Source organism: Acomys minous (genome assembly GCF_964271855.1).
Source record: "Acomys minous genome assembly, chromosome: 6".
Taxonomy (NCBI): domain Eukaryota; kingdom Metazoa; phylum Chordata; class Mammalia; order Rodentia; family Muridae; genus Acomys; species Acomys minous.
The window spans coordinates 65861093-65975452 of record NC_140487.1 but is presented as its reverse complement, the minus strand read 5'-3'; the positions used below and the strand labels follow the sequence as shown (position 1 = coordinate 65975452).

At 41.8% G+C, this 114360-nt stretch overlaps 3 protein-coding genes across 3 annotated transcripts; 1 reads left to right on the top strand and 2 right to left on the bottom strand.

The window, feature by feature from the left end:
* Positions 1-13744: 13744 nt before the first annotated feature.
* On the bottom strand, positions 13745-43606 carry TRPV5 (transient receptor potential cation channel subfamily V member 5). Its single transcript, XM_084785206.1, has 15 exons — positions 43280-43606; positions 39840-39937; positions 39501-39623; positions 38877-39014; positions 38454-38552; positions 38136-38308; positions 37845-37991; positions 35528-35740; positions 23086-23172; positions 22914-22990; positions 22498-22663; positions 22226-22292; positions 20296-20564; positions 17597-17703; positions 13745-16866 (listed from the first exon to the last, which is right to left on the bottom strand). Exons 1-15 carry the CDS (start codon positions 43552-43554, stop codon positions 16569-16571), a joined length of 2337 nt encoding a protein of 778 aa, XP_084641332.1. The 5' UTR covers positions 43555-43606; the 3' UTR covers positions 13745-16568.
* Positions 43607-48153: 4547 nt separating this feature from the next.
* On the top strand, positions 48154-49519 carry LLCFC1 (LLLL and CFNLAS motif containing 1). The gene is made up of 3 exons (XM_084787243.1): positions 48154-48222; positions 48318-48447; positions 49015-49519. Exons 1-3 carry the CDS (start codon positions 48187-48189, stop codon positions 49188-49190), a joined length of 342 nt encoding a protein of 113 aa, XP_084643369.1. The 5' UTR covers positions 48154-48186; the 3' UTR covers positions 49191-49519.
* A 603-nt stretch (positions 49520-50122) lies between these two features.
* On the bottom strand, positions 50123-67028 carry KEL (Kell metallo-endopeptidase (Kell blood group)). The gene is made up of 18 exons (XM_084785907.1): positions 66915-67028; positions 66491-66632; positions 66031-66207; positions 65481-65605; positions 65024-65170; positions 61972-62034; positions 61705-61893; positions 60914-61062; positions 60018-60147; positions 54358-54468; positions 53144-53242; positions 52866-52943; positions 52327-52427; positions 52072-52182; positions 51859-51926; positions 51483-51652; positions 51061-51156; positions 50123-50350 (listed from the first exon to the last, which is right to left on the bottom strand). Exons 1-18 carry the CDS (start codon positions 66936-66938, stop codon positions 50189-50191), a joined length of 2142 nt encoding a protein of 713 aa, XP_084642033.1. The 5' UTR covers positions 66939-67028; the 3' UTR covers positions 50123-50188.
* Between the last annotated feature and the right edge of the window lie 47332 nt (positions 67029-114360).

Sequence of the window (114360 nt, the reverse complement as noted above, 5' to 3'; positions counted from 1 at the left end):
ACCACTTTGACTTGGCAACTGGTTTCTGTATGTATTTTAGGTCTTGTAAGCCCAGCATAGTCTCTAATGAACATTCTTCGCTCATTGGCTGTGTGTTGTCTCCATCACCACCAGTTAAAGATGCAAAATCCATCCACAAGCTAGTGATTTAAGGTATAAGATCTGCTTCTAGGGTGGGTGTGTTACTGAGATAAGACACAGGCTGGGCCTACCTGTAATCTCAGCAATGCACAGGTAAGGACAGAAAATGGAAAGTGAGAGGCAAGTCTGTGCTACCCAGTGACAACATGTCTGAAAATTAAAGGTATAAGAATGCCTAGTTAAATTTGATTTTTATATACTCTAGAGGATTTTATCTGGCAACTTTCCCATAGAGACACCGAGTCATCGCCACTGTCACTAGAAGGCATTATAATTGAGTGTGTTCACCAACTCAGGGTGCACCTATGAGGCAGTTGTTATACCCATTTTGCCCATGGAGAAAACTGAAGTTCCATGTGCTGAAGTGAGTCTCCAAGGTCACAGAAGTGACAAGGGAAGCACAAAACTCATCCCTGAATTTATTCCACCCTGTTTTTTGCTTTCCTATGCATTCCACTCTAATAGGCAAAACGATTTCTGCAGAGGTAAGAAAACTTGCCCAGATGTGGTCACAGGCATCCTTGGTCACAGCATTGGGCCTCAACACCCGGGTGTCCATCTGGCTTTACCTTCCCTATGTGGAAGAAGCCAAAGAGGCTCTGTCTTATTCGAAATTCAGCTGCTTCCCAGGGGTCCAATTATCTGGGATGGCAGCTGGCTGTCTAAAGTCACAGGTGTTTATGTGTCACTCTCTTGTTTCAGCTTGTTTTTTCCTAAGTCTGATTCAAAGACAAAGAAGGCTCAACAAAGGAATCATAAGTGTGTGGTGAGTGTCTTATGTGCAAGTGCATGTGTATGTGGTATGCCTGTGCTGTGTGCTGTGTGCTCCACGTAATAGTGCATGTGTGATGTGTTTGATATGTGTACATGTACTTTGTGTGTGGCTTTGATCTGTCTGTGGTGGTTTTTTTTTTAATGTAAGTATCATGTTGCCTTTGATACTATATGGGATGTATAGGGGTCTTGTGGATATGTATATAGGATATGCAATATATATTGTGTATTTGCTGGTATTGTATATTTAATGAATGATATATGCATGTGATATGTGCTTTTCATGTAATATGCATGGTACATGAAGTGTCTATGTTTGTTTTATGCTTAATATGCATGTAATAATGGCATATAGTGTGTGTCTGGTATCTAGGTGTGGTATGCATGATGTATGTGTTTGCTTGGTGGGGTGTGTGTTGTATGTGTTGTGTGGGTTAGTTTGCATGAGCATGCTCAAGCATGTGTAGGGAGGAGATTCTTGGGAGCAAAAGTGAGGTATTTCTGTGGGCGGGGTAAGGGAAGGCCACCTTCAAATGAAAAGCTACCAGTTCCTGCTCTTGGGCCTTAGGCCAGGACATACAGCCCTGAGCAAACAATGCACTTCGATTAGCTGCCTTCCCCACCCACCTAGGGGTCAGTGAGTTCAAGCTGGGTGAGGGGAAGGCTAGAATCCAAACCTTGAACCCAGGACCTTTGTGCCCATTAAGCCAAGTGTTTGCTCGATGCTGGCCAACCCCACCTTCTCTGTTTTCTTCAGCTGCAGGAAAAGACCCCAGTTTAGTCACTAGCAGGACAGTGGACAATACAGCAAGGCTGGCATGCTGGGGAGTGAGACACCAGGAAGAAAGAAGGAAGAAGTAACTTTCTAATATAATACCTTTCCCCTTTCTTTCTTGGCTTTCTTCACCTGGCTTTGTTGGAGGGGTAGCACTGTTGATGGAACACTGGTTAATAGTATCAAATGAATAGAGATACATATGGAGTGCCTGGGGGATCGCAAATATGGACATCAAATTTTTCTGTATTTGTACCCTACATCATGTTCTGAGGTCAGTGTGAGGCTGTTTTCCTCATGTCTCTACCCATAGGCTGGTAACGTCACCTCCCAACACCTCCCGTGTTGCAGTTGACAGGTATGTTTCTCTATGCCTGCTCAACTGCTGGCTCAGAGAAAACGAAAAGCATTCTAAAGATGGTGTGACTTTGATCCCATGCCACCACTGGACAATATTGCCCACTTATGAAAGAAGAATTGGTTTGGCTTGGTAGCCCAGAGCCAGGAGATATCCTCATACTGTCAGTGTTGGAGTATGAGGCGCTCACACCTTGTCACAGGCATTGATCTCAAATCGAGAGGCTTGTAATATCACTCTTTCTAAATCTATTTCCCTAATGACAAATCTGAGAAGACTTGTGATACCAAGGTTGCCCATTGCCTGTCAGTCATCATCTCCTCCTCTGGTGGTCAGCAGATCATGAGGACCAACCTGAAATCTAAAACCGGTCAAGATGCTGCACAGGAGCAGTTCATTGTATATGGTTGTTCTTGCTTTGGGCTTAACCTCACCTCCACTTCTGATCTGGGATGGGGTGTGAAGACATAAGGGGCTTTCGCTAGGGGTCACATGCAGTGGGGCTAGAGAGGTCGATGCGATTCTATGTGCTTACCTGTGCTTATGTGTGAGAATGGAGCTGAGATGCCAGTTGTTGCACGTGACAGGGTTGCTGAACCTGGGTATTGTGCATACTGGAGTAATTTGTTTTCCTGTAGGACCTGATGCAGACATCTCCCAATGCTTAGCAAGGTCTGACCCTCCAGTCCCTAGGAACAATAGTCTCCCCAGTCAAAATCAACTTTCACTGAGCTCCACTGATAGAGTGTAAAGTGTGTGTGTGTGTGTGTGTGTGTGTGTGTGTGTGTGTGTGTTAGCTACTTGGCTAGTGGGCATACAAAATTTACTTTTAATACATTATATAATCTCTAAGTAGTGTGCAATGTGTGCATCCGTGCATGCGTGTTGTGGAAATATACACATGTTGAAGGAGGTGTATGTGGGCATGGTACATAGTATGTTTGTGGTGTGTGTGGTATGAGACATTTGTTATGTGTGCAGTATGTGCATGTGTAGGATATGCACTATTATGTGCTATGTATGTATTTATCATATGCATGTGAATGTGCATATGTGCTGTATCTATTGTATGTTGGGGTGTGTATGCATGTGGTATATGTTGCATGTCTGTTGAATAATATGTTTATTGTATGTAATATATGTGTTCGGTACAGCGGGGCATGCATTTTGACATTTTTACTATTATGTGATGTGTGGCTCGTATGCAAACATGCATTATATGTGTATGTGTTGCATGGTGAGTGTGTATATGTTGTGTTGTGTGTGTGTGTGTAGAGCATGTTTTGTTCACATGTGTGGCTTGCACATGTGTGCTGTGTGGGACTGTGTATCCATGTCTAAAGTTTTGTGCAGTCTTTATGGAACTCTGGGTTTCTGGCTTCTTAATCTTCTCCAGCTCTTCTTCTCTCTGGTTCCAGTGACTCTCTCTCTCTCTGCCCAAGGTTCTTACTCTAAGGCCTCCTGGAGAGTGTCCGTAGGCAGAAGACCTGGTATGCTGTAGGATGGCAGGTGCTGGGGTCTTCAGGGAGGAAGCTGGGACAGGACAGAGAGGGCAGGAGGGCAGGACAAGTATTCACGCAGAGTGGAGTTTGTCCAAGTCACTGGGTTCAAAATTCCTGAGTGCCAGCTCATAAAGCCGGTAGAGGAGCCTGACAGGTTACCAGGTGAGCGGGCACATAACTTACACACACACACACACACACAGAGAGAGAGAGAGAGAGAGAGAGAGAGAGAGAGAGAGAGAGAGAGAGAGAGAGAGCGCACCACTCAGGGCCTGCCATGTCTGACTGGAAGCCTGGCAAGCTGGGGCGTCACTCTGGGTCTGTTATTTGCCTGTCTGTGACTTGAAGGCAGTTTGTGCTGAAACCCTTCAAAGTCCTTTTCAACTTCAAACATCCCGTGATTCTGAAGAAATGAAGAAATAGGAGTCAGGTGCAGTTTCGTGTGTACATAAAGACACTTCAGTTTTCACAGGTCAGGAGGTTTAGTTTCTTGCATAGCTTTTGGACGTGATTCCCCCAAACATGCCTTTGCTCCCCTTCTCTTCCCCCATCACCTGCAGTTGTAGCTCCATTACTTTGGCCCCACCCCACCGCACCCCAAACCTCATCCCTCCCATAAAGTAATGCTGCACGCATTTCCTCCTGCCTCCTGCCCAGGCCACACTGAGCCATACAACACAAGAAGCACTGTGGAGCCTCATACTCACTGTTTCTGTGGACAGTTCTAGGGAAGAGGCATCAGGAAGACGGCTGAAAGGCCAAGAATGTGGTGACTGGCCCCTCGGAACGCAGGGCCATACTAAACAGTACCAGCCAGCTACTTCTACTTTCTGTGGCATAAGTGTGCACAATTTTTCACACTAATTAATGCATACTTCATGCAGAAACGGATCAGTGTTTTGTATCAATGCTTTTCTCTTGTTGTGTTGTTTTAAGGAGGGAGTGGGATGGGGGTGCTGTGTAAACATGAACATATCTGTTCTCTGTTGTCCTCCAAGTAATCCATAGATTTCAAAATCCACATTGCCTTATACTCTGCAGGACTCACCCAGTGATCATATATGGATATGTAGACAGGACCATCTACCATCCTTTTGTCTTCTTTCCTGTGTTAATTTCTTTTATCAGACTCTGCCACGTTCCTACCTACATGACTCCACCTTGTCCCACAGTGGGGACGGTTGGGCCCCACCTTGAGGAGGTTGGGTGCGTTCTGGGTGAAATGGCCATAGACTAGTTCCACCTTGGGAATGCTCACACTGATGGTGGTGCCTGCCTGACACTGCCGATAAGTCTGACTTATTCCTTAGTTCCCCACCCAGAAGATAGCAGGGGAGCATCTGAGCTCTAATTTTCAAGAACGTGGTGGTGGGTGTCTCATGGGTTCGTGAGAGAACCGTGTGGCTTTACTGGAAGCTCATGAATCCCAGGGACCCCACAAGCTGTGACCTCTCTCACTCAGCACCAGGCTAGCTGTGACACAGGCCCCAGCAGGGGCCCCCTGGAGATATGATGTGTTCAAGAAAGTATCAAAGTCCACAGCCTGCTCCTGGGTGAGCCGCTGGTCCTTCTGGCCTTGTTTTCCCCAGACCTGTTTTCGCTCTGCTGCTTCCTTCTTTGTCTCTCTTCCCTACCAGCCATGAGGTCATCTACAAAACTGGACCTCCATCTTTTTCACCTCACTCTCTGTTCCTGTATCTTTATCTTCAGGATCAAGCAGGACGATGACTGAAGAAGTGTACGCAGCAGCAGCACTCAAAGCCAATGAGCCTTGCCAAGCTGTGTTGAATGTACCAAGGTGGGTTGGCTTGCTAGAAGAGAAAAGCAGAGAGAGCAATGGATTTTCTAGCTGTGGCAGCTGCATTCCAGCTTCATTGCTGTGAGAGCTCACCGGCTGACTTTGACTAGTCACAGACCATACAGGTTCCTGATTTGTAAAACTAAAGAGTCAGTGTCTGAGGGCCCCTGCTCCCCTTCCCGTTCTCTGTCTGCTCAGGCCACCCTCTTCAACTTCCCTGTGCAGAAATGAAGGCAGTCTCGCTTGGAGGAGCTTCTTCAAAATGGATCTCACCATTTTGGTCAAGTCTAGATGTTCATATATAACACTGGCAGGTGCTCCACTTGGTAGGGAGGAAAAAGGAGAAGGCAAGAGGGTAAATCAGGGGCATACACTCTTCTGATCACTTTCTAGCTCAGGATGGGGAAAAGGATGATGGTTTCCAACCTTAGTGATTCCTAGAATTCCCAAAAAGCAAAATAGGGAGGAAGCAAGATGTGTAGCCCCTCTGGCCAAACAAGAGTAATCTGGGTTACTGTTCCAGGTCTCTGAATTCTACATTCAAACTCACCATCTGTTTCTTCCCTGTTTAATCTGTTTACTCAGTCAAAGATTTAGAAAGGTGGATGAGGTACCATGAGCCTAGGAGAAATAGTATTGTTTAGGGCTTGGGAAATGGTCCTAAATTTCATTGTGGCTCCTCAAATCCAATCCCCCTTTGAAAAGTGAATATTTGATTCTAGCACAGCCTTTCAAAAGCACATATTATCACTGATCTTTCCCCGATTTGTTCCCACCTGCACTTATTCTTTTTCTCTCTCCACCCCAACAAACTCAGTGAAAGGGCAGCCGGTGATAAGAAGTCTTTCAAATTCTATTTATTCAACACAAGTACTCACTGAAATACCGCACCACCTCCGTCATAAAACTAAGCAAAATGCCAGATTGTTTAATGTGTATAGACATGTGTAAAACTGTGGGAAGGATTTTCTTCTTTCTTCTTTCTTCTTTCTTCTTCTTCTTCTTCTTCTTCTTCTTCTTCTTCTTCTTCTTCTTCTTCTTCTTCTTCTTCTTCTTCTTCTGATACTGGTCTAAGGCATCTGAGGCAAAGACATGAATGGATGGAAAAGGGAAAACACAGAGGAGGAGGAAGTGTGCTAAGCAGGAAAGGTACATCTGTGGCCGGGGGAAGATTCTGAGCCCTGAAATCTAGGTGCAAGTCTCATAGGTAAGGGATTACAGTGCAACCTGTGATGAAAAGGAAGCTGGGGTCCATTGTCAGCATGATAGAAATTACAAGCTAGCACCAAGCTGGGACACAAGGGCCTGGAGAGATTCTGTGTTAGATACTTGAGGAGGGTGTGGTGGGAGACTGAAAGAAAAATGAAGAGGCAGCAGCCGAGGTGAGGGTGGTGGGGGGAGAAGAGGTGACCCAGCTAGGAACAAGGCAGGGCCTGAAGCCAAACAACACATTCTCTAGGTGGCTGTTGGGCAATTCTGGGTCTACCTAGACAGAGAGTGTGAGGCCCCTGGTCAGTCGCTAAAATAACAGGAAATAGTGAGAAGGCGGGGTATGTATGGGGGAGACCTTAGTTATTCTGCAACTCCTGCCTGTCCCCTCCCTGCCACCAGGCACAATTCCAACACAAGGGACAAGGGACTGTCCCATGTGTAGATCCCTATGGATGCCAGAACTAGCACATTCAGCATCAATGTGCTAGAGCATGCATGGAGCTGCAGGGGCTAGGATCAGAGCAGGAGATGAATATACATCAGCTGGAGTATGTAGTGAGCTCTTGACAGGGACGTGTTCACATAGTCATCACATTATCACAGAGTGTCATGCTGTCAAGGCGGGGGGGATGATAAATCTCATATGTGACTCCTATTTTGTCTTCTGCTTCCTTCCCTTCTTCTGTCTCCAAGGTGCCACAAGGTCTGGGAAGTGTTTTCCTGCCTGGACTGGGTCACAAGTCCTTCACACATAGATCAGAGTATACAAGGAAACCACCAGAACACAAGACTACCAGTAACTGTTATTATTGAAATCACTGGTGTGTGAGCTTGTGACCAAGGTTGTCTGCCCATTACAGAGCGTTCTCAACTAAAGCACATTCCTTGTGAGGGGTATGTAAGTAACCCTGAGCTTACCATAGTTTCAAAGTGTCACTAGGTTTCAGAATTTTTAGAGAAGGTATTGTCCCACACACTTGGGTTGGATGTCCACCTGTCCATATTGACGAGGGAGATAAGTCTTTCAAGGCGTCCATACGCCGTGGGTTATCTTCCTGCTCTGAACTACTCAGGCCTATGACCTCAACTGGACAGCCTGGCAATTGACTTCCTTGTCTTTAAATTGGAGCATTCATTGTGCCCTGTTAACTTTATAGGGCTGTTGTTAGGATTAAAGGTGATAATAGACATGAAAAGATCTTATGTACTATAGTCTGGCAGGAATGCAAGCCACTTGCGTGATCATCTTTGCTTGGTTGGGAGTATTTGAAACTGAAGGCTCCAAGAGTTAGCTTTCTGACAGACATCAGAGTTTTCTCGCCTCAAGCTGCCTGTGTCATAATGGAAGCACTGGGCTTGAGACCAGATATACTTGAGTATAAGGACAGATTCAGCTAGTTTCTGCTTGGGTGATCTTGGGCAAATAGTCTACCTGACTGAGACGAAACTTCCTTGTCCGTAAAATGAACACAGTAATAGTCACTTCACCTTTGGAAAAAAAAAATCGCTCTCCTTCCTTTGGTCCTTCATTCCCCATTTGTGAATCAGTACAATAACAGTTAAATTATAGCCTTGTGGAAAATAAATGAGACAGGTGTACAGGGCACCTGGCCTCTTTTACATATACAGTAATAAATAACTTGTTTTTATCCCTTAGTCTTTGGAGGTGATCTTAGTCCTAGAGCCCTTTTGGAGACCAGCTTACCTCCCCCAAGCAAACACTCCCATTTCAGAGGATAGCAGATCTAAACGTAGACTGTTATCATGTACACAAGTAAGTTTCTATGATATTCATTGCATGTATCTTACCTCATCCATCCTGACACATGTTTAAATATGACACTTAAATATGACCCTAGGCAGAAGAGAAACTTTTGGCTTAAACTGGTATGTTATTTCCCTGATAGCCTTTTCAAGCAGATCAGCCCTGTCCCTTGCTCAAGGAGATGCCCTAAGTCTCAACCCTACTAATGCTGTGACCGGTTAATATAGTTCCTACGCTGTGGTGACCCCAACCATAAAACTATTTTTCTACTTCATAGCTGTATATTGTTACTGTATTAACTTGTAATGTAACTATGCGTGATTTTGGTGATCTTTGGTAACCCCAGCCCCATGAAACAATTATTCAGTCCCTCCAAAGAGGTAGCAGCCCACAAGCTGAGAACCACTGTCCCAAGTGGTTCGCCCTTTAAGCACCGGCTCACTCACTGAAGTGTAGTCCAAATGCTGTATTATCTCCTTTCTACACTTTGCAGCTAGTTCCACCAATCCAGACTCATTCTTGATGGTGTGTTCTACCTCTTTTCTTCTCATAGTGCACAGCGACCTACAGAACAAATAGCTTTTCCTTCCCTTAACTTTTTCCTCCACTTTAAGATCCTCCAAGGAAGAGGCCAAACCACATTGTTTTCTTCTTTCATCCCATTAGTGCACTTGGCATAGAGTTGAACTATGACTATGTTTTGTGAAAAACAAGCTGCCAAGAGACTTGCAAATCATTTAGTATGTGTATTTACTTTCCAAGGTAAAGTTAGGTCAGTGAGGAAGAAAGAGACCAGAATGTGGCAAAATCTAATGGGGAGAGGAGTCCATGGGGGTTGGGGATGTTGGTCAACCCACAGCCCACATACAAAGAAGTGTCTGGCCAGCTGTTCCTGAAAGATTTATTGTCTTGGAGTTGAGCAGGGTGCAGCAGGTGGGATGAAGAGGGCGGGGTGCATGGAGTAAAGGCACCTGTGTCTCCAGCTGCTGCCACCTTTTCAGACGTGAGCTACCCCATCCTAAGGACCTGTGACCTAGTAGTAAGAAGTTATCTTTGACCTCTAGATCTGTGGTTCAAGGACCCAGTTTTGTCTGTGGAGGTAGAAGGAATAAGGAGAGTTTCCATGAGAGGATGAGAAGTGTAGTTAGTTGCATCTCTGCTTTGTAGCTACCTTCTCTGAAATTGTTTTTATGGGCAGAGAGGTGGGAAAACGCGAGCCTAGGAGAGGGATGGTGTTTAAGGAGTCCACAGGAAGAGGAGCTAATTACCCACCAGGGCTTATATTTTTGACACTAAAGTCTCACAAAAGGACAGAACCACGATGAGCATTTTCCTGATATTTCTTTGATATTTCATTCTTATCCTTCTTATTCCTTTACCTTAATAACCTTGAATTGGGAAGCAACTGGAAGCCGAAGAACAACAGAGAGCATGGGAGCAGACACAGCTGGGCACAGGCCAAGGCATTGCAGTGGCTCCTTGCATCATAAAATCTTAGCCTGCACGCTTTCACATGCATGGTGCTATTCTGTCATCACCACTGTGTCAGGTAGACAAGCCAGAAATCAAGATGATCACTGACTTCTATCCAAGTTCCCTCAGTTAATCCCATTAGCAGAACTGGGGTTGGCAATTAAGTCTATTCCTGAGTATATTGTCCCTGAAAGACCAAGCCCTACAGAGGACTCAATTCATAGGGACAAGAAAAGAAATAACAGCTTCCTGAGCTAGGGCTTAGATATGACTAGGGCCTAAGGTGGGTCACTGGCTAGAAAGCCACTGTGGAACTCGGAGGAGTCATGATACTGCAATGAAAGCATCATGCCGGCCCCATAGTTGACTACATAGCTGGGTGTCTGGACTTTGGCTCCTGAAGGCAGGAGATGGGGGGGGGAGGGGCACTTTGAGTGGAAAAGATTGCTCCTAAAGAATCACTGAGAAGGGCCCTTCTCCCTGTCCCTGCTTGGGTAGAAGAAGATTCCCATTCTATTTCCAGCTGCAGCTCAGCCTTGCACAAGCCTCTGCACCCTCAGGCCCAATTGGCTCTAATTGCCACCTCCTCAATCTGGGGATGACAAAGAAGACCTACAAGCAGAGTGAAGAAGGTGTGTCTAGCCCTTCCCCAGGTGGCTCCTGCCTGGCTGCTATGCTAAGCAGATAGAAAGGGGGCCATGCAGCCCAAACTTCTTCCCTGGGATAACTCTACTTATCACCTGGTCAAGTGGTTTGATTTTTCCTTAGAGGAGTTTTCACCTTTTTCTCCATTAACGTTTGAGAAACAAGTGTGCCCGGAACAAAGAGGTACATCATTCGCGATCCCACATCACTGTGCTAGCTCAGCTTTTCACAGTCATCCTGAAAAGCTAGGGTGAGAGGACCAATGCTTAGCTTTTCTCTCCAGCTCCTGATGTGTCCCTGGTCGTAGGCCAAGCCCACTGTATTCTGGGGTCTTCTCAAGCCAGGCCCCCTTCCCTATTTCTCCCCCCTCTCTTCTCCATCTCCCTCACTTCTAGTCCTTAATATTTTACTTCGTGTTTAAGTACACCAACCCCCACTAGAGGGTCACTGACCCTGGCCTTTTCTCCCAAGACTGAAGACAGAGCTGTTCTTCAGGTGCAACTCACCCTCTTCATCAGAATCCAGAGTCTTGTTGAGTCAATAACATACTTTGCAAACATCTAAGAAGAAACATCTCTTTAAGGCCTATGACACCTGTTGGAACAAAATATCCTCAGCCCTCCCCTGCCTCTGGCCTACGAGACATGCAGAAGCAAGCATTTTCTTCATTCTTTTCAGAAAGAACCAGGAACAGGAACAGGGCAGGGAAAGGGGGGAAATGGGAGCAACTGGCAGCCATACTGGGACAGGAACAGCCCAGTTTCGCTTACTCTAGCCTGTATCTCATCCCCCTCCATTGCTGTCTCTTGAGCCCATGAAGCAGGCAGCAGATGAACATCTGCTTCCTGCTTTAATCCTTCAGTGCATGGGGCAGCAGCCACATCTGCGGAGCAGTGTCAGGGTCTCCCTGTGTGTTTTCTCTCCTCCTCTTGAGCCCTTGAGGATGGACTCTGAAATTAGAAGCTCACTCAAATGCGTCTCACAGAGGGCAGCACACATGGGCAGGTTCCAAAAGTTACATCCAGAGACCTGTTGCAGTGTCTTCCTCCACACATCTCTCACCCTTTTTCCTCCTTCCTTTCCTTTTTCCTTTAAATTCCCCATCCCTACTGTCCAGTCTCTCCTCTTCCTTCTTATATTTTTCTCTCTCAACATGTATATACACACAGAGAAAAGTATATTTAAATGAACAAAAAAAAATTACCGCTAGTAAATTCTTTATTTTTTTTTTTAAGGTTCTTCATTTTTAAACACTTTCAGGGTGTCCCAGTCTTGTTATGTTCATTTTTAAAATATATTTTATTAATTTATTCATATTACATCTCAATTGTTATCCCATCTCTTGTATCCTCCCAATCTTCCCTCCCTCCCATTTTCCCCTTACTCCTGTCCCCTATGACTGTGACTGAGAGGGACCTCTTCCCCCTGTATATGCTCATAGGGTATCCAGTCTCTTTTTGGTAGCCTGCTATCCTTCCTCTGAGTGCCACCAGGTCTCTCGACCCAGGGGATGTGGTCAAATATGGGGCACCAGAACTCACTCAAAGGCAAGATGTAAGGAAGAAAAATAAAACAAAACCAGTGTGTGTGGGGGGGGGGCAGGAAGGGGGAGGGAGAGAGAAGGAGAATTTAAACCAGGTCAATCATTCATAGCTTCAGTAAGTGAATATTTACTTCATACTGCATGGTACCAGGAATTGTACATGGTCCTGAGAACACAATAGTGAATAAAATGAACACTATTTTTTTGTTGTGCCACTTATAGTCTATTAAGAAAAATAAGCCAGGTGCATGCCTGATGGTAATCCCAGTACTTGGGGATGCAGAAGCAGGTGGATCTCTGTGAGTCTGAGGCCAGCCTGGTCTACAAAGAGAGTCCAGAACAGCCAAAGCTGCACAGAGAAACCCTGTCTCAAACCAACACCCCCGCAAAAAAAAAGAAACAAACAAAAATATATATTAAATAAGTGCAATAATGTGCAAGAGAAAATATAAGTGCCTGGAAACAAAATAAGCATGTTTTAATTTCCCTTGGTGTCTGGGATTAGGTACACACACACACACACACACACACACACACACACACACACACACACACACATCTGATCTTTAAGCAGAAGACAATAAGATAAATAAAAGTTCAAGGAGAATGTTACAAAAGTTCAAGGAGAATGAGTGCCGAAGGTAAGAAAACCTGTAAAGTCATATCAAAAGAGAAAAGCACTAAGAGCTAAAACTAATTCATTTGATGAATTACATTAGGAGAAAGGACGATGCCCAGAAGAGTTGCAAATGTTCAAGCAAGGAGCTGGTTTACCAAGGAACGACACTGTGGCAACAGTTGCATTTCACATGCAGACAGAGCAGGCAAGAATATGACCCTGTCATGCAGAAGCAAGACATTGGTATCCTCTGTTAGAAGAATGGAAATAGTTTGAAGAACTGAAAACAAATTTTCATTGTTCCATTGAGTTTTGAAACAGGGTCTCTTCTTGGTAACCTGCTGTCCTTCCTCTGAGTGCCACCAGGTCTCCCCCTCCAGGGGACATGGTCAAGGTGAGGCACCAGAGTATGTGAGTAAGTAATATGCCACTCTCCACTCTACTGTGGAGAATGTTCTGTCCATTGGCTAGATCTGGGTAGGGGTTAAAGGTTTACTGCCTGTATTGTCCTTGGCTGGTGCCTTAGTTTGAGCGGGACCCCTGGGCCCAAACCTGCCTATCATAATGTTCTACTTGTAGGTTTCTAGGACCCTCTGGATCCTTCTACTTTGCCATTCTCCCATGCTTCTCTCATCTAGAGTCCCAATAGAATGTCATCCCCTCTGTCTCAGTTTCCTGGTAAGTGAGCATATACAGGGGGAGGTAATCCCCCTCAGGAACAGTCATAGGGGAGGGGAATAAGGGGAAAATGGGAGGGAGGGAAGAATGGGAAGATACAAGGGATGGGATAACCATTGAGATGTAACAAGAATAAATTAATAAAGGAAAAAAAAGAATGGAAAAAAAAAGAAAAAAAAAGAAACAGGGTCTCATTATATAGCACAGGCTAACTTTGAATGTCTGTTTCTCCTGTCTCTGGCACTATTTCCTGAGTTTTGGGACTATGGGTGTTACATCATTACAGCTTACTTTGGAAGGATATTTTCTAATGTTATAATGATATGAAGTAGTCTTCACAGCTTATCTAATGATAGAAAGAATTGCTTTTCTAATATACCATACTTTGATATTCTTAAGAGAAATGTATACATACAAATTCTTTGTCACACTGAAGATATTTTTGGAAGCACACATAAAAATGTTATTAGATATAATAAAAATTTATTAAATATCACTAGAGAAAATATATAAAGAACTAAGGCAGTGGTAGAAAAATTTACTTTTGTGCTTAGTTAGACTTGGTTATTTTAACAAAAAGTAATGAAGTGTCCATCCATTGGTCTTGAAAGTGCAGGATATGAGGGTTGAAACAGAACATTAAGGATGATGCCCAGAACGTGGTTTAGCGAACCTTGTCTTTTATCCTGATATTTATCTTGGCTGCAAATACTGGTAGAGGAACAGGTTTTATGAGGAAGAAAAATGACTCACTTTGGGACATGTTGAGGTTGAGGTACCTATAAAAAATATTCAAGTAGATAAAGTCTGATAGTGGAGCATCTCAGTTATTCATGCCTAGAGCTCAGAAGACACAGGTGAAAGAAGATGAGTCTTCCAGATGTCTTGATTATATACGGGGATCTATTGCAGTAAGTGGGCCTGCCTAGGTAATGAGAAACAAAGATCACCTTGGACCAAAATTATTTCAGGGAGTGGTAAAACAAAAGCATCCAATGGGTAGGAACATGAAAAGAAGTGTTGAATAGCCTGGTGTAATCTATAACGTTCAACAAAACGGAGGTGACTGAGTAGGTTTACCTTCGAGGAGATAACAAGAGTGGAATACGTAGCATGCAGGAGACCAGATGAAATCACAAAGGGTTGAGAAATCAGTGGAAGCCAGGTGATAATGGAAACGACTCCTAAGAAGTGTGGCTTTGAACTGGGAGTAAAAAAAAAAAAAACGATAGGGCAGTTGTTGAAGAAAAGAGAGGTGTATTTGGGAAGGGTGTTTAAATAATACAGCACACTTGCTGTCACAGGTGGTGGAAAGAAGGAGAGGCTACAGGTGACGCAAATGAGAAAGGTCAGAAGACACAGTGATGGGCACATCACTAGTATCTGAAAATGCAGAAGGGGCTGGATCTGGGACAGTGTAGAACACAAATGGAGCTTAACTTCACATAAGTGCTTCCACTATGAATGAGAATATCACTTAATCATGACTCAGCTCCATTAAGTTTCATATCACTAAAGATGTATGTACATTTTTGTGATGATAGCTCACTGCTGGGTACACAGCTTTGAATATGTGTATTGGAAAGCACCTGTATGACAGTTCCCAAATCGTATTTCTTTACTATTCCAACAGCCACAGCGTGTTTGGATTTCCGATTGATGTTACGGTATGACTGACAGGTGGCATAAGGATTGGAGACAAGAGGGAGCCTACATATGAACCTCTGTAATGGGTGCTCTGCATCCTTGGCCCCAAATTTCCCTCCAGGTAGAAATGGCCCGATCGGTATTACTGCTCTTTTCTTCATAACCCAGTGTAAAGTGAAGGAAGAAGGGTGTGTCTCATAGCAGCCTCAAGGTAAAAACAAGAGCCTGTGTTTTCAGAATCAAAAATGGTGGCTTGCAAAAGAACACTTAAAAGAATGGGACAGAGAAGTTCCTATAGAAGAAGTGGTTGGGCCATTTAAACAAAGGAAGACATGCCTCACCACTCATAAAACACATCAGGATGCTAGTGAGATGCCAAGACCTCAGACTCTGAGGCTCTGGAAACCAGAAGGCTGTGTAATGATAAAAACCACTCCATATATAAGAGCATAAAAAGAGACTCGATATCCTTAGACTTTAGGGAAAGGCAAATCAAAACTACAAGAAGATAGCATCCCACACCCACTAGCAGGAGCTATAAAAATGCTACCATGGAAAACAGTATGTTGGCGTAAATAACTAAACATGGGGTTGTCAATGTGATCCACCTGTTCAATTTCTAGGCATATAAATCCCCACGACACCCAAGAATTTAAAACAAGGGCCTCTATAGACATGCACACTCTCATCTTCATAGCAGCAACATTTACAATAACCAGAAGACAACTAAACCCATAAATACCCACTGACAGACAGATGGATGAACAAACTAAGTTGTGTGTCTATTCAGTCTTAAAGAGAAATGAAATTCTGATACCTATACAGAATAGAAGAAACCTTGAAACTATTATACTAAATAAAGCAAGGCTATGGAACTGGCCTTGCATGATCCCACTTAGATAAAGCACCTACAATAAATTCCTAGAAAGGAAGTAAAATAATGGTTGTTGGGGACTAAAGAGTCGGAATAGTGGAGAGTTATTGTTCAGTGGATAGGAGTTTCAGTGCCTGGGGATGAAAACCTTTTATAGGTGAATAGTAGTGATGGTTATACAATAGTCTGAATGTACTTTATACTGAAAATAGTTTAAATGATAAATTGTATGTTATATATAGTTTTTGACATAAAAGAAAATTTAAAGGCAACAGGATATGGGGATTTTCTTCTTGTAGCTTTATGCAAGAGATTTGGTTGCTAGTTGGGCAGCGAGCCCCAAGAAGGTAAAGTAATCTGAAGGAACTTGGTGTCATGATGGTTCTTTCTATATTAAGCACTGTGGAATCAGGCAAGGCTCATGGCTTACTGCTTTGTGGCTTCTGTTCAAGACATAAGATGGTCAAGAAGTCAGTCAAAGAGGTCACTTAGCCTCCCATTTCATTTCTTCATCTGCCAGGTTCTCAAGATAGGAGCCTCAGAGGAAACCATGAGGTATGTACAACAATAGATGACCACTGCTCATCTCTACAAACGCCGAAGTGTGAAGGGTTAAATGCTGCTCCTGAGAGAATATTCTTTGTATACCCTTCCACAAGCCAGACTCTTGCAGAAGCAGCAATCTCCCTCTCCATGTCCCTCCCCCTGGCTTTCTCCTCTATCTTGGCCCACCTGGGGCTAGTTCTAGAGCTATAGAACCCTCTTTAGAAATGGTAGATCTCTTCTCCATCCCCCTCACCAAGGTCTAGTCCAAGATTCAAATGTCCCAGGGTGTTTCGACGGAGAATTTCCCAGCCACGGTGGCTATTGCTGCTTAGGGAGGTAGTCCTGGACAGAGAAGGTGTTTGGGGGACTACAGAGCCTCTAGCTAAAGTCCCAATCTCAGTCCCAGAAGGCTGCTTCTCAGAGAGCTCCTCCTGCACCTCCTCCTTGTCTGAAGACTTGAAAGCTTCCACATAGCGAAGTACACGGTAAGGATTCTGGTCGTGGTGGTGCTCAACCCTGGAAAAGAAACAGAAAGGACCCATGAGAAGTTGGTGGAGATGGGTCATAAAGAGAAGCCAAGGGGTGCATGGAGGAAAGGAGATACTAGGAAATAAAAAGGAGATACTAGGAAATAAAAAGGAGATACTAGGAAATAAAAAGGAGATACTAGGAAATAAAAAGAGAGACCAGAACGGAAGCAAGAGCGTCTAGAATGGAAGAAGCAGAAGAGAATGACGTCAAAGTTAAGCTGAGAATGAGGTGGGAGAAGTGAGGAAGTCAGCTCTGGAGCATAATGGGATATGGGCTGTTCTATATGCAGCAACATGATAGAGGGAAAAAAAAAAGACAAGATATGTGAGTGTCATGAGGTTTACAGTATCTACTTCAAGGCATACCAATGAGGGGTGAGGAGAGCCAGACGGGTTAATAGTTGTCTATGAAGGAGAAGTTAGAGTCTCGGCCAAAGCATAGTGAAAATGAGGAAAAGGAAGTAACATGAGTAAACATGAGAAAAACAAATGGGACAAGTGATATCCACCCCTGAGCATTTACATGGCTGTATGCATATTGCTTCACACACCATTGCCCGGTGGTAAACAACTTGCTATTGTTTTCTAACCTCCCTCAGTGATGCTTCACCTCCTTCTTCCTCCCAGCACCAGACTAATGCAATTCTGTAACATTTCCTGGTTGCTCTCGCTCTCAGAAAGTCCACCTGCAGGTTCCACATGCATCCATCACTCACCGTAAGAACCAGCGGTCCCCCAGGCCGTACTCGAAACCACAGATACCTGAGCGAGGCCACAGGAAGCGAGGCATTTTCCTTTCCAGCATCACTGTGGTGGCCACAACCTGGAAGGACGTGAGGTAGCAAAAGAGCTCAGAAAAAGCCCTGAGAGACAGAGAAACACCAAGCCTACCAACAAAGGAAACAAACAAACAAACAAACCCAACTTGCTTAAGGAAGACTCTGGAGACCACTTTGATCTATATCTAAGCTTCTCCCGGAACTGTGCTAACCTGATTATCTCATTAAAACAGGATAGAGGGTATTTTTGTTTCTCCTAGCACAATGAGTTCTACATTATTATTCATACGCACAGAAAGTGAGTCATTCCAAACTAATGTGATTCCCTACCACCTCTATCACAGGAAAACCACAGACCAATGACATTGACTTAAATAAATTCATTAAACAGGATCTGTATGGTGTCAGGTTTGACATGAGGCAGCTCCAGTCCAGGGACTTCCTAACAAATTAAAAAATCCATATCTTAAGGAGGAAGAAGTTTGATTAATGGCCGTGTCCTTGGCCAGGAAGTTTCTAGTAGTCTGTCGCATGTTCTGTCCTTTGTCCTGCCCTCATTAATTAGCTAGATGAAACAGACATCAAGCTTATCAAATGTGCCTGTGACACAAAACTGGGAGGGATACGTAATCTGTGGGGTGACAAAAGCAATATAAAATGTTTTCACCAAGCCAGAACGCAACTCTAAAGCCAACAACACATAAACTTCGGAACAGAATGTGAAGCATTGCCCTTCTGCCCGCGGAGTGCAGCTCATTCACGTGACAGAAACGCAAGAGTTGGAGCTCACAGTGAACTTAGACTGGACCAGTTGTACATCTGGCTGAAAAGCTGACTCCATTTTACACGTGGCTGACCGTAAGTAGTATTTCTTCTCTAATAATAAAAAGCCTCTTCTGAAACTTTACTGCTCTCACCATATCAGAAACTAGTCTAGCATCCAAAGGAGGATGAACAGACTGTGTAGTCCAGATGGACTGAGGACAGAAGATACAAGGAGCTGTCAGTCCCTAAAACGGGCAATGTTGTGGGCCCCTTCCTTCTACCCTCCCTCGGTGTCTTCCCTTCTCTTAGTCCTTTAGTTGTACCAGGTTCTCTCCAACCCCAGGGCTTCCAGTCATGCTATTCTCTTCTCCTGGATAGAATACTCCCAGTTGTTCATGTAGCCTTTCCTTGACTCTTTCTCTCTACCACTGGAGTCTATCCTTTTCATCCAGATGAACACCTAGCCACTTCAGAGAACTGGTTAGACTAGATGGAGACGCACAGTCTGTTCTCCTGAACAGACTGGAGAAGAGAGGATCTCATCCCCCCTATTGCTGCTGCCTCCACTCTGCACCCTGACGCCATTCCCTCAGATGCCTGGAGCTTTGGAGAAGCTGCTTTCTCAGTCTAATGGGGCTGAGTTACCTGAGAAAAGAGAGTCAGACTTAACAGGTAGAACAGGGAAACCGAGGGGGTGCGTAAAGCAGAGACTGACTTCTAGTTAGCTATCTAAATCTAATCTGATTTTCTACACTTTCCAGTTATGAGGATCAGCTCACCTACCCCCCACCTCTTTACCAAAAAAAAGCTGTTTGCGTTTGTTTCATTTATCACTGTGGTCATGCACTTTCATTAATGAAAACGCTGACTCATATCCCATCCACTACTCTTCAGCCAGCTAGTCTTACCTGTCTTTAGCATCTGTTTTAAACATTCCTTCCTCACTAAAAAGTATTTACTTTCTACTTAATTCCTTCTTAGCACAACGTACTTCTCTGCAGCACTTTTATTTCTATGAGTGTTCAGCCTCTTGTGAAGTGATTTACTTCGTTCTATATTTCCTATAGCTTGGCCCTTCAACTGGAGTACAGAGAAAGTCTGTGATGGCTGTTTTGTGTCCCAGCTCCAAGACTTCCCTACACATAACAGGCTTTTGAGGACCATTGCTACATACCCACTATATAGTTATCTGAAAGGTAAACAATGGTTATATTCAAATATTTCTACAGTACTCATGTAGAATGATTTATGCTCTCTGGTACATAGAAGGAAATAGTCTGAGGTTGAAGAATAGAATTATAGCAAGATAGGTTTTAGTTCACTGAAATATGCATGCTTCTAATAATAAACTTTTCACAAGAAGGAAAACTCCTATTCTCTGAAACCTTACTCAAATATACAAGATAATAAGGTCATAATTAAACTAAAGAATATGCTGAATGACTTTCACACCAATACATAATTATCCTGAGAAGCAGCTCAATTACTTCTTAGCAGTACTTGAAACATAGCTCCTAACTCTAGTGTTTGATTAGCTTATTGTGATACAAAGAAAAGCTATAATAGGGATTTAGGGATTTAGAGAATCTAATAGAAGTGAAGGTCTAAATGTAAGAGCTACATTATACAAGAACAAAATATTCTTGCTCCCCATGGATTCAAAGACTACTAGATCCACTTTCTAACCTGTGATAAACAACTCCATGCTTAGACCCTTGATTCTGTCAGACTTCTGTACCCTCCACCCATCCACACATACTCCAGGTTGATATAAATGTAACTGAAACAATAACCTCTTGGGGCTGTTCTGTTGTTCATTCTACTGCAATGTTTAAAGCCAATTCATGCAAGACCAATACCAATAAACTCACCTGTGCTCTCCAGAGCTCATCCCTCTCCTGGGCAACTCGCCAGTGAGTGTCACCCATCATGGCAATGAACAAGTTGAGCATGAGCAGTGTGGCGATGATGGCAAAAGCAGAGTAGGTGAGGTTGTACATGAAGGGCAGATTGACACTGTAGTTGGCAGGGCCGTCAATGATGGTGAGGAAAAGCTCAAAGGTGCTGAACATGGCTATGGGGTAGTCAGAGAATTCCCCCAGATTATCTGGGTCCTCTGTCTGGAAAATGATATAGAAGGCTGCTCCGCCCAGGAAGATGCAGATGGAGAATGAAATTGTCATGATAAGTACGGACTCGGTTAGCAACGGTTCTACTTCTGATCTATACACCTCTACCCGTTTACACACATGTACACAGTACTGGCTAAACCTAAGAATCCTGGCTAACTTCCCTGTTCTGGGTAATAATAACACTAACCCATTTATCAAAAAGAATTATATGTGTATGCATATGCATAATACATTGCCTAACAGATTACTAGCTTTTGGAAAACCAGATATTTGAAAGATAAGTCATTAAGAGAATGAATGTATTGAATCTTGAATGATTTCAAAGATTAGGCTACAAGAAGAGCACCCTTTAATCTTCAAGACCTCTACATCTACATAACTGCACATTTTAGTGACTTGCTGGACAAGCTTTGACCATCACAGAGAAGTTTTCTGACTGGTGTGCAGCCTATCACGTGGCAGGTTATCCTGGATCCTTACATCAGCACTAGGCCTTTGGCTTCTCTGTGTATGGGATACTGAAATGTGAGACAAGGTGATCCGAAGAGCACACACAGAGTCTTAAGAGCTATGTACCTCTTTAAGTAAAATCACAACTTCAGTGAGCACACAAGTGGTGATCCTTTGGGCGAGCCGCACTATAGGAAATCTTAAGGAAACAACTCTTACTGTTCTGTAGAACAGTATGCAGTCCGTATATGGACAAGTAAATCTGGGGCAGGGAGGGAGAACAAAGCTTCCATCAGGCCTCACAAGATAGCGTACTCCTGACAGCCCTTTGATTTTTACACACTTAAGGTCTTAGTATATATATATATTTATCTACCATTTTGTGGGAAACCTCGTTGAATATAGAAATCCCTAGAGATAGTGATAGACTTCTGTGATGATGGGGGCCGGGCTCTTCATAGGTCACTTTTCTTGTCCAGCCTCCCCCCTAAAGGATGACCAGTTACAGACATGGAAGACTGAGTTAGAATGGCAGGGTTTTCATGAATCGGACATCGGCCTTCCTCAGCTGATATGAACGCTCTTTCACTCTGTGCCTCCTCGGTTCTCTCTGCTGGCCTTTCCTCTCTGTTTTGGGTTTTCTCTGCTACTTGGTGCTCCTCACTGCACCTGTTTGTCCCCATTCTTTCAGTCTCATTGTCTGCGCTCCTCTTCATCTGGACTCTGCCACGTCTCTGGCATTCTATATTGCCTTTTTTCTTTTCTTTTTCTTTTTCTTTCTTTCTTTCTTTCTTTTTTTTACAATTCTTTCCTTTTCTCAGTACTTTAAATGACTACATATAGAAAGAAGGCATTTTATGTCTTCCTGCCAGCCTCTCATTTCCCCGTCTGAACTGTAAATATACCTGAGTGCAACATGGCGTTATTCCTATTTGCCTAGAGTTTAAAAGATCTTCAACTCCTCAGTGTTCTATGTCTCTCTTACTCCAATATTTCTTTTGGACTTGCAGCACAGTTAGTCAATGGGAATCTTGCTGGCTCAGATTCACAAGTCCAGCTTCCAAGCCAACCCAGATGGTCCTTTTCTATGGATACGGGTGTGTGTTTAGACTACTTTCCAATAGGAAATGACAACAGTGGAATCAAGTGAATGTGAGAAGCAAGAAGAGGGTCTGCTCCTGGAGATCTGTATCTAACAGTCTAGATGTAGTGCTGTTACCTGAGGAAAATCCCAGGATGACCATAGCCATCAGCCAGCAGAAGCGCAGTAGGTCTCCAAAAATCATCTATAGCAAACAAAGAAATGGAGGGAGAATAGGATGTCTCTTTGGCTACTGTCTCCGAGAAGCTGTTGTTGACAGATCTATCTAAACGTCCCCGTGATGCCTCCAGCTCTGCTCTCAGCAGCATTTTCTTTTTGATGTTATCCCTACCCTTCTATCTGTGAAGGTCCTGCGTCTAAATCAGAGGAAGGTTTGAGAAAGCACTGACCTTCTGAATCATGATTGTGAAGGGGCCCAGCATCTGGAATCCTCGAGAGAAGTACATGACACTACACCATCCCAGCACCAGGGCCATGGATATGGGTACCACCTCCCCATTCACATTGGTAAGCCTCATCACCATGGTCACCAGCACAAGGGAGGCATATGTGATGCTGGAGTGAGAGGAGGAATCAAAATGTTAGGTACGAGCTTTGAATATTCTAGATCTACTGTAGCACGATGGTAACTTGGCTGGCACCAACACATTCACACTAAGTCTTAACAGTTAAAACATACATCCAAAGATACGAATCCACTGGGCAGAAATTCTTGGAGTGGCAAATGATATCTAGGTCTTAGCAAATGAACTCAAGACCTGGAACATTCTAGTAAGTGAAATCAGGGTCTGGAGAAGACACTCACATGATGACATGGAATGGCCCCCCAAGAACTGTCTGTCCAAAGTAGCGAGAAGCACCAACTCTGAAGATGTCTGGAATCTAGGGAAAGATGATCAGATGAAAAGATCATATAGACTGAAATTCAATATTAGATCTAGGTGAATTGCTGTATCCCAGATTCCCCTGTTCCTCACCTCTAGGAGTAGAATAACCACAGCTCCAATGACTGTCACCAGCTCCCCCACCAGCCTGATATTATCCTGGTAAGTGACATATGCTTCCTATGGAAGGAAATTGGGACAAAAAAAATTCTCTTAATGTGAAGAGTGGTAAACTTTGGTGCCTAATGTCTGAAGCTGTCAAGATGTATTGAAGACAAGGAGAAGCTCCTCTTACTGCCAGCACCTTCACTGCATTATAAATCCCATTCTGGCTAACTCTGTGGTGGGGACATGAGTGACATGTCCCAGGTTTTTATTTTTATAAGGGTATATGCTAATGAATGAATCTAATCCCTGGCAACCTTGCCTCCTTCACACATGTTGTGAGTAATACTTTCCACATATATTGAGCCAACGAGATCACATTTCCAAGCACCCAAATGACTAGTGAAATACTGGGCACTGTGGTACATGCCTGCAATTCCAGTATTCAAGAGAAGGAGAGCCAACAACAGAGCACAAATGCAAGGCCAGCTTGGGTTAAAATGAAGTAACAAAACAAACCAAGCAAAACAAGAAAGCATGCTGAATGAATAAGAGAACTTAAGGGATGGTGATGATGGCTTCCGACATGGAAGGAATCCAAATGTTCCAATCTCACCGTTGCTCCTGTTCACTTTCAAGCATATCTCAGAATCCAGGGGCAACTATGGGCCCCAAACTTACTAGCTCTAATGAGACTTTGAATCACTGAAGATGTCTGAACTTCAGGATTCTCATTTATAAGACAGAAACAATATTGCTCACCTCCTAGATATAGTGTAAAGATAACAGTAGGTGGTGCATTTGAAGTGTACTTTAAGCCACGAAAGACGATAAAAGATATTTATTGTAGTTTCACTATGATTTGGTAGTAGTACAGGATAGGGTAGAAACGACCGTAGATGTGGATTTTAGCTTTTTGAAAGGGCTCTGATTTTTCTGTGAAGTCCAGACAGTTCTAGGGTCAAGATGGGATGAGGCCGTCCTACTTCAACAACCTGCAGACGTGATGATGCTATTGCTCATTCATGACCCTTACCTAGTCAGAAGTCATGATCACACTGGAGAATACAGGACAGTTTTTGGAACACTTTCTGGAAAAATTTATGTACAGACAATTTCAACATGAAAATATGCATGTAGCCCAGGGAATTAAAGTTGCTCTGGGACTGCACCGTAATTTCTTATTTGCTGGTTATTTGTTTTCTTCCTTTATTTTGTCCCCAGTCCTGGCAGCTTTATAAACTCACATTCTGCTCTACTAAAATTCAGTTCAAAGAATATGCCCCTTTATTTACTTATTGCTCCTGCAGCATCTATCTCTTATTGCAAACCATGCCAACTCACTTTTAGGTTGCAACTAAGTAGAAGAATACATAGTAAACACGTTGAATTTATAAATAACTTTAAATACAGAAATTAGACAAGTAAGCCTGGACAAAATTTTCAAAAAATTTTTTAAAACCTGGTGTTGTGGTAAGGGCCTAGACTACTGGTTCTCAACCTTCCTAATACTGCAACCCTTTAACACAGTTCTTCATGTAGTGGTGACCTACAACCATAAAAGTATTTTCATTGTGTTTCATAACTGTAACTTTTTTACTATTATGAGTTGTAAGGTAAATATCTGATATGCAACCTTAAGGGGTCACAACCCACAGTTGAGAACCCCATATGTAGACAATGATATCAACCTTTTCTTGTTTCAGTTAAGAAAAGACACAGAGACAAGTATGTTAGTAAAAGCCTGTTACCAACAACCTCAAGGTGGAGTCTCAAGTTTTGGGAGTTCAACACCCTTAGTTATCAAGGAAATACAAATCAAAATTACTCTAAACTTCCATCTTGCACCTGTCAGAATAGCTAAGATTGAAAACTGAAGTGACAGCACATGCTGGTAAGAATGTGGAGTAAGGGGAACACTCCTCCATTGCCGATGGGAGTGTAAATTTGTATAACCACTATGGAAATCGATCAGGTGCTTTCTTAGAAAATTGAGAATAGTGCTACCTGCAGACCCAGCTACACCACTCCTGGGGATATACCCAAAAAAATGTTCCACCATACAACAAGAACATTTGCTCAACTATGTTCATAGCAGCTTTATTTGTTTGTTTGTTTTTGTTTTTGCTTTTTTGCTTTATTTGTAATAGTCAGAATCTGGAAACAAGCTACATGTCCCTCAACCAAAGAATGGATAAAGAAACTGTGACACATTTACACAATGGTATACAACTCAGCTGTTAAAAGCAAGGAATTCATGACATTTGCAGACAAATGGATGGAATGAGAAAAGATCATCCTGAGTGAGGTAATCAAGACCCAGAAAGACATGCATGGTACACACTCACTTATAAGTGGCTATTAGACACATAATACAAAACAAAAAACCAAAAAAAACAAAAGCAAACAGAAAACACCATATTACAATCCATAGATTGAAAGAAGAAAAGTGACAAGGAGGGCTGGAAGAACGATGCTTACATCTCACTCAGAAGGGAAAATAGAATAGACAGAGGTTTTGGATGAAGAGAGGAAGTAGGTGGGAGAGGACCATGGAGAGAAATGAGGGTGGAGATCAGACCTGGGGAGAGTGGGGGCAGGAGGACAGAAGGCCTGCAGTGAAAAGAGAAACTGTGGGCAGGGGCATCTCGGCAACAAGATGGAGACCTAAGTCAGAATAGGCTTCTGGGATGATATGAGGGGACTCTAGCAGAGACTCCTACTAGCAGGGCCTGTGGAAACTCAAGAGGACACCCTCTAACAAAACAAGACTTCTAGTAGATGGACCCACACACAAAAACTTTGACCCCAAAACTACTACCTTACCCTGTCCACAAGATGTTCAGGGATAAAGATAGAGCAGATACAGCAAAGATTGAAGGAATGTCCAACCAAGGCCTGGCCCAACCCAAGACCCACCCCATGGAAGAGAGTCAACCCCTGACACTATTAATGATACTCTGCTATGCTTGCAGACAGAAGCCTAGCAGAGTAGTCCTTTGAGAAGATTCACCCAGCAGTGCTTTGAAACAGATGCTGAGACGCACAGCCAAACATTGGGAAAAGCGTAGGGAGTCTTGTGGGAAAATGGTGTGCGGGAGAGGAGAAAAGGACCTGGAAGTGACAGGAGCTCCACAAGAAGACCAACAGAGTCATCTAACCAGGGCTCAGAGGGGTTTGTAGAAACTGGAGCACCGACCAAGGCCCATGCATGGACTCCACCTTCTACACAGATGTAGCCTATGGACATCTCAGGTTTCATGTGAGTCCTCTAGTAAGGGGAGTGGGGACTGTCCCTGACATGGACACTGTTGCTTGCTTTTTTCTTTTATTATTTCCCCTTGGTGGGCCTGCCTTGCCAGACCACAGTGGGAAAGGACACACTCAGTACTGATGAGATTTGATGAGGTGGGGCGAGTGGGAGGGTGGGGCCTCTCTTTCTGTCTGTCTGTCTCTCCCGTCTCCTCTCTCTCTCTCTCTCTCTCTCTCTCTCTCTCTCTCTCTCTCAGAATAGGGGAGGGGAGACGGGGAAGAGAGAGGGAGGGTGGGACTGGGAAGAAATGAGGGAGGGGCCTACAACAAGGATATAAAGTAAATACATAAATAATAAAATAATAAAATAAATAATAGTTAAAAAGAAAGAAAAGAAGGGGCTCAGGAGGTTGTAAACACTGCACAGAAGGCAGAGCTGTGAAGACCATGCTGCTCCTAGAGGCCAGCGAAGCAGTGACACCATGTATGCCCTACGTGATGAAGAATAGGGAAACTTGGAGGCAAATCACATGAACGACCTATCTTTTGGGGCTCCCCACTCCGCCATAGCAGCCCCTCGTTTCCTATTCGTCAGATTTCTTTGCATTTAGGCATCCCTCTGCATAAATTCACCAGTCAGCTAGGCATCCAGACACAGCAAGACTTGGATTGAGCTCTAAGCTGCCTTTTCTTCGTGGATCCTGTCTCTTAAACCAAGCTGCAGAGCTTGAGGTCTGCCCAAAATAAAGGCATTTGTTTGTTATTTTTTAAAAATCTGTTTTCTCTCTGTGTGTGTGTGTATGAAATATGTTGTAGTAATAATTGTATTAGGCATTCAAAGTGTTAGCCTGTGATTGTAGTGTTTTATATTGGCATAAAATGTCTTTTCATTTAGAATGGGTACCTTTATGCTGTTAAGAAAATGGTAGTGGCCAGGGGCATGGTGTTGCACACCTTTAATCCCCAGCACTTGGCACTGGGAAGGCAGAGGCAGGGAGGATCGCTGTGAGTTCAAAGCCAGCCTGGTCTACAAAGTGAGCCTAGGACAGCCAAGGTTACACAGAGAAACCCTGTCTAGAAAAACCAAAATAAAATAAAATAAAATATATAAATAAAATAAAATAAAATAAAATGGTAGTGCTTTGAAAATGCAAAGAGGCTGTGCATTTCAATGATACATCTCTGAAGTCTCAGGAAATGATAAGGATTCCTCTTAACTAACTATCCTAAGCTTCTGTAGAATTAAGCCCAAATAAATAAGAAATTCTTCTTTTGAAGTTTTAGAATATTATTCTTTAGGGATTGCAATTAAGATGTTCTACCTAAATTAAACATATAATTTATACTTCTTTTAATATGTGGTTCTTTAAAAAGGTTTCAGGATCAAGGTGTTTGGTAAACTGTGTTCAAGTTACCACAGCCACTCGGTCTCAGCTCCTGTCTGCTCAGCCTCTCAGTTCCTCCGCCGCTTCACTTTCTCCCATTTCACAGGACCCAATACCTTCATGTGGATCTGTGTCTGTTTAGCATCTTGTTTCCCCTGCATCTCTGTATTCCACTTTCCTCCAGGTTCCAAGACTAATCTTTTGGAAATGTGGACACTATTATCACATGACTTTCCTAGCTACCCAATGCCTTAGGAAAAAAACAACAAGATAAAAACCATGGGATAAAAACCAGAGTGTTTCCTAAACAATTTTCAGAGTAGAAAAATCACTAGATAGTGTCTGAACATGTTTAACAAGCAGAGATAGAGTCAGAGGATCCTCTGGGAAAAAGGTAAACCCTGGCTCATCCCCCTCGAACGGGAAATGAAGAGTGGTAAGTGCTAGTTTGTTTCATTTGTTTCTAGTTCTGTTTGTTTTGTTTTGTCTCGCCATTTAGCCCTTGACTGGCCTGGAACATGGTATATAGAGCAGATTTGCTTCAAATTCATGGGTGATCCTTCTGCCTTTACCTCTTTAATGCTAGAATTCCAGGTGTGTGCCATCATACCCAGCAATGGTCGCTCACCAGCACTGTTGTTTGATTTTTTTTTTAATCTATGTTTGCGTGTTCTTTTAATTAAATGTGTTCATTGTGAGATAAGAACCAAATGTAAAGGCCAGACTAACTAAAAAGATTTATAAAATTCATTGCTCTGACACCCCTCTGTCTTCTGTTGTTATGCTCTGTATAGGCTGCAGACACACTAGGTTATGGGGTTCTGTTAACCAGACCTTAAAGCAGGGTGTACTCTTTCGTTAAGTAATCTCTGCCATCACATTTCTCTCATCTGTCCTTCCTTGTGATTCAGGATTCAGGTCAGGCCATCATTTGCCCGGCCTCTCCTTTTATGCTCTTCTAGCTCAGCTGTGTCTCTGTGGGCTCTTGGTATTGCTCTGACTTTAGACCTCACCCAGAGCACTGAAATGTCTGGGCACTCTGTGTCCCTTAGAGCGCCTGAGGATATTGACATCTTATTCCTATTCTTGATCCGAAGTTTACAACATTGTGAGAAAGTATTCATTTAGCAAGAAAGCAAAGAAGGAAGGGCGACGATGAAACCACAGAGAAGCGTATTTCCCTGGAAGCTGCAGGTGGAAGAGGGAAATAAACCAGTAAGTGAGAATGGAGAAACCTATTTGGCATCAAATCAGTGGAAAAGATGGCACCTGGCTGGGTTCTTCTGAGAGTATAAGAGTCCTTGCTCAAGGTCACCTGAAACCTAAAAGGCACTCCATTCCACTCCACTTCTCTGAAAAATAACTATTTCCTACAAATAGCCAGAATTTTCTGCATTGCCACATGGCTTAGGCTTTTAGGAATTATTAACAGCCTGAAATTATACAAGCTATGATAAGCTGGAACTTAATTGTTGCCAATAACCAGATCCCTTGCAGGCACTGGTCACTCACACCTCATTGACAAACCATCCTTTATAAGATGATGGTTCTGAAGAGAATGTTCAGGAAAAGGCAGAGGAGAGACTGAGGCACCAGGGAGGTGAAAGAGCTAGGTGTGCACCCTGTAGAGAAAGGTCAGGGGTATGGACTACCCCAGAGCATAAGAATAAATTGAAAAACTCAGTTCAGACTTTCGATTTCCTCCCCCAAATCACAGACCTACAAAGGACCCCGCTGCCAGTTAATGGAAGATCTGTCTGATTCTCTAAATTGAACAGACTTTCCTAACCAGGACTGTCCACTAGAATTAACTGGTAAGTACTTACCACAACACAAATGCGAAGCAAGATTCAGAGTTACATTGTGTCAACTCATTCTTTTTCTTTAAGGAGACTTACAGGTTTTTATGGTATGCATCCTGAGGCAAGGACTCCTGGCCATAGGAAAGTGGAGTACTCTTCCTAGGAAATATTACCTTCTTAGACTTTATGAACCAGTCTCTGTATTTTCTCAGGAAGATTGATTGGGAAATTTTCTTTCTTTTCCAAGAAGTCATTAAGTAACTGGCTCTTGTAAGGTTTTGCACACATACACCACTTCTGCTTTTGTTTTACTTTGTTCTGGTACGCTTAGTTTTGGGGTCTCCCTATGTAGCTCAGGCTGGCTGGAATTTACAATCTTGGCTCATCCTGGCAAGTGCTGGCTAACAGCCCTTCCCTTTGCCCTTTGTGAGGCCCTAGCCCATGTCTTTCTCTGCTATTCTAAGTCCTAAAGTGAAATCACACCTAAGTGGTTATGTTGTTAACCATTATAGAGTTATAGAACCCAGAACCTCTGGTTACCTTCATTTATCTTTAGTTATGGACACCAACTATGTAGAACTATGGATATCACTGCGAATTTTAAATTTAAAAAAGTAATATGTGTATATAAAGAAGTACAGGAATTAACCCCAGAAGGTCAAGGTCCAGTATGGTGTTTTGATAAGGGAATAAGGACACAGAGAGAGAGACAGAGGCAGAGACAGAGACACAGAGAGAGACAGAGACAGAGACACAGAGATAGAGACAGACTGTTCACAATAACAACTTCATATATCACAAAAATTCCACTCAACACTGTCTTCCCACACACACACACCTTTCATAAAACCAAATATTGTACCTGCCCACCTCCAGAGAGGGCTTTGAGATCAAGAGCTGCCTTGGTCCAAGAACAATTCCCAATTCCCAAAGAAGTGTGATTTACCCTATATCAAACAGGCTAATGACATAAACTAATAGTGATGATTACGAAAACTGGAGAAAAGAGAGTAGCCGAGAAGCTGAAAGTGGGAGATACTCCATATCTGATCTATTTTTCTCACTTAGGGCAAACTCACCTTTATAAGTATTTCTATATAAAAGATGAAGGTGGTGAACCTGGGCTAGTTCAAAGCCTTGAGACACTGCGTTCTCATGTAATCCGTATACAATTTTAAAAGACTAGAATATAGCATGTGACTCTGGAGGGAGAAATTGCCTGTCTCTATATTTATAATTCAGGGTTCTAAGGAAATGGACAGTTGAAGTCGACTAACACCTACATTGCCTTTCTAACTAAATAGCTTTGTCAAATCACTTATTATCTTGTAGCTTTGTGGCTATGACTGTTTCAGTGGCGCTTGTTTATTTTATGAGCACGAGGAACATTAAATGATATAAATCTGTGTCCTCTAAGAATTTTTCTACAGAACCACATAGTCCTTACCTGGCAGCTTACTTAAAATGCAATACCTTGATCCTACCCCAGTTTTACCATCAGAAACTTCATATTAGCTTAGCAAAGTCTTTAAAGATTTACAAGTGTATGCAGGGTGCACATAGTAAGCACTCAGGAGAGGTCACATTTATCTCCCAGGCCCTCTGTTTCATGTATCTCCTTTCCTTGGCTCTGATTGGGATGCTTGTTATACCCGGGGCTGATTAGAAGCCTTGAGCAAGGGATTGTACAGAATTGGAAATCAGGTGGGTTTTTAAAGAGCTACAGTGCTCTGGGTTATCTGGAACTTATGAGAAAGAAGGGCATCTGGAATCATAATATTTACTGTAACAAATAGGTGACTAAGAATGGATAGGAAGCCATGTGTAATTCCTGGAACTGTCCTCTCCCTCACTGTCTACATCCACACAAAGAAATGATGATTTTATCATCATTGAGTCTCCCAATGCCAACTCTTCCTTACCAGTGCCACGTGAAATCACTATACCAAGTCACCATTTTCTCTTGCTTGGTAAATTATAATAGGCACCTAATTGGTATCTCTATAGCTTCTTAATCCTCTATAGTCTGTTTTGTGCCCTGGCATGAGAGTCCTATTTGGAATGAGGATTTTAAATGCCCATCATTATATCCAGATGGGGTAATACAAGGCTATAACCGTAGCACTCAGGAGGCTGAGACTGAAGGACAGCAAAGAGTTTGAGCCTCTCTGAGCCCACAAAGAGGGCATCAGATGCCCATGTCTAGGTTAATTTCATATTTAAAAATCTGAGCATTGTGAAGATGAAGATTAACCCTGAACACAGACCAGAGCACGCTTACAGTTTGGGAAGGGTCTGACTTCACAACCTCATCTGTGGCCCCTTGATCACTTCTCAGTTTCAGTCAACCTTCCATCCTAGACACTGAAGAGGGTTTTTCTGCTTTGGGTGCTATGTAAATGTCTTCTTCTTGCCTAAAATTTTCTTTTTTCCTACAGCTTATTTTCACCTCAGCTCAGGACACAAGATTAACCATAATCCTGCTGTATGCTATCTTAATATTGTGCCTTTTGTCTTATTCAGGGTAAAATTTTAATGATAAGCAATTTGCAATAAAGCTGTTACTCATATGCTAATTTTGTTAATGTACATGAATTTATAAATTTCTAGGTAAGAATGCTAGCTATATTGTGTTTTTCTCAGACCACGGGGCTGTTGAATTTCTAATACCTACATAATACCTAGCATTATTTTTTTTCATTGATGGAGTAGTGAAATATTTCTAAGAAAAGAAAACATCAGCAAAGGAGAACTTGGCAGAATCTTTTCTAGGAGACAAAAGGGATAGATAGATAGATAGATAGATAGATAGATAGATAGACAGACAGACAGACAAATAGATAGACATCTTGCTATACAGCCCTAGCTAAACTGATACTCTGTATATAAAATCATGGAAGCCATTTGAGTGTTAGGATAAAGGCTGCATTGTAATGATGGGTATAGGTACTCTCATGACAAATAGGACACCAAAAATCAAAGTGACTCTCTGACTGGAGAGTTAGAAACAAACATCCAGGATGGAATCTGGTCGCTCTCCACCCTAGCTGAATATTAGTCACTTGCGCTCCTTTAAAATACCAAGGCCAGGCCTCTGCTTCATACATTCTGAATATTTAGGTCTGGTTTGTATCAAGGGAACCTGTCTTTTTTACTAGCTTCTCAAATCTGTACCATGTAGCTTTGTTTAAAACACACAGATCTGGGAAGTGAAAAAACTTTTCCTAGTGGCCACCCAGCTATTTCATTTCCGAGTTTAGTAAGTATTAAAATCTAATGAGCCCAGCTCCCAGACCTTGAACTTTTCAATCGCTTGAAAACTCTATGGCTGAACAATAAATCTCATAGTCATTCTGACGCATCCGAGTTTGAGTGGAGATAAATTAACTCCACCCTTACACGGCTCAGTTTTTATGTACTTTGTGCTGCCTCACGCAGGTAGAGGATCTTCTCCCCTTCGTCCCAAATGTCCAGCATGGAGCTGCTGCACTATTATCTTAAAATCCCACCCATGTAGCTAGGATAGTTCTTGGGGGTCCTAGGGCCCAGTGGTTTCCACAAACCCTAACCTATCCACAGAGGCAGTCTCAGGGTATCCAAGGGCCCTGTGTTTCCAGTGCTATTAGTGTCATTGACTGTTGGAGTATTTATTTATTAGAGCAAAAGCTCCTTGGGATAACTATTTAGTCAACAATTGAGTTCAAGTCTACACAGCATATTTTTATACTTTTGTATTTCTGAGACTTTTAAATATCACAAAAGTAAAAAAAAAGGGGGGGGAGGAATTTTATATTATTTTATATTATTGAAGCAATTTGGTGCAACGTGAAAGCAGAATGTTCCAAATTACAGTGACAGATCCAGGAGCTCCTCATCTTTATCCAAACTGATTTAGAACCAGAACATTCTAGAAACTCAGGGCCAAGGCTTAAAGTTTAACACCAAAGAATGGAGACCATTAACTGATGCTCTTTGCTATCTAAATCTCTTCTTGTATCCTTGATCTTCTTACTCCTTGCCCCATTGGCAAAGGAATGTTTAATAAGAGGCTTCTATTTTTGTCCATAATAACTGACTTAAGCAAAAATCAAAGGAGTGAAGATGCCAGAGAGAAAGAAAAAAAGAATGGATGGGACATTTAGCTATCATTGTGCTATATTTGGTCCTGAGGCAAATAAAAAGGTCTTTCAAACATAATTTAGACAATCTGGGTCAACAAAATACATTTATGCATAATTTATCCTGCCCCTATGAGAAAGACACATGTGCAACCTAGCTGTATTGAATTGCTCAGCATCAGCCAGCGTTAAACTTCATCTATATTGCCAGTGTGTAATCGTTGTATAAATGGGAGGCAAAGCTGGGAAAGAACACACAGGAGGACACAGGACCAAAGATAATGGAAGATGTTCTCAGCTCAGTCACGTTTAGATTTTTTTCTCCATTACTAGTCACTTTCTCCAACCTCCTTATTACCATTAATGCCACTTTCCTTTCCTACTTGTCCCTATTGCCTATATTTGGCCTGAACTTTCATGCCCAGATGGAGCCACAGAAAAAGAAAACTCCTCTTGAGCACCTGTGACTACCTCTGACATGCTGGTGGTATCAATTTACTTTGTGATTTGTAAAAAAAAAAAAACAACTCTCTCCTCGTTCCTCTCTTTTCTTTTTCTTTTTCTTTTTCTGTCTCTGTGTCTCTGTCTCTCTCTCTGTGTCTCTGTCTCTGTCTCTGTCTCTGTCTCTCTCTCTCTTTCTCTCTCTGTCTCTCTCTCTCTCTCTCTCTTTCTCCCCCCTCTCTCTCTTCTCTCCTTTCCTGTCCTGTCCTGTCTTCTCCTCTCCTCTTCTCTTCTCTCTCAGGAAAATTTTTACAGTTGAATAATAAAGGATATTAAAGCCATGTTTATGCATATATCATATATATAATATGTGATGTAAATATTAAAACCATAAGTGTAATTCATTTATTTTATATGTCTTATATTCTATGTACACACACACACACACACACACACACACACACACACACACACACAGATACAGAAAAGGGAGAGAAAACATTAAAAAGAATAGAGGTAAGCAACATAGAATATCTTCATTTAGTTTGGAGTTCTTGTCTCTGTTTTTGTGCTACTTTTATCTAACCCAATATATTCAAGGTTTTGCTTTTGGGTTACAGAAAATTTAACTTTTCTTTCGGACAAAACCACCTCCTTTCCTTACCCATGCTTTACTCTTCCTCTGGTGAGTCTCTGTCTGAACCATAAATCTCCAGCACCTAGCTCTTACTTAGCTTGCACAGTTCTTTCTTTTATTTTTCCTGTTGTCATTATCACCTTATTCTTTTTAGACACCAGAGCAAAAATTTTACTTTCATAAAAAAATTCCTCCAAGTGTTGTTCTACCAGTTGACTACCTATGTCCAAAGCTACTCATGAGAATCTGTTCATTTTGTTACGACAAAAGGATTTGCCTTTTCTTTTTCTTTTTTCTTTTTTTCTTTTTTCTTTTCTTTTTTTTCTTTTCTTTTCTTTTCTTTTTTTTTTCTTCGTTTGTCATCTACTCCACACCTTTCCTTATCTATCTTTACCACCCAGACCTCTGCAGGAAAGCATGAAATGGCAGGTCCTGTGGGGGTGATTTGCACTCAGCTGCTGTCCACTCTCAGCATCTTTCTGTAGAGTCTCCAACCCACTACTAAGAGGAACTCTGTGGCAAATGGAAGTTCACAATTGCACAAGTTTGCTACCACCAAACGCTTTTCAAAGAAGTTTTTGTGAGAAAAACTGTAGCTTCCAGGACAAACTCTTTTACTGAGGAGGCGTCATCGGTGGTCCCCTATCTCCTGTCTAATTCTTACATTACCGATGAGGTTCTGCCAACTTCATAGGCCTGTGGACAGCGTCTTTCTTTCCTGGAGAGCATCAATATGGTCTCCAACACCATCACCCCTTGTCACCATTGCCTTTTATTCCTGTGAACAAGAGTTACCTGTAGTGGTTTCTGTTCCATGATGGTGTTGTCTCGAGAGTGTGTGCGGTTGGCGTCACGGAGCTTGAGGGGGCGGTAAACACAGCACGTGGTGAAGCAGATCATGTAGCAGATGTACAGGGCACCCAGGAGGCAGAAGTAGGGCTGTCCGTATTTCTTCCACTTCAGGCTCACCAGCTCTTTCACTGGGGTCTGTTCTAGAATCTGGCGAGCCTGTCGCAAAGAGAATAGAAAGCAGAATGACCCACATGGGGAGCACCGTTCAGTTTTGAGCTGAATTACAGGTTGACAAAGCTATCAGCAACGTCGTGCACTCACTCCTTTCTTTGACAGGGAATTAGAAATGTTTATTACATGCTAAGTTTGGTGCTAGTGTTACAGAGAAAGTGTTACAGAAGTAAACACAGTGCATACAGCCACAATGAGGCTATAATAAATGAGCAGTAGGTAGGTGACTGAACTAAGACAGGAAAGGTCTGAGAAGCCAATGCCCATTTGCAGGTAAGCTGTGCTTGGGACTGTGGGAGAACCGGTTGAGATTAGTGGACAGAAATTACATGGGAGAACTCAGTAATAAAAAAAGGTCACTGTGCATATGCGCTGTAGAGTTTACAGTAGGGAGTTTGATTTGTTTTTCCGAAGGCAATAAAACAACAACAACTGAGACCTCCAAGCAAGAAAACAGTCCAATTTGCATTAGAAGTATGGTTAGACTAGTAAGCGGAGAGAGTAGAATGTGGCAATAATCTCTGCCAGATGGGATGATGCTCTGAGGGAACAAACTACAAGATGCAAATGGCGAAAAGATAATGGATGAGATAAAGCATTTGAAAAACTAGAAAAGAGACAAATTCGAGGCAAAGCAGAAAGAACTAGGCAGAAAAATTTGCCTTGAGGGTGGAGACAATATCCAGATCCGGCCAACAATCCAGGCCAGAAAATTGATGAAGCCACCAACCAGAAAAATCTATTTTTGCCATAAAACAGAAAAAAAAATATTGTTCTTCAGCTGGAACTAAGAGTGACAAATGCAAAAAAGAAATATCACCTTGAGCAAGACAGGTGGTGTTAAAGAAAAGTAGCTGCTACAAGTTGCGTAAAACCCACAAGAGAATGCAGATACTCAATTCATGATGTCAAAGAGCAAGGGAGTGTGCTGAGGGAGGCTACAGATGGGGGGAATGTCTTTGTATTCCTAAGAAAACCTGTTCAAACTTTAGGTATTTCTAAGATTGCTCAAGAATCAAGCAAAGTGACTGTGCAACTTTTCTTCTGCTCATTAGTTGTAATAACCTTCCATGCTTTGTGGTTCTCTAAGGGTTCTTAGGAAATTGTTGTACAGCAGATAGTCATCAGAAACTCAGTTTTTTACCAATATCTATAGGTTCCTGAAAGGCAAAGGCATTTCCTCCACTTCAGTCTCTTTCTTTCTCTACAGCGCTCAGTCCAATATGTCTGAACTGTCTTTGTGTTCTATCTCTGGAATGTTTGATGTGAAACTCTTCAGGTTTTATTGTTTGGTTTTGGATTTTTGTTTGTTTTTCCTCTTCCCAGTGACTCACAACTCCTCATAGAGTCCCCTGGAAGGGTACACTTCCTCTCTGGGGGCTTCTTAATTGTCAAGCATGCCTGGAAATTCTTCCTCCACCATCAAAGGGCTTTTTTCCCCCCTTTCTACTGATGGCTAATCTTCCTTGCTTTAATTTGAATCTGCCTCTTCCTAGTTTTTCAGGAGCCTCAGCAGCTCATCCGTTATCTTTTCTTCTTTGCCTCTTGCTGTAGAAGTTTTTTTTTTTTTTTATCACAGCTATATCGAATTGTTTCCACTTCCGTTTTGCGGGCCCTGGGCACAGTGTGCATTCCCAGCATGATACCAATCAAACGCTACTGCAGTTTATGAGAACATCAATCCAAAATCGAATAAATTGGCTGAAAAGATACGTATTTTTGCCTCTATCTATCTCTTTGGTTTCCTTTGTATTGTCTGAAACAACATAAGCTGACTGATGGAAAGAATGAAGGAAGGAAGGAAAAGAAAGGAAAGGAAGTGACTCCAAGTCAGAACATTCTTAGTCTAAAAGGTTAGGATGAGATAAGTAAACAGAGAGACTAGAGCCAATCAGGGGAAGGTGGTCACAGGAGATAAATATTGGCTGATATTTCCACCTATGGGAACTATTTTCTTCTGGAGACTGTTTTCTATCTATTGTAAGGCTGTGGCATATACTTGGATCAAAATGTCTCCACAGATGAAAAAGCAGCATCTCAACATGCATTTTCTCATAGAAACATTCTGGGCCTGTTATGACATCTATACCTCTTTCTTCTTGGAGGAAACCACAAGCTCCAGAAAGGACAACTCCTCACCCCAAGAGTCAATCTCTGTGAGGTCATAGAGGGAAGATGTGAGTGGCCCACATGACCACTGGATATGCTTCCGTTTCTGCATCAAATGTTGAAACATCTGGTGAAGCAAGCAAAGGTTTGAATGGTGAGTGTGCTGGAAGATGGTTGAGGCAACACCAATAGACCAAGTCACTTACTCATGCTAGTGACAGTGTAGGAAGAGTCAGATCTCTAAAGAGACACCTTATGGGTGGATTCTCACCACAGTGTTGCCTTCCACCCCAGCCAGCTTGAAAGGGGTGAGTCCCTGGTGGTTGGGCACAAGTTCCAGGGACTTCAGGTGGTCTCCTCCATCATAGGACAGTAGCAAGTTGTACATCTGACAGGCAAAGGTTTTGTTGGGCTGCAGGATGAGTATGTGCAGTACTGTATTTCCTGGGGAGGACAGAGGCTGCCATGTGACCATTGTAGTGGAGTTGGGGAGGATTTCATCCTCTATCCTAAGGTGTTCCTTTTCTTCCCACCCCATCCTCTCCCTCCCACACAACATTCGGAACTCCCTCCTCATCCCAGGTCTTACCCAGGGAATCCTGGGCCCGGATGTCAGCTCCATGCTCAATGAGCAGCCTAACAATCTCCTCACTACCCACGCAGGCAGCAAAGGACAAAGGGTGTTCTCCTGTGGACACAAAGAGCTATGTGATAGGAGACAGCAGGACCAGAAGATGAGAGGGACATTTGATCTCTGGACCCACAACGGCCTCCTCCTCCTCCCATGTCTCAGTTTGTGGCTTGGGATCATGTGTATAGCAGAACACAAGGGAAAAAAAATGCCACAGAGTGTTGTGGAAGCAATTGTCCTCTAGTTCTAAGGCCAGAAGGGCTGATCTTTTCCAGTGCGCCAAAAGATGGAACAAAAGAAAGGTTTCTTCAAGGCCTCTCCTCCTTTTGGCCAGTCCAGCTCTCTATCTCCCCTTTCTCCAAGCCTGGCCCTGGATCTCACCATAGTAGATGAGGTTGTGAGAACTTCGATGGAAGGCAGATCCTGTAGCTCTGGCGGAGACGCTGGCCCCTCGGGCAAGCAGGGCACGGACCAGGTTCACATTTTGGTTCATGACTGCAATGTGCAGTGCAGTCTGGCCTGGCCCAGAGACAGCTGTGAGTCACAGTTCTGTGGACATAACCCCTCAGAGCCATTTATGGAAACTCCCCAACAGCTCTTAAGACAACCTTCTGCTGTAGACTACAGAGTAGTCAGGGACCAAGGATAGTTAACCCCTGACTCCTGGAGCAGGGTCTCTACCCTTCATTTGTTGAGAAATGGAAATATGAGAGAGAGAGAGAGAGAGAGAGAGAGAGAGAGAGAGAGAGAGAGAGAGAGAGAGAGAGAGAGAGTGAAGGGTAGGGAGCCAGCCCTATTCCTGAGGGATTATGAGAGGACTAAATAGAAATAATACTAAACAAGTAAAAGGAAGTCATAAAGGCTGAACTCCAATGTCTAGGATCTTTTATTTATCTTGACTCCTGATCTTCACCCCTTCCCTTCTGTATATACAGATACAATTTAGTAATGATAGTTCCCCACTCACATTCGTTTCGCCTTTGAATTACTGGGAGGCATCCTCACCTACAAATGGCTCACACAGTGTGGACTCTGTGACCAGGTATGGAGCAGCCTCCATGAGCATTATAGCAGCATCCAAGTTGTCATAGAGGGCTGCTACGTGCAGTGCTGTCTCCCCCAGGGCTCCTGGAATGACATAAGGCAAGAATACCAAACACTACCAATTCTCCTTCAAGAAGTTCCTGGTTCCAGAAACATCCCAGCAGCCTCTCCAAGCAGCCATTTCTGAAAACACACACACACACACACACACACACACACACACACACACACACACACACAAACACACACCCCAAAAACCAAAAACAAACAAAAAAACTATCCCACTATTTCTGATCTCACCTCTTTCTCGGAAGTCACAGTTCTGGTCAAGCTGAAGTTTCTTAAGTGTACACAGATCATTTTCCTTGGCTGCTCTGAGCAGTGGAGACTCCCAAATTCTGAAGGAAGATGAGTAAAAGTCCTTTAGGAACCATCACAGACAGGCCATGGTTAGAAGAGGTAGATATGGACATGATATGTGTTCTTTCACAGTACACAGTAACAAATCAACTTTGTCACTCTTCAGTTATTAGTTTGACTCAAGGGATGAGAAGACACTACGGCAAGAACCTTTTTTAAGGCTTCCCAGATGTCCCTTGTGGTTCCTTTCACTTTAATTTTTCCCATAAAATGAAAGCTTGTGTGGGGCCTGAGTATTAGCTGTAAGTTGATAGATTGATGAGATAGTTCTTCATGTGGTTGAAGACACTGAATTTATGACAAAGGTCTCATATTATTCATGTTGGATCTAACCTTGAAAGCCTCCTGCCTATGGTATACCTTCTATAGTACTAGAGGCTGCCAAGGGAAAAATAAAGCAACCAACAGTCTTATTCAGCTGTGACATGTATGGACCATAAAACCAACCAGAATGTCAAGATACCCCTAAGGTGCAATAGTGACATTCCTATCTTTGTAGTAACCAACAGCTGTCTAATTGAAGTTAAGGTCCAATCAATAAGAACAAGCCATACCTGTTACAAAAAACATAGCCAACTACGTGGGGCTAATGAGGACATGAATCTTTGAAGAGAACTCACTACCAGCACTTTGCTAGACCACCACGAAAATAGGAAGTGTAGCTCTCAATCATTAAAGATGCTTCTCAGCAAATGGAGACCATCACAGAGAGCCACAACCGGACGCCATGCAGAGATCAATGGGCCGTGGGGCTACAAGCCTTATGCAAAAATCTTGAACACAGCTCCTGTTCAGGAACATCACAGCAGAGAAGGCAGAAAGATTGTAGGAGCCAGAAGACCAGAAAGTCTGATATTAGACTCTGCCTCCTAGAAACGGCTGCCTAAACAAGACCAGAACAGTGATAGTATTAATAGCCATGTTAACTTGGAATGGAGACGATGTCTGAGCCTCACTCCTAGACAAAGAACTATAGGCAACTGCTCAGAGAGGGAGAAATAGCCTGTCTCAGAGACGAGCTCTGTAACTGTTTGTCTAATACAAAATGATTAACCCTGAAATCATTTACACACAATGTACTCAGCAAGCTGTATTCATATTTTTGCACATATTTGTGTGCTTGTGTGTGTGTACAACAATAATAAAAGAAAAAGAGGACGTCAATATGAAGAGGGGCATGGGAAAGGCTGGAGAGAGGAAAGGGATGAGTCAAAGTGATGTAATTATAGTTTAACTAGAAGCATGAAAAAAAAGATTAATAAATTAACTAATCACACAGACAAACCAGAAGGGTTAGTTCTTGAGGAAAGAGAGCCTAAGTCCTCCTGGGAGTTTCAGAGTATCCTTGTGAAAACAAACAAACAAACAAACCAACGACCTCAGACTTCATCTAAGCCACATAAATATGTCAGGAGCCTGAAGAGCTGGGCAAGGAGGAGGCTTTTCTGTAAGTTCCCCAGGCTTCCAAGCCAGCTAGACCTGTTCTCTGTAGCCAAGGGGAGTTTGGAGACCAGACCCTGAAGGACTTGGACTAGCCTTAGACCTTACAAATTCTGTGAAATTCATGACCAAGATCTAACAGCTGTTAAAAGCTAAGCTCTGGACTCTTGCATTTGTCCCTACCCAAGTTCTCACCACTGCTTTGAGTTGTTTAAAAGCACGTCTCAGCTGGGACTAGAGGGTTTGGGGTGCCTAGAGGCCATGCCTTCCTCCCATACTTAACCTTTATACCTAAGACTCGAAATACTTTGTTTTCAAGCAAAGAGAAATGAGCCCTAGGCGTCTCAGCCGGTGGAGATGGTTCTACAAATGGCCCTGGGTTAATCTTTGATTTTGACTTTGCCTGAATCTAATAGAATGGGAGATAAAGCTGAAGCCACTCTTCCTAGACAGCATAGTTTGGGCTCCAAAGGTCAAGCGTTTAGCAATTTGGGGACCATGGGGGAAAGCAGAGGAGACAGCCTGATGGTTATTTCTCCTTTGATGTCTCTAAGTCTCCAATTTTTCCTCATGCAGTGTCTCAAGGTAATGGGAGGAAAGAGAGAGAGGGAACTTTATAGACGAAGAAATGTTTCGTCTTGCATAACGCTCCCAGGAGAAACTTAAAAAGCTGGAGGCCAGACCTTTTCCTGTCTCACCTAAGCTCTTGGTCTCAGTTGAGGCTCATGTCCTGACCAGCTCAGAGTTGCTAGGGCTGGATTCCAGAGTTTACTCTTCGTCTTGAGGTTACTATATTAAACACGTGTCCGTTTTAACCCTTGACCCCACTGCACCTTTGATGAGGAAAGGTCCAGAGACAAATAAACTCAAAGTCTACCCTAGTCCCACTCTAATGCAAGGCACGGAGAAGCCGAAGTTCTCATTGCACAACCTAGGGTGGAGCTTTCGGAATTAGCAGAGAATCTAGACAGCGGCAGGACTCAGCACAAAGGATCAGTGCAAGACTCCTTCTTCACAATTATAAAAACTTTTGAGACGGGATGAGCTGGACACTGACCCAAGCCCAGAGCTCTTCAGAACCACTGGCAGGCAGTCTGTCATCGGCTCATTTCGTGTTCCAGCCAGCGGGCTAAGGGGAATTAAATCCAACGAACGCTGTGCTGCAGAAAGCCACCTGACGGAGGATCTCTGGTCTCTTGCCTGGACAGCTTTTCCCACTTCTTGGACCTCAGAGGTCAGCAATGGAATGATCTATCTGGAGACGGATCAGCAACCCTGCTCGAAAGGCCTGCCATTATCTCCATGATCTCTGGCAAGGGAGAATTGAACCCAGCACTCTAATCTCACCTGAGCTACCTTCTTCAGCTGCTCACCTCCAGGCATCACGTAAACACATAAACAAACCTCTCCTTCTCTCCCAGGTAATCAACTCTCATTCCGCCTGATGTCAACAACTCCTCGATCATTCTTTCATCGAGTCTTCCAAACAAAGGTTATTCCAAAACCTGTAAGCATTCCCCACAAAACAACTCCGGAGCAAACTTCTCTTGCTTGGCATCCTCGCCAACCCATGTTGCTTCTTTCATCTGTCTCTTTGGGTTCCTTTACTGCCTCCTTCCTTGAGGCGGGAAGACAAGTTTAAACCTCGGCTGTCATTCTCCCCTGGCTTTTACATCCATATTCAAGGTCGCCGTATATACAAACCCATACCATGGGCTCACTGGACTAGTGGCTCACCTAGGCTGAAAGGGATAAATACAGGCAACAGCCTGGCACTGAGTGCTTTCTGGGGGAAGGGGGCCAGGAGGTGGGCAGGGGGAGGCTATGTGCCAATGTATTTAAGAATCTGTGCTGTGGTGTGGGTACCCTGAAGAGCCTACCTCCTCTGCTGCAGCATATGAAGCTGATCCAAGTGCTGGTCCCAGTCTTGTTCTCTGACCCACCAGCTGAGAAGTTTCTGAAGTTGGATCCAAGGCCTTTTTGCCCCCATGTCTTCTTGCGGGTGCTTGCCAACTTGTTCAAATCTGATGAAAGAAGCCAGTCTAGGAGGCCAGCAGCTGAGAGTCTCGGTCCGCTGGGCATGAAGGCCCAGGCGAGTATATGTGCTGGTAAGTTGTGCCTGCAGTGGGTGGTGGTCGAGTGTGAATGTATGCATGTGCGGTGAAGAACTTGCTGTGGGAAGGGGAGGAGACCTCCACAGAGTCAGCCTGGGGCCACAAAGCAGTCTGAAATCAGGAGGGGGAAGGGGAGGAACCCTCTTGCTTCTTGGCAGTGGGCTGGACAGCTGAGACTGGGAGTGGCTGAGGGGTGGGGCCAAGGAATTTGGAGAGGGAGCAAAGCTAGATAATCTTGAAGGTGAAACAGGTACCCTAGGATGTAGGATCCTACAAGACTCTTAGGGAGTTCTCTGTGACTCCTGATGTTGGAAAGCAGGAATTGAGACCGACCAGAGGGTAAAGAAATCATGAGACACGTTCTAGGAGACAGGAGGAGGGATGTATTATAATAAGGCCATGATACTTTATCAAATAGTTTCTTGCACCATCCTCCTTATGGCTTTCAATGAGACGTGTTATGGAATGTGCTCCTTCAACGGACCCATGATGTCAGTGGAAATAAGGCAACAGTGGCTTTTGAATGAGAAGATATCACACTGAGAGGGAGTTTGTTCTCTCAACCCCTGGGCTGAAGAGAACACTGAAACAGACTTTCAAGCTGTGATCTTAGTCCCCAATTCATAGTTTTCCAGGCCTTTCTACTTGTTGGAAAATGTTGGGCCATTCAGATAATGAGATACTTGAACTAAATATGCTTGAGACCCTTGCTTGGAGACCCTAGGGACTTTGAAACTGCCCGCCTTTCTTTCTTTCTTTCTTTCTTTCTTTCTTTCTTTCTTCGTTTTTTTCTTTTTGGCTTTCCAAGACAGGCTTTCTCTGTGTAACTTTGACTGTCCTGGACTCACTTTGTAGACCAGGCTGGCCTCAAACTCACAAAGATCCACCTGCCTGTTGCTCCCGAGTGCTGGGATTAATGGCGTGCACCACCACTGCCCAGCAAAATTGCCCTTTTCTTTTGATGTAAGCATGGAGTTCTGATGCAGAGAACAAAATAGTCGTTTGAGCAGGGAAAGAATGGAAAGGAAAGGAAGAGGAGGTGCCTGAGACCAGGAGAAACAGTGTTCTTACCTAGAGAGTAGGAGGGTCACCTTGTGGGGCATTTTTATGCCTCACTGGGGGTTGGGGCAGTGTGGGTGCTAATGATCTCTGAAACCCGTGGACTTCCAGTCGAAGGAGATGGAGGGAGTGATAAGATTGAGGTTGGGGTTATAGATGCGCTGATAAGTGGAGGGGGAGCAGGTCATGAGCAGTGCACTTGCCAAGGAAACACTAAGCCCATAAAGCTAATCCTTGAGGGGGTGGGGGTGGAGAGAGGTTGTGGTGGAGGAGTCTGGCTCAGTCAGGACCACACAGAGCAGGTGCAGTCACCAAGGACATTGGCCATAGGTCCCTGAAGGAAGAAGGGGAGCAACCACACATAGGTCTTCACTTCTTTCCTTGCTCCTGTGCAAGAAAAGAAGGTCTTCAGTGGGAGGGCAGGAATAAATAGCTCGGTGGGGACCAAGTTGTCCCTTTTCCCATCTCCATCCATCTCAGTTGGTGAAAACAGAGTTTTGAATCTTTCTTCCTTCTGATAATAGTCATGATTTTCATGACATCATTCTGTTGCCCTTTCTTGTCTTCTTCTACTCAGTGCTCCTGCAGCTTTCTACATGAAGCACCATTGCAGCCTTTCTTCCAGATAGCAGTTCCCCTGTTAATAGTGTCTCAGCAGAGAAGCTGTGTCTTTGTTGCAGGCATGCCGCCTATTGTTGAGTCCAGAGGGTGTTTCCTACCTGCTCACAGGTATCTAGGAGGAAGAAATAAGCTCTACATCTGGATAGCACGTTAGCAGCTGTTGCCATCAGATGGCGGAATTGTTAGGGTCTTGTTCGTTTGTTTCTACTTTTCCTACGTTCTATACTGTGTAAGAAGATGAAAATTAGGAAATAACTCATTTCTGCGTGATTTACTTCTGATGCCAGGAGTCAGGCAGGTGAGTTGGTAAAGAATAGAAGTCATCGATGGTGAGTCCAAGTTGGCTCTTTCCACTCCAGCCTACCCCCTCCCACTGTTGCCCTCCCCATTCATGTTTATAGAGCTGTAGATTTCATTGAATCCCAGGGAGCCAAGAAGCTCCTCCTCCAAAATAGCCAGAAGGAGACTCGTGATTTTATTTTTTTCCATTCGTTCATCGTTCTCTGGATCTGCAGGTCAGTGGGTGCAAGGTTGGGGTAAGCAGGGTCATTGTATTCTTACACTTCTATGCCACCACCATCAAGTGCCCTTCAGTATCACTCCCCAGTCTCCTGTCACCTAGTTGGGAGCTCAAGGAAGCAAGATCTAGAGTCGGCCACTCTATGTGAGTGTCCCTGCTAGAATGACTTACCTCAATGGGAAAGACTTTCCTCTCTCACCCCATCTTCTCATTTCTGCAAATCTTTCTTCCAGAAAAACCATAGGTTCATGTACACACTCTGGTACCTGTGTTTGCATGAGTTTTCCAGGCTACGTGTGCATGGTGAGAGCAACCCTTCGCTGTCCCTGTGCTCGGTTGGCCGCTCATGGTCCACAAGTGTTTTTGTTTTTCCAGTGAGGACCTTCACACCACCTTCCCAACCCACTGCTCTCAAGTCCTCCCTGTCAGCGAGCCAACAGGTCAGACTGTGACCAGAGCAGGCAGTAGGGCAGGTTCTCTCCAGTTTCATTATCTAGCATCTTTGATTCCTTTTTACACTGTCTTCTTGTCTTTTTTCCACATGCTCTCACCCCTCTACCAAGCAAGGAGTTGTCTCATACTCTGCAAACAGCTTCTCTGTGTCTGAGAGTGCAAAAAAGATACAAAATAAAAGAAGGTATTTCAGCCTAGATGCAAAATAGGCCAAGTCTAGGAATGAAGAAAAATAAGGGAAAGAGAAAAAAAAAAAAGAATACCCTCTGCTCAAAGCCAAGATGACTTAGTCTTTTGTCTCTATTTCTCTCTCTCTCTCTCTCTCTCTCTCTCTCTCTCTCTCTCTCTCTCTCTCTTTGTGTGTGTGTGTGTGTGTGTGTGTGTGTGTGTGTGTGTATGTGTGTGTATCTCTGTGTGTATGTGTGTAATATTGCAGATGAACCCAGGCTCTTCTTCATGCCAAGTATTTTGCCACTGAGCTACATCTCCGTCTCCTTAAAAAATATTTTTATGAGATAGGGTCTCACTAAATTTCCCAAACTGGCCTAAAGTCACTCTGGAACACAGGTAAGTCTTGAACTTGTGATTTTCCTACTGTTCCCTACCTCTGGAGTAACTGGAAGTAAGGGCTGTACCACCACCCTCTCTCTCAATGCATCCCTACACACCATGCATGAAGTTCTCTCTGTCTCTCTGCCTTACATGATGTGTGTACTTTCTCATCCTTTGCCCCCCCCCCCGCTCTTATTCCCAGTTTTCATCAGACTTTGAATTTAAGACAGAGCATCAAGCAGCATGTATCCTCAAGCAGGACTTGAGGATAATGGTTTGTACACTTTGCACAGAGAAAAGCTACATGGACTTCTAGACAGGTGTGCCATTTAGACTCAAAAGCACTAATGTAGAATACTCCTATGTATAGAGGACTTTTCATTCATAACATGGCTGCTCTGACAAGAGATCACACCCAAGGACCTCATAGGTCTGTGTGATCCAGCTGGAATACCAGGCAGACCTTTAATTCCAGGAGACAAGGCAAACAGAGTTCAAGGCCAGCTTGGTAGAGAGCAAGTTTCAGGTAAAGAAAAGCTTAGGTTCAGGTGTGGTGGTACATGCCTTTAATCCCAGCAGTCAAAAGACTGAGGTATGTAGATTCTCTACCCTCTGTCTGACCACAGCCTATCAGGTCTTGTCAGGGATAGCCTGCATGCCCTTCCTCTGTGTGGCCAGAAGGCCGCTCCACCAAGGGTAAGTGTTCAAATCCTGGGTACCAGAGTTCACAGGCAGTTTTTACCGGGAGAGTTTTACAGAGAGATGTTGAAGAGATAACAAGCTAACACAAGTGAAGACAGAATGAGCCAGAGAATGAGAATGAGCCACAAAATTACGACAGATTGCTGGAGTTAGTTTGAGGCTAAGCGGAACAATTTGGTCGGAAACTGAGGGAAGCCAGATTGAATTAGTCAGCTTGGAGAAGAGTTTGAGCCAGAACAGCTGAGTTGAACCAGCCAGCCAGAACTCAATAAAAGGAAGAAAGGGTGAGCTTATTCAGCTGTAAGTCTCAGAGGCTGAAAACATTCTAGGCATAGATTGGATTGTATGGAGGTTAGAAGCTTCCAGGACTAGGTCTAGGATGGGCCATAAGTCTCCAAGATGACAATTACATCTGGAAAATAAAGGTTACTTTCACATCTATGCCCACTGATGCCTGATGATCTTTCATGGGAGGTGTGCTTTCCTAGTGAACCTAGATGTTTTCTCATCTAAGTAGTGACTATGAGAATGCTCTTTCTTTAGAGTACAGGTAACTATGCAGATCCAATGATGTAAGAGATATGACGATACTTGGCAAATTCTGGAGCCCTTTTGGGTTGTGATCTATAAGGTGACCCATTATAGCTGTCTTAGAAGTGTCTGCCCTTTCCCACTCCTCTGTCTGGCAATGGAATGGCACAAAGATCTAGAATGTAGGCTAGAACCATGGCGGTGATGTCACAGCACACATAGAGTCAGAGTTCCTATGGAAGAGAAGGAGGAAAAGAGAAGCTGGCAAGGGGTAAGAGCTGAGATGGGTCTAGAGTGGTGCTGACCTGGGGCTTGGGACTAGAGGCACCACGGGAGTGGAGGCCCATGACATCCCTGGGCTCCCAGCTCCACAGGGCAACATTCCTGACAGCTGTGCTGCTGCTGCTGCTGCAGCAAGTCAAGGGAGTGAAGACTCTGAAGGGCAGTGCAAGCCTGGATGATGACAGGAGTCAGAAAGAGAAAATATTCTCTGCAGGTGGGTACAGGAGAGGCGGGCGATGGGTGGAGGGGGGCAGGGAGTGGAACTGAGCATTTGCTTTGGTTGAAATCAGGTTCCGGCAGCTGATCAGGCCAGGATCAGTCTGAGGTGGGTTTGGTTTGAGGGAGATCACTCATGTTTCCTATCACCATAAGTATGAAACAATAGATGCAGGTAAAAGTATCTGGCTTTATAGAGACTCCTAGCCAGGCCACAGCACAGGCTATCTGCAATGTCCAAAGCTTCTGAGGAAGTACAGTGTTTGCTTAGAGAGGGGCCCTTTGCCTTCACGTTCGAAGGTGTCCCTCACTCCCCAAATAGTGCAATACTTCGGAGTAGGGAACTGGTATGAGAAGTGGATGTCACCAGTGTTTGAAATGGGGCAATGGTTGAAGTGAGCTCTGCAAAGCCCTCTTGACAGAGCATTCTCTCTCCAGCCAAGGCCAGCACTCATCGTGGCAGTTGGCCCTCAATTGTCCGTCCACCTTTCACCTCCTCCCCGTTCTGGTTCAGACTAGAATGGAGACTCGGGCTGCTCATCTCTGGCCTTCTTTCCTGCTCCAGACCAGGGCCAAGAGGAGTTCGAAGAACACTTTGTGGCTTCATCAGTTGGTGAGCTGTGGCAGGTGATAGATATGGCGCAGCAAGAAGACATGATCTCCCAGGCAAGAACTATCCGGGACCACCTCTTTGATCTAGCCTTCTGCTTCAACCTGGCTAGCATCATGCTTTTTTTATGAGAGACTTTGAGGTAGAGGCATTAGTCTGGGTCATTCATGAGGACTTGGACGTCTACCTCCCCTTTGTGATTGCTTTCTGACCTCCTCTCCCACATGCCTCCTCACATGCATACCCTACTCCCTGTCTCTAAGAAGCATCTGGCCTTAGGGTGTATCAACAGCACTTTCCCAACTCCCATTGACACCACCTAATTGCCACCTCAAGCCAGAATTTCATGTCCTAGGGCTAAAGACACCAGACCCACACCCTTCTCTCATAAGCCTTGTCTAAAACAGCAGGTTAGAGGGAGGAGACTGACAATAAAGTAGCAATAGCAATAAAATCTTGAAAACAGTTGTGAGTGGTTCTTGGTTCTCTAACTGACTGGTTGAATCGCCCGGCCTTTGCCTCACTGACTGATCTTCAGACCCACCAGCTCTCCCACTGCTGCTTTCCCACTGTCCGGGAAGCCTCTCTTGGCACTTTCCCCTCTTATCCTTCCTGACTTCTAGGAATTTCATGTATCAGGAAAGAGGCTTCAAGAGATGGACTGTGGAGATAGTTCAGTGGGTTCAATGACTACTGCAGAAGTGCAAGGACCTAGGTTTGGGTCCCCTGAACACACTGCAAGCCTAGATGCAGTTGTCCACATAAGTAATCTCAGCATGCCTACAGTGAGACAGACAGATAGGAGGGCAACAGGGAAGAGTTCCCGGAAGCCGGAGGAGCAGCTAGCCTGGTGTATACTCTGGGATATATCTCTCTCTCAAAACAAGATAGGAGGCAAGGACTAGTACCCAAGGTTGTCCTCTGACCTCTACACATACGCTAGAGCCCACAATGTATACACACACACACACACACACACACACACACACACACACAGGATAAAAAGAGGTAGCAAAAGCTAAATACATGCTTTTAATTTTGGAACCAAAAGAACAAAATCTCTTCTGACCTCAAGGATGGGCCCAGAACAAGCCTATGTGTTTACATCTCAGTCTCTTTAGTAGTGAAGCTACCAGAGTTTGCAGCGGGCAGAGGGGTTCAGAAGGGTACCGCGCGGACACTGAAAATGTTTGGCAAAGTCTGGAGTATTGCTGACGGGTCCATGGACTCGAAGGCTTGGAGGGCTGTGAGTGTCCTGAGGGTCCAGTGAGCTCAGCTCCCTACACATCACCTGAGGAGGAAGATGGTCAAAAAGAGTAAGGAGTAGAGAAAATTTCATAGAGTCAAGGGGACAGGTTGGATACAAGGACTAGGAGATCGCTAGGCAGAACAAAGAGGAGGAGGAGGAGGAGGAGGAGGAGGAGGGGCTGGGTTCTCAGGAGCCACATGGATAGTTTGTCATGTGTAAATCATTCAACATGGCACTAGCTGTTTAGGAAGGAACTTGTCTGTATAATGTTACCATGTGTACAGGACCAAAGTAGGGTTTGGTAGTGGAGTTCTGTAAGAGAGCCATTAATGTGTTGAACTGTGGACCATCCTGCTCTCAGAGCACAAGGTATTCAAAGGAGTGATACCAGTTTGGGACCAGCCCTGGGACTGAGGACTCTGAGTAGTGTGGTCACATGTCCAGCCTGTTGTTGGTGCCTTTAAAAATAGTCTGTATTTCTGAAGCATGAGAAAAGAAACAAACAACAGTCTTTGCTTAGAGAGGGGCTTGGAAGTGGAGAGTCTCGTTTTGTGGGGAGGGTAAGGAGCCAGTTGCTGTAATCATCTAAAGGACGGTTCCAAAGCAACAAATGAGAAAAGATAAAAGTGGGATATGTGACAGTGGACGTGTCAGTATGGAGCAGTGTAGCAGGGAGGCAAACATCCCTTTAACATTAGTGATAGGGTCCTTAACTGATATGAAGCAAGTGTAGAGAGATGGGAGCAGTTTACCTGGGCGTAGCTTCGGAAGAAGAGTTGATAGGGGTTGAGGTTCTGGTTGGGCAGGGTCAACTCCCCACTGTGCTCTACTATCCTCTTGCTGTATGCCTAGATATGGGTGTGGTACAGAAATTTGCTTTAGGCTCCAAATCTGTGGGCTCTTGGAAGTCTGATGCCAGCTACCTAGCATGGTATCCCAACAAGTTCCTAAGCTGCCTTATCTGAGTGTGCACTGATGTACTGGTCTAAGCCAAGAAGAAAGGGTACTTACCAGAAGACCTACAGATGTTCTAGAAGGTAGGGAATCTACAGGGTAGGGAGGGGGTCCCAAGTTGCCATCTGTTCAGTGGGAATGCGAAGGGCAGAAAGCTGTGCCACTATGTTTCCGTGAGCAATAGTGGAAGGAAAGTGAAGGGACGGGGACCTCGGCATACCTGGAATGCAATGGCGAGGCCTCCTATGTCTGCGGCATTATCCAAGAGTGTGTGAGAGCCATTGACGGACGGTGTGCTTGGTAAGGGAAAGGCAGCATAGTGGCGTTCCAGGCATAGAAATGCTTCCTGTAGTGCGTGGGCGTCACAGGCTGGGCAGCCCCCAGGAAGTACTGTTTAAAATGGAGTGAGAGAATAAATTGGTGAAGGTCAGTGCAGTATAAGGGATACCACAGACTAACCTGACTCCCAGGAACATGTGGCGTTTCTCAGAATGTCCCTCCTGGAGCCTTGAAGCAACCTCTTCCTTCCCCCCCCCCCCAGGCCTTCTTTGATGTTCTCCCTATTGGTTCCTTTGGCACTACCTTCCAATACTCACAGAGTCGGTGGAAGATACGCAGTAGCTCATGGGCCATGATGCTGCCAGCGGCACCAAAGTTCACGGCTCTACAGAGACAATGTCTTGTTTTACTTGCAGGACCCCTCAAAAAATTACTCAATTTTCCAACTCCAAGTCTTATCCATCCTAACACCTGTTAATGCCTCCTGAGATCTCCCACCAAAAGACTCACCTTCAGAGAACGGTCCATACCTGGGGTAGCCAGGGTGGAAGAATGGAGGTTGGAGAAGGCCAGCAGGGAAGACTACCACATGGTCAGATATTGAATAGTAGGCATTGACCCCCCAGGGAGATTCCTGCCATCTGTATGAAGAGCACACATAAATACGGCTCCATCACTTACTGTCTTTGCCAGGCAAGTGCAGTCTCTCCCAACCATCATCATAGACTTGTGACTGCTGTCATTGTTCTTAGCCCATTTCTGGGATCTGGGATCTATTCTCATACCTGTGGTAGGGGAAAGGCTGCAAGAAGCTCCGAACTTTTCTGCTCTGGAGGGATCGTACACAACTCAGGAAAGACTGAAGGAAACTGGGACCAAGTTGTATCTGGGGAAGAGGCAGCAGGGCATTTAGATGCCCAGAGATGAATACAGATGGATGGTGCTTGGTGTTTTTTAAACCGAAACATATAATCCCTGATATACATGCAACCACATTTAAGCAGAGATCACACTGTAAGATCACCTCATATTGGTACAGAGTTTACATGCATCATCATGCAAACAAACATAGACACATCACAGAATGCACTGGTGTTCATGTATGTATGTATATATGTATGTATGTATGTATGTATGTATGTATGTACAAAAAAGAGCCCTAGAAAGTTCCAGGGTTTTGGACTATAAGACCCATCCAGCACCAGGGTAAAGAAGAGGATGGCTCAGAATTGCCCACAGAAAATAGATTGATTTGCACACACAGTTGCATCACGGAAGTACAAAGTCAAGGACTTAAGAAACATTGAGAGGAACAAAGACCCACATCACTATATTCCTGTTTCACCAGCTCTGGCTTCAGGGCCTGTTTTGGGGCCCCCATCTCCACCTGAAGCTGAGTGAGCTAGAAAGAGACACAAAAATTTGTAAGCAGCCAGCATTTCCTCAGAAACCCTCAGAAACAGAGCAATTAACACTGTGCCCAGACATGTGCTCTGTGCCCTTATCCCTCTCCTCCATCCCCATTTCTTGATCCAGTAATCAACTATCTCTTAAATGGCCCCAAACTAGCCTGTAATCCTGGCCTTACAATACTGGCCTTACCCTGTTCAAGGCCTCTTTCTGGGTCTCCTCACTTATCCAGGAGAGCTTTTTGAGGCGTATGATGACAGCATCCTTGATCTCAGCAAATAATTCCATGGCCTATCAGATGAGGGCAGGGAAAAGAAAACAGTATTAGGACCAGTCTGAACCATCATCTTGCTGCAGTCTATAAAGAGACATTGGCTCTAAAGAGCCTATTGGGTACCAGAAGCTGTCAGGGAACGGGGAAGAGAACCTTTCTCAGAGTACCACAAATATCCAGGGCATAACAATTTGTGGCGTTTCTAAGGCAGTCCCAAGCACACAGAGGGTAGGGATTTGGCTACCCCAAGAAGAGGACATAATAACAATCAGTGTCTTGCCACTGGGATATCTGAAACTGGTGGGTACTTTATTTTGGAGCTAGACAATTCTCTCAGAAAGCAGGAGGTGTGGGGAGCTCCTGTTTCCTTCCATGCTTTCAAGGCCTTTGTGCTCATACTCCCCCAATTAAGACCTATTTCCTGTCTCCTACGTTCCTTGGCTTCCCAGTAAGTTGAAGTCTCCACAGACATACGTCCTGAGATTATATATCTTATTTCTCAAATGCTCACTATTTTATGTAGATTCTTTTCTGCTGGAATGAATTGCATGACAGTATCAGAAATTACTCTGGCTTCAGACTGACCAAGTTCAAATCCTGATGGCTATTTGGTGGCTCTGTGAAGATAAGCAAGTCTTTTAACGACTCTTGACTCAATCCACTTTCCTAGTAAATCAGGAAAATAATGGCTATAAAAGTATTACATGTAAAATGCTTATAGGTTCCTCACTCATTTAGAAGTTGCTCATTTGCCTCTATGAGATTACATCATCCTGTGTTCCTGGTAGATCATGTGTTGTTCAAAATTCTTAAACAAATAGAGATAGCCTTAAAGGTCAAGGAGTTTGTTTGTTTGTTTGTTTGTTTGTTTTATGGTTGAACAAACAGGATACCAGGAAAATCCAGTGAAGTGTTCACATTAATTCATGCTGTGGATACTTCATATCCTGCAGCTTAATTGGACTTGACCAAGGGACTGAACAGGCCTCTGGGTTTTCTCTTAGTTGGCTTTCTTTTTTTGCCTGATTCCCTCCTTACGAAACACAAAGAAAAACACACATCACAGGACCAGGGTAAGGTGTGTCGGCTGGGATGGGTAGAGGATTGCAGGCAGGGGAAAGCTCTCACATACAGCACTTTGGATGCTTGGGCCAAAGGCTTCACGAACAAACAAAGCTGCCAGGGTAGGCTCAAAGAAGGCTCCGGTCTCTTCCACACACTTCATCCATCGTGGGTAGGCTGGCTGAAAAAACATACTGGACTGAGTGAGACCTGCCCAGGCCTTTGTTTGTTTGTTTTACCACATTCCAGTGCTAGTCTTCCCCAGACCTTTATCTTAAAGGATGTTTTCTTCGATGGATTTTTTAAGTTTTGATTTCCAAGGGAGGGGGGAGATAACTCAGGTATTAAAGTGCCTGTCACAGAAATACAAGAGCTTGAATTCAGAACCCCGGAGCCATATAAATAGTCAGATCTGGAGGTTCATGCTTTGAGTGGTACAGAGAAAAACAGATTCTTGAAGCTGGTTGGCTGCCATGGCACCTATCTGTGTCAGTGTTTTAGGTCCAGTGAGAGAACTGCCTCAAACACTAAAGGTGCATGTGCAACACATACACACATACAATATCCATATGACGACAACAACACAAACATACATATTTTCCTTTATCATTTTCTCTGGCAATATCCATTGCCGCTTAGCAGAGAGAGGCTTCCCTTCCCCCTCAAGACCTATGCTTGTTGCCTACTGATATGAATGGATGTCCCTTGGGACATTTCTCTTGGGGAAACAGAAGGCTCCTAGGCAGGAGAAGAGGAACATCTAATCCTGACTTACCCACCTCAGCCCTAACCTACCGCACACACGGCCCAGGAGTTCCATCACACACTCCTTCCTCCCACACCTCCATTCCTAACCTTCATACCAAAGGGAGAAACTCTTTGCATCCACACAGTCCATGCCCTGTATTAGAGTGTGTGTGTCATACTGCGGAATCCTATAGATCGGTAAATGCGGGCTTTTACATCATGCACTGTTTGCCGCTAGAACAAGTCAAAGCAAAACGAAGTAGCAAGTGCACCACTCAAAGTAGAATCTCTGCTGACAGGGAAGGGTGGTGGACATGACACATGATAGAGGGAATGTGGAAACAGAGGAGGGAGAAATCTCTGAAGTGTAAAGGGCGGAAAAATGTTCCAAATGTAAGAAAATCAAGTTCAGAAGACTCATTTCAGGGCAGTGAATATGGTTGGATATACCTTCTACAAACCATGAATGATATTATAAAGAAATAATAGAAATCAAGAAAGCTCCCAGGAGTATGTAAGGACTTCTAGATAAAATTCTGTAATGAATTATTAAAGGAATATTTTTGAAGGCATGGAAAATAATGTGTAACTATTAAACACCAGTGTAGAATTACTGAGGACAAAAAAAAAAGTCAAAATAATAAAACTGTATCTACTTAAAGGACTCATTAAACCAGGGTACAAGACAGACTAGGATCTACAAACACAGATAAGAGCACACTACAAACACAGATAAGGGCCACAGTAACATCAGAGAGTCCCACAGCAGAAGCCCAGGACACAGAGGTGCTGCAGTAAATCAGAGTGTGAACCAAGCAAAAGTGAGCAGCATCACTGAAGAAGGATGGTTCAGAATTACTTGCTTATCCAAATGCACACATGCATATATCTTACAGATTGTAAATCTAGTAGACACCTCTTAATTTTTCAGTATAAATTACTGCAAACACCAATGACACCTGCCAATAAACTAAATTTGTCTTTAAATAGTACCACAGTATTTCCCTTAAACACAGTATCCACCATTTACAAATGTGAGTTATTAACTTAAACCCATGTTCTTTAGGTAGACCAGCTGTACAAACAAGAGGAATGTCTGCTCTACCTTCCTTACAGATTTGGAAGACCAAGTGACATAGTTCCTTAAAATCACTGTTTATTTTAATTCCACTGGCATTCCGTTAAAACTATTCTGGGAATTCTATTGCCACTCTGATAGCATTATCTTAACATCAGGAAAGCATCTGGAAAAGTCTCAAATCATGTCCTAGTAAATGAAGAAATTGATGTGGAATGATGGTGCAATATGAGTGGACTTTTGTCTGATTGAACCATAACTAAACATCACAAGAATGACTCACAGTTAATTTGACCTTTTCTGACCTGTCTATTGATAATTATAACTTCTCTTTCTTCTGCTCTCCTTTTCTTCATTTGATGTTTTGCCTTTCTTCCTAACACTACCCAACACACATAGTTTATTATCTCTCTTTTCCCGAACTATAAATATTCAAAGGCAGGGATACTTCCCTATTTTGTTCACTCTTACATAATGGGTGCCTAGAAACAATTTTTAGTACTTGGTACTCAACAAATATCACACACTTCACATGCTATGAGTGGTGCTACACACCAGTAATCCTAGTAGCTGAAGGGCTGAGGCAGGAGGATTAGAAGTTCTAAATCATCATAGTGATATGGTAAGTCTCTGTGTCAAAAAAAAATTGAAAAAACAAGAAAACACATAAATTAAGAGATGAATCTATAGCTAAACCAAGCCTGACTGAATATTTTTCTACCAAGATGTTAATAGTAATGTGGATTAAGAAACACTGGGTAAAATTGCAGATGACCCAGGATACAAGAAGAAAAGCAAATGAAGTTACTTGTTTAAACAAAAAATTTAAATTGCCTAAATAAATTGGGATCTTTGGCTGAATATAAATAGTTCTTATTACACAGAGGCAAATATGAAATCTTGCTGTCCTTGTCCCAAATCCAGCCTTACAAGTCTCATAAAGGAAATATGTGGTTTAATAGGCATTTCTGATGACTATGTTCTCAAAACTAGTCAACAAAAAGAGTCACATTTGACAGCTACTGATATTTCAAAGTAAGAACTTACATTAGAATTCCTAAGAGGAATCAGAAGTCTGCAATTAATAACCATTGTCTGGAACTAAAAATCAAGGTCAGAATCTTATATGGCCGTTGACTCCATGTTACCTCTTAAATCACAAGTCAGGAAATTTCACTGTTTACCTTGAAGCATGTTCTTTTAAAATATAAGTCAGATAAGTTCTTTGAATGTTCCATTTCATGAAAAGAAATATAAGCATCCATACAGTGACCCACCAGACCTCCTTTTCTCTGATTTCTGCTTTAGTGTTATCCTATTGGCTGAACCAGTTCTCAACCACCCAGGCTGTACTTCAGCAGCAGCGCTGGGCACAGCCTTGCATAAAAAGCCCCATAATTCCTTCTTAGTCAGAGTCATGAAGACAAACCCACATAGTAGACTAACTTTCAGCCAGCATGATCCGTGCATTGCTCCTGAAAGATAAGGTCAGGCAATGCCTTTCTTTCTCTAAACATTGCTACTCCTATTGACATTCAAACTTTCTATGCTCACCATTTTTAAGGAGCCACCAAGGGTATCTACTGTCTAAACTATGTTCTTTAGGAGCTCAGCTCTGTCTTCTGTGCCACTTAAGATAGTCAAATGTTAGCAACATAAGCCATATGGAATATAACAAATATACTTAACTATCTTAAACTCTTTCTATGAAAGAGTTTGCTAACCCAGTGCTGTAGCACCCACTTATTTCTCAATCCAGCCTAGTGTGTTAAAAAATATAGGTTCATGAACCAAGGAGATTTAGTTTGTAGCCTGATTCCTCACTAAGAGAAATGAGATATCAGGGGAAGTTGTCGTTCTTACACCTGCTTCTCAGTCTAAGAAATGGGAACTAAAAACTCCAGAGCATTTCTAGGGAAGGCTAAATACAATCATCTTTACTGAGTAGTGTACATGGATGCCTGATTGTGACTGTAAGACTTCTCAGATGCCATCATCATTATTGCTCTGTGTCACTTTTTGTCCTGTTTAGAAAGGAGAAGCAGCTTCTCCAAGGGCATCATCTATTAGTTGGCAGAGCATGATACACACTTCACAGTTATATACCTAATGGAAAGGACAATGATTACAGGGTTTGTAAGCCTTTCACATTCCTTAAGCATGAGTCTCTGTGTTGGCATGTTTATACCTTCTAAGGCATGACCTCATGCCACAGAGCCGTCACTTACAGGAAGCTATGTTTTTGCCAGGAAATTTGCAGCTGGGGGGTTATGCTCTGCTTCCTCTGATCAAGAGATAGATCTCATAGCAGCGTCTTGCGAACCTACCCCACACTGAGTGACCATCCTAGTGGAGAAGGTTCTAAGGTATAATGAAGAAGCACACTGACCTTAAAGCCAGACAGCCTGAGAAGAGCCCTGCTCAAACTTAATACTATAGTCAGATTCTTTCAAACTCATATATTCATTGGTCCATCTTTAAAATAAACATAAAATGAGATGGGTATAGTTGTGCATGCCTTTAATCCCAGCAATCAGTTGTCAGAGACAGGCAGATCTCTCTAAGTTCAAATCCTACATGGTCTACCTAGTGAGTTCCAGGACAGAGCAAGCGACATAGACTCTATCTCTAAAATCCAAAAGATAACTAAGTAAAAACATATAATGTTATTTGTGCTTATCATAAAACTTTTGAGGATTAAGCCAATAAAGGAAATTATCTAGGCTTTTATAAACCATAAATAATCAATGGCTATATCTCTACCTCAGTGAGAACATTTTCCTTTTATAAATCTGAAGAGGAGGGAGAGAGCTAGGGAAGGAGGGAAGAAAGAGAGAGAGAAGTGGCGGGGGGGGGGGGGAGAGAGAGAGAGAGAGAGAGAGAGAGAGAGAGAGAGAGAGAGAGAACAGTAACTGCCATGGTGCACATGTAGTGTTCAGAAAACCACCTTAGGTGCCAAACCTCACTTTCCACGTTGTTTGGGATTGAGGTTCTTCGTGTTGCCATTGTATACACCAGGCTACTGGGCCCTGAATATCAGAGGTTCTCCTGCTTTATTGTGCCACAGAAACACTGTGATTATAGACAATACTACTGAAATTTGACTCAAACTGGGGAATTAAAGTCAAGTCCTCACACTTGAATGGCAAGCACTTTAGTCATTAAGCCATCTCCCCAGTACTGAAGAAATATTTTTAAGATGTTTTAAAAATGACCCACAAATTAGCAAGAAAAAAATTATTCCCTTTCAAGACCATAAATAGAGGCCTTCATTGAAGTAAGGATGTGCCCAGTGCTCTGCATGGCTCCACTTGGATTTGAAAGGCTCTGACACAGGATTTCAAGGAACTCTGTGAGGGAAGAGCTGTGTATCTCAGATGACGCATCTGACTGGTTGGTTGGTTTTACACATTTTTTTTTATATACCGTTCTCCTCAGATATGCAAAGACCTGGCCAACTAAGTCTGCTTGTAACAAAATAAAAAACAAAACAAAACAAAACCATCCCACAGGATCAGGGATGAACTCTGTGGTGCACACTTGAACACCAAACATGGGATCTTCTAAATGGCCACTGCCTGACAAATATTGCTCATCACAGTAAGTCTAACTAAGCTTTAGGTTCAGATCATCAAACCATAGCGTTTATGAAAACAAGATATTGCTCAAGAATTACGGTAAAGGAAAGGTTCTTAACTTCACTTTTATGTTGAAACTCTAATGATCAGCCAAATGCCACGAAAATAGCCAGGTGGTGTCTATAGCCATAAGATGTACTCTCATCTTGCCTATTTGCACAGGGTGGGAGCTCTCCTATGCTATTTTTTCCTCTTATGCTATCTTATCTCTGCAAATATATCAATATTTCCCCCCAATATAGAAAATACTTCACCTTCTCTCCTTACCAGAGGTGGTAGTCTTTTCAGTTTCCGGAGTTTCTGGCTCAGTTCTCTGTGCGCCTCCCGGAATTTACTGTCCAGGGCTGGGGAAAGGCTATCGACCAGCCCCAAGATCATGTAGCTCTGCATCATGTCCCTGTGGATACAAAATTCTCAACCTAAATCAAAAGGCTTCTAGACACGCCCCAATGAATAATCTGTTCACTAAACTACCATGGTACATGTGCAGGCAGCTCTCTTTCTACTATATTTACAAAGAGTAACTGTCATATAGGCAAAGCCATCAAGGACAGTATTTCTTGGCTCTGGGAGTAGCAGAGGGATGGAGTAAAGAGGCTGCCTTCTGCAGTTGCAGCGAGAGGACTGGACTCATCTATGCATCTATTTCTAAAAGCAGGAAACCTCAGCTCATCTGAAGATAGGTTCTTAGGTACAACAAAGCTGGCTTCGTGGCTTACCTCAGTCCTGCAGGCAGCTGTCTCTCAGTGCACACTTATCCAAAGCTGCTGAAGTCATACTATTGCTGCTTTGCCCCCCACCCTCTAAAGGATTTCTAGACAATGCTGCCACTGGGGGGGGGCTATAGAGAAGGGCTTGGGCTCGTGCCTTTCAGAATTGGGCTTTCTCGCATTTCCTGTAGTGCAGGAGCTCCTTAAAGGCTGCTGACGGTACACTCCTAGAAAACACTTCATCTTGTCTCACCCATAGATCCTTCCTTTCATGTGTCATGTGGTCCTCCTCACATCCCAATGCTTGGCTTTTATCTTTCCTTTTGTGCCACCCGTTCCGTCTTTCTCTGCCCCCACCGCCCGCCATGTTGCAGGTGCTTCTCACTCAATGTGTCCCTGTTCCTTACTCTCCTTTCCTGCCCGGTATATCTGTCCAACTCCACCTGGACCAACCTGTTTGCCAGCAGATCTTTTTCTACCAGTTGTGACATGTTTCTCAAGTAGTCTAGGTCATGGACCACGAGGGTCTGGGAGGGACTCAGAGACATCGGTGTGAATGTTGCTTGCAAGCAGGAGAACCAGTCGATGGCCGGGGCCATTTCCTTAGAGAAAGGAAACAAAGCTGAGGAGCATGAAAAGACACCAGAAGGAAGGGAAAGAGAGGGAATCAAGAATGGGACAGTGTGCTAGGGAAAGGACTGGAGAAGACTAGAGTTAAGGGCAAATTGAAAGGAAAGGAAGAGACCAACAAGATAGTTCAATGGTTACAGACACTTGCACTAATTCTGACCACATGAGTTCAGTCTCCCAGCCTGTATGATTGAAAACAAGAATCCAACTCCCCAAAATTGGTTCCCATATTTTGGCATGTTCCTAACAAGCATTCCACAAAATAAATAAGTAAATAAATAAGTAAATAAATAAGTGCATACATGTGTGCATGTGTGTTTGTGGTGTTTGTGTTTGTGTGTGTGTGTGTGTGTGTGTGTGTGTGCATGTGTGTGTGTGTTTTGAGATGGAGTTTCTCTGTGTTGCCTTGCCCAGGCTGGCCTCAAACTCACAGTGACCTACCTGCCTCTTCTTCACTGAGTGCTGGGATTAAAGGTATGCACCACCATGCCTGGCTAAATACATGTGCTTTTAAAGGGAAAGAATTCGTGATCGTAGAAGGAAGAAGACAAAAAAATGAGAAAGTTTTTAGAGGCCATCAAGCACAGACTCCCCAGGCCTTCAGTTCTAGGCACCTGCAGTTCACCAATAGTAACCACATGAAAGAGCTTGTCCTGTGCTCGCTGCTGCTCCAGTGGCCTCAGAAACATGAACAGCCGAGACATAAAGGAGAGGGACCAGGAGACATGTTGCTCGACTTTCTCTGGGTCACCTCCGAGTAAAGTTCCCAGTCGCTTCAGGTAAGTCACGTATTCCCGCAGGACCTAGAGGAGGGTAACCTTAGTCCCAGAAGCTAGAAGCCTTTTACTTGGGGATGGGGAGTTGGTTGTGTGGCATCTTACCTGGGCATAGACCTTCTGTTCCTGCCCTTGCTGGAGAAGAATGCCAAACTCCGGCTGGTCTATCTAGACACAAGAGAGACTGGAGAGAAGTGGGCATATAGGGGATGGAGAAGGTAGGCGTGGGAAGGTAGGGGAGCTACCATGGGAGATGGGATGATAGGAAAAAAACGAGAGGATGGAGTGAACAGAAGAAAGGGACTGGGGTAAGTCTTTGCATGCAAATGTCGAGCTTCTCAGTGAGAGAGGAACACACAGATTTGTTTAGAGGAAACTATTCTTTGTGACAGTGTGGATTTAAAATGAAGGATGTGGGGCACCCATGTCCAGTGCACTTATTAAAAAGTATTCACACTCAGAAGATGCGCTTTTGTTTGTTTGTTTGTTTGTTTGTTTGTTTCTCTGTGTAGCCTTGCCTGTCCTGGACTTGCTTTTCAGACCAGGCTGCCCCCGATCTCACAGAGATCCACTTGCCTCTGCCTCCCCCAAGCACAGGGAGTATAGGTGTGTGTCACCGTGCCTGGCTAAATGCATATTTTAATACATATTTTAAAATCACAATTAATGCAGAAAATTCCATCATGAATAAATCATCAACACTCTGCTTATGAATTTTTAAAATGAATTCTACAGTGTCAGGAGCTTGGGGCATGGTTCTACAGTAGAGTAGCTGCCTATCACAAATGAGCCCTTGATCCAATCCCTAGCACCAAATTCCACAATCTACTTTATTCTATTTTAAAATTGTAATTGTTTTTTAAAGACCCACAACAGTGTTGCTCAATTTTGGGAAAAAAAAACCTGTATTTTTAGAACTACAAATAAATGAAAACTTGATGGTTTGTTCATCATAAGTTTTACATCAATTTAGACTTTAAAAAGCATTCATATTAAAATACCATTTCTATTGATACTATGGGTAGGGGATCAGTTAAACTTTGCACTCCAAGCAAGTGTCCATGCCCTAGTGTAAGCTTGTTTCAGAGAATATTTATACTCATTCTTTCTTTCTTTCGACTTCAATATCCCACTCCCACTCCAATACCCCAATCCCACTGACCTATTTACTTTCTTCCATCTTTATTACGTTTTATGCCCAAAGTTTAAAGAGAAAGGTATCCTTGCCCATTTTCTCAGTTCCTTTATTGTCCTCCTGATCTCCACTTACAATCTCTTCCCATTTTTACACTTTTTTTTTTTGGAGGGGGAGCACTAGCTGCAAGCTTTCAATGGTGTCTTCCTCTTCTCTGCTCTGTAGGTGAGGGACTCTCTTGTTTCCATGGTTCGTTTCTCCTGTAACTAGTTCTTCCTGGGATCTCTGTGATCCCACCCATGGTGGTCTATCTTCCGTCTCCATAAGTCCCCTTACTCCTTTGTTTCTCTTGCTTCAGCACCTCGTGGGCACCCTGAAATCCACCCTCTCTGGCTAAACTTACTCTAAAAGGTTAGCCAGACTGGTGCTGACTCAGTGTTTGTCCCACCTCCTTTATTTTCTACCCCAGAAGCCTTAGAAAGTTCCTGGGACCATCAACGGCGTGTTGAAATGGGTCATATTCTCATACTCAGCTCTTATTTTCTGTTTTTGTTATCGTACGTGAAACTCAAATACATTGCGTTAGAATCCTTAGCTGCTTCAGGTTGCTCCAAAGCTGATTCTACTTGAACTCTACACCGAGTCATGGTAAATCTGAAAGGTGTCGGGAGCTCCTCTCCCCCGACCCCTTGCCATGTGTTAATAGTCACCAAGTCTTCTTGACATTCTGGGCCAACAATAATGAGGCCCAGTGTCCTATTTTCATTCCTACTAGTCCTTCCTACTTATCCTCTAGGCCAGCCTCTCACTGACTTTTGCAGGAGCCACAGCATTCCAAATACTTTCCTTAGCTCTTCTTCTTCTTCTTCTTCTTCTTCTTCTTCTTCTTCTTCTTCTTCTTCTTCTTCTTCTTCTTCTTTTCCCTAGACAGGGTTTCTTTACATAACCTTGGTTGTCCTGGACTCACTTTTTTTTAGATCAGGCTGGCTCCCTGTAACCCTTTTATGGTATCTTTTAGCTTCATTTTTTTCCCACTCAGATAATTAGCCACATCCCAAGGCTCCACTGGTGGCCTCCTCTCTAAATCTGTCCTTAAGCAGTTCAGATTTTAGCTAATCCCACCAAACTGTAATAGTTAAACTTATGAATGCTCGTGTCAGAGCCATATCTTAGAATACCTCATACTGATGGCCACATTTTCTTGAAATAGTACTCTATACAAAGGTGTGGAATTCAGAGGCAAATATAGAACACTCCAGTGCTTACCACACCAGTGATGTTTCCATTATTAATTTATGTATAAACTCACCTAGTAGTGGACACTAGTTTCTGAGAACTCTAGTCTGTTGAGGCCACAGGTTTTCAGAGTATTAAATGCTGAGAGAATCAAATGGGCGACAGAGGGACTTCGCCTAAATTGTAACCAGTGTGTCAGGGAAGGGTTACTGAAGGACACTCTCAAGGCTAACATCTGAAAACACATAGCAGTCTCTCAGGATTTTTACGGGCAATAAAGCAGCATACGCAAACAGAAGAGGAAAAATTTTTGTCACTGCACGTGAGTCAGCAGAACATAGAGTAGAAGGAGGAGACAGATAACAGGAGATAAGTGTAGGGGTGAGATCACAGATGCTTGGCTAAGGGTTAGGGGCCTGTCCTGAGTGCATGGTCTATTAAAATGACAGGCTTTTAGCTATTACGTTTATAAAGGTGCCTTAGGGAAAACAAAGAGTAAATAAGAGAAGGGCACTTCTGGAGAGAGAACGACTAGGAGAGATCCATATTGCAATCAAGAAAGCTGAAAGTTTTTTTACTTCACTCTTCACAGAGCTGGTCCTGCTACACCTCCCCCACCCCACCTAGCAGCCTTAATCCTTGCAGTACTAATTTTCCCTTAAGATAGGGCTGGGCCCTACATTGCACCTGTGTGTTATCTCTCAGCTCTAAACATCTTTTGTAAGCAGTGATAGCCTAGAGTTAGAGACTCAGGAGAAACTGTGGTCCTGCCAGTCTGTGCCTCACCTGGATGATTGGTGTGTGGGGAGGAGCTGGATGAGGTCGCAGATAGGCTCTGAAGAAAGGGAAGTAGCCATACTGACTCATCAGAAGCCTTAGAGTTTGGTTGAAGTCCAAAGAAGTCCAGTTGCCCGAGATGTGCCAGCCTCCAAGCTTCATAGAAGAGAGACAGAACTGAACCTAGGGACCCGTCAGCCCCATCCCCCCATGTGTTCATCTTCCCTTCCTCCTCACATCCACTTGCTCCTTGTTTCTGAGCACTTTGATACCTCTAGGCCTCCTATTTCTTTCTCTACTCTAAGTCTCAATTCTTCAGAGAGTATTTCCATTTCTATCTCCCTTCTGTAGCTTGGAATCCCTAAGAAAGAGCCCTGCATTATTGGAAAAATCACAGCAGCCCTCAAGTATGCATTGGTCATATGAATTACTTAGTTAGAGATGTTGACATCTCAGTTTTTCTCACCTCCTCAAGAACTTGTTTGAGTGGACCCACCCCTGAAGCTTCAATGGCATCTGTGTCCATGCAGGAGTTATAGAATTGGAAGGCTTTCTCCTGTCCGGAACCTAGGTTCCAGGACCCTGGGGACTCTAGAACGGAAACATAGGAGAATTAATGGAGTGGATACTGGTACAGAGGCAAACAGAAGATGGAAACAGGGATGCTCAGGAAACTTCCAATAGAGATATAGAAGAAGATCCAGCTTTGAAAAATGGGGGGAATCTTCCAGGTTTTAATGGTTCAGCTTGACAACAGGGTAGATATGGAGTATAGACACAAAAGGTGATAAGGATAATAAATAAAATGCAGAAAGGGAAGCAAGAAAGGAAAAGAGGTAGAAGAAAAGAAAAAGCCTAAGTGCAACCAGCATGTGACTAAAGAAGACTCTTGGGCAGTAGTGGGAGGCAGGAGTGAAAGGGAAGTTTTCTCTACTTGTGCAGAATTTAAAACTATCAATATCACTTGAGACTCAGTTGTCTACTTGCCCAGAGACTCTGCCAACCGATATCCTCACCCAATAGTCTCCACAGCTGGCTCTTGTTCTCTTCTGTAAGAGCCTGGAGAGAATCACTGGTCCCATTGGCTGTTTGGCAGACATAGCTGAAAAAATCGGTGCAGGGGGCCACACTTCTGTTTCCAGAGGCCAAGTAATAAGCTAGGAGATCCAAACACACAGGTGTTTCACAGGGGCCTGCAAAACAAAAGCTCAGAGCGAGAAAAGAAGAGCAAACTGAACAAGGGCTCCCCCCAGGGGCTGGCAGAGGACTTCTAGGGAGCCATAACGGAGGGACAAAGGTAAGAAGGACGTCCTCTGACTGGTACCCTGCTGTGGGAGTCAGAAAGAGAACAGTCTGGATCCTCATGGAACCTGAGCATAGGAGGAAGTAAGTCATGGGGCGGGAGACTCAGGGGCCTGGACCAGTCTATGTGAGGGAGGGCTGCCTGGGTCAGGGGTGTTCCAGGATCTTCCTTACGAGGACCACAGCTCTGGAAGATGTACACCCAAAACACGGAAGAACCAAGGAGCAGGCCACAAAGCAGGACTGCTATCAGCACCCGTCTGGCTCTTGCCCACTGTCGGCTGCACTCAGTGTCAAGTCCCTCTTCTGGAGATCTCTAGTGGGGGAAACAAGAGGTTAAAAAAAAGAAAAGAAAAGAAAAAGAAAAACAAGACTAAGAAGTTTGGGATGAACTAAGAGGAGATAATGGGGAGGGGCAGGGGGTAACGATGTTAGTGCTATTGTCCCTTTGCACAGAGATAATTCTGTTTATTCTCCCTAAAAGCCCGCCCTCTAGTACACATGACAGAAATTAATTTTTTTAAAAAAAGATCAAACAGGGTTGTAGGACTTTAGAGATAGAAGAGATGACTCCCGTGTCATGGTAGAGGCCACTTACCTCCCGGTTCCATGGACGTCCCATTCTATCGGCTTGTCTTTGTTTCCTCAGCTAATCCTCCACTCTGTCCTTCTCCTCCTGAAGTAAGTGGAGGGAGGAGAGGAAGAGAGAAGCTGCTTGCCAAAAGGAAGGTTATATTAAAAACAGTGTTGTCGAGCCACTTTGGCCCTCCCTCTCCCCACGTTTTCATCTCAAGGCAGTTCCCAGAATGAGCCCCTTCCCTGGAGGCTCAAGTTTGCCCACTTTCCTTCATGCCCTCCCTTGCCTTTCCCTTCTTCTATTCTGGATGCTTCCAATTCCCTCCTCCCCTCCAGTGTGTGTTGGGAGGACAGTAATTTGCACCTAGCCACCCTAAACCCCACACTAGGCTCCCTCTCCAGAAGGGATCTCCAGGACACTTGCCATTTGTCTTTGCTTCTCTCTGGCTTCCAGAATCTCCTCTGATTTTGCTCCAGGTGTAATATCTAGAGACTAATTTTCAGAAAGTGAACCCCTTTTTGCCCCCACTCCAGTCCCTATGTCCCTGGAGAAGGGGCACCTCTTCCACTCTATCCCTCTGTCCCCAAATGTGTAGTGTAGGCCTCCGGGTGGGGCCTGCTTATCAGTGAGGGAACACCCGGGCCTCACCTCCTCCTTTATCATAGCTTCTCAGAGGGGAGAGTGGGGAGTCTTTAATCAGCAAGCAATCTTGCCCTTGGTCTGCTCCTTGCATTTGCCTCTTTGACTTTTGTTCATAATGTCTCTTTGCTCCTGGAATATCCTTTCCTAACTCTCCCTTCTTTTCTGATTGAAATCTCTTGGATTCCTTAGCTCCTGAGTCAAATACCACTTGCCAGGGAGGCCTCACCATCCCAAGCCCATTCAACACTGTTCTCAAGCATGCTTCATTGCTTTTCCTTGTGAGCCATGGCCCTGCTGCTTGTAGTCAGAGCCACACGTTAAAAAGATCACCCAACTAGCCTACCCTAATTGGCTAATTATTAGCTTTGTGACAATAAACAACCACTTACACCCTCAGGAAGGTAAGCAAGCTTTCTCATCTGGAAAATGAAGGTAATACTTTCCCATGCCTGCTATAAAAAAAAAAGTATGAAGCTGTTTTGAGTCTCTTTCTTTACTCTGCCCTATATTATGATGACAGCTTAGATCTTCATCTCCCTGTTGGTGGAAAACATTTTGTGGCAGGTATGGTATTTCTTTTCCTTCATAATCTCTCAAGATGCTCCTTAAGTGTTAGTAGGAATTGATGGAATTTTAAGCCCAAACTCTGCTTCCCAAATCACCCTGAGCCCTCATCAGCAGCCACATTGAAACAAAGACATTTCTGTTCCCTGTGTCCCCATCATAGGCAAAATGGGGTGTATTAGGAAGGCCAAGCTAATGGCATGTATCAGCAGTTTGGAGTCTCTGAAGGGACATGGATGTGGCATGGTGACTGTGCAATTTGGAAAGTAAAACAAAGCTGGAGCGTCACTTGGGCCAAGGAATTCATGAAGAAAAGTCTAGACTTCATGCAGTAGAAAGCAAGATATTGATCCAGGAATGGTGGTGCACTCCTGTAATCCCAGCACTCAGGGAGGCAAAGATAGGCAGATCACTGTGAGTTCAAGGACAGCCTGGTCTACAAAGTGAGTCCAGGACGGCAAAGGCTACACAGAGAAACCCTATCTCACTCAAAAAGAAAAAAATCAAAAAACCAAAAACAAAAAATGAAAAATGAAAAGCAGATTTGGGAGCAATGAGACTTTTGAGGAAAGGTATGACAAGAAAAAATAATATTTGAGAAAGAACAATGTGACACTGTGATTTGGATGACTGAACAACAACAGCAGCAAAACCAGACATCCATGGCTGCCCTGGCACTGGGCTACGAGGCAGTAAAATCTGATCAAGGCTGACTGCCAGTGAGAAGGACACACAGAAACGACTACACAAGAAAACAGTCACAGAGCCTGGTTTTAGAGCAATGAAGTTATAAGAGTCACAAATAAGCTTCATTGTGGTCTTGGATCCTCAGTATAATGATGAGGCCAAAAATGGAAGTGAAATTTCAGTTAGGGGTAGGAATGAGGATCAGACTAAGGGACAGACTTAGAATAAGGACCAGAGTGCAGGATATCAAAAGACCCGAGTCCAGGGCCCAGAAAGATGGTTCAGTAGGTGCCGTCATGTGTGCAAGCCTGAAAGCCTGACTCCAATCCCCAGAATCTATGGCATGAGAAAGGTGACTCCCAAAGGCTGCCCTCTGGGGGCTGGAGAAATAGCTCAGTGGCTAAGAGAACACATTTGAAGAGGACCTGATGTCAGGACCCAGCACACATATTGACTGGCTCACAGCTCCCTATAACCTCCTCACCTGGGAATCTGACCTTTCTTTGTAGCCTCCACAGGGCACCTGCACTCACATGTGGGAGCACATGCATCCATTCACATACTCACACATGTGTGCATGTGCACACAAACACACACACACACACACACACACACACACACAGAGTCTATTCTGCTCTGGTGTACACCAAAGATGCATTCCTTTCTCAGAAAGTCTAAAGCTCTGTATCCATAAACACTTATCCTTTCACTATATTTACTGTCTCCCATATTTGCTACACACCAATCCGTTTAGTTGGCAGTTCTCTAGGGAAATGCACACAGGGACTGTTCAGATTAGGTGAGTGTAAGCTAGAGAGTCAGATGTCCTCGGCTACATCATGGTGCTGATACATGAGAGTAAGCTGTGTAACACTAGTCCTGCAGAGAAGCCTCCGCAGCTGGAACTTAGGCTCTGTCCTACCTTACCTGTCTATCATGTAACTACCATGATAGAAACTGGGTTCACCTCTCCCTACTCCTGTGGGTAAAGTAACCACTCTTCCCGGAGCTGTCTCAGGAGTGAGGCCTCCTTATCTGCCCTGTCCTGCTCTGGGTGACTCATCACCACCACAGCTGTGCCCAATGCACTCACGGAGCTGGGCAGTAAGTAAGACCTGAGCACACCCCTCATGCAGCAGCCATGTTTCTCTCTGCAGACAGTGCTGTCCAGTGGCTTTACTTCCTCTCTATCATTGACTCTAGTTCCAAGGTCTATTTCTGGATGACAATATTAGCAGAAAGTAGCAATTCTGTCACTTTCTCATTTGGGAAGTTGCTAACCTGCAGGTAATTAATTTTACTCCTTCTCCAGCCTCTGATGGGGTTGAAGGCCAGATGGTTTAGTTTTACAATTAAGCTTAGTTGTTTAGGGGTTAAGATGTTTTTAGGTCTAGATAGATATTTTAAGTTGATAATGACAAGATCTGGTAGATATTTATTTACATCCAGAACTTCAGATGCATCAAGATAGGAAAGATGTTTTCTTCAAGGCTGCCAGATACAAATAGCCAGAACACTATGAATGTAACATTTATATAATTCCCGATTGTTTCATGGTTCTTCTTGCTGTAGGTAGTTTAGTGTGTGTGTGTGTGTGTGTGTGTGTGTGTGTGTGTGTGTGTGTGTGTGTAATAATACAAATGTATATGTAAAATATTTTTTAAAATTGTAAAAAAAAAATAAGAAAGAAAGAAAAAAAAAAGGATGAATGTAGCACCTGGCAACTACAGAACACACCCTGTAGGTAGAGTGGGTAGACTAATCCAGCCATACACATTTTTTTACCAGTCTTCACAGCAATTCTATTGGAAGAGATAACAGGTATTGATAACTTTTTCCCCAGATGAAAACAGAGGTATACAGAATTATAGTACGCTTGCCCATTGAGATAAAATCAACAACTAATCAGGATTGGGAATTGAACCGAAATCTTTGCAATGGAGCCTCTCTGGCATTAAACTTGTTGTAGTGAGTATTTAGTCAAAATTTTGTTTTATTTTTTACTTTTGAACTGACTTTCACTGCCTTGTGTTATTATGTTTTGATCTGAGATGGAAGTGATGATCTGCGTTCTCCAAACCTTTGTTTTTCATGCTCATGATCTAAGCAGGACATAGGGTATTCTAAGCAAGTTTCCAGCACTAATCTACATCCCAGCAGCAGTCTTTCTTTTGTTTTTATTTTTCTTCATGTGTACAGTATAGGTGCATGTTTATATATGTGATTATTACTTACCCATGTGTGCAAATATGTATTGAGGCTATAGATCAATACCATGTGTCTTTTTCTCTTACCCTCCCCCTTAGCTTTTGAGACTAAATTTGGAGTTTACCAAGTTAACAAAATTAGCTGGCTATTGAGCCCTAGAAAGCCTCCTATCTGTATGTGCTGAGGACTACAACTCAGATCATTATACTACTGCAGAAAGTCATCTTTTAGTTCTAAACTATGTTCTCCATTGATGGAGTAGATAGAAAGTCCTAAACTGCATGCAGGGACATGGGTCTCTTCATCTTCTTGCCAAAGTCTTCAGAACAGCTTGAGGCATCAGGATTAATTACGTTGGTCTATTCAGAATCAGATCTATTACACATCTGAGAATAGCTTCTCAGCTATCAATGTAATTGGATGATCTCAGAATCACTGCTGGTGTGCACACTTGCGTGTCATCGTATGTCCATAAATGTCCGTCACTTTTGAAACTTAAGTGATATAGAGTATAGCTGATTATGGGCCAACAGCAAAAGCACTGTCGTCAGAAGGTAAAACTGAATTCTCAAAAAGACTATTGAGTATACTCTCCACAGTAGAGTGGAGAGTGGGATATTACTTTCTCACATACTCTGGTGCCTCACCTTTGACCATGTCCCCTGGAGGGGGAGACCTGGTGGCACTCAGAGGAAGGACAGCAGGTTACCAAGAAGAGACTTGATATCCTATGAGCATATACAGGGGGAGGTAATCCCCCTCAGGAACAGTCATAGGGGAGGGGAATAAGGGGAAAATGGGAGGGAGGGAAGAATGGGAGGATACAAGGGATGGGATATCCATTGAGATGTAACAAGAATAAATTAATAAAGGAGGAAAAAAAAGACTATTGAGTATAATAATCCTCCTCTCTCTGTGTGTATGTATGTATGTATGTATGTATGTATGTATGTATGTATTTGCTTTGAGACATGATCTCTGACTATCATGGTAACAGCAGATAAGTGTGCATATTTGTGTGCATATACACACATATATGTCTCTATCTATGTATATATATATATATAAAGGTATATGTGTGTATATCTATGTATATAGAAAGAGTATGAGAGAATGAGAGAAACAGAGACAGAGAGACAGAGAGACAGGGAGAGAATGAGTGTTTGTTTTTTAATGTAGCAATACATTAAAGGTAATTCTCAAAAGTTGAAAATCTAAAGTATGTAGAAAGACCCATCTCATAAGGGAGATTCTTGTCCTGTTTTATTATTCCCTTTTTTGTTGTTTTTTGTTTTGTTTGCTTCAAGACAGGGTTTCTCTGTGTAGCTGTGAAGCCTTGGCTGCCTTGGTCTCACTTTATAGACCAGGCTGGCCTTGAACTTACGGAGATCTGCCTGCTTCTGCCTGCCTGAGTGCTGGGATCACAGGTTGCGCCATCTGTGTCCCAGATACTATTTTATTATTTCTTCATTCATGTTACTACTCTTTCTTAATCCAATAGCTAAGACAATATAGCCTGGATACAGAAATAATTTTTGTCAGTTCAACATATAAGTCCTCAATAAGAATTTGCATAAGACTTAGCTAAAAACCGCCATTTTTGTCAACCTGGACCGTGATAATGATTTGAAATGAACACCTTTACTCTATGGTACAAAACAAGCACTCATTCATTTGTTCAAAGCTCTGTGTATTAACTCACGCTTTTCTGAGCTCTACTGTCTTCTGTGCTGCTGGTTATATTCTAAGCAGTTTAAATCCTGGACACCAGCTCATACAGGCTTAACTCACCTGTGCTTTTCTGAGCTCAGCTTCTGAGACATGGAGTTGGAATAGCTCTACTTCAATACCCAGCTATACCACTCCTGGGTATAAGCCAAAAAGATGCTCCATCACACAACAAGGATACTTTCTCAACTAAGTACATAGCAGCTTTATTCTTAATAGCCAGAATCTGGAAACAACCAGCTGCCTCTCAACCAAAAAAAAATGGATAAAGAAACAGTGGTACATTTACACAACAGAATATTACTCAGCTGTTAAAAATAAAGACGCCATGAAACTTTCCGGCAAATGGATGGAACTAGAAAAGATCATCCTGAGTGAGGTAGCCCAGACCCAGAAAGACATGCATGACAGGAGATTTGCATAGCTGTCCTCTGAGAGGTTCCATCCAGCAGCCCTTTGAAACAGAGGCTGAAACTCACAGGCAAACTTTGGGTGATGGAGTTTTGTGGAAAAGTCAGGGGTGGGGAGGAGAAAAGGATTGGGAAAAGACGAGCTCCTCAAGAACACCAACAGAGCCAACTAACCAGGGCCCAGAAGGGCTTGCGGAGATGAAAACACCAACCACAGACGTGCATGGATTGGACTTATGCCTCCTACACAGATGTAGCCGATGGGCAGCTCAGGCTTCATGTGGGACCTCTAACATGGGTGTGGGGGCTATTTCTGACATGGACTTTGTTCCCTGGGACTGCCTACAACGCCACAAGAGCAGAGGACATGCTCGGTCCTGACGCAACGTGATGATCTAGAGTGGATGAAAAGGGGAGGCTCCTCTTTTCTGAGGAGTAGAGGAGAGAGGAGGGGGAGGCAGAGGGGGGGTGGGACTTGGAGGAGAGGAGGGACAGAGCTATGACCAGGATGCAAAGTGAATAAACAATTAAAGAAAAAAAGAACCACCATGGTAAAGACTTAAGTCAAGGCATGCAAACATTTTACAACTAAGGTTTCATCACATCTGGCCAAATGCAAGGCCAATAGACCAGAAGTGTACTTTGCTCATAGAAAGATGAAAGAATATTTGTTAACTATTGGATCTGTACCATCACGTACTTTTTATTGAAAACCTCAAAAACTCTCTAGCCAGGATAAGGGATTTGGCCATCATGTTTAACATCATAAAATTTGATTTCCATATGAAACCATCAAGTCTAGAAAGAAACTAAATGGTAGGAACCAAAATTGATCATCCTTTTATGAGGGAAATGTTGTAAAAATACACTCATGAATGCTGAGCCTGTTTTATGTGCTCTAGGACTCTACCACATCTCAGAGTACATGGTGCTGTGGTATCCCATCACCTCTAAATCTTTAAACTATTTGACCTACTCACGGTCAAAATGCTGTTCATTCTCACACAGAATAATTTATCTAAGACTCATCATTTTTTAAAATTTAAAAATAAAAGTAAACATGTGTCTATGATGTGTGAGTGATGTGTATATATACATGTTTGCGCATGTGAGGGTGGTCATATGTGTATCATACCATGTGTACAGAGGTCAGAGGACATTCTTGGGTTTTGGACTTAACTTTCCTCCTGATTTGTGACAGGGTCTCATGCTGTTCCCTGTGTCGTACCACAGACTATTTGGCCCACAAGCTTCTGGGTACTCTCCTGTCTCCACCTCCCATTTCACTGTGGGAATGCTGGTGTTGCAGGCACATGGGCCACATTCATCTTTTTGATGTGTTGCTTGGAAATTCCAAACTCTAGTCCCCATGCACTCATGGCAAGTACTTTAACCACTAAGCCATCTCCTGAGCAAAAACTTTAATATTGAGCTTTGATGGTGCTATTTATTTCTGGTTCTGCTTCAGTCATCGCTGTCCTCTCTTTTATGCCTTCAATACATGTCTCAGCCACACACTAACATGAGACATGAATTTTTTATGAGTCTCATTGTCCTTTCATTTGCATTCATCTAGATTGTTCACTTCTGGAAGACAAAGATAAAGTACTATCGTCGGTGTCATACTCACAAGTCTATTACTTTCCTAATTAATGAATTAATTAATGTCTGAAGCAAGATCTTGCCATGCAGCCCAGCCTAGCCTTTACATCTTAATATCCTTGCATTAGCCTTTGGAATATTAAGATTACAAGGATAGCACGCTATATCCAGCTCAATTTTATTTACTTCTTTTTAAAAGAATTTTTATGCATTGCATTTTGAGCATTTTCTCCCACTCCACTATCTCTTCCCTGCGCTATGCTCTAATTCCATACCAGCCCAACTTTGTGTCTTCTTCTAACAAATTATAAAGCTCCTTGTGTTCCTTTATAGCTTCCTATATACTCTTAGGTATATGGACACCCACTGGTGCTGATGAGACTTAGCAGGTGCCACAGCCTTAAAGAAAATAGCTCTTCCTCTGCCTTCACTTATTAATTGCCAGTAGCTCCTTAGTTAAGGATGGGTCATTGTGCTCATCCTTATATAAGATAGAACTCCATGCTTGGATTTTTTTCTGGCTTGATTTTGCACAAGTCTTATTCATGCTATCACAAACACTATGAATTCCTATGTGCAGCTGCTCTGTTTTGTCTTGGAAATGCTGTTTCCCTAAAGTTACCCACTGCCTCTGGCTCGTACTGTGGTTCAGCCTCCTCTTCTGCAATGGTCCCTGTGTCCTGGGAGGATGAGGTACAGTAGAGATGTCCCATGTAGGACTGAGCACTTTATAGTCTCTTGTTTTCATATTAACCAGTTGTTTATCTCTGTGTGGATAATCACTGACTGCAGAAAGAATCTGCTCTGATGAGGTTTGAGAGTTGACAACCAATAAAAGTTGTAATCGTATATAGTTAATAAAATGTTTACTAATATCTGTTCATTGTGAAATAGTAAAATCAGACAAACTAACATATATCATACCTAATGGATTTGTTATGTTTTATGGTGAACATGCCTAAATCTATCCTTTTGCCAGTCTTCAGCAATATAATAAAATTCATTGTTATTAACTGTAGTCACTACGTTACACACTACAACACACTCTTGAACTTGCTCCTCCAACCTAACTAAAATTTCATGTTCCTGAAAAAGAATCTGCCAAATTCCCTATTTTCTACCCTGTTCTCTGGCAGTCAACATTTTATTCTCTTCTTTTTGTGACTTTAGTATCTCCCAATCAAAGGCATGTTGTCATTTTCTGTCTCAGTTATTTTACTTAGCACAATATTCCCCAAGTTCTTTCACATTTCCTCAAGGTTTCTTTCTTTTTTAAGGCTAATAGTATCTTTTTGGAGATAAACATAACACCATTTTTCATTTCCAGTATAGGCTTTACTCAATATTTGACTGTTGACAATGGTACTGCAATGATCATACTGTGACATCCTGGTTTAGTTTCCTACAAACACAGACAATTGTGGAATTCCTGGATTGTTTAACAGCTCTGTGGTTGTTGTTTGTTGTTGCTGTTGTTGTTGTTGTTTTGATGTTTTGAGGATTCTCTAAACTGTTTCCATAATGGTTGTGCCTATTTCCATTTTCATCAACAGCAAACAAGCATTTCTGCACATTCTCACATTTTTAAAAAATCTATTAGCCCAAGGGTCATGTCCCATGAAAGCCTTCACTTACCAGGAAACTGAGACAGAGGGGAGGACATTCTAGTGGGACTCTAGATGAGAGAAGCATGGGAGAATGGCAAAGTAGACGGATCCAGAGGGTCCTAGAAGCCTACAAGTAGAACATTATGATAGGCAGATTTGGGCTCAGGGGTCCCGCTCAAACTAAGGCACCAACCAAGGACAATACAGGCGGTAAACCTTAAACCCTTACCCAGATCTAGCCAATGGACAGAACACTCTCCACAGTAGAGTGGAGAGTGGGATATTACTTTCTCACATACTCTGGTGCCTCACCTTTGACCGTGTCCCCTGGACAGGGAGACCTGGTGGCACTCAGAGGAAGGACAGCAGGTTACCAAGAAGAGACTTGATACCCTATGAGCATATACAGGGGGAGGTAATCCCCCTCAGGAACAGTCATAGGGGAGGGGAATAAGGGGAAAATGGGAGGGAGGGAAGAATGGGAGGATACAAGGGATGGGATAACCATTGAGACGTAACAAGAATAAATTAATAAAGGAGAAAAAAAAAACAAAACAAAAAAATCTTTCATTTTTTGTGTATCTGTTTGTCTTTGTGTGTGCCAAACAATATGCACATATGTGTATATAGATGTGTATGGATGTCCAAGGTCAACATAAGATGTCATTCCTCAGAACCCAATACCTCGGATTCTTGGTTAGAAATTTTTTTCCTGGATTTGGCTCTGTTCCTCTCTCTTTAAATCCATTTATTCTTTGTAATTTTCTTACTGGTGTGTAACACACCCTAGTCATGATTATCTGCCCAACCTTTTTTAATCTTCTTCCATCTCCACCAACTCTTTCTCCCCCAACCAAGTCCCTATCCCACTTTTGTGTCTCTTTTCTTCTGTTTGTTGTTGTTGTTGCTGCTGCTGATGTTATTGTTGTTGCTGCTGCTGTTTTGTAATCCACTGGGATTAACCAGGATCATCCTTGTGGGGCTGGGTCTGGAGCCATCCACTAGAGTGGTTGCATCACTAAGGTCAATATGTTATCCTCACAGGAGTTATAGACTGTCAATAGCTCCACTAGGTAGTCCTAGACCCGATGGACTGATGCCCCATCAATGACTGGATGTTTATGGGATTACAGACTCTGTGAAAACAACCAGTCAATTGCAACTTCTGTGAGTTTATGAGTGCCACAACTTTGTCAGAGCCATAATACATTTCAAAATCTCTCTATCGTCAGGATCTTGAATTCTTTAAGGATATTTCCTGAGCCTTGGGGCAGTGATATGGATGCCTTGTTTAAGGCTGATTAGTCACCACTCACTTGTCCGTATCTTGACTAGCCATGAGTCTAAGAATTAAGTGGTATACATTGCAAAGAGAAGGTTGATCAAGGCTGAGGGCAGCTATAGTCTATGGTTATAAATATATTTGGGATGCCATTTGAGGATATGTCCATTTAGCAAAACAGAAAAAATAGGTCCACCCTTGGTACTTATTACCTCTATAGGAATGGCTGTAAGTCTCTAGTAATAGAAACGAACTCCCTCCTATGAAGCAGGCCCCATATCCAATCAGAAATTTGTCGTAGCCACAATTGTATTTGTAGGCAAAGCATGCAAGGTCCACAGCTTGGTAATACTTCCACTGGCTTTTCTCCTCAGCTGTCTGCATAGTAACTAACATAACTTTATATATATAAACTAGGCAGATGTAGGAAGATTCCAGGTCAGTTCCAATATGGTTTATCTACATTCTCCAATAAGCAAAAACATTTAACATCCATTTCTGGTTGGCATCCAAGAGCTATGGTTATAACTTACATAGTTTGGGGGGGGGCTTGGTGGCTTTCCTGGCCCATAACTTCTAGGAATATATCCCATACTGGCCTTGAAACTATTATTTCATAATCTGCAGCCTTTGGGATTAACCTGATCTACCTACATAAAATGCCTCTACTCAAACTCTTCATTAATTGTGATTTTTAAATTAGCATAGAAGGTAGTAAATTTCAATGTGGCTTCCTCATAGATCCTTGGTCTTGGCTAACTCTTCCCTATACCTTTACCCTGGCCTGGATCTTGTCTTACAGGATAGACTAGCTGGTAGTTGAGCTTCAGGAATTTTCCTGTCTGTAACTCTCCAATGCTGGGATGATAAGAATGTGTCACCTCAACTGGGGTTTGCTATTGTTGTTAGTTTGTCTGCCTGAGGACTCTGGAAATATAAGATTTGCATGCTTGCATATCATGAACATTCCTAATTCCATCTTCTTTTATTTTTCTGATAATAGTTATTCTAGTAGATGTGAGATGATGTCATTGATTTTAATTTGCATTTTTCTGATGATTAGGAATTTTGAAGATTTCTGGCCATTTATATGCCATGTTTTTAGAAATGTCTTTCCTAATTATTTGCCCACTTTTAATTGGGCGATGTGGCTTGTTACCATTTACTTCTTAGGTGAGTTACTTTCCTGTGTATTGTGGATTTTAACTGTGCATCATGCATACAGATTGAATTGTTCTTCTGTCCATTTCTTTACTTTGTTGGTTGTTTTGTTGGCTGTACAGAAACATTTTAGTTTGGTATAATTCCATACGTTTATTTGTGCTTCTTCTTGGCCATGTTTTGCCTTTTATGTGTAGACCATGCATACCGATAATTTGTTAATGTGAGAGTGGTAGCTAATGCTCCAAGTGAACCCCGAACAAAGATTGCAAGGGATGAAAATCATTTGGAGAAAATGATTGTGCCAACTGTAAATCCAGGCTGAGGTTAAATACTAAGTGATTAGAGAGAAGTGTTGATTTCAATGAATGGAAATGGAAATTAGCTATAGTCACACATGTCAGTAATCCCCAGCAATTAGGCTGAAGCAGGAGGGGTATGAGTTTGAAGTTAGCCTTCAGTAAGACCCTATAAAAAATATTAAGCCTCTAAATAAATAAAATAGAAATACTCTAACATTGGTAGTGACAAGGAAATTAACCTCCAGAAGGGGGCGTCTAATCTTAGTGGAATGGGGGGTTTGTGTAGAAAACAATATGTGGTGCCTGGTCTATAAGGAATCAAAAACCACACTTGTGCCTGACCTGTTTTCTGAGGTTAGACTGTTTTCCCCAGCAGTGTTTATTAGCTATTGACTGTTGGTGCAGACCAGGAGATGGTTTTTCTAATGTCAAAGAAGTGACAATGAAGGTACCATAGGCTTCATTATAAAGTTAGGAAGCCCAGTGTTGTTCCTAATTTTTGAAAATATAAGACCCTAACTGACTCATGGCAAAGGAATAGTTAAACAAACAGTGATGAATCCTAACATTTTCATACAACCACAATAAAAACAAACATAAATCAATAAATATTAAGAGTAATAGAATCCAGTTATAAATATATTACTACTGTGTGATTGCATGTATAGGACATGCTTGAAACAAAAAAAAAAAAAATCACAAAACAGTTGCTTTTAGTGTCTAAGGGAAAGGGAGAATGAGATTTAGTATTTAATTAGAGACAGGTTTAGACCTGAACAAATGAATAACCTTTGCAAATGAGTGACGGTGATGGTTGCCCAGCGATGTGGACGTGTTTGTTATAGGTTATGTTTATTTATATACAATTTTTAAATTGTATGTAAAATGAGAATTTCCATCATACTTTAAACTTCAGCAGCCACAAACTTTCCTATCCTTTTTCTTTGACCTCTCTACACTTGGGAATGTGGTGGGGAGTGGTAGGGAGAGGCATTTTATTTTTGAGAAAAGGTCTCAAGTATGTAGTCAGTCAAGACCTTAACTCATTATCTTCCTGCTTTACCCTCCTGGTGTTGAGATTACAGATATGAGACACCATATCCATGCTCAGGTAAGTTCATTAGCTTCCTACAAATACACACACACACACACACACACACACACACACACACCACACACACACACACACCTGTGGTGAGGAAAAAGAGAGCATGAGCCTCCTGTTCTTTGATTTCTAACTCCTTCTATAATTGTTAAGCGTTCTCTTCTGTAATTATTTTAGGCTAGGTATTTTTTCTTTCCTGCTTTCCTCTTCTACTGTAGGTCAAACCAGGAGCATATCTACTGGCTTTATCTACCCCATGATCTAACCTTTTCTTGATTTCTGTGTCAGTTTTGGTTCTCCCATTCTTCATTAATGTGCATATATAAATATATGTCAGTGGTGTATACATTTTTTCAGTGGATCTAATGTAATGAGCAGGAATTTTGAATGCAGGCAGTCTGTGCTATGACTCATAAAACCCTGGCGTAGTCTTCATTTGTCCACTCTTAATTTCTTCATCTGTCAAACAATAATCATGCCTTCATTAATATGATTGGTATGAGGATTGGGGTCACTGTGTTTTGTTCATTATTTGACAGATTATAGGCAAACAACAAATGATATGCATCTGCAACCATATGTGTTTGCTGATATTGTATCAGAGTCTCCAAGAGCAATTTTTTAAAAAGTATCAGACCACCTGCACAGTGGAGACTAAGAGCTTGTGAACTTTGCCTGTCTGATTTTGATTTGCCTTCTCAATAGGATGTAAAATACAAATTCATTGTAAGTTAGAGATCAGTGAATGTGGACTTGTGTATAAGGATTTGAGGATAGTATAGTTTTTCCTTTTTCTAACCATAAATCTTCCTGACATCTAACATTAAAGCAAATAAGAAGGTTCAAAGAATTTGACATGGCAAGAATCACATGATTAATACTTGAAAACCATAGGGCATAGGTGATGCTGGGTACCTGCCCTGAAACATCACCTCACAAATACTGTATTAGATGTAAGTTATACTTTCATAGACATACATTTTCTGTCTCTTTTGTGCTCTGTAAGTCCTATGGAAAAGATCTGGCTATGCAGAGCATTCAGATATAATTGGCTGGAGAGCTTCTTCACATAAGAAAGACGAGGCGTACATCTTTAAATAAAAAATGAAGGCAGGATCATTAACAGTACACCAAGAAAATACAATTGAATTCAGAAGTCTTTAGCTATAGATTCCTAGGGAAAGTAACTCCAAATAACTCTCATAAGATACAGAGAACTTGTGGATGTTTAGTATTTTTCAGAGAGCTCTTGCATCAGATTAAATGTAAAACCTGTTCTATCCAGAACCAAAGCAGCTGTTCCAAGTGAGAAACCATGTCGATAAGTAAAGATGTTGAGTATGACTTGTATTTCTCACTATGGTCTCCACACCTGAAATGAGTAGGAACTGGGGAAGAAAAGTAATTTTGAAAGAGACAATCCAGAGTTTGGGTCATAGATTTAAATGCCTGGTTTTTTTATTACTTGTGAATGACTGGAAGACACCTATTGCCTAAAGTACCTGGGAAAGCTGCTGGACTCGCCTAAGATTTCACCCGGAGAGACGAACCAGCTGACAGAGCAGGTTCTGCAGGAACACTTGCCTAAAAGAAAAAAACAATCAATTCTGCCAGCACCCTGTTGGATGTAGGCCCATTATTAAACCAGTCACATTAGGCACATGGCAAAGGACAAGGAATTCCATTTCTTTATTTCATCATGAAAGAAAGAAAGAGAACTATATTTAAGCATTATACAAATTTTATTGTTAGCACAAACATGAAAACAAGTTCTGTGTTGTTTAAAGTATTAAAGACAATAAATTTCCAACTTAGAAAAACAGAAAACAAGACAATGGGGCAAATGTGATGGTCCACCTCTGTGAACTCTTTAAAGGTCACATGAAATATTGATCAAAACGTGAGAGAGTGCGCTAATGCTTTATTCCTCATAATAGATAATCACCAATATTTTCATGTTCAGGTATTTTGCCTACATTTAGAGACCAGAAGACGGTCTTGGATATCTCAGAAGTAGAGTTAAACAGATGATAAGGAGCCCTCATTGTGGGTGTTGAGAATTGGATTGAGGTTCTCTGAAAGATCAGTCAGAGCTAATAACCACTGAACCATCTCTCCAATCTCAATAATAACCCATGCTATTGATACTAATCCTCCTTATATAGGCTTTCTGCTCTATGACTGTTCCTTTGACTATAGCTGGTGTATTAGCTCTGTTCATTGAAGTATCTCTTTTCGTAAGAGAACATCAGTGGATACCGGAAGACTCTGTAGCTGTAGGCTTGAGGTTAAATAAGGGATTATGGAAAGTGTATCTGGACCCTGACCCATCCTTCAGTTTTCACTTCTCAGCTGCCATGACGTGAAAATTTCTCTCTTTCATGTGCTATAGCAATGATGTGATGCTTTACTGAAATCCCAGAAGCAACATGACCAAGTAAGTAGACTGAAGCTGAGCCCAAACAAACCTTTTTCTCTTTGTAAGTTGATTGTTTCAGGTATTTTTATTAAACTAAGAGAAATCTGACTAAAAATCGTAACACACTGCCTTGTTGTACAGAATATAACAAGACAGGTTGGACATTAACATATATCAAGGCAAATGGCTCATTTGTGAGTCTTTGGGTGTATGCAGTAATGCTTCATAGTCCGGATCATTAGTAGTTGTTCAAAGCTAAGCAGAAAGCTCTCATTTCCTTTGTTCATAACTCCTCAGCTTCCTAATGATGATGTTTTTATCAGGACACAGCAGAATTGAGTAGATAGTGCTATGTTCCCATGATACCACTCGGCAGCAGTAAGAGCCTTGCCAATGCCTCTGTGGGTAACAAGAATCTACTTAGAGAAAATAGAAAGGGATGGTGAGGGCAAGGATGGGAAATTGGAGTTGTTGCTTAGTTGATGTCCACATTTATTCACAGGCTGCAATGAAACAGGCAACATTTGGACATCATTAAGAGTATCTGTTAAGAAAAAAAATGGCTTGTGATTTTCTTTTATTTAAGACTAATTTATTTATTTATTCACTCTACATCCTAGTCATAACTCGCTCCCTCCTCTCCTCCCAGTCCTTCCTCCCTTCTCCCCTCCCCCTCCCCTATTCCTTAGAAAAGTGATGCCCCCCACACCCACACACCCCTTAGCTCATCAAGTCACACCAGGATTGAGTTGGTCCTCTTTCCCTGTGGCCTGGGAAGGCAGTCCCGTCAGGCATTTTTATAAAATCACTTGCGCTACTAAAATCCCTCGAGACTGTACAAAAAAGTAAACAGAAGGCTTTCAGAAGTAGAGAGAAGCAGCCAGTGACAATGGGCTCTAGCAGTACGATGTGGTTATTTCTCTGGGTTTTCTTCTGTCCTCATGTAACTCGGACAAGTGTTTAAGCAATTCAGACACCCATAATTACAACGGATATAGACAAGAAAAGCACTCGAAAAAGAAATATACTTTCTTAATATAAGGGGCTGGAAAGGAAGAGCCCAATAAGACATAAAACCTTCCAGTAATGGCTACAGATACGAGAAAGCCCAGCCTTCCCAGAGAAGGTGAGTGAAGAGCCTGGATGCCTCTGAAAGGGGATAATAAGGCAGTCAACCCCTTGCCTGACATGCATACAGATAGATGGAACCAGAAGATTCAAGTAGGGATTGTCACTGTTAGGAGACTAAGAGACCCTCCTGTGAGGGACAATAACTGGAGAGTCAGGAAGACACCCTTTTCAGAAATAGTGTCATTAGAGGCCAGATGGGGGAGCATGAAGGAGTCCCTGCTAAGACACCCATATGAGGAAGCATCAGCAGTGGCCTCCTAGCACCCACCCATAGCAAAGAACCCCAAATGGAGTGTGAAATCTGAACTTCTACCTATAACTACTGTACAAAGAAGCCATATGATGTGAACAGGGAGAAGAGCAGAGCCTCAAGTGAATGACAGTTGAAAACTCCCCAAAGTTTGTAAGAGATGTATACCTACACATTGAAGAAGCTTAGGAAGTCCTAGATAGATAAATTTAAAAAGATCTACAGTAAAACACAACATAGGGGGGCGGAGGAGATGGCTTACTGGTTAAAAACACTTTTTTTCCCCTGAGGGTCTGAATTCAATTCCCAGCAACCACATGGTAGTTCACAATCTTTTGTAACTCCAGTCCCAGAGGATCCTCTAACCTCCACGGGCCTCAAGCATGCACATGGTGCCTAAAATTCATGCAAGCAAAATGCCCACTCACATATAATAAATAAGCAAATAAATAATTTAAACATCTGTGTCATAGTTTAACTTCTGAAAACCAGGATGCTCTAAAACAACGAGAAATCTTAAGTCAATAAGAGAAAAACTTCATGTGGAGGGAAGCAGCAGTGAACTTCAAATTATGGTGAATTTCTCATAAGAAACAACGCAAGGCAGCAATAATTGGAGAAGTATTTTTCAAATTCTGAAACCTGCAATACTATATACCATAAAAATCTTGGGAATAAAGACACCTCAGAGGAAGCAAGACAAAGAGAATGTATCAAGAATAGAGTAACCCTAAAACACTGGTAATGAAAATTCTCCCAACACAAAGGAAAGACAAAACATTGAAAAATCAAAATAACAGAATACAGTGTCCAGGAATATTAGTTAATACAACATGGATGATTTGCGAGTTTTGGTATGGTATTTGATGGCTAAAGCAAAAATTATTGTTTCAAATTTAATTCTATATGCATACAGAGAATTTTTAAAGACCACTATATTGTAATCAAAGGAGGCACAGCTGGTGAGAATGGCTCAGCAGGAACAGGTACTTGCTGCAAAGTCTGATGACCTATATGATGGAACTATAGATGGAAGAACTATATGATGGAAGGAGAACACCAACTCCTGTAAATTGTCCTCTGAGCTCCACACATGTACTATAGCATGTATACACGTGTGCGCCCACGCACATACATACATACACACCACAATCTAACAAACAAACAAATAAATAAATACGAAAATAAGGGAGATAATAGAATGGTTATTAGCTGTTTGTATGTACAATAATAATAGATGACCATCAAAGAACAATAAAATGTAAACTAAAAATACAAGTATACTTCTTTCAAATAATAAATAAAAATAAAAGTCTATATTTACCAAAGTAGATGAAATAGGATTTAACAATGCTCATGCAACTTACAGAAAGTCATGAAAAATGAGAAGACAAACTCACAACAAAAAATTACATTTTAAAGTATTAACTAAATTTTAAATAAATAATGTAATGAGTCAAGTAAAATATAAAGATTGGCAGAGTAGATTACAAATCTCACTCACTAATATAATATTAAAATTCACTTCAAATCCAGTAGTGTACGAAGGTTAAGATGAATGGCTGGAGAAAATATTTAATACAAAGATTAATAAACAGAAAATGGACATAGTCATATTAACAATGTATAGAATTCAGATTAAAACAACTTACAAAAGACAAAAACTACCAAGAGAGACCGTGTCTCCAAAACATATAAAAATCAAAATAAAAGAGTCAGTTATTTTTCAAACATCATCCCTGATACACTGTTCACATGCAGTAGATATAACAGTGGATGGCCCTACATGCATGCACGTTACTGGCAACATTAAGTGAACTCAGTGCTTTTTGAATTTTTTCTTTTATGCTTTATATTATGATGTAATATAATTACATGATAATATTACATCTTTCCTCCCTTTTGCTCCTTCAAACTTTCTCATAAACCTCACCTTGCTTTTTTTTTTTAAATTCATGGTCTTCTTCTTTCATCATTGTTATTTATGAATATGTATATTCCTAAATACATGGGTACCACGTGTTCAGTCTGTATAATGCTGCTTATATGTATGATTTCATTAGGGAGAGAACATTGATAAGGGATGGTATGAGAAGTTAGAGGGAAGAGAGTCAAGGTGGATTTCATCAAACAATCAGAATCACATATCGAATTATAAAACAATAAATCAGAAAAGTGAAACAAAAAATTAAATCCAATGAAACTATGTATTAGGAATCTTTTGAGAGAGGTGTGTGTGTGTGTGTGTAAACATGCACATTTGTCATGATTATATACGTGTATGATTTTTCTAGATGTAGACAAGGATATCCTAAAACTTATATGGAGAGAAAAAGAATAGATAAAATAATTAAATATCTAAAACTAGTGGTAAAATTCAGTTTACCTGCTAGCAGAAGATGTTACATAGGCATCATAAGTTCACATATTAATCAAGATGCTGGGTGGTGGTGGCGCACGCCTTTAATCCCGGCACTTGGGAGGCAGAGGCAGGTGGATAGCTGTGAGTTCGAGGCCAGCCTGGTCTACAATGGGAGTCCAGGACAGCCAAAGCTACACAGAGAAACCCTGTCTCAAAAACAAAACAAAACAAAACAAAAAAACAAACAACAACAACAACAAAAACCCAACCAAACAACCAAACAAAAAGATGTAAGGATCAACAAGTGAAGACAAACCAACCACAGAGTAAGGACAGCTGAATTTAATTGAGTACAAAAGTAATTCACAGGAGGAAAAAAAAAGCCCATTATAAAACAATATAGGAAAAACTTGATATCCATAGAGAAACAGATCTTGCCCTAAATACCACATCTCCAAAACCCAAATAGATAATTAACATGAAACATAAATATAGAAAAATCATATAAATTAAGAGAAAGATCACTGTCACACACAGCTGGAAAACACTGTAAAGAGTTCTTACCAAAAGTAACATCTATGAAAAGAAGGTTTGATAAATTGGAGTTCATCAAAATTAACATTTTTGCTCTGCAATCAACCGTGTAAGAAGATTAAAAGACAGATGAAAAGATGGAAGGAAATATTTGGAAACATGCGGTAGAGAGTGCTGGTGTCAAGACTATGTAAATGTTTCTCAAAACATAACATTAGAAGAAGTGTCTGATTAGTTAAATAAGCACTATACACAAAGAACTATTTTATCGAGGATATATATAATGGCAATGAATCACATTGCAAAGGTATGGTGCTATCTGTTATCAGAATGAAAATAAAAACCCCAGGGAAGCATGGTGTGGTGTGACATATCTACAATTCCAGCACTGCAAGGCTGAAAAAGGAAAATTTAGAGTTCAAGACCTGCCATGCTATATAGAGAGAAACTGTCTTAAGTTTTAAGAAAAAAACTTGAGCAGCTAAGTACAACGAGATATCACCACGTACCTTAAAAATGATGACAAATAAAAGCTAGAGGGAATCAAGAAAGTTTATCACCCATACATTGTTGTTAGAATGAAAATGATGTAGTTTTATAGAGATACAAAATTTATATTCACTCAAACTCGTCACATAGACACTCGTATGCATTTTATTCACGAGAGGCAAATCAGGAAACACATGATGGGATCCGTATCGTGATATATTTTTCAACAAAGTGAACCAGTGCTTTCAGTGCGTGCAGCCTGGGTTACTGTTCAGAGAATGATGTGAGACAAAAGCCAGTCTCAAAAGTAATGTGCTGTAGCGTGCAGTTCACACAGCGTGCTTCATACGGACAATTATAGAGTCAGACAGCAAATGAGCAGCACCCGGGAGTTAGGGGAGTGTTTCAGGTTGCAGAGAAGAACGTCTGTCTAGAACAGTCTAGAACAAGACAAGTTGGGAGATCCTCGTGGTGGTAGAGACATCTAGTTACTTGATAAGACTCGTGCCAATATCCCAGCTGTGAAATTTTAGTCTTGCAAAATGATACCATTTGAGGAAACTGAGTAAAGAGTGTATCGATCTCTCTGTATCATTCTGCACTCCTGCCCGAGAGTCTTTAAAACTTAGAACTTGAAAAAAAAATGATGCTCGAGTTGCAAGATCAGTACAGCTTTTCTATGGAATGAACTAGATAATGCTTTGGCCTGAGCTTTACTGAAAATAAATTATATATATATATATATATATATATGAAAGTTTGGTTATAAAGAAAGCTTATTTAGTAGTGTTTGGAAGTGTATGGTATCTGGGAATGACAGAGAAACAGAACTAACCTATGCAGAGAGTAGACTAGGAACTCACTGTGTTGTAGGCAAGGTACTGACCAGACATGGTTCTCTCCTGAGTTGGTGGGTAACAGCTACGGAGGCCTGGAAGCACGTTTGATAAGGTCTGTACTGAATATACTAAATATTTCTCCTTCCATTTTCACAATGCAATTGAACGTTGGTTTTGACGCAACTGAGAGAAAAGCCTGTGTGGTAGTCCGTCATACTCTGTGGGAGTTTTGGAGAAGGGGGGGGGTCTGCTTTCTATCTTAGAAAGCTTAGATGTAAAGCTGTTCTGCAAACAGAGAGAGACTTTGAGAAAGTCTTTGATGGTCACACACACACACACAATGAGATCAGCTACAGATAGAAAGCCATGCTTTGCAACAAAGAGTCTGTTTGCTCTTTGAAAATCTAAACCAAAAGGGCAAGCCAAGGAGAGGGCTCAGCAGGTTAAAGTGCTCGCCTGCAAGCCTGGTGATCTGAGTTTGAAATGCAGGACTCACATAGTCGAAGGAGAAAATTTCCTCCAGAAAGTTACTCTCTGACCACATGCACACCGTGGCACTCTACACCCCACACATACACATACTAAATGAAAATAATAAAATACAATAAATACAAGCTGTAAAAATTAAAAATGCTGAATTCTGGTGAGTAGGGGGGTCAGATTCAGGAAAGTAATTTGATTCCTTGATAATTTATCTATTTTATCCTGAAGTTCTTGGTGTTCTTTATTTCTTAGTTGTATAGTATATACTGTATTTTTTTTTTAGAAAGTCACACATTCTCACTTATCTTTCCAATTATAATAATATATAAATGTACCTAGCATTTCTTAATTAGTTTTAATATTCTCTTCCATTTATGTACACCTTCCTTAATTGCAATTTTATATGTGCTATTTATTATAAGACAAGTAGTTGTAAAAAAAAAACTTAGAAAGTCTCAAAAGCACACTAGAGGAAAAATAATCTGAACTACAATATCCAATAATAACTGGCTCGAACTATGGTAACCATTCCAACCACGTCTCATTGTAAAGTACATAGGCAACTTATATGTGGGTAATTCTATAGCCCTTTACTGGGTTGGATCCTATTTAGCCTAAGCCAGCCACAGTTATTTCATTTCTCTGGAGTTTTTCAGCTACAAGGAATATGATTCATTCAGGTAGAGTCATATGGTGGTGGTTTGAATGAAAAATGTCCCTCATGGGCTCAGATGGTAGGACATTTGGTTCCCAGTTAGCGGCATTGTTTGAGGAAGCAGTGACATGCCCGTAGAAGAAGTACATCACTGGCTGCACGCTTTGACTCTTTATAGACTTGCCCCATATCATGTTTGCTTTCTCCACTTTGTGCTTGTAGTAAAGAACGCAAGGTCTCAGCCTTCTATTTTTGCTGTCATGCCTCCTTTGTTCCTGCCCCTGCTGTGATGAGCTCTTAGCCCCATTAGCCCCGTTAGCTCTTTCTTAAGTTGCCTTGGTCACAGGTTTTTGTCCAAGCAAAAGAAAAGTAATATAAATACCTAAGCCCATCAGTGGCTGGCACACTCCTGGTCATAGTCACTGACTCCTACTAGAGTCCAGTTTTCAAGAAGTTCAGCATTTGTTTTTGTTGGGAAGAGAAGCTCTCTTCTCCCATTTAAAAAAAAACCAAAAACACATTTGATTCCCCAAGCTACAGGAGGTCTATCTAGAAAATAGAATGAGTTCTCAGGAGATGCAATCAAAATAGAGCAACTGGGGCTGGAGAGATGGCTCAGAGGTTAAGAGCACTGGCTGCTCTTCTAAAGGTCCTGAGTTCAATTCCCAGAAACCACATGGTGGCTCGCAGCTATCTATAACGAGATCTGGTGCCTTCTTCTGGCGTGCAGGTGTACATGTAGGCAGAGCACTGTATACATACATAATAAATAAATAAATCTTTAAAAAAAATAGAGCAACTGTCTTAACCCCAACACCAGTGTCCCTAATACAAGCCTCTCAGACGTGTACTGTCAGACATCTTTACTTTTACTGAGCAAGATAACATGTGCCCATTTTTATTGTTAGACAACGTGTAACTGTTTAAATTGCCTAGCAATCTACTCTAGCTACTTTTGTGCAGCTGACTTACTTACTTACTTACAGATAATTGTCTTCTGAGGACTTGAAATTTCCCCTAGCAAAACCTATTTTTAAGTGAAATGCTTTTACTTTGCTTCCCAGATTGTCCTCTCAGTTTTCTAAAGCCTGAGGTCCGTAAATATAGAACTGGCGGATGTAGTTTGATTTTAGTGCAGCAGTCTGAGTTTTGCCGCCAAGGCCATGCTGAAATGTAAGAGTGTTGTTGAAAGTGCTGACTATATTTAAACGCTGTAGGGTCACTTGAACTGCAAAGCTTAACCGCTTTTGATAAGCATTAGAAGCACATTCCCTTAACCCTCAAAAACATGACCTAGAGGCTGTCCATCTGGGGATATCTGAAATGGCAGGACATTCACCTAAGCTGGGAAATTAACTACAGTCCCATTGAATCCCACAGAGAAATGCTGCTCTTCCCCTGATAAAACCCAAAGACTCACAAGCTGTCACAATGATCTTTCAACACTCTCCCAACACTTCCTCACACACAGCACCTGAGCACAGAGAAGTCTTATAAAAGGTACACTGTTTTGATTCACGTTCTGTGAGCAGAGGTCAACTAAAGGTAAAGTGTTTCAGCCATACCTTGAGATTCACTCTGAGAAATAAAGGATGCATTCTGGGTCTACTGGGTCCATCCTCATAGTTCCCGACAGCTGGCAGGTACCATCTCCAGGCCTGCCCTCATTCTAGTGCACCAGGCTCTCAGTTCTTACTTAGTCTCAGTTCTATGTAAAACAACAACCTCTAGCATGTACTAAAATCTTTTTTTTTAAATTTATTGTACTTACCTATGATCTCAATGTAGATATATGTGGTCTCTGCCTCCGCCCTCATTGTGTGAGCTCCTCTCCCAGATTCTGTCTTCTTGTTTATATAGTTCTAGTGGGATGGAGAAAGAGCACGTGTAGTTTTCTAGCATGACTGGGGTAGGTAGGTGACAATGAACTGTATCAATAACTAAGTCAGGGAGTGATAACTGTTGTGAAGAAAATTAAAGCAGGAAATGGGGGGGGGGGAATAAAGGGATGGGTGGAGGTGGTAGTGAGATGCCCGCCTTAATGCAGTGATTAGGCCAGAGTGTAGAAATCAGAATGAGATAGTTTGGAGGATGACTTTATGGACTTCCCTTTGAGAGGTCACTACACAGTGTGTAAAGGATTGTCATGAAGCCTATGAGGATGGTTTCAAATAGAAGCAGAATTACCTGAGAGGTTACCCAAGAGGCTTCCAGGATCATCACAAGATACAAATATTAAATAACAAATATCTGGGTTAAAGAGATAGTAAGAAAACAGAACACAGATGGATAGAAAGATAGATAGATGCTAGCTAGGTCGGTAGCTGAGAGAGTACACAGGTGATAGAAAGATGGATAGATAATAGATATAACAGACATATAAACATACCTATAATACATATACAATCATCAAAGTACCACACTAATGTTAATTGATGGGTTCCATACAAGATGAAACTGGGGCTTTATAGCATACTGCTAGTGTTTGGTATCTGTGATAATAGTGACATCCTTTTCTGGAGAAAATAAGAATGAGTTGTGAGTGTATTTTTTGTGAAGAGCTTCATTTTTAGATATATAAATTTGAGACTAGCTATTATGCAGTGAAGTAGAAGTGTCTAATAAGAACCTAAAACAAATCACAAGAGGGGATATGGTCAAAGTACCATTATACACATTTGAAAATATAATAGTGAATCCCGCTACTCTTTTATTTAAAATATTTAAGAATTTCAAATTTTATTGCATCATTTTACTGTTCCTTCTTCTCCCTTTAATTCATCTACTGTACACACACACACACACACACACACACACACACACACACACACACACACACATTCTGCTGAGTTCATTTAGTGATGCTAATACATTTATGTGTTTAGGGCTGATAACTTGGGTGGAACTCATTATTTTATATACTAATTATTTAAAGAGATGACTTGTCATTTCCAGATGAATGAGACAATATACAGAAAAACATCTATGATAAATTGTGTGTGTGTTTGTGTGTAAATAAAGTTCTCTAGCTTACTAGCTTATAGAGCTCATGAAATGTCAAGGATGGAGATAAGCAATTTGAATGTCTGAATTTATGTATATTATCTTTAAAACTAAAGCATCAGAGATGAGGTCAGAGCATGAGCTTCTTCAAGGTGAATAACAGAGAGAAAAGAGGACAAGGAGAGAGCAAAGACTAAGTCTAAGAGTGATAGAATTTTAATTGTGTATGTGTCTGTGTGTGTGCATGTGTGCATGTGTGAGTGTGTGTATGTGTGTGTGTGTGTGTGTACAGTAGTTATTGATGGTTTTTAATTGAAAATAAGAAATTAGTATAGCCACATAGCATACATCTGTATAAATTATAATAGATTTATAAATTTTCTTCTTTTGTCATATACCCAGCTCTTAGTTTTATATAAGATTATGCCATTTATTTTCCAGGTTATCATTTTATACTTGCATATTATTTTTAGTTTTGCCGTATATTAATATTATGTTCTGTTCCCAAATTTATAGTATATTAGCTTTTCTCATTAATGGTTCTTTTTTCCTTCTTATTAAAGACCTTTAAAGGAGTACATTTTCTTCTAAACACTGTTTTGGCCACATCCCATCACATTTTGATATTCAGAGCTCTGTTTGTTATTACTTTAAAATAGATTTTTATTGCATTCCTAATTTCTTTCCTAGGCCAATTTTTTACTTATAAAAATTATTTTAATATCTTAGGAAATTAAGCAATTTGTTAATATTTTCATTATTCTTTCTTAAATGTGTTGTGGGTAAAGCATGTGTTGGCCAGAATTCCAGCTCCTAGGAGGTTGATGCTGATATTTTAAAAATAATTTTATGATCTATTTAGGACATTTTTGGGGTGACAGCTATGCACAGACAAATTTAGATTTTTTCTTTGCTAATTTTAAATTTTGTCAGATTTTCTTGAGTTGCCTACATTTTTGGAATTTTCATTGGTTAGCTTTCATCATTTTAATATTCTTAATCCTTTATTTTCTTACTCCTTAAAATCTCCATTTCTCTAGAGATAATTGAAACCAAGAAAAACGATGGCAAGGAGCTTATCTCTTTAGTAGAAAAAGTTTATAGTGAAATATGTTATTCCTCATGTGTGGAGTGGGTGGGTAAGTCTTCAGGATTCTGGCTTTCTTACCATGCTTTCCTAAATGCTACCATGATGTCTAACGTCAGAGAGTTCTGTTTCATTTCTTCTTATAACTCCTCTAAGGATGGATCCCCCCCCTCCACTATACCATCCCTAGGGAGTCTGATTTGCTTTCCTGAGCCCCTGGCGCTCACCTAGATAAAGAGATGAATCATCTGCAATTATTTCTCTCCACTTATCACCTAGTATTCATGTTTTCTGCACTCACTCTACTGTTTGAGATTTCATCAAAACACTGAGTTCTACCAAAATAAAAAGAAAGAAATCTAAGTTTGACACTGGGGAATGGAGTCATTATATTCCTAAGCCTAAATCTGATTCTCTCTGACTCAGGAAGTTAAGAAACATTGACGTTCTGATGTGTGTGATATATTAGTTATTTTTCTCTTTGCTGTACAAAAATACCTGACCAAAAGTAATTGAAGGGAAGAATTATTTATCTTAGCCTCATGGTTTGAGGGGACATAATCCATCACGTAGCAAAAGCATGGAAACAGGCGATTCTGTGGCAGCTGCGGCATGCAGCAATACCGTGTTACATTGTGGCATCCTTTGGGAAGCAGGGGCAAGGTAAGACCAGATATGGAAGCTGAGCTATGATTCCCAAGGCCCACTATCTTGGGACCCATATCTTTCAATTAGACAGCACCTCCTACAGATTCCATAACCTCCGCCAAATAGTTCTACCAGCTGGGAACAATGACTCAAAACACACGGTTCTATGAGAGATGTGTCACATGTAAGGTATAACATTTCCTTCCACCCTTCATAGGCCCAAGGCATTCTCTCAATGCATAGTCCATTCAGTCCAACTTGAAAATCCCTTTAGTCTTACAGTTCCAGCACGGCTTGACAAAGTCCAAAGTCCAAAGTGTCTTTGGAGACTCAGCAATCTCTTGACTCTGAACCCTGTTTTTAAAGAAGGTTACAAACTTCTACCACAAGATGATATAGATTAAATGTTTCCATTCCAAAAGGAAGAAATGGGGGCATAGAAAAGACAGCTTAAAGTAGAGAAGCTACTGAAATCCAATTTGGATATGCTAGCAGCATCATTTGGGCTGAAACAATCTTAAATATCCCTGACTTTCCAGTTGTGCCACCTGTAGCATATGCGGCTTCTTTCTTTCTTTCTTCTTTTTGAGACAGGGTCTTGCTAAATCACCTAGACTGGATTTCAGCTCAATGTATAACCCAGCAAGTCTTGACCCATGTTTTATCCTCCTGAGCATCTAACATTACAGGACAACATACTAAGGCAAGTGGCAAATTTTATGGGGTTTTGTTTTGTTTTGATTTTAAAGAAATAGCATTTAAATATAAATTACAGTAGTTAATTTCCATTTGCAGATAATATGTTTGGCTAGCAGGTGTGCCTTTTCACATGTTCTCCTAAAATTGTTGAAGATAACTTTAATTTAATTCTGAAATGTAAATCATAAAAATAAACAAGAAAAAATATTTAATTTTTTCTTGTCTGACATTTTACACTAATTGTTCTATGTTTGAATGTGTTTCTCCATTTCTTTCCTTTTTCCAATATTAGATACTTCATTATAAAACATATTTGCAAATAAATAAAAATATCACACACCCAGATTAATCATACTCTAAATCTATGCAACTAGATGAATTTTTATATAGGTTTTTCCCTCTTTGGTTTTTTTGAGACAGGGTTTCTCCTTGAGTCCTTGGCTGTCCTAGATTTGCTTTGTAGACCAGGCTGTTCTGGAACTCACAGAGATCTGCCTGTCTCTGGCCCCCAAGTGCTGGCATTAGAGTGTGTGCTGCCATGCCTGGCAAACTTCCATATAGTTTAAATAGGCATTCAGAACTCAAGCTGTAGAGCCTCACATTAAATTTTACACTATTAGTATTAAATGTATTTTTTTGAGCATATCCACTCTGGTCATTTTCTTTGCTTGTCTCTTAGATGGTACTGACTTCATCATTATGTTGATCATGGTATCAATCCAGCATCTGCCGGAGTTCTCAACATCATCTTTTCATGAGGATTTTCTTACTACTGTAAACGCTAGTGTCTTTAAATGTTATTTAGAAATGAGACATGAGGCCTGCAAGCTAGCCTAAGAACCTGTGAAAAACTTTCTCCCTCTTTCCTTCTTCCCTGCAACTGAATATTTATTCAACCAGAAAGAGAGAGGTTGTTTAGCGGAATAGGGGAATAAGATTTGTTTGTTCGTTTTGGCTGTGGAAACAACCTCTCTCCATGTATCTCCAGTGGTCCTGGGACACCCTGCCTAGGTCTCCTGAGTGCTAGGACTATAGGTGTACATTACGATACCCAGCAAGACTTGCTTGCTTGCTTTTTTTTTCTTTTTTAAAGAGGTATTATTTATTATGTATACAATGTTTTGCCTGCATGTAATGCCTGCAGGCCAGAAGAGGGCACCAGATCTCATCATAGATGGTTGTGAGCCATCATGTGGTTGCTGGGAACTGAACTCAGGACTTTTGGAAGAGCAGCCAGTGCTATTAACCTCTGAGCCATGTCTTAAGAATGTCTGATACCATGCTTTTATTTTATTTGTTTCTCCATTTCAGGATTTTTTTAAATTTCGGTTCTAAAAGTTGTAGTCATCTAATATGTAAACTTCTACTTCATATTACCCTGTCGGTTCATAGTTAGATTCATAGATGATTACTTTGCCATTGAAAAAGAGATAGAAAAGTAGATGTGCTAGGGTGCTCCTTGTTTTCTCTATTAGTGAGCATGTTTCCGGTTGGGACAGACACTTGGCCATCCCTGCCATAGTCATAAAGAGACTTATCTTCTTAGATAAGCAGAGAGTGCAACAGTGGTGCAGAAGGGCTCTTCACACTGTAGCCTCTGCCACTGGCTCCGCTACCTTGCTTCCTCTACACATATGTGGCAGCTCTGAGGGTGCACCCATGAGACCTACCATAGAAATGACCCTCATTTCCTACCAAGTCCAGTTATTAAAAATGCTGACAAACAGCTTTGGTGTTGCTTTGATGACCCACATCATTTATGCGGGGACCAAGAGGGTACTTCCATGATCAGCCCAGGTTAGTGGCCGTTAAGCCTGCTGTCTGGCCAGACAGGAGTATAATCTTTGAAACTCTGAGACTACAGTTTATAGAGGGGAAGATGTATTTTTCCAAGAGAAGAAAGTACTTCCCAAGGGAAAACAGCCTGGCCTGAACAACCGTTAGTCATTATAATAATCTGTGTTCAATTGATATTACTTATGCAAGATATTTTAACTTTGAGAACATTCTTATATAACATTCTCAAGTTCTGTCATTTTTTTTAATGCTTAATTTTAAAACAATTATAGTTCAATTTTGAATTTTTTCCTTGCCCTACTGGTGAACTTCTAGTTATTTAAATACTATTCCTTTTTGTACCTTAATTGTATTTGATTATATTTAAAAACTTTATGGAAACTTCTCCTGCCTTATAATATTTATCTTTACACTAGCATTCAAAGTATTACATTTCATCATGGTGTTTTCAGTTGCAATTTCTCTTTGTTGATCATCTTTCCTTACATTTCCGAATCACTATTTTAAAAAGTGAAATTTCAGTAAAGCTTGTGGACTGGAAATTATCATACTAAATATGGTTGCCCAGACTCAGAATGTTAAATGTCACACATTGTCTAATATGTGGACCTATCATTAAATATTTATACATATGTACATATGTGGATATGAATTTGAGTGCGGGTCATAAAAGTAGAAAGTGAACCATAGGAAAAGAAGCAAAGGTGTTAAAGAAAGCACAGGTGAGAGTGGAGACATATAACATCTAAGTGGACAAGAAGACACTGAGAGCTAAAAAGAACAACATCATTTTCCAACATTAAAATATATATCTTTAAAATCAAGTGTTATTATTTTATATAGAATAAAGTAAAGGTGTATGGCCTAGTGTCTATTTCTTTAAATTCTCAGTCAACTACTTGGCTAATAGCTTTCTAATTCTCTTTCTAGACATATCTAAACACGCACACACATTTTTAAAATGTATATGATTCTTTGTATGATATTCTACAACTTTATCTTTTCTTTGTTGTAAGTTGATTTTATATTTCACTACATACATAACATTTCCCCCATCTTACTTAATAATCACATAGTATGTATTCCATTGTGCAATTTGTTTCATTAGTCTCCTTTTATTGTACATGTAAGTTGCTTCTAATTTCATTATTTCCAAGCAAAGGATATGTGTATTTCCAGCAAGTACATACATATTTTTGTATATATAACTCTGTGTTCTTATGTGGCTATATCTGGAGGAACAATTCCTAGAAATGGATAGCTAGGTCAAAGAGTACACCAGCAGTATCCTTAATTACATTACTGTGGTTAATCATTATGTGACCATCTCTTTGATTCTAACCTGTCTAGGATTAATGACTGCTGTAATTACTCTCATGTCTTCCTTTACATATTGATTGTGATTTCTAGAGCCACTCCATTGCAAAATTAGAAGCTGCTTCTCTGTATTATAAACTTGTCTTATTTTGCTAAAATGCTTTTCCTGCCTTGCTGGTTTTTTCTTTTTCATAGTTCCTACCAATTTTCAATGTCAATATTTTCATTTGTTGATTCTTCCTGTTGATATTTCATTCTGTTCAAGAAAGAAATTCTGATGTTTTGGGTTGAGGTGTTCAGAATAAGAGGAAAAGAATGGATCTCTGATATCACAATGGATCACCCATCAGTCTGAAGTAGACTTCAGGTACATGGTATGCTAAGAGACAGTCACTCATTTACTCTGGATTGATTCCTTAAATATGGTACTTTAACTCCTTTTCATATTTCTGTCCTGGAACGATATAAAATATGTTTATTGTTGATAAAGTTTCTGCTATTTCTATTGTCATCATCATGAGAAGGGACAAGCTTTGCAAGGCATGGGCCTTTATACAAGTATCTCAGCCCCTTTAGAAAATGTAAGAAATTTTAGCATTCTTGTATAAGTTTGCTGCTTTAGGCCTTGTTAACATGACAATAACAATTAACCATCCCCAGGCATTAAAAAAGTAAAAATGGATTTTAAAATGACCAACAATCTGAAATGTACCATCGTTTTTCCAGAATGCCAAGTTTAGGCTTCATGCTATCCTTCCTTCCCTCCCCCCCTTTTCTTCCTCTTCCTCTTCCTTCCATCCTCCTATTTTCTCTCAACATACTACTGAACATTCAGAATGTCTTGTGATTCCTCAGAGCAGGATCAGGCTGTCTTCTTTACAACAGGATGACAAAAGTTACACTTTTGCTCTAAAGGAAAAAAATGGCTGAAGGTTTGTGGAAATAGTATGTATTTGTTAATTATATCAGTGATCGACTGAAGATCACATACCATCCTCAGTACAAATGATTTAAACCACCCAATATCTAAAAAACACATTGCCAAGCTTAAATATTAAAGAATAAAACCATAATATCCTACATTTCAAAAGAAAAAAATTGTAACTCATCTTCCTTCCAATTTGCCTACTATAAAGGGACTCTCCTTTCCCAATGTTACCAATTTTGTCAGTTTCATGTATTTTTAAAGATATACTTCAGTATATGTAATCACCTTCATGCAATGTTTATCTTTTTTGAACAAATGGTAGTATAGTGCAAATATGTCCTACATAGCCCAGGATGGCTTCAAACCTCCAGCGTTTCAGCTTTCGATCTCTAAGTGTGGGTGAGGTTCACATGAGTGTGCCGCCATACCGACCCAGTTGGCTCATTTTAGTGCTCCCCGCATTACTCCTCCACATGAATGTGCTCTCCCTGATGTGATTATTGCTTCTGGTCTGCTGCTTCTATGCTCAGTGTTGTATTTGGTAATCAAATAGATATATTACTTGCCAGTGCCCGAGTGTCTGAGTTACGGTCCTTAGAAGGAGCATTATGTCAAAGGGTAAACATTTGCGACTTTGATAGATGCAGTGAAATAACCACACACTTGGGTTAGTGCAGGTTTTCACTGTTTTCTCAGTGTCTCATGGAACTTGCTGGCATTGGCGATGTGGTAAGTGGGGGAGACATCTCAGTATAGCTTTAATTCTCTGTTCTCTTTACGAGTGATGAAGGTGATGTCCTCATGTGTCTTTATCTTTTGCCCATTTTCATTTGGTTGTTTGCATTTTTTCTCACTTACCCGCTAGACTTCTTTAGCAGCAGGCCCACCAATGGTTTATGATTTTACATTGTAAATATGTTCCCCAGCTCATTTGCATATTGTTTTGCTTGTGGTGGTATGAACGATAATGATTGAAAACATTCTTAATAAGGTTAAAAATTTCAACCTTTGCTTTTGTGCTTATTTTATCATTTGTAATAGTTTAGAAATTCCTGATTGAATTATTTTACCTTTTAAAAAAGGGCCATATTTTTAACTCACAGGCATTTTTGATTTATAAGGAAGCTCTGCTACTGTTTTTTTTTTTTTTTCTCCTGTGAAGTGAGATGGACAGGTGTTATAACAGGCACCTGCAAATCTACATCCTCACCTTGCAAATATGACTACAAGCTGGACTTGGAGTCGATTTTTTTTTAACTTTCACAGCTTTTGCACTGCTGCCAGAAATCTCTGCATTTGCTCTGAGTTCTGTCTTCTGTGCCTCTCTCACGGCTTCTGCAGCAATCTGGGAGAATTCAGATGTAGCTGAGTTCAGCCTGTCACCAGCATGCCACCACAACGTCTTGAAAGTAGGACCTAAAACTTATGCTAAATTTATTATTTTTAAATCTAAGAGCTTCACAAACTTCAAATACACTCTAGTGGAATATACAAAGTAGTGGATTTAAGATATTTCTTTTAGATGGTTACCTACTTTGACCGTCCATTGAATAATTCATTTTCCATACCGATAGGACGTAAGTGCCTTTACTGTAGCTATACAATCTGCTTTCAGATATAATTGGGCTCCCTTTTTAAAAAAAAATCTTCTTTATTTGTTCACTGTAGCACCCTCCCTCATCTCCTCCCAACCTTCCCTCTCTCATACCCTTTCCCTCCCTCCCCTTGTCCTCAGAAAGGGGAGCTCTCCTCCCCTAACATCTGACCTCAGCCTACCAAGTCTCACCTAGACTACCTGTATCTTTTTTCTCTGTGGCCTGACAAGGCTGCCCTGTCAGAAGGAAGGGATGAACGTGTGGGGGCCTGAGTCCATGTCAGAAGTTGTCCCTACTCCCCATATTAGGGTACCCACAAGGAAACGGTGTTGCCTATAGTCTACATTTGAGCAAAGGGTTTAGGTCCTCACTATGCACGGCCATTGGTTCTTGCATGAGTCTCTGCAGTGCCTCCCTCCTCCGCCTGGATTTGTAGGCTCCGTAGGTCCCCTTGTGGAGCTCTTGACCGCTTCGTGTTCTTCCATCTCCCAATAAGACTCCCTGAACTCCACCCAGAAGTTTGACTGTGTATCTTAGCATCTGCTTGGATCTCCTGATGGGTGGAGTCTTTCAGAGGACCTCTATGGTAGAGGGAGATCCAAGCTCAGAGCTGCTGGTGTGTCCCACAGGCCTCTTAGGGATGTCAGCTAATGTGAGTTGTAGCTTGCGCCAACTCACTTTGCTTATTAGTTCTCTGTGTCCCAGATGGACTAGGCTGGTAGATAGGGTGCTGAGAGAGTTCCAAGCTTAAAGCTTCTTGGATGTCCCACTTGGGCTCCTTTTTATTAACAATGCTAGCACCGTAGCATTGTTGTCGGTCTGATTGATTTTTATTTGTTTCTTTGTGTTTGTTTTGTTTTTGTGTGTGTGTTTTTGGAGAGGGGGAGGTTGCTTATTTGTTTGTTTTATTTTGCTTTGTGACCCTGAAAGTAGAAGCCAGTACTCCCTCCCCAGGCCACATCTTAGCCCATCTGTCAGGGAAAAGGGTTCTTTTCTAGTTTTCTAAATTACAATTTAATCAGTTAATGTGTCAAAAACCCCTATTAATATTATTAACGGCTTGCCTGACTTTGGTGGGTAGGTTAAGAGACTTCTTCTCTGTTCTGTAGCTCACTTTCCATTGCTGCAGTCATCTGCCCTCCTAAAGGACACCGTCAGTGACACTTCCTCATGGAGCCTTCCCCGACCAAGTCTACTCCTACTATTATTTCTTTTATTTTGCTTTTGTAAATAAAACAATTTTATGCTGCTATATTTTCTAGCTGTATATTTTTTGTTTATTTAAAAGCATTTAATTCTGAATGTGAATTTGGTGCTAGGTTACTTCACTAATTTATTTTCCTGGCCTTGCTCTTTCTTCCTTTCTTCCCTTGAGTTTTCCAGAACTCAAGCAGGGATAGTACCAGTTTCTGTTTCCCAGTGTCTTCCACGTGCATCTTTTCTCTCATGTCTAACTTGCCATAATTTTAACTAATTCTCTTAAGGGAAGAGTATATAAATTTATACTGAAGCTCTGTCATTTTTAGAAGACACATAACCTGAGATGATTTATTACAGATTGATCTGTCCTCTCTCTGGGAACATAGACAATTGCTGCACTCTGGGGAGAAAATCTGAGAAACATGATATAGATGGATAATCAAAGCCTTGCATGAACCCCAAGAGGCAGAAGACTCTTCCTAGTCAACTGCCTGCTGCTTAGAGTGCAAAGGCTGATTTCAAAGCCTTTGCTGACCTCTTAGGGGAACATCTAAAGCCAGGTAAAAGCTGACAGATTTCTGTTTTATTCTTTCAATTTACATAATGCAAAGAAGCCCTGAAGATTCCTGGATTGCATATCTTAAACACCTTCCCGACAAACTGATGGATTCTGGGTAAGGACATTGCTTTCGGTACTTATCAGATATGAGCCCTGCAGGTTCCAAGGGATGGTTCCAAACCCACTATTACAGATGGCCCTGGCTAAAATCAGTGGAACACAAAGCAAAAAGACATGACTATGAGAAAGGAACTTATAGGAAGGTGGGACTGTCATAGTAGAAGTAGATAACAAATAGTGGGATGTGAGAATAACCAAAATGCATTATATATGAAAATGTAAAAAAAAAAAATCCAAAACTAAAACAAAACAGAAAAAAAAAGAAAGAAAATGTCAGAGAACAAATTTAATCAGTATACAAATAGTTTGGAAAAGCAAAGCAAAAAGTATCCTAAAAACTCTTGATGCCGTAGAAATTATCTTTAAAGTTCACATTGATCTTTACCTCCGCCCTCTTTTCACTCTTTTCCCTCACACACGAGGCACTCTTTTCCGTCTACATTTGGTTCTGTTATCTACAACTGTGGTCCCCAGTTGGCTTTATGTCTAAATTCCAAACTCTCATTGTCCTTGAAAGTAGAACCTCCGGGCAGTAACCTTCTTCTGTGCTGGAGCAGTGTGAAAGGAAAATATAGACTCCTGCTGGCCAAGAAAACGAGCGGTATGAAGAACAGTAGCTACACTTCAGGAAAGTCGGCAGAGAAGGAAAGATAAGGTTGGCTGGTGAGGCCAAAGCTCTGCATAGATAAAAAGGGGGCATTCATGTGCTCAGTCACTGGTTAGACTGCGCAGCGGTCATGCAAATGCACCTGTCGGATCAGATACTGCCTCTGACGATAAGGAGTGGAAATGAGTAGCAGTGCCAGCTGCTGTGTTCTGAACTCCTTCACCTCCCCGCATTGAGCCCTGCTTCCCACAGGCTGCTCCCAGGTGATTGCTGTGGGTGGCAGAGACAGCTGAAGAGAGTGACAGAGACTCTAGAACAACTTGATGGCTTCAATGAGTTTTTAAAAAAAATTTTTAATTAATTTATTCTTGTTACATCTCAATGGTTATCCCATCCCTTGTATCCTCCCATTCTTCCCTCCCTCCCATTTTCCCCTTACTCCCCTCTCCTATGACTGTGACTGAGGGGGATTTCCTCCCCCTGTATATGCTCATAGGGTGTCAAGTCTCTTCTTGGTAACCTGAGTTTTGGTAGGCTCTCCCTACTGTCTCGTACTCTTTCGCGGCATTTTCCTCCTTCCCGTTCACAACACTCCCACTTGGCGTAGGGCTTGGAAAGGCCTTCCTGCTTCTGCACTCTAGGCTCTCTTTTGCTTCTCTTGCCACATCTCCCTAGGAAATCTCTCAGACGTTAGTGTCTGCTTTTTGGAAAACCTATCCTGGCTCATCGTGGAACTGACTTGAGTGAATCTGCAGGATACAAACGATGGTGGGCAAAGAGAGATTCATCTCTCTGGTAATGGTCTCTCAAAAGTACCTTAGCATTCTGTTTGTTAGCCACAGGTCCTGTTGCTTGGTAACACCTTTTTTTTTTCTTGTCCTCCTAATGGAACTCTTGGCTTTGCCTGAACTCTGAACCTCACACTGAGCTCTCAATTTAAAGGCATCAAAGGCTTCTGAGGTTGCCTCCAGTCTGATTTCTGCTGCCGAAACATCGCTCACTTTGTGGACACCACAATAGCATAGTAACATCAACATTTTTTTTTCATTGTTATAACACCACTAAGGTCATAGCTCAGGAAACAGACATTTGTACTAATCAGTGCTGAAGGAAAAGTTCCAGAGACAATACTGTAAGATAACATGACAGTCTACTGAACTTCATTTCCCCATCCATCCAGGCCAAGGGGCTGAGAATTGTGTTTACTGGAGAGAGGAAATTCACAGGAGTTGAATTGCATCTCTCCTTTGCCTACTTGTTCTAGCATGGAAAGGCATCTCCACAAGGATCCCATACAGATCAGATCTCTGTTCTCTTTTATTCTGCCGGACAACACTGGTGGCCCCAGAAGAACAACATAAAGAGAGTCCAAGGAAATAATGGACACATATCCTCAATTTGAGAAAGGAGGGGGCGCTTGTTTCCTCCCAGGGATGATGGGCAGTTTTCTTTCTGATGATACAGAAACAAGGATTATGTAAATACCATGTGAAGTGTGACTCATCTGGAAGAGTCTTCATCCAAGTGTTCCACCCTGCTCACTGGGCATGGGATGATCAGTCTATAAAATGCTCGCCTTACAAACATTAGGACCATACTTTGATCACCAAAACTCACATGAAAAGGTGGATGTGGTAGCACCTGCATTTAATCCCAGCACTAGAAAGGCAGATGCCTGAGGCTGACCCCTGGCCTACACACACACACACACACACACACACACACACACACACACACACTACCAAAATAAGGAGATTCCAGTGTTGCAAATATTTCATTTGGGCAACTAGTGGGAGTTGAAGGTAATCACAAAATTGTCCAAAATGTAGATGTACTTCTATGCGCCTTTGCTGTGAGAATATCACCACTTGAATGTGTGTCCCACAAATACATCATCAACTAGTGAAACGACAGTCAGTTGCAGGTAAGTAAAAAGTCTTCAGCTCTTTCCTCACCACCTCCTTTTCCCTGACATGATGTCATAAGACTCAGGATATGATGGAGCATTACAATATAATAACGAGGGATAAAATAACAGGATACTCCTGCTGTTCACCTCCAGTCCCCACATTGATGGGCACTACTGGCTAAGTAGATCATAGTCTTTGAATTAAATGCAATACAGACAGGATAAAACTTAAAGGCTATACAAGGGAAGACAAGGGATTTCGATGAAGCATGTTGAGGGCAACAGTTGAAGAAAACTCTTCTATTTTTAATTCCATCATGTTTAGCTCACTCAATAAATTAGCTACAAATCAACTTATTAGTTTGTTTTAAATTTCCTATAAGAAAATGTAGGCTAAGATGGATCCATCTAACAAAATCATTGGGCCTTTTAAGAAAACCTTCTGTCTTGTCATGCCAATCTTTTATTTTTTTTTTAATTAAAGAAGTATGTGTGGGTATGTTTTGCCTATATGTATGTCTGTGCACCATGTGCATGCCTGGCACTTACAGTGGCCAGAAGAAGGTGTCAGATCTCCTGAAACTGGAGATATATACAGTTGTTGAGAACCATCAGGTGGGTGGTCCTCTGCAAGAGCAACAGGTGTTCTTAACTGTTGAGTCTGCAACGTCAATCTTCTTTAGAGACAAGTATTTCCCAGAGGTTGGAGTTTCTCCAATTTGATCATCACAAATTGGTATAGCTCCACAGATCTCTATATACAATGAATTAGGAAATGAAAAGTCTCTCTCCTTAAATCAGGGAGTAGAGTCCCTTGTCTTTCAATCTCAAGAAGATTTCATATGAGTTATCATTTTGAACTGGTCAATATTGTGAGTATGCAAGCGTTACCATTAACTATTATAATTATTTTTTAACTAGGTGATTGCAACAACTTAACGGTTGCTTGGCAACTAAAGAATCCTACCCACTTGTTCAGGATGAAACTAAACTAACCCTCTGGTAGACAAAGGGAAAAACAGAATAACATGAATTTTACAGCTTAGATGGTTTTAAGAGCAGAGAAGAAATAAATTGCATCTCATCTAGCTTGAATTGGAGCTGCCCAATTTAAGAACAAGTACTAATTAGCTGACAGGAAAGCTCAGCTGTGACTTGGCTAAAAATGGGACCTCTTGCAAATGTACTTAAAACTGAGTGTGATGGAGCTGATTCAGTTTGCATGTGGGAACTGCACACATACTCACAAAACAACACATGGAAAGAGTTTGGGCATATTTATAAAAACTGAAAGTGCATTTTGCTTAGAATATGGCCATCTAAATTCCCTATGATATCACCAAAGATGAAATCTGGGCTGGAGAGTTGAACTGAGGCCCTATGGGTGCAGCATCTCTACCTGCAAGTCAGCCTAACAACCAAGAAACAGATCTGGGAGTAAGAAAGGTGTCTTTAATAAAAGGAAGGGACTGGAAATGGGCTCTGAATACTTTTGAAACTTTGCCATGATGTTTGGGGGAATGTAATGACCTGGGGAGAAAACTGAAGCAATCATTTTAAAGCCTTGCATTAGTGGTGACTCCAAACCTTTCAAGTAACCGAATGGTGAATTTACATGGCCTATTTTAAAAACCATTGTGATTGAATTTAAAACTTTTTGTCTCAGTAAGCATAGTAGTTTTGATTTTATTTTTTTTCCTTTATTAATTTATTCTTGTTACATCTCAATGATTATCCCATCCCTTGTATCCTCCCATTCTTCCCTCCCTCCCATTTTCCCCTTATTCCCCTCCCCTATGACTGTTCCTGATGGGGAATACCTCCCCCTGTATATGCTCATAGGGTATCAAGTCTCTTCTTGGTAACCTGCTGTCCTTCCTCTGAGTGCCACCAGGTCTCCCCCTCCAGGGGACATGGTCAAATATGAGGCACCAGAGTATGTGAGAAAGTCATATCCCACTCTCCACTCTCCTGTGATTTTTAATGCTTAATTTAATTCACCCCATACTGTAACTTTCAGAGAAATAAAAAAATATATATAAATCTTAAAAAATACTGGAGCTGCAGTCATTTTTATTCATTTGTTTGTCAGGGCCTCCAGATACATCTCTGAGTGACTCGAACTCCTCATCCTCCTGCCTCAGCCTCCCCAAGTGACGGGATTGCAAGTGTGAGGCCCTGTGCTGACATTTCTTGATCATACTCATGATGATATACTATGGAAATTTATGCGACTCACAAATGACAGATACATCTTCAAGGAAGGAGGGCTCCGTGGGGCTAGGAGACAGTAGAGTGATTGCTCTCCATTTACTCTTGCACTTCTTTGCAGCCATTTCAATGTATTAATAATTCAACAGCAACACATGAAGTCATCTTTGACAGAAATTGTTAAACACATGTGAATCAAAGAAAAGCCATCTCACATCGTGAACAGAGTGGTACCAGGAGACATCTACCTGAATTTCAACCCCATCGTAGCCCCTTAGGTCATAAGTGGGCTCGGACATGGAGTACATCCCACTTTAATTATACTTTTCATGTGACCGAATGTAAATGAGCTGCAGCACATTGAATTCTAAGTCCCTCTCAGATACAAAAATATGGACACCCATATCTCTGATATAAAATGACATAGTATTTGCATAAAGCATATGCCTGTCTTCCTTCCTATGTACATTTTTATTTCCCTGTGTACTTTAAATCATCTCTGGTTAGCTTTTAATATGTTCTGTGAGAGAAGTGCTATATAAGTTGCGGTTACACAATAGTTCTCATGGAATAGTGAGAGAAAGTCTTCGTCTCTTCAGAGCTGCTACAGCTTTTGGGAGGGGAATCTCTGCTTTGGTGGTTGTCTGACCCACATGTGCAGACCCCACGGCTTTGGAGCACTGGTGCTGGTTAACTGAAATGGTCATGGTAAAGATCCTACGGTAGTCCTGCATGCTTTTTGCTGCATAGAGGATGATTATGGTGCCAGAAAACCCAATGATCGCCTTCAGTCACTTGTGCTTCTTCAGACTGCAGCTCAACACAGCATTTTTAAATTAGTCACATCTTCTGATTCATATAAACAACTGTTAATATGCCCAAGAAGGGATGCATGTAGCTATAAAGATGGCTCAGACGTGAATTTGACTACCAAAACTCACATAGTAGGGAAAAAAAAAACCAACCCCTGAAAGTATCCTCTGGCCTCCATATGTGTGTCATGGCCTGCTCACCCACTCCCACACAGATCAATAACTCAATTGATACGTTAATTATATGTAAAAGGAGAAAAAAGAAATTATAGCTATGTTCACAGATCTTTCTAAAGCAAGTTTTGATATTCAAATTGCTTCAGAAATTTCTCCTACATTTTAATTTTCAAAATTTGTTCTCCAAATGTTCTTTCTTCTTTATTTTCCTTTTCTCTTCTAGCATTGAAGATGCACATTTGCTCTTTTGTTTTTCCTTTTTCTTGTTTTTCTCTTCCAATCTGACTGTCTCCCAGAAAGCTTCCAAGTGCTTACTTAGCCTTAGGGTTCAGGTATCTTGCATGCATTACTAACACTGGCCACGAGGTGGAGGTGGTGACACACCTCTGGGAAGGCAGGGCTCTATTTAAATTGGCACTGTGCCCTTGGAGATTCTGGCTCTTTAGAAGATGGACAGTAATTATTTATTACAGTTAGCTAATTTAGAAACATGAGGTAAGTGTATTCATGTCATAAATTACCTCCAGCAAAAGTGTTTTCATATCACCTCCGGCCACTGTAATTGGCAACAGACAAAGAAACAGCATGTTTGCTCTCGGCATATTCTAGCTTAACAGGCCTCTTGCCTCTCTACCGTTCTGTGCTGTGTCCAGGTGTGCCCTACATATTAACACAGGCGTAACATTCACACTGTTCTGTACACAGTGAGGGTCCTTAGAAACTGGACAACAATCTGGGTTGATATTGAAGAAGAGAGCAAGGCTGGCTGCAAACAACAGAATGTGCCGACTATCAAAATCCTTCAGGAAGGGTTTCCTGTCCCAGTGGCCATGAATCCAGAGATGCCCCTAACATACGCAGTCTTTACAACAGAGTTACAGGTTATATTCTTCATTTATTGAAAAATTTGAGAGTGCAAAATTGCAAAAGCAATAACATGTTTGAAGAGTGGGTGTTTTGTTTGTCAGGGAATAGACTACATACATTTAAACACAGAATAGATTAGTTAGTCAGCAGGTGACCTAGCTTGGTGTGCACATGGATTTGTCAACATCTTGCACTAGGAATGATTAGGAGGCACCAGAGTGTGGTTTGGTATTTGCCAGACTTGAATTAAATTTAACTCGTGTCTCAGTATTTCTTAACCTCTAGGCCCCTGTTCCTTATCTGTAAAGTGAAGATCAAATGTTTTTCTTAACAAAGTCTTTGTGAGTACTAGAAATAATGCCAACAATGCACAACCACAGCACACTGAGCTCACTTTTATGAAGTTTTGCCATGTTTGTGCAGCTCCAGGCACTCCTATTTTCCTGTCTTTCACTAGATTTTGTTTTATGAGCGCTATCTCCCTCTCCCTCCCTCCCTCCCTCCCCCCCCCCTCTCTCTCTCACACACACACACACACACACACACACACACACACACACACACACCATTCCTCACCCCAGTCTTCACTAGCTCACACAGGGAATTCATCATTCTTACCCCCAACTCTCCTTCAGTTATGCTCTAAAGGAAGCCATTCACTCTAATACAGAGTGCTACCAATCCTTGGTTTTATGATGAGACTCTAAAGCTATTGTAACATCAGAAACCACCTCAAACAAAAGTACATTATCTGGTCACTGTACCCAGATGCATCCAAAGACATATGAGGGTTGCTTGACAGCAGGTTCTAGTTGGACAATTCAGGCTCAGCCCATTTGTCTCTTCTCTACTCTCCATCATGTTCACGACACTCTGCATATTCACACACCCCCATAACATTCGCAGCATCCTGAGGCCACTGAGAACATCTTATAATCTACTGCACTTCCAGGCTTAGCCAAGACAGACTCAAAGTTATGGAGAACACATCTTATTCATCCACAACTGAGCAAGATCCTCTAACACAAAACCGACTTTATACTAAACTGGTGAATATTTGTAGGCTACCTTTTTCTTAACAAATATATCTTATTATGAACTTATTAACTGAGCATATGTCACTTATAACCTGATTAACCTAAATGATAGGAAAAGGAAATTAAAGAATACAGTAACAAAACCGTAAGGGTATCAGTTCCAAGGAACAATTCTCCTGGGGTAATCAGCAGGATTTCTTCTGCTGGAATCTGGAGCAACTAGAACCCAGAACCTCAGCAGGACCTGGAGCCCCGAAGCCTCTAGTGGTTCTCTCTAGGAGCATCCTGAAGTGGAGCAATGAACAGCCAAAACTACCCCAAATCTCCAAAGGCCCCACCTCCAGTTTGGGGATCATTTATGTATCTCCTCCCAGAGTGCATTCACTGGTCTTTTCAGCTGGCAACAATCAAGCTCCTGCACACACGAGGTGGTTTGCCTTCTATCGGATTAACCTTGCCTGTTCTCACAAGACCATTCGGGATCCCACATAGGGATCATAATAAAATCAGATTTATCTCTCCTTCGACTATTTCATACACACAGATCAGGGTGTTTTCTAGACATGATGAAATGCGGAAACACAAACCATGGAATTAAAAACAAATGGCCAGCACAGACTATTATGGAATCTATCCGTTGTTCACTTCCCAGAAGTATCAGAGAGCACTGAACATGCGTTGCCAATCTGGAAGAAATCAATACTTAAAAATTGAAATGTGTTTCCTAATAGAGCAGATTGCATCGTAAGGATGAGAAGCCATAAGTTAAAATACTGTAAATCAGACTATTCTCAATGGGAGACTGAATGCATTTTCTGCCCATGAAGCCATCTTTTCTCTCCTTCTGTAGGTTTCATGGCCTTAAGTTGACTTAACACCTAATTACTATCCAGTTTCTCTCCATTATTCCCACCTCTCTAGTCCCCTACACATGTACACAAACACACAGCATGTTAAGCAAAAGGAAGGAATTAAAATATAATCCATATACACATCAAGAGATGGGCCAATACATGCCACTAGATACTGTCAACCCTTTTCACTTGTGATTACTCTCTGAAAGTCTAATATAACTTTTCTATCAAACAGTTCATTCCAATAACACACTAAATCTCAGCAATGTGGATCCAAGTGGCTTACAGTTTCTCCCTTGCCCTCTTGCAAACAGGCTATCTAGTCACTACTGTCAATGTCTTTATTTTGCAAGAAATACCTAAGACTGGGTAATCTGTAAGTGAGGATTTATTTAGCTTTACTTAGCTCATGGTTTTAGGAGCTCAAAGGGCACAAAGAGTATGATAAAAAATAATGTCCAGCCACCTTCTGGAATGGCCTTCTTCTTACCTTGTGCTGTGACAGAATACATTACAGTGGCACAAAGCAAATGTGCTCACTCAGGTCTCACTGGTCTTATAAAAGCACAAATGATTCACAGTTTCCAACCCTCAAGTCATCATCTATTCCCATTTGCCTCCTGTCTTAATTCCATTTCCAATGCTGTGCGAAAACACCCCGACCAAAGGCAACATGATGGAGCAAAGGTCTCCTTAGCTCACAGTTCCAGGTGATGGTCCATCAAGGCAGGGAATTGAGGCAGCATCACATGATCACATCAGCAGTCCAGAGCCAGGAAAGGATGAGTGCCTACACTCTCACTTGCGCAGCTCACAATGTTTCTTCTTAAGCACCTCAGGGCCTACCTTGAGTGTTCCATGAAGTGCTCCAACCAACATTCAGGGTGAGCCTTGACTCCTCAATTAACACAATTACCAAAACCCCCTCATGCCATGCCCATACATAGCCAATGTGATTGTCTCTAGGATTGAGACACTCTTGCCAGGTGATTCTGAACTGTGGCAAGCTGACAAATTGATCATCAGGTCTTTTAAGGGCCAGAGTAAATTCCGTCAGTGTATGGAATTAAGCTTAGGTAACATAACCTTCCAAGGCAATGATTCTGGTGACACCTGTGAAGTATAACACTCTCTTCTTCTTTAACATGGCTTGAGCCTCATGATTCCCACTTATAAGCAGAACTCAGCACACTAAGAGTGACAGTGACTATCCGGGTTGGTCAGACAGTTGTCCTGCTCTGACTCCATGTCCAGCATGCTGCTTCTGTGATGGCTTTGTAGCTCCCTCAGAGGCAGCCTTTCTTGTTCTGACTTTGTGGTCCTATTATAGATAAATTAGCAAATCCCTGTTTGTCACCATTCATCTCTGCTTTCTCTGTTATCTATATTTCAACAATCCTTCTATGTCCATTAAAATTCTTACCAGAATTTGACCATCTTTTCTGATTTCTAATGGTTCTACAAGCATTGTAACCAATTTTCTATATCATCATACACTTTCATATTATTATAAATGGTTTCTTTCTCTGCTCTTCTTCTTCTTCTTCTTCTTCTTCTTCTTCTTCTTCTTCCTCTTCCTCTTCCTCTTCTTCTTCTTCTCCTTCTTGGTTTATTTTTATTTTGTTTTGTGTTGAGGGTTTTATCTGCTTGTTTGAGTTTTATTTTTGTTTGGAGGTGAAGGTGAACCATAATGCAGTTCCATATATTGGACCCAAATTCTGTTGAACTATGTGGATTAGGACAATAAATGTAGAAAAAATGCATGAATGATCTCATATGATTATTCCATATTTGATATTCACCAATGACACCATATGCACATGTTTCTTTGACTGTTACACTTTTTTTCATTTCCTCAGACTCTGAAGAAAAAGACTTATAGAGATTGTATATCTGATGTTCAGCCACATGAGGTAGGGCTGGCAGAATAGAGTCAGAATCTAAGCTGGCTATAAATTTCATGTTTTTCACTAACCAAGGTAAAAATGAGATTTGGAGCAACTCAAACAAACAAACAAACAAAACTAGGCCACTGGAAAAGCTGTTCTTCCTTACGCACAGCTCCTCTAACAATACTGTTTTCCCACTGACATGTTAGCGTGTTCTAGGAGCAAAAGGACAGGACAGCATCTCACTCATAAGGAGGAGAAGAATAAACAAACATGGTTGAAGACTTTTACCTTTTGAAATAAGGCTCTTAGGGGGAATTCCTGATTATATCTTTCCAAATGTCCTCATGGCTTGTTTAATAGCAGCTGAATAAAATGTTTGCTTAAGACTAGAAATGCACACTAGATTAACCCTGAAGGAGGCATGCCCTAGTGGAAAGTAAGCACAGAAACACTCGGGAGCCCACATTTTCTGCCTGCTGATGCTTGATTTCATTCCAATTATCAAGTCACACATCACCAATCCCAGAAGCTGTCTTTTATCTCTTGGCTCACAAATACACTGAATGCCTTTGCTCAATAATCCTGGAGTTGTCCATACACAACCCTCTGAGAACCTCAACACAATGTTCTGTTCACTGACATCTTCCTCTCCCTCTCTGGGATAAACTCTTTAATGAACAAATAAATCTGGATTCCACCCCTGAACTGTCAGAATATAGCATAATGTTGATAGCTTCTCCCTGCCCAGTGTATGTGTGTGCATGTGTGCATGTATGTGAAAGAGAGAGAGAGAGAGAGAGAGAGAGAGAGAGAGAGAGAGAGAGAGAGAGGGAGGGAGGGAGGAGGGAGGGAGGGAGAAAGAGACCCAAGGAAGAGATAGAGAGGATTTGGAGAGATATTTGGAAAGGAACAGAATAAAGAAAGAGGGATGTAGTAAAGAGAGAAGGAAAGGGAGATGATCCAATCAAAGCAGTGTGAGATGGGACTAGATGAGGACTCCACCAATTTGTGTCTTTCCTACTAAGGAGTCTGTTGATAGTGCTTTTGTGTTACAGCCATAGAAACATCAGATTATCCCTATTTTGAAAGCTAGCTTTAATCCTCAACTTGAAGAAAAAAAACACTCTAGAATCACCTGGGAATAGAGGCTGAATGAGAGATTGTCTACAATGCTTTGGTTTGTGGATAGGAAATTGTCTTTTATTTTTTCTGAGACAGGTTTTCTTTGTGTAGGGTTGGCTATCCTGGACTTGCTTTTGTAGACCAGAATGACCTTTGAGCTCACAGACCTTTGCTTCCTCAAGTGCTAGGATTACAGGCATGTACCACAGCATATGGCTGGGAATTGCCTAATCAAGTAAATTGATATGACAAGACTAGATCACTGTGGGTGACACCATCCCCTTGTACAAGAGTGGAGAAGTCTAGTAGAGCACAAACAAGTAAGGGAGCATACACACACACACACACACACACACACACACACACACACACATTTCTCTTTGCTGTAGATGGTGCTTGTGACAACTATCTGAAATTCCTACCTTGATTTCACAACAAGGATGGCCTGTAATCAGCAGTAAGATGAAATAAACTCTTTTCACCTATAAGTTTTTGTTTGTTTGTTTGTTTTGGTTTTTGTTGTTTTGTTTTGGTCAGGACCAATTATCATGGCGATAGAAATAAGA

Excerpts from the sequence above, each read along its gene's own strand:
- TRPV5 (XM_084785206.1), bottom strand. The coding sequence starts at position 43,554 with ATGCATACATTCACACTCGACCACCACCCACTGCAGGCACAACTTACC. Across the intron at positions 38,553-38,876 it reads TCACAACCTCATCTACTATG|GAGAACACCCTTTGTCCTTT; the intron begins GTGAGATCCAGG and ends TTGTGTCCACAG. Across the intron at positions 17,704-20,295 it reads ATGAGCTCTGGAGAGCACAG|GTTGTGGCCACCACAGTGAT; the intron begins GTGAGTTTATTG and ends ACGTCCTTCCAG.
- LLCFC1 (XM_084787243.1), top strand. The coding sequence starts at position 48,187 with ATGGAAGAGAAGGAGGAAAAGAGAAGCTGGCAAGGG. Across the intron at positions 48,223-48,317 it reads AAAAGAGAAGCTGGCAAGGG|CTCCACAGGGCAACATTCCT; the intron begins GTAAGAGCTGAG and ends CTGGGCTCCCAG. Across the intron at positions 48,448-49,014 it reads AGAGAAAATATTCTCTGCAG|ACCAGGGCCAAGAGGAGTTC; the intron begins GTGGGTACAGGA and ends TTCCTGCTCCAG.
- KEL (XM_084785907.1), bottom strand. The coding sequence starts at position 66,938 with ATGGGACGTCCATGGAACCGGGAG. Across the intron at positions 51,927-52,071 it reads TTCCACCCTGGCTACCCCAG|AGCCGTGAACTTTGGTGCCG; the intron begins GTATGGACCGTT and ends TTGTCTCTGTAG. Across the intron at positions 50,351-51,060 it reads TCTTCCGAAGCTACGCCCAG|GTGATGTGTAGGGAGCTGAG; the intron begins GTAAACTGCTCC and ends CTTCCTCCTCAG.